Source organism: Schistocerca americana, chromosome 7, assembly GCF_021461395.2.
Source record: "Schistocerca americana isolate TAMUIC-IGC-003095 chromosome 7, iqSchAmer2.1, whole genome shotgun sequence".
NCBI classification, from domain to species: Eukaryota; Metazoa; Arthropoda; class Insecta; order Orthoptera; family Acrididae; genus Schistocerca; species Schistocerca americana.
The window spans coordinates 161,356,058-161,500,236 of record NC_060125.1 but is presented as its reverse complement, the minus strand read 5'-3'; the positions used below and the strand labels follow the sequence as shown (position 1 = coordinate 161,500,236).

Genomic DNA, 144,179 nt, shown 5'->3' with positions numbered 1-144,179 from the left:
TGCTCCTTCCGTCATTTTGTACCCAATCAACTGCTCATCAGCTCATCACGCTTAGGTATACTAAAGAGAATCACCGTTTGGTTTTGGTTAGATGGTTGTCAAACAGATTTTGATACTGTCTAAGATGCAGCTGTGAATTTTGATATCCTACATAACCCTGACGTGAAGTTAGACTTTTGTATTGCAACTGATGCATCTTTTTCAGGAATTGGAGCCTCCCTGTGTTAGATGCCAGAGAGAAACGGTAAAGTTGAGGTTGATATGACCACTTCTGTCTGAATGCGAACTTGGATATTCAGCTAACGAGCTCAAAGCTCTTGCAGTCATTCTTTGTGTTAAGAAATTTAATTATTACATTTATGATAAACATATCAAACTGTACTGTGATCACCAGGTATTTAGCTTTGTATTACATGGAAGCTACTGCAACCTAGAGTTGGTAAATGTACAGTATTTCTTCAAGAATATGACTTTGAAATAATGACTACACAAGGTACGAATAGTGTTGTCACTGACATTTGATCGCATCTCCCGTAAGGAGTAACTGAACTTTCTGATCTCACTGAACATATCACATATTACAGAATATTTTTGACGAAAGACATCTGCTATAAACATTATTATTTAGACGTATGTAATAACATAGCAACATTGCAGGATTAAGATCCTGGGTGGCAAAAGATAGAAGCACTTCTGTCAGACAACCGTCTGATTGGATTTAACATTACAAGATTCACAATGATGTAGTGTTCAACCGACGCAATTTCAGCAGTAATAACTGGTGTGTATGTATCCCTAGCACATATTTAGTATGGCACAGTCACTATGTTGAAACGTCACAGGTTTATGCTTCATTTAACTAACTGATTAATTTCTACATGGTTAATAATTCATTTTACGCTGAGAGCGTCCTTTCAATGTTTCGTCTAGCTAATTAACCTCTGAATTCAAGAATGCTTCTGTGTATATTTTTTCTTCTGTTGGTGTCACACCTCCTCTCTCATCCTTTGATCCCGTGATGTATGTGGATGGATAAATGTAATTATGAATGGAATATATAATAATCTGGGTTAGTCAAAGATGTTAGCATTAGGGTAGCAGATGCGGCAGAGAGTTCGTGATTCCAAAGATAGTGGGGATGAGCAGGGCAGATTTGGTGAGATTGGTTCTCACTGAGTTCCTACCCCCACCACCAGTTTTTTTGAACGGTTGGCGGTTGATCCTGGAACGCACCATGTTAGGACACTCTGGAGCCGTCGATTGAACGAGACGGACGCAGGGGTGCGGGGCTCGCCATGAATGGTAAGAAAAGTTATTCATAATGTAGGTTTTTTGGGGAAACATTGATTATGAAACATGTTTGCGTGTGAATTAATACCGGGAAACGTTCAGCGAAATTTTATTTGTAGAAATTTTTCTGATTAATGTGTTTCAAGTAGCGGATTTGGGCGCGAGGTGATTGAGGGCATGAACCAACGGTTCTTGTTCTTAGGTCAATAGCAGATAGGTTCATTTGTTGCATCGTTTAGTTCTGGATACAAGCAATATAAATTTTTCATGATTCAACGGTTTATTTTACTCGTTTCTTTGTTGTCGAACTTGGCCACGTGTTGCCAGCATTCATAACGGTAGTCACTGGATTTGCCTTTCGTTAATCATAGCATGAATAACGTGGAGTCATGAAGCCTGGGCTGATTTGCTCACGTTGCATTGCGGTTGCATAATACGCGGTTTCAACATGAACATGGTACTGCATGTGTAGCAACCCAAGTAATGTTTGAGAGAGTGAGAGGTAATATCCTTCCCTACTCCGCGCGTTAAATAGGTGTGGCAATAACTAAATGGTTTTAAGAGGCCACCATTCAGTAACATTCATTTTTACCCATTTTAATCATTAATAGATGTAACTGGCGACGAAGTGTTGTCTATGTTTCCGGTATGACGAGATGCAAGAGACAGTGAGTGCTTCATGAAGGTTTTGTCACTGAGAGTGGTCGTTTTCTAAAATATAATAGATTTCATGTATGTTTTATCACAAAGGGTAATAGTTTTCTTAAATATTATCGAAATAAATCACAATGACAATTGAAATTCTCTTAGCGTTATTCAGTGTCCTTCATTCATATCACTGAGATAATGACTATATTCCATGAATTTTCAATCCAGGCGTATCCATTGTATGCATTATGCACTTTATGCGACTAACTGAATTCATAGTATCAAAAAAATGAAAATCTTACAGTCCCTAATGTGCACGTATTGTTCCATGGCCATTCACCGATGTTGCCGTTATCCGTGTCTTCATTTTTAAATTAGGATATTATCTTTTCTAGCAGGTTTGATTACCCATATCTCAATTTATCGGGCCTAATTGAAAGAATTAGACACATAGCGGTAGAAATGGGAACCATGGAGCACTGCGTCCGCTTATATTAAAGGGAGATACTTCTTACATGAAAAATAATCAGCATAAAGAACGAGGGGTAGACTTTCAATGTTTTGGTCAACTACTTGCTTGAGAAAACTGAATTTATATTGCTATTTCCAAAATGCCTGCAGGTACACTGAACAGCTTCTAAAAACCTGTCACATATGCCAGAAGGCTAATCCAAGAAACAGATGTTGTAATGCTGAACTATATCCAACACCTCCAGTATAAGCAATGCATTTAGCGTAAACGGACTCATGTGGTACCAGTGTAAACGGGCCCGGTTACCCGACACGGGACACCTTTGCCCATCACCACTTTCGAGCACGGGTTCTCTGCTAGGCATGAGGAAGAGAATGGTGAGGGTCTATACACGGATGGCTCCTGATGACAGAATAACAACATTTATTGATCAACTGCAATACTTCGGTCCTGGGCCCTGTGGGCGAGGTTCGCTTCCACTCGCAATATAGTGGTGGCGACGGAATCGACCGGCGGACGTTCACACGCGCGCCCGCTGCTGCATCTGAAGCTGCGCTGCCGTAACTTGTATGTGCTGCCTCGACAGCGGCGCGCAGGCCTTGCAAGGACTTGACTGCCGCAGCTGGAACCACGCGCCACGGGCCTCTTGTGCTGGCGAGTGGGGGGCGTGGCGGCTGCGGGACAGATCAGTGCCTTGTCTCAGCGGACATCCCTGGCGGCGGCTGTCTGGCGTCGGCGGGCCAGGTTCCCCGGCTCCTGCATCGGTCGTTCACTTACGGTGAACTGGGATGATGAAGACTGCGTTGTGTTGTACCGCAATCGCAGAACTTGTGTGGTTACACCGCGACGAAAAGTACTAAACAAAATAAGACAAAATAAAGAAAGGTCACGTCCCTGGGCAGAGAACTTAACGGATCTCACAGGTAAATATCAAAAACATTTTAACTTTAATCTCTGTACTTGCTGTCAAGAACGATCACTTTGTATTTTTAAGTCTAATGTTTTTCTTTCAGCATAACCATCGTGAGTTGTGCTGAGGCATCACTGATCGTATTGTACAACTGTTTCATGAGTCCTTAACCTTTCGAGCGCCTGAGGCATATCTGAATTACATCCTGTTCATCCTACAATGCCAGGTGCTAGTCCGGTCACAGAACTCCTTGTTCGATTCCTAGTCCCAGGGCTGGTACCACTTGTCACGCTGCGTCGCTGTGTCGTCACCTGTCAAACGTAGCCTCTATGTGTTCAATGAGTCTACGTATAGACGCATAACATATTGTAATACAGAAACAGTGAAGAATCTAATACTGTAGCCTTTATTCCTTTTGTAAACCATTCCCCTTGTGAACAGTGAAACGGCTATGTAGTACCTAGTATCGACAAAGAATAAATATTTTGAAAATGTTGTACTCGAAAGAAAGGAACAATGCAGCTCCCAAATCGAGAAAAGACCATGCCTATGTAAATAAAAATGCCATTTGTTATTTATGAAGTCACATATATGTAAAGTGAAAACTCTGTACAATGTACCGTAAAGTAAGTCATTGAATTGTTAGGGTCAATTTGCGTTAATGAGAAATGATTATGAGGGTAACAGACAGTCAATAGCCACCACCTCACTACTTGTTGAATGGTGTCACCGTTAGTCGATAAACTATATCAACGCCTTTCAAGGGGGCTGTGTGATACACGTTTTTCAAACTTAAACGGATAATCGAGCGCTCCACAGATGGAACGGCGCATCGTGGTAACAAAATTGTGTAAACGTAATCTGAGACTCTTCAAATGTCAGCTAATGTCTGCTGAAACAAATTATTCAAGTTTCTTTAGCATGAAGCCCTGTCTCACTCTCTTCTGTCTTAGTTTCCGATGTACACACAAGCTTTGATAGCAGGTGCGGTATTTTTTGTCTCTGCATGTTTTATGTCCTGTATCATTTAATCCCTGAAATGTTCTTATTTAAGATGAATCATTGTATATACCTTGTCCTAACCCATATTTGTCTGTTTCAGCATTACTTTGAGACAAGGCAACGTGAAAGTGTTGATGAGGTGATGTGACTGACTGGCTGCCATAGTGACAGTCTATATGTAAATTTACATGATCCAACATAGAATCTGCCCTAATTGTCTTTTAATGAATTTTGAAGCCCGATTACAATTCATTGTACGCATTTTTATGCACACCAGCATTGGCGAACAAGTCTTTATTAGTGATACACGGTCTAGCATCACCCTATTGATGACTGACCACGAACACCAGCTACTCTGGTCTTAATTGTTTCCATAACTTATTTTCTTTGCATATATTATCTTCTGTTAGATCTGATATTGCTATATGACTTATACCTTTTCTTTCAAGTAAGTTTGTTAGATATATCATTTCATTTCCTGTATTAGAATGTCTTGTCCTTCCAAATAATATTGCTGCTCTCATGTGTTCTATCAGTAAACATTTTTAATAATTAGCTCTGTACTGGAACAGAAATATTATAGTGACACTTCTGAAACACTGAATATTATACTATTATTAATTAATAATTAATATTATACTATTATTATTTTTGATTCGTAATAGTATATATCCTAATATAATTAGTATACTATTATCAATTATAACATTATTGTATATATTAATATACAATAATGTTATAATTAACAACAGTGTATTATTCAGTGTTCAGAAGTGTCACTATAATATTTCTGCTCCAGTACAGAGTTAATTATTAAAATGTTTACTGATAGAACACATGAGAGCAGCAATATTATTTGGAAGGACAAGACATTCTAATACAGGAAATTAAATGATACATCTAACAAACTTACTTGAAAGAAAAGGTATAAAGCATATAGCAACATCAGACCTAGAAAAAGATAATACATGCAAAGAAAACAAACTATGGAAAAAATTAAGACCAGAGTAGCTAGTTGCATTATTAATTAATCGTCTTACTATTGTAATTTTAAGTAAATAGTAGTAAATAGAAGGATAAGCTCATCTTGATAACGCTCAAAACTGATAATATTTTAAACTAAAAGACTAAATATTAATCACTGAAATCACAAATGGTAACATATTAAACTGAAAGAAAAGATACTGAAATAATTAGACCTAATACCAATTCATGTTAGTATAAGCAAACTTTTAGAGAAAATAACTAGTTTCTGACTTGAATCTCTTCCTGAACATTGTTGTAGACCACCTCTGCACTATCAACGGAATCGAAGTTCCATCCTTCTCTCCTGGGAAGCAAATTTTGTAACCACCTCCACAAAGGAATATTACATCTTTCTGAGTTCTCACAGAAGGTGAGCTGCAATTGAAAAATGAGTCAGCCTCTCTTCTACATCAGAATTTTTGAGAACAGTTTTTGATACTCTTTATAGCTGAAAACAACCTTTTTACCGAAAACTTTCTTACAGGAATTGTACATAGTAATGACACTAAAATACTATGCAGCTGAACCTTTTGTTTGGCTTTGGAGTAGTACTCATTACTTTTGCAAGCTCACTCGCTGTTTTACTTCTAAACCCTTCAGTACTCTACACTATAGTCAGCTTAGTTTTCAATCGAATGTCGTCGAAAATCTTTGCAAAAGCATCTAAGGGTTTTTGTAAGTTTCTTTGGGATAACTTGTTGGGATATTGTTCAAGGTTCTCATGTGACAATGAGTTTAAAAATTTCATTTTAGAATTATCCTGAAATCTTAAATCCAAGTTGGTATCAATGATATCAAATACTTCGCAATAAATGCGTTAATAGTTGATATTTATCCTCTTCGAAGGTTCTCCTACTTGAGACACGGTTTCTTGGGAAATTTCTTCACAGTCGTCAGGTAGCGCTGCTGTAGACTGGCGAGCTTCTTGGATTTTCCGTCCACGGTACAAAATATCACTTGCTTGGTTTCGTAGCACAACACATGATTGACAGTAAGTAGTTTGTTGACTGTGTTCAAGAAAAAAAAAACAAATCTGAAATCATCTGAAAGTGCCAAAACCTCATTTTCTTGGGGATGTTCTCACATGGCACTAAAAACAGTGTTCACCAGTTTTGATGAGTAGTTCCATCATGCTGGACAAATGTGTAACGACAAGGTTGCAAAAGGTGTATCCAAAAATGTAGTATGTTCAGAAGATTTTGAAAAATAAACTGCAGGTATATCAAGAGAATTTAAAAATATTTTAAACTCCGGTATTTGGCTGGTGCATTCAGACAAAACGAGGATTAGTACGTGAGTATAACAGTGGAAAAATATGGCTTCATGGTGTGTGACTTTGATTAATGCTTGAGTTCCCTTCAGGTTTCTCGCCATAGTCAGCGAGCCGTCAGACGTTTGTGCAAGCAGTCTTTCATTTTCGTTACATCCGAATTCTGATAAGAAGTGCTGGACAAGTTCTTCAATAGCCTGGATATGTGTATCACTCTTTGTATCACACAGTCCTTAGAGTCCTACTTTCATCTCCCCTTCATATACATAACGCAGGACAGTAGAGAACTGTGCTTTATTTTCCGCATCTGACGGCCACAAAATGAACATTTACAACTTCCCTCTTTAAGCTAATGAAACGGTCGAACCTAAGGCTTGTATTAGAGCATTGTGAATTCGATTAGAAATTCTTTGAAACACAGTAGAAGTTTCTATGTGCTCCGGCAGACGAGGATCATACTCCACAGATTACTTCAAGAATTCCACAAAATTCGTTGATTAACATAATTTGTTGTTTCATCGTGTAATCGAAAGGACAACTCTAGCTTTTCCGGAAAACTCACTGCATTAATAAGCCTTTTAAAGAAGTCCTTCATCTGCCTTACCTTTGGATTGTGTAGAGATATTTCATTTTTAAGCTAGTCAACAAACTCAGTTTTTATTGTGTATTCCCCAAATGCAGCTATAGTTACAGATGATCGTAGATGGTTAACAGACATCGCATGCTCGTTATCGACTTCACAGAATTTCCAAAATGCGTTTAGCCAGTTTTGGTCCAACTAGTATTTCTGTCCTTTCCAGAAACGGTTCTAGGCGCTACAGTCTGGAACCGCACGACCGCTACGGTCGCAGGTTCGAATCCTGCCTCGGGCATGAATGTGTGTGATGTCCTTAGGTTAGTTAGGTTTAAGTAGTTCTAAGTTCTATGGGACTGATGACCTCAGAGGTTAATGCCCCTAGTGCTCAGAACTATTTTTTTTTTTTTTTGTCCTTTCCAAACAACAGACAATGCCAACAAAACACTGCACTTAAGCCACCGTTATCGACTAACCAGCCACATTTGGCACAAAATTTAATATTACACTGAAAATGTCTAGCGAATTTATTTGTCTTTTGAAACGAGTTCGGTAGCTCTGCTGTTGACAGTCCATTTTCAATTATTTCCTACTTTTCTGAGAAATAATGTGCGCAAAACGGTTTAGAAAAAAGCTGTTTTTTAATGCATGAGCGCATAGTTCTGTATTATATTAGCGACTGGCTTCACACGGGTAACGTTAAGTATTTACGGTAGCTCTGACAATTCGAATGAAACATTTATAAATTATATACAAAAACCATCCTCGCGATCCAGTGTACCTATTAGTAAAAACTGGATCAAAATCCATACAGCAGTCCCTGAGACTAGCTTGCACATACAGATGACGCGAGCAAGTGACATCCATTTGTATAGAAAGAGATAACTAGATGCCACCTGGCATCCTGGCGCCACGACACACTTTCATATCGTTACAATTATTGTTACCAAAGTAGTGCTTCAGCTGCTTCCCCTAAATGAACGCCACTGGTAGCACCTCCGGCAAGCTGTAGAAGTCGACATCTTTTCTGATGACATCTTGGGGATAATACGGCTACTCGAACTTCCACCTTCACTGCAGTCCTCGCAGGAACCCAAAGAGGTCAAATTAGTCTTGTCCGATAGAACCCATGCATTACTGCAGTTACATTCCGAATCGTTTTCGAGCATGAAATTTTTTTCCTAATGCTGCGATGTCAGCCATTATTTGTACAGGAAGAAGGGTAAACTTCCGGTGTATTACAAACGTTTACGAATTCGTCCGAGCCGGTCATGTCAGACGGAAAGAATCATGGGAACCACAGCGACGACGCGGGATGACAGTCAGCCAAGAGAGCACGGAAGCAGCAGACCTCTTACGAATGAAGCACATTGCCCCGATGTCGTCGGCCTTGCGGCTAAACCACAACACAGCGCGATCTGGTGGTATGACCGCGACAAATGTGTTGGCACCACGAGAAACAACCCACCTTCCGGTTTCAAATACTAGCAACAGTTGTCTCATATAAGACGCAAGCACGACGCGTCCAGGATCGAAGATGCAGATGACCAAAATAATCTTAGGCTCTATCAGCTTACAGACCTCAGACTTAGCTACGGAAGTGTAGTTGTACCATTATGGGACAATCAATGCAGACGTCCAACACCACGGAAGTTTTGAGTATTCCAGCACAAGGAGAGAATAAAAACAAAATATGGAGCCTCATAAATACGATGAAAAACAATAGATTTTTTTAAAGTCATCAGCCTTCTGACTGGTTTTATGCTCCCTGCCGCGAATTCCTCTCCTGTGCCAACCTTTTCATCTTAGAGTAGCACTTGCAACTTACGTCTTCAGTTATCTGCTGGATGTATGTCAATCTCTGTCTTCCTACACAGTTTTCACCCTCTTTTTCACCCTCTACATCTCACTCTGATACCATGTAAATTATTTCCTAATCTACTAACAAATGTCCTATGATTCTGTCCCTTCTTATCGTCAGTGTTTTTCATACATTCCTTCCCTCTCCAATTCTGCGCAGAAACTCCTCATTCCTTACCTTATCAGTGCACCTAATTATTAAAATTAGTCTGTAGCACCACATTTCAAATGCTTCGATTCCGTTCTGTTCCGGTTTGCCCACAGTCCATGTTTCAATGGCATACAATTCTCCGCTACAAACGTACGTTCTCAGAAACTTCTTCCTCGAAATCAAGTCTATGATATTGCTTTTGGACAGGAATCCTCTCTTTGCCAGTGCTTTTGACGTTCTACTTGCTCCATCCGTCACTGAGGATATCAATGTCATCAGCGAATCTTATCACTGAAATTCTTTCACCTTGAATTTTAATTCCACTCTCGAACCTATCTTTTATTTTCATCATTGCTTCTTCGATGTATAGACTGAACAGCAGGAGCGAAAGACTTCATTCCTCTCTTAGACTCTTTTTAATCCCAACACATCGTTCTTGGTCTTTCACTCTTATTATTTCTCCTTGAATCTTGTAAATGTTGTATGTTACCCGTCTCTCCTTGTAGCTTACCCCTATTTTCCTCAGAATTTCGAACATCATGCACCATTTGACATTGTCGAATGCTTTTTCCAGGTCAACAAATCCTATGAAAGTGTCTTGATGTTTCTTTCGTCTTGCTTCCATTACCAACGGCAACGTCAGAAGTGCTTCTCTTTTCTAAAGCCAAACTGATCGTCATCTAGCACCATCAGTTTTCTTTCCCATTATTCTGTGTATTATTCTTGTCACCTACTTGGACGCATTACCTGTCAAGCTGATTGTGCGATAGCTCTCGCACTTGTCAGTTCTTGCAGTCTTCGGTGTTATGTAATTGATGTTTTCCCGTAAGTCATGTTTTATATCACCAGACTCATATATTTTACATTATTAAATTAGGTGACAGGTACCAGGTCACAAATTTTTTTCAAGCCAAGTGCATGTCTTAGCCAGGTGGTAGAGGATATAGGTCCCTTGTGCAAGGATTTCTCATAGCATGATCATGTGATGATAGTGGGTGGAGTGGGAAACAGTATTGATAGGAATCAGGGCTAGAGTATTGAGTGTCAGCTGGTAAAAATAGCCTCGGCAACGACCCATACCAATGTTGGGCCGGTTCCTGCTTTCGTGCAGCATGATCAGCCCCAGGTGAACCGCTCTGTCAGGAGGAGAAATATGGAGTTGGATCATTGCCTAGGGTGGCCACTCCGTCAGACATTGGATTGGTTCCTGTCGAGGCTATTGATAGGGGTATTTCACAAGGCATGGCCTACACCTCAATATTAAAGGGAAGAGTAAACTGTCAGGGTTGTTAGCGCAATCCATAAGGGGGGGGGGGGGGGGACACTAGTACTCATGGATGTACCTCTTTTTTAGACTAATATCAGTGTCCAATGAGGTCAGGCAGGCAGGTGCTAAAGAGGTCCAAAACTCACAAGATTCTCACAACAGTAAAGTAAATAATAATGTTACCATATTTAACCAAAATATTGGTGGATTAAAGAAAAAAGTAGATTCTCACAAAAGCAAAGTAAAAAACAATGTTACCATTTTTCACCAAAATATTTCGGTATTGAAGAATAAAGTAGATGAGCTCCTAGTTTGTTTAGATGATAATGTAATAGATATACTATGCTTGCCTGAGCATCACATTGTGTCTGATATGGAAAAGGTAATTATAAGTGGTTATAAACTAGCTGCACATATGAGCAGAGAGAATAAGATGAGAGGAGGAGTTGCCATATGTGTCAAAAGATATCACTGTGTAAAAAGCTTAGATACAAAAAAGTTTTGTCTAGAGCAACATACAGAAGCATGTGGCTGTCAACTTAAACTGAAGGAGGGCTCTTTTATAATTGTAACAGTATATAGGCCCCCTCCAGGAAACTTTCATTTATTCCTGGAAGACTTGGGTGCCTTGTTGTGCTATCTGTCAGATAGGGGAAACCAAATTATTATTTTTGGGGACTTCAATGTTGATTCATTGAAAGAGCGTAATAGGACGAATGACCTGGAAGTCTTGCTCGCTTCTTTCATTTTGACATCTGTCACTGATTTTCCTACTTGGGTAGTGAAGGACAGCAGCACATTAATAGATAAGACTTTTATAGACCAAGATAAATTTAAAAACATAAATTCTTGTCCTCTTAGGAATGGCCTTTCTGATCATGGGGCTCAGGTAGTTACAGTATGTGACATAGCTCCATTCAGTAATTCAAAACTACCCTCCAAAGATGTGCATTCGGTTAATGATTAGAAATTTCTGGGAAAATCTTCAGCAGTTAGACTGGGATGAGGTGTACAAGGAACCCTATGCTAGTTTAAAATATAAATTATTTCATGATGCACTTGTAAGAGAATTTGAAAACTGTTTCCCCAAGAAAGTAGTTACATCGAATTATAAGAAACCATGCAAAAAAACCTTGGCTTACTAAACGAATAAAAATATCTTGTAACCACAGAAGGGACCTAACGACAAGGAAGAGTAATGATTCAGAAACAGCCAAATATTATAAAAACTACTGTGCTACGTTAAGAAAGGTTATTGAAAAGTCCAGAAGCATGTGCATCATGTCTGAGATTAATACTTCTGATAATAAAATCAAAACAATTTGGAATATTATTATAAGGGAGACAGGGCTACCAAGAGTGTAGGATGACGGCATTACCATAAAGTGAATGGAAACTTGACAAACAACAAACCAGAAGTCGAAAACATTTTGAATAAACGTTTTTCAAATGTTGTAGGGAAAATAGGATCTAAATGTTCATTATAAGAATCAAGGCAGTTAATGGAAGAGGCCTTACCCACACAATTTCATACAACTGAAATTCCACACACCTCTCCTTCTGAAATTAGGAAGATAATAAGCACTCTCAAGAATAAAAGCTCATATGGAATTGATGGCATTTCCAGCAGGATAATAAAGGCTTGTTCCCAAGAGATAAGTGGGATTCTTACCCACATATGTAATAGCTCTCTGAAGCAGTTTATTTTCCCAGATAGACTGAAGTATGCCATTGTTAAACCACTGCATAGAACAGGGGATACGTCTGATGTCAACAACTACCGCCCAATCTCTCTTCTGACTGCCTTAACCAAAATACTTGAAAAAGTAATGTACTGTACAGTAGCTTCACACCTTTGTAAAAATAACGTTTTAACAGAATGTCAGTTTGGTTTCCAGAAAGGTTTTTGAACGGAAAATGCTATATATACTTTCACTAATGAAATATTAAATGCTCTGAGTAAACGGAAATCATCCATTGGGATTTTTTGTGATCTCTCAAAGGCTTTTGATAGTGTAAATCATGGAATACTTCTAGGTAAGCTCAAGTACTGTGGCATGAATGGAACAGCACTCAAATGGTTTAAATCGTACCTAACTGGAAGAGTGCAGAAAGTTGAAATAAGCAGTTCACATAATATGGAAAAAACTGTTGATTTCTCAAACTGGGGAACAATCAAGAATGGGGTGCCGCAAGGTTCGGTCTTGAGTTCTTTGCTGTTCTTAATATATATTAATGACTTGCCATTCTATATTCATGAAGATGCAAAGCTGGTACTTTTTGCCGGTAATACAAGTACAGCTATTACACCCAACATACAAGAATTAACTGATGAAATTGTAAACGATGTTTTTGAGAAAATCATTAAATGGTTCTCTGCAAATGGGCTCTCATTAAACTTTGACAAAACGCAGTATATACAGTTCCACACAGTAAATGGAATGACACCATCAATAAATATAGACTTCGATCAGAAATAGGTAGCTCAGGTTGAATGTTCAAAATTTCTAGGTGTATGCATTGATGAGGGGTTGAACTGGAAAAAACATACTGAAGATCTGCTGAAACGTTTGAGTTCAGCTACTTATGCTATTAGGGTCATTGCAAATTTTGGCGATATACATCTCAGTAAATTAGCTTACCACGCCTATTTTCATTCTCTGCATTCGTATGGCATCATATTCTGGGGTAATTCATCATTGAGTAAAAGAGTGTTCATTGCACAAAAGTGTGTAATCAGAAGAATTACTGGAGCTCATCCAAGATCATCCTGCAAACACTTATTTAAAGAGCTAGGGATCTTCACTGTAGCCTCACAATATATACATTCACTTATGAAATTTGTTATTAACAATCCGAACGAATTCAAAAGTAATAGCAGTGTACATGGCCACAACTTTAGGAGAAAGGATGATCTTCACTAATCAAGCTGAAATCTAACTTTGGCTCAGAAAGGGGTAAATTATGCTGCCACAAAAGTCTTTGGTCACTTACCTAATAGCATCAAAAGTCTGGCAGATAGCCATATAGGATCTAAAAGGAAATTAAAAGAATTTCTGATTGGAACTCCTTTTACTCATTAGATGAATTTTTGGATATAGTAAGTGGGTAATTCCCCCCACCAAAAAAAATTAAAAATGTTAAGTGACATGTAATATTTTGTGTAAAGTAATATCTTGTATAGACACCTTTTATTAACCTGACACGTTCCACATCATTACGAAGTGTCGTATTCATGATCTATGGAACAAGTACTAATCTAATCTAATCTACACACTGACGTGACTAGTGATGTAATCTTACTTATCCCTTCTGCCTTATTTGAGAGATAATATCTACTAACAACAATACAAAGGATATTTTAGAACTTCAAGTGATATTAGATCGAGAATACAGAACTTTGAGAAAAAATAGAGAGTAGACAATACAACTTGGATATTATATGCACAAGCATAAATAACTTGCTGCAGAATGTGGAACACACAGGTTCGTGCAGTTATGGCTGAAAGTGGTTCACCCAGATATAGAGACAGGACGTGACGTGCAACAGATAAGACACATCTTCAGTTTATTTGGAGGAGACAGACGCGGGGCATGGCATTACATTCATACGTCGCAAGGTTCCCCAGCCTACGGTAAAACGCGTAGACCTTCATCGGATTCCAAGAAATTTCCTAAATTGGTTCAAAGAGTTAAAATGCATATTGCCATACTTCATGCGTGCAGTGTATGTGAGATAGGGCCCGGCCTGTCTTGGCTTTGCTCTGCCCTTCCCGGAAGTACCCAGAACAACGCGACATTGCACTGAGTGTTACGGCGGGGCGTTCTTCAGTTGGGACAACTTTCTTTAGTTCGGGAGAGTCTCGGTGTCAGTGCTGTTTACCCTTTCTTATTTGTTCGTGATATGAAGGACGTTCACAACTCCAACTGTTGTTTGCACAAAGAGAGGCGGTCTAGCGATCTATCATTACAAGCACTTAAAAAGAATGGGAATGAAAGAGTGGAAGGAGAAAATTCTCAACATGTATTGTGTAGTCGCTTAAGCGACAAGTTCTGCTAATTTGCTATGAAACGACATTTCAGTACCATGCAGAAAGAATTTAAATATTTAGTTCCCAATAAAAGAGCAAAAACTTACAACGATCGATAGAAGGGATTCATTGTTTTGTGCATCAAGAAGCACTTTCTGCTAAATATCCAGGCATGGATCACGTGAAGAAATTGGTGGTACAGATAGATAAATTGCTGAAGTCGCACTCATTATTCCACTTTCAGCTACAATAGTTGTCACAGGAAGCGAACGAGGAGTACGGGGACCTGGTACATTACTAGAAAGTACTTCAGTCATGTCAGGGGGTAAGCCTGGACGAATTGTATCGAGCAGATGGAGACAACCTCATGATCTGTGGATCATGCATGTCAGCAGGGGAATGTACAAGTTGATGAAGGCTCTGTAATGGTGTGGGGCGCGTGCAGTTGGAGTAATATGGGACCCCTCATAGTCTAAATAAGACTCCGACAGGTCACACGAGCGTAAGCATGCTGTCTGATCACCTGCATCCATTCATGTGCATTCTGCATTCCGACGGACTTCGGCAATTCATGTAGGACAATGCAACACCCACACGTCTAGAATTGCTACAGAATGGTTTCAGGAACACTCTTCTGGTTTAAACACGTGCGCTGGCCACCAAACTTCCCAGACATGAACATTATTGAGCGTATCTGAGAGGCCTCGCAACGTGCTGTTCAGAAGAGATCTCCCCCCCCCCCTTACGGATTTATGGAGAGCCGTGCAGGATTCATGGTGTCAATACACTCCGGCACTACTTCAGACATTAGTTTAGTCCATGCCTCGTCGTGTTGCGGACTTGTGCGTGCTCACGTGGGCCCTACACGATAGTAGCCAGGTGTACCAGTTTCTTTGGTTCTTCAGCGTATTTTGTTGAGAAAACGTGAAATATAAGAACAAGTCATACGCAGTGCGACTGCACTGGCATTTAAATGAGGCGCCTTCGCATCTTCTCCAATCTTACCATTCCTCGGCCTCTTCACGCTCAGACAGCTTGCCGTGGTGGTGGGAGAAATGTGCCAGCCAGGCCGAGCGCTATGGCACTCGCGTCAGGACATGGATCGCGAACCGAATTCATAGGCCACCCTGGGTTAGAGGATACACTTCATACACAGACGCAGCTGACTGCTCCAGACTATGATGCAATTGCTTCACCAGCTGATGCGATACAATCACGCCAAGTACGTCGGCGCAGTCCACCAAGGCGCTTGGAGGACCGTGCAGGATGGGGACACAGCACAAGATCTACAAGACTTATCGACTACGTCCACCTTGCACGGCGAGTTATTCCAAGACCATCTAACATGCAGGCCTCCCAGCCAAGACGAGTAGGCCATGTGACGTCACTTACACTAGGCCAGTGGTGGAAAGACAGATTTTGCTACAATTAGCGCTGCTGGTGGCCAAAACTGGATCTAATAGCCATACCAACCAATCAACAAAAGGCACCGGTAGAATACATTGTTCATTTAGTTGAATATAAATATTTAAAGCACTGCAAGAAAAAGTAGCGCCGTTTACAAAGCAATATGCGTTAAGAAATCTGCACCGTGAGATGCTGTGCTTAATTTGTGTGGATTTACCTTTATAAGTAACTCGAAATTCTGTGTTTATGTTGGCTAACCTACCCGGGAAACAAAACTTGTGTTCTGTTTACTTTCAAAGTATAGTGGTGATTCGCCGAAATTACATCTCCGTTTAACTCTGACATTTCGTTCGAAATGGTGTATAAGTGTTGTGTTCCACGTTGCAGAGGAAATTACGAAAATGGGCCACGAGTAGCGGTGTTTTCTTTTCCTAAAAGCACGGAACTACAGCAGAAATGGATATCTGCAGTACGTCGTGAAAATTTTCAGGTTACACAGAATTCGAAGGTAAGCTCAGGTTCTTTACAATTCAGTTACATTATCTCAGGGTGTGTGTTCTTTAATTTAGAGAGCGGGAGCAACTAATCACATATTTAAGTAGCACGCTCTTTAGATGTTCATTAACAACGTGAATTCGATTGATTTGATGCCCTTCTCTCGAAGATCAACTACATTACATACATTGCTGGGTCACTGGAAAACTGTGATTTACTTATGCAAGAATAGCTTTAGCTCGGGATTATTACATGTAGCTGACAAAAGATTTTCTCATTATTTCAAGGTCTGCGAGCTCCACTTCACTGAAGACCTCATTCTGAAACATAGTGAATATTTCGACAGTTCCACAGGGAAGAAATATTCTGTGCCACTTCCAAAACATATTTAAACAGGAGCCATACCATCCATTCTGCCCAACTGTCCGAAGTATCTTTCGTCAGCTCCTCGTTCGAGGGAAAGTGGAGATGAGAGACGAAAGCGTCTAGAAAATAGAGACTTAGAAATAGCTATTGCAGCGAGTGTAGTAACTCATGCTCAGTATGAACAGGAAAGACATTTTGTGGAATTTAATGGTTTTGTTAAGTGTTTAGTGGGTATCAAGCTGCCTAATGACTGGCATCTGATAAAGTCAGAAAGTTCCATAACTTTTGTTCTAATAGACGTCAAAGATATTCCTACACTTTTGCGTTCTGTTGTTGTGACTACTGACCTGAATGTGTCTTTATATGAAGGTAAAAGCGTAATCTCAAAACTTGGTACAAGAAAGTTCCCTTTAACTGTAAACCATTTAAATGACTTAACTAACACTATTGATAACTTGGAGAACTTTACTAGGAAAAACAATGGTAGCACTGGGAAAGACCACTTGCTATTCGTTACTGATTATTTGAGAGATATGGCAAAACATTTTGATGAGAGTGAAAGCAACAAAATAAATTTTTTATGTGAGCAATTGAATCTAATGGGAATCCACAAGAGCCATTACAGATACTCAACAGACTGTATTATATTTTGTAGTAATCTATTTTCAATATCACCACATGCTTATGAGTTTATAAGAAGTACACAGTATCTTGTACTACCTCATCCTAACACCCTGCATAAAATCTGTTCACATTTTCAAACAAACCCAGCAGCTGAGCAGCTAGGTGGCAATTTTCTGATGTATATAAAACAGAATTTCCAGTTTCTTTGTGAATCAGATCACGTTGTTTCACTAATATTAGGTGAAATACACTTGAAACCTTATTTAGACTTCACAGGAGGTAACATATTGGGTGCTGCATTCAATTCTAAAAATGTGGCAACTAGTGCTCAGGTTTTTATCATACAGAGTTTGTTGTCTTCATATAAAGATGTAGTCCACATTCTTCCAGTAAAAAATATAATTGGTGAAGGACTTTTCACTGTAATAAAGAAAACATTTTCCGGACTGCATGCAATAGGTTTTAAGGTAGTCTGTGTTGTTAGTGACAACAATTCAGTTAACAGAAGGGCAATGTTATTCTTTGCTTCCCCTCCTCAACTGTCAATTGTGTACAAACACCCCTGTGATGACACTGATCCTCTTTTTTATGTTTTAGTTTCTGTTCACATTTTAAAATGTGTCAGAAACAATTGGATTAGTAAAAAAGATCCTGATCAGACAATTATGTACCCCCAGTTTGAAACAGATTCAGAAAATACACAGCTGTGTATGGCCAGATTCTCAACAGTTAAAAAACTTCATGACATAGAGTGTACACAGATAGTAAAATTTGCCAATAAGCTTAATTTAAAGTCTCTTTTTCCAAATAACCTGGAGCGACAAAATGTCAAACTTGTACTTAATTTTTTCAATGAGATGACTGTCCAAGGTTTGTTAGCCTTGGGGGAACATCATCATATTGAAAGTTTTGAAAGCACTGCTAAATTCATTAAATTAATTTGTACATGGTGGAACATTGTTAATGTTAGCTCACCTGGTAAAGATATCCGTTTCAAGGATGCAATGCTGAAACCACTCTCGAGCACAAGTAATGAAAATATCAGGTATTTAGAAAGATTTCTACCATGGCTGGATAAATGGAAACATATTTCTGATAGTACATTTGGATTATCCAGTGATATACATTTGGCCATATCAAATGCCCTTCTAGAACTGACCAAGTATTGCACTGAGGAGCTGAATTTTAAATATATTTTGCCAGGTAAGGTTCAAACAGACGCTCTTGAAGCAAGGTTTGGAAAATATCGAACAATGGCAGGATCTCAGTATTTGGTATCTTTGAGACAGCTATTTGAAATTGAATCCAAGCTAAGAATTCAGACTCTGCTTTCCCTGAAAATTTCATCCTCTGCTCTTGTTGAAGTGGGCATAGATTTATATTCTTTTGAAAGTGATTGTGTAGATGATATTACCTTACCACCACCACCAAACTTTGAGAGCATAATGGATTTCAGTGAAGAACAAGTTCAGTCTGTTCAGGAATACTTGCCTGTTTTCACATACTTGTCAGGATACTGTGCCAGAGCTGTTCTTAAGAAGCTGAGGTGTGAAACATGTAAAACATAATTAGTGCTTGATAAAACATTATCTGTAATAGAAAGTGATGAAAGCTATGAACTTATAAGAAAGGTAGATAGAGGTGGACTGTATTGCCCTAATAATGAAGTCATTAATGCTGTTATTTTCACTTATTTGACTGTTAAAAACTTGGTGTCTGGAGAACATGAGCTCTCCTTCGTGAGATGTACATCCCAGAGAAATCTAGTTATAAGATTACCTGTTGATATAATTGAAAGGGAAGACTTTTTCCTAAGGGAGTTTTCTTGTAGTCAGGTAGATCACACTGATGACAAAATTCTTCAGTCTCTAGTAAAAGTAGCATGTAATATATTTCTCAATAATTATGTTAAAAAATTTAATGACAGCCATGTTGGCAGTAAAATGAAAAAGAGAAAACTGTCAACTGTAAAGTATTTTAGAATAAATTTTGTGACAGGTTAACAAACATTTACATTTATCATTCTCCCCTAATTCCGACTTTTCTCTACTTGAATTGTGTAGCTGCATTGCTTAAAATGAATGCGCATAAAATTACGCCTAGATTCTATTTACAATGATGTCATATCATTATCAAGAATATTCTGTTACATATTTGAGAGTTTTGATGAGAGAGACAGACAAAAATGTCAAACTTACAAAATCCCTGATTTTGCTTTGTGCGTTAAAGGTTAGAGTAGATTCAGTTTTTGTACTGTAGATTCAAAAATGATATGAGTCTCATGGGTGTGGGACATATCAGAAGATATAACATAAAAAAATAGGACACTTTAATATAATACTCACTTCCCTGATCATTTTGCCAGTAGATTGTCAAGATATCCAGATACTTTACAGTAAACTGAAACTGCTAATATCTACAGAATGTACACAGTCAGAACGAAACATAATTATACACTTTTATTAAATATATCATACACAAATTACCTAATTTTGATTGTTGTGGCCAAGTGCTGTCCGACCTTAAATCTAACAGACATTTTTACTTTAGCTGTTCTAACAGTCCCTGCTAAAAAAATTCATCTGTAGAGTACAAAAGGAGTTACCCACCAAGAAGCTTTTCAACCTGTGCTTTATCTTAGATCAAGCTTTTAATGGTTGCTGATAATTTATTGAAAATGTGTATTCCTGAATATTGGCCCAAGGTAAGTGATTTTAGGTCTTTATATAGATTGTTCTTATTCCTAGTATTGGTACTGTGTATTGACCTACTGGTTGGAAGTAGAGACATATTGTCTGGAACAAATTGCATTAAGGAATAAATATACTGAGAAGCAGTGGTTAGAATATCCAGTTCGTTGGGTAGATTTATACATTATGTTCTTGAATTTACACCACAAATGAGTCTTGTGTCACGCTTTTGCATTGGTTAAATGAGCGTTTGTAATTAAACTTTTCACTGTGACAATATCTCCAATATCTATGCGATCATTGATGAGCCATTCATGCCACAGTGAATCATTATTGTCCCAGTAATAAACTTATGATCACTACAATAATTTCGTCATCCTGTCTGTTAACTGTTACGAAGTATCTCCGTTTCTGTCATTTGCTGACTAATGGATCTAGATTTCTGTAGCGACGTTTTTCTTAACAAGTAAGTCGTATTTTGCATACGATTTTGAACACAACAGTAGGAAATCACACTGTGTTGTAATCAATGTGCCACATTGCGCGCGATATCATACAAGGGCGGCACAATTTCTCTGTAAAGGGCAAATTTAACGATCAGTGAATTTGTTATGGTTTCACAAAAGAAATACACGTTCATCGGCTCTAGCGCACAGGCTATCTTGCAGCGGCAGAAGGTGTTAGCCTAGCGCTGATGACGTCATAGTTCCGCCGTGAGGCCTATGTATCAGAAGGTGTTGGTTATTCACGCCATACGCAGCAGCAACATATTGCCCACAACCAAGCTCCTACTGCTACACCAGCTGACGTGACACTATCACGTTATGAATGTGGATGCAGATTACCAGTGCATCTGGAGGACTGTATTGTCGATATAAAAGTTACCATTCTCATTGTAAATACCTATGCGTAGGTCGTTTTCTCTCCCCTATATATTAAATGCCAACGGCCTTGCAGCAATGGTAACATCGGTTCCCGTCAGATCACCGAGGTTAAGCGCTGTCGAGCTGGACTAGGATGGGCGATCATCCGAACTGCCGAGCGCTGTTGGCAAGCGGGGTGCACTTGGCCCTTGTGAGGCAAACTGAGGAGGTACTTGTTTGAGAAGTAGCGGCTCCAGTCTCGTAAACTGACGTACGGCTAGGAGAGCGGTGTGCTGACCACCTGCCCCTCCATATCCGCATCCAGTGACGCCTGTGGGCTGAGGATGACACGGCGGTCTGTCGGTACCGTTGGGCCTTCCAAGGCCTGTTCGGACTGAGTTTAGTTTAGTTTAATAGTATATATTAATTACAGCCGTGGTGTTAAAATACAGTTTTTATGCATTTGACAGACACAGTTATCGTACATTCGCATGGCTCACAAATACATCCTTCTTCTACCAAATATATGATGACTCTCTTGTCACTACTATATTTCTAGCGTCAATAAGATTCTTATATATGTTGCAGTTATATATTGCACAGTATTTAATTTTTTATGTTAACATATTAATTTTTGCCAATCCGTTATGTAATATTCTTGCGTTTCTCGGTACGGATTGGATTGGATTGTTTGGGGAAGGAGACCAGACAGCGAGGTCATCGGTCGCATCGGATTAGGGAAGGAGGGGGAAGGAAGTCGGCCGTGCCCTTTCAGAGGAACCATCCTGGCATTTGCCTGGAGTGATTTAGGGAAATCACGGTAAACCTAAATCAGGATGGCCGGACGCGGGATTGAACCGTCGTCCTCCCGAATGCGAGTTCAGTGTCTAACCACTGCGCCACCTCGCTCGGTTTCTCGGTACGTTTCATGTTTATTGTCTCAGTACTGTGCCTTACAGTGTACCATGAAAACGCTACACATACATAATACACAGAACATTCCCCTAGTGCTTCGCACTGTAGTGGGGTGGATGCTATGTAGCAGCGACAAGAATAATAAGAATAAAAGTTAAAGAAAATGGAACCAATCAGGATCGTTAGAGAGAAGAAACAAACTTTCCCATCCAAAAGCCTGAGAAGTGTCGGTTCTTTGGAGAAAGAGAGTCAGTGTGCTCTGGTAATGCAATGTGTCTGTACGTGTTTTGTGTTAGGAGAAGAAATAATTAATAAAGTAGTTATTGTTCACTGAACAGTGTGTTCGACTATCATTAGTTGCAATTCACTAATAGTCCTTAATACTTTACCCTCAGATCATGATGGGCAGGAAACAGACGAAAGGAAAAGGAAGAAATATGGTTGTGAATAAAGGATATAACTTTAGAGTAAGTGTTTTATTAATACATTTATTTGTACATCAGTTTCGACAGCGAGGAAGAAATTGTCTATGGCAGACCAAAGTTGCTCACCTAACTTTGGTGTCTTTGTTGAATGATAGATTTGTAGTTTGAGAAAATAATGCCAGCTGATTCTATTAAATCACACTAGAAAGCAGTCATGTGGTACCAGAGTGCAGTAATCATTAATTCGGACTTACACATTACTCTTTTAGAATGAAAACTATTCACGCCTTGTCACAACATGTGTCTATTAAGTAAAATGTTACTTGGTGCATGTAAACAAACAATAGGTTCTTTATCTGATTTGTAAGCTGAAACTGTAAAAAGATAGTGAAAGCAGTGAATGAAGACTCGAGCTTTAATTAACCATTATCTGGTTGTTTTATATCAAATGCGCGTAGAACGACGTTTATCAGACGAATTAGATTGTATTTTAATTTTCGTATGTCTTTAAGTAAATTACTTCATCGCCCATCCAAGACAGATGCAATTTAAACTTTTAATTTGTTAGCAGCAAATTTAGATGCAGAGAAGGTATGAAACTGACTCTGGAACAAGGAAAAGGTATGTCGTGCATTCAAATGCAGACATAGCAACACCTAATATATTTATAGAGCAAAATAGTGGCACTTTTAAGAGCGTACCTACGAGAGGATGGAAAACTTAAACTGGAACGTGAATGTTAACGATTAGTGCAACGACTGTTTTCTGACACACTGCGAATATTTCCATACTAACATGGGACGAAAATTCTTTTGCTACCGGTGCAACTCTTCACGGCATTAATTACTGATGCAATGTACACACAGTGGGTTAAATGTTGCTTTAGCAACTAACAACAATGACAGAGGATGATTGTTATGCGTAGAGTTGCACTCTACCGAAACAACGGATCAAGCAGTTTTCTCGCAGTACGTAAATGACGTAAAAATTGTTTAATTACCGGTAGTATTTGTGGAACTGATTTATACGAACGCGTGAGAAACAAGCTGGTAGCCTGCGCCTTCTCCTGTTTATTGTTTGTTTGTTTTGTACGTAACTAGAACTGCACGTCGCTCAGTATTAGTCCATTGCGTGCTTTATATCCTTACAAAATATAAAAAGCATTTTATAAGTAATAAAAATTAGTTGATCGGATAACCTCTGCGCTTATGAAACCAAATCAATTGATTTTTAAACAAGTGCAGTTTACAGGCACAAACGTATAGAAATCTACTCAATTAAACTTTGTTTATCACGATGGAAAGCGGGAGTTTCGTGTCATTGTTGGTAACTGCGAATGTTGTTTGTGAATAATAGAAACATGTTTTGTACAATCTCCTCAAAGTATTAAGTAGGTGTATGATATGCTTTCGTTTTGTGGTTCTCTTTAATTTTACCTTTTTTCAAGGAAGTCCCGATTTCCAGCGCTAAATGATAAAACGGTATTTTTTTATATTCCAAAAGCACAATTTTTTAAAAATCTTCGATTAAACATCAACAGTTTCGATTTTGCTATGAATGCTGTTTATTTATTAGCAAGTGACAGAAAGACGGAGAACGAAAGCGTTCCATAGGTTAGGCGGCCCTTTATACAGGGCGGAAAAAGAAATATCGCACTTGAATATCGGCATGCGATTCCTGATTCAGATTCAAGACAGAAGTTTATCTAGCAAAATCAAATAGCGGGCATTCTAAATAATGTGTGGAAACAAGGAGCTGGCAAAACTGTTACGTCGTGCAGCGCTTCGAAATGTACACAGGAGCGTGTACCACTCTGAAGTACCGTACCAGCCGTCGTAGCTCATGGAATAGACTGCTGTGACATCTAACCCACGTGCACGGTGATGGTATTGTTCGAATCCTCGTCAGGTCCCTTTCTTTATTTTTTAGCTGTCCGTTCCCTAGTTTTCGTCGTTGAAAGCCCGACTTCATTTTGTCACGTGAAAACAGCCTGTCGCATAACACTGGGATCCGTTAAAATACATGCATGTGTCTACTAAACGCGCAGTGCAGAACCATAACTGGTCCTGTCACGTTCACGCAGGGCGGCTTCCCGATGGAGTACACAAACGATGAACACGTCGATATGCTTTTGGTATTGGACGCATCCAATGGCCAAGCTGCTGCTGCTGTTCATGCATATGCTGCACGGTGCCCTCCCAAAAGGCGCTTTCCCGATACGAATGTTTTTCGTTGCCTGGAGCAACGCCTTCGGGAAACAGGTAATCTTCATCCACAAGTAATGGAAAGAAGTCGTACAAAGACAAGACGTACTCCACGAACCCAGGACGCGATTCTTGAAAGCGCCGGCCGCGATGGCCGTGCGGTTCTGGCGCTGCAGTCCGGAACCGCGGGACTGCTACGGTCGCAGGTTCGAATCCTGCCTCGGGCATGGGTGTGTGTGATGTCCTTAGGTTAGTTAGGTTTAAGTAGTTCTAAGTTCTAGGGGACTTATGACCTAAGATGTTGAGTCCCATAGTGCTCAGAGCCATTTGAACCATTTTTTGATTCTTGAAACCGTCCACCAGCCACCTGTGCGAAGTACCTGTGATACTGCAAGGCCGTTCCAGATGTCTCAAAGACTGGTTGTTGGAGTGCTGCACGATGAACTGCATCCGTATCATTGCACGTTAACTCAACACCGGCGGCAAGAACATCGCAGCCATTATTGGTCTGAACACGACCCACGTGTCACCCATGAACGTGGTTTTCAGGCACGCTTTGCCATAAACCTGTGGGCTGGAATCGTAGGAGGTTTTCGGCCCTTACCTATTGGGGCTGGGCAAGTTTAATGCGCTCCTGTGTCGTACGTTTCTTTGCAGATCTTTACATGACGCATTAGAAAACGTCCCACTTCGTGTTCGGTACAGCTATGTTTTCAGTATGAACGTGCACCGCCACACTTCGGAATGAATGTATTTAACTATTTAACTGACGCGTTTCCAGGGAAACGGACTGCTGGTGGAGGATCAGTGTCCTGGCCTCCACGTTTCTCGGAGGTTTTTATTTTTGGGGACGCTTACAGGAACAAATTTGTGCTACACCTCCTCTAGATGTAAACGACCTAATAGCTCGCGTACATGTCGCTTTTGGAATGATTGATGCAGCTGTATGGCATAGGGTCCAGCGAAGTACGATCCAGCGAAAGGCGAAGTGTTCCTAATGTAAGGTGGTCGCTTTGAACATCTTCTCTAAAGTGATCGTTGCTCATGTATGTACATAACGGCTATGTGAAGATAAGCCTGGATGTGAAAGGTACAGAATGGAATTATTGTGTGTAGCATAACGTACAATCTAGTGTACCCTACTTACCGCGTTTTTTGTACCTCACTGGATACAGATGATGTTACTGTATTCACAGTTATTTACTATTGGGTTGATTTCTTCATTTGTGTCATGGATAAAACAAAATGGTCATTTACGTCTATAAGAAGTTTATTTAAAGTCTTAATGTTTAAATGAAGATAACAGTGCCAGAAAGAAATGAACAAAATACCGCATTTGAATTAGATATAGTCTGATGCTTTAAGTGAAAAAAAGTTTGGCGTGAATGAGGCTCAAACATTGGCGTGTCTGCATATCCATTCCACACGGCATTGGCTCATTGTCTAGTCTCAGTGAACTTAATGGGACAGCTCCGGCACAGTGTAGATTTCATACTACCTCTTCTTGGTCTGATACTTTAAGTGAACAAAAGTTTGGCGTGAATGTGGCTCAAACATTGGCGTGTCTGCATATCCATTCCACACGGCATTGCCTCATTGTCTAGTCTCAGTGAACTTAATGGGACAGCTCCGGCACAGTGTAGATTTCATACTACCTCTTCTTGGCCACACTGCACACAGTTACAACAGTGGCAAACACTCGTTTTTGAAATTGCATTTCTATTAAACGTGTTAGGTATGTATGTCTCAGAGGAGACTACGTCGAGAAGTAGAGTGAGTTGTTTACGAAACAAACATTTTTCTTGGTTTTTTACCAGACCTCAGCGCGGGCCCTCCCTCCGGAGGTTCGAGTCCTCCCTCGGGCATGGGTGTCTGTGTCTGTATTGTTCATAGCATAAGTTAGTTTCAGTTAGTTCAAGTAGTGTGTAAGTCTAGGGACCGATGACGTATGCAGTTTGATCCGTTAGGAATCCACACACATTTGAACATTTGAATCAGACCTTAGACCATCCTTATAAGTGTGTATTATTATTATTGGTGTTTTGCCCTTAAAGAGCGCATTTGGACTAAACTACATGGCCAGTTCCTTTTGCTGCCTTCCTTGCTGCCCAAACTTCCCTCATTCGCTTGCTGTGTTTCTGTTTCCGGCCCTCTGTCCATGCTTCTTGTCGGCTTCGTGTCTTCGGCTTCATCTTGATTGCCTTTTTGGTTGCCCATATTTCTTTCATCTTCTGGCTGTGATCTTGCTTGCGTTCTTCGGTCCATTTTATGCCTGTTCGTTTGTCGCATTGTATCTCACGTAGTTTACTTTTCTTAATGATGTTTCTGAACTTTATTCTGTCGTTTATTGTGTCTGCTGTTATGTTGAGCTGGTTCAGGTCGTTTTCTACCTCTGCCACCCATTTGTTGTTTCTAGTGGTTACCCAGTCAAAGATCTGTTTGGTCAGCCTGTGTGATGGCATTCTGTATAGGTGTCCATAGAATTGTAGTCTGCGTTTTCTAATCTTTTCTGTGATTGTCTCCGTATGTTTGTACAGTTCCTCTGTAGGTTTCTTGATCCATATTCCATTGTTGTTAGTTGCGCCAAATATTTTCCTAAGTATTTTCCGTTCTACTTTTTCTAATTGTCTGATACGTGTATGCCCTCGGATTAGTGTGGTCTCTGCTGCATATAGTGCCTCGGGGGGCACCACCGGGTCGTAATGGCGTAATTTGGCTTTTTGTGAGATAGACTTCTTGTTGTAATGATTCCACACTACTTTGTATGCCTTGTCCAGTTTAGTCTTTCTTTCTTCATTTGAGTCTCTGTTATGTCCACTCATTTGTAGTGTTTCACCGAGGTATTTGAAGTTTGCTGTTTTGTAAATCGTGCCATACTTTGTGTTCAGAGATGAGAGTTTCTTTGTGCTCATAAACTGTGTCTTTTCGTAAGAGATCTGTAGTCCAGTTTTGGAAGCGATTTCGTGCAGTTTTTCAATAGCGTCTTTTGTTTCCTTTATACCTTTCGTGACAATCGCCAAATCGTCTGCAAAAGCCAGGCATTTAATCTGTAGGTTTCCTAAGGTTATCCCCTGTTGTGATGTTTCCCATTCTTTTATGACCTTATCTAACACCAGATTGAAAAGGAGAGGTGAGAGGCCATCGCCTTGTCGGACACCTGTGCGAATTTCAAAGGGCTCTGATAGTTCCCCACAGAACTTTACTTTGGAGGTCGTGTTGGTTAAAGTTTGCTCTATGATAGCCCGTGTTTTGTTGTCTACTTTGTATTCTGCTAGAATTTTGAAGAAAATTTTCCGGTCGATAGAGTCGTACGCCTTTTTGAAGTCAACAAAGGTAATGATCAGGTTCTGTTTGTGTTGTAAAATCATTTTCAGGTTCCAAATTTGTTCCGCACAAGACCGCCCTTTACGGAAGCCTGCTTGGTATTCCCCATCAAGTGGTCGGTTTGGCATTCTACTCTGTTCAGTAAAGCTTTAGAGAGGATCTTGTATGTGACCGGTAGTTGGGATATTCCTCTGTAGTTGTTCGGGTTAGTCTTGTCACCTTTTTTGTGTAGTGGGTGTATCAGGGCAGTTTTCCAGTCGTCAGGAATTTTCATGGTCTTCCAGATGTCTTCCAAGATCCTGTGGATGTCTTTGGTGAGTTCTGGGTCTTGTAACTTCCAGATTTCCGCGATGATGCCATCTTCTCCTGGTGCTCTACGATTCTTGAGTGACTTTATTATTTCTTTAACTTCTTCTAGAGTTGGAGGTTCACTATCTGGATTGTATGTGCTCGTTTCTGTCATCATTTCTTCCATGGGGGGGTCCGTGTTGAGCAGTTTTTCAAAGTACTTTGCCAGAATGTCACAATTGTTTTTGGTATTGGTTTCTAGGGTTCCATCCGGTCTTCTGAAGCACAAGTTGGGTGGTTGATATCCAGTCATATTTTCTCTGAACGTTCTGTAGAAGTTTCTTGTATTGTTCTTCATGAAGTCCGATTCGATCTCTGTCAGTCGCCGTTTGTCATACCGTCGTTTTTCACTGCGAATGATTTTGCTTGATTGCTTCTGTGTTTTCAAGAAGTTCATCCAATTCTCTTGGGATTTATGGCAACTAAATTTTTTACATGCACTGATTCGTTGGTCAATAGCTTGGTCACATGTGTGGTTCCACCAACGGTGTTTCCGTGTTCGTGGTGCTTGTGCTAGTTTCATGGCCTCTCGGATTCTTCGTGAAAGTTGTGTCCAGTCTGTCGTTTTCTCCATTTTAATTTTGTGTAATATTTGTGTCTGGTTTAAAGTAACGTATTCTGGATCTGGTCTAACAATTTTGTTCTTCTGGAGCTTTTTCTTGGGCAAAAGACGAATCCTGATCTGTAGTAGGTGGTGGTCTGAGTCGAAGTAGCCTTTACGGGTGTCTATGTTCAAAATTTCTTTTTGTGAGTCTTTCTGCACTATTACGTGGTCGATTTCTAGTTCTTGCTTTCCGCTGGGGAATTTGCATGTGGTAAGTTTTCGTGTTGGTTTCTTGAATTTTGTTGACATAATGGCGAGGTCGTGGCTTTTGCAAAAGTCTATCAGATGTTTTCCGTTTTTGTTGGTGTCCTTGTGTGGAGTATGTTTTCCTGTGATATGTCTGTATATCTTTTCTTTTCCGAGTTTGGCGTTGAAGTCTCCCAGTATTATTTTGACTCCATGTGCAGGAATTTTTCTGATAGTTTCTTCCATTGTCGTCCAGAAGTCATCAATTTCGTCCGGGTTTTTCCTGTTGTAGTCATTAGTCGGTGCATGTGCGTTGATTATTGAGTAGGATTTATTGGCTGATTTCACTGTGATGGTGCTGATTCTTTCGTTTGGTGACGAAAAGTCGACTATGCTGTCCGTGATGGACCTGTGTACTGCAAATCCTGTGCCAAAAAGCCTTAGGTTTTTCAGTTGTCTCGATGGTTTTCCTTTGTATACTCTGAAATTCTCCGTGTTGAAATGGTCTTCGTCTGTGAATCGTGTTTCTTGCAGTGCACATATTTTGATTTGAAATTTTTCGAGAGTGTCTGTCAGTTGTTTCATCTTTCCTGTCTTCATCAGTGTGTTCACGTTGAGTATATATATATATATATATATATATATATATATATATATATATATATATATATATACGTGTGTGTGTGTGTGTGTGTGTGGTGATTCAGAAACCTGAGTATAATACCAGCAACCAAGAATATATAGCAACAATTCTGTCGTCTTCACCTTAATGTTTTACGGTGATGAACTTGGAAAATTTTATTCACAGATAATAATTAAATGACCTAAATATTTTCTTCTTCAACATTGCTGGCCGTCTCTTTCCGAATCGATCGTGACAATCCGCTTGACCACAAATTTTAAGCCGGCCGTAGTGGCCGAGCAATTCTAGGGGCTACAATCTGGAACCGCTCGACCGCTACGATCGCAGGTTCGAATCCTGCCTCGGGCATGGATGTGTGTGATGTCCTTAGGTTAGTTAGATTTAAGGAGTTCTAAGTTCTAGGGGACTGATGACCGCAGACGTTAAGTCCCATAGTGCTCAGAGCCATTTGAACCATTTTTGAACAAATTTTAACTAGCACAATGTTATTGCAAAACTTATGGTGTATATGTTGCTAATGTTAATAACAACAAACCAAAGAGTTCTATAGGTTACTCGGTTACTCATTACTCGTTACTACAGGGAAGAGACTGGAACAGAGTACAGTGGAGTTCGTGGTAAATATTGTGTTGGTGTTTAATACACTGAAGTAATCACGCACAGGGTCGGCCATATGATCCATTCTGTTCACAGCTATAAGATCATTTTGCACTCTCTATTTGGATTCTGAATGCTGTGGAGCTCTATCTCAGTCTGCGAGTGCTGAAAGCAAAATTCTGGCGTTACTTAACTAATGCTAGGTGCTTGAGACGACACAAGATGCCTGTGTTTACGTGATAGCAGTGCGTTTGCCTGCTTCACAGAATGCCGAAAAAATAAGTTTTGATTGTTGAGTCCGTGCAATTATATTCACACAGGTTACAACTACATCAAGCAGAAATAAAGAAACGAATGTTTTCTGTGACTGAATGTATATGCCGCATTTAATAAAGATTTTGTAAGAAAATATTTGTTTTTGTATTCCCCACCCTGCCAAAAATTGCTAAACAAGACTCCTATTTATGGTGATTCATATGTATTTAAAGTGTGTAGTTTTCTGAGTCCGGAAACTAATCAAAACTAGGTAGCTGAAAGTACAGTAGACCCTTTTTCTGACCTATATGACGATGGCATTGTGATAGTAGTCACACACACACGTGTGTGTGTGTGTGTGTGTGTGTGTGTGTGTGTGTGTGTTTTGCATGAGAGATGCCTATGTTACACCAATGTGATGAACGTTTGTAACACATGTCTGTCGCCATTAGTTTGGAAACCTTTGAGCAATAATTAATTAGTTGTAAAGAATACCTGACTACTTCAGGAATTGTTGATCTCAGCAAAATATAACTAGCACGTTTACCTCAACAATGTCGATGTTGGATATCCCCTCATAACCTTGACATGTGTCGACAGTGACTGTGTTTATGAGCCGTGCAATTGTGTCAGCAGGAATATGACACCAGTGTGTCAGCACTGATAAGAAAAAACTAATGCGGAAGTCTGCAAAATTATTGACAGAACATACATTAATGGATGTGGAAAATAATTGATTTAAGCGGCTCTTATGTCTTGAGCGAAGCATTGTATATACAGCAAAAATTTATCATTGTTACCATTGCAGACATCTGTTGGTGATAGCACGAAACTTCTGGTACAAAGAACTAACAATGCACGTTTTCTGTAGCGCAACATTTGTTAGTGACAGCGAGCAATCAGGATGTAAAACAGGTGTTGAGTTTATTTTGCGTGTTCTCGGGGTTTGCAGAATAGTATTAAAAGAAAACTCATATTTGACAACTGTGTATCACTAATTTGTTAGTTACATTTTATAAGCAAATACTAATTTTTAATTATTTACAGAGAGTATATTTTATAAACTTTTCAATAATCCAACATGATGGTATGTGCCTTCAAATGAAATTTGGCGATGTTACTACTGAGACAGTCCATAAACGACTTTAGAAGGCAGTAATACAACCATGGTTCGTCATACATTACACAATTCAGATACTTTGACCTATATTTTTTTAAAATATTTTTGATACTTTCGCGGATCAGCGATTTAGCCAAAATGCCCACTGCCCTCCTACGTATGGTTGCTGAACGGATGGCAGCCATGAAGGTGGATATAATTCCGCATACGTTTTTTCAGTACTGTAAGTTAAGAATAAACGTTTCGTAATATTTTATTTTATTATTCCCATCACAAGGTCACAACAAATCTACACGTTGATCATGACAAAGTTAAGGTAAGTATCTCCATGAGAATTGCGGATCTGTGTATTTATTAACGGCCGCTGTGTTAAATGCCAGAGAAAATATGGTATATCTCAGTGGTTAGCACTATTTTTATTGTATGCTCGTAAAATTAGAAATTCGTTCTGCAAATGAAGCCTAGATCATGGCTAAAGTATCACGTTTAAGCTACCATCTTGGATTCACCTAAATTACTTTAAGAAAACTGTTCAAATTTTGAGAACAATGATTTGAAGTGCATTTCGCCCAAACATAAGTTCTGTATCCTATTCAACCTATCAAACCAAATTACCTATGCCTGTTATTAGCTATACTCTTTACAAGGCTTCATATAATGTTTTGATACTTCTTAAATTGCTAACAATGTTTCAAAGGAAAGTAATTTTGAGCTACGAGTGTGGAGCAGGTTATGAGGCGTATTGAGCTAGTTGCTGACGGTTGTCTATCATGATACCTGTGTTACTACAACGGAGCGACAAAAGCAAATTTAACAGATCTACACGTGTTAGGATCAGTAAGCGTAAATATTTCTCCTATCACGATTTTTAACAGTGTCTTTTAAGAGAACATCATCACTGGGTGTCACCACAACCTTCTAATAAGATAGTTCAACAATGTTCAGCCGACTCAAATCGCTATTGCTAGCTGTTGCTGGCTCTTTGTCACCGATGAATACTTCAGAGGTATCATTCCGACGTCTAGAAGACAGAAACGGGAAAAAGAGCCTATTCCTGGTTCCATTCGCAATAACTTTCATGGGACTGAAATACATGAGAATAATTAAGATGAGGTATCTATACAGTTCTTGTTGTTATTAAACTTCATTCATTTGTTGCTTCAGTAAGACTTGCAGATTATATCAAGCTCTAACTTAATAGTTTTGTATTAAACAGATGATATCATTTGAAAGAAAAGTCTTATACTTTTATGTGAGGAACATTTATTATGAAAAACGAGGAGCTTGACAGAAAACATATTCTTTCTACTAGCATAAATATTTTAGAGGCATTATAACAGTTTTCGACACATGTAAACTGAGGAAGAAAAAACTTTAAAAAATATCATTACTCAATCCAAATCGACATTCTTAGTATAAGAAAATTTATTATTCATAGTTACTGTACAGTCCTCATTGACACGGACTTTCTTGAGAAGCTTAAAATAATACACGCAAAAAAATACACTGTGTAGTTCACCAGCAACCACTAAACTTTTATATTTTTGAAAAGAGAGAATTAATACAATGCCTCTAAGTATCAATTAGTAATTGATGGACAAACCGATCATTAGGCAACATCATAAATGTGTAAGCTGCAGAAAGTTAAGTTACTTAAAAGTGTATCATATAGTTTTCTCTTTCCAATTTTCACTACGTGCATTTTTTTAATCTCGTGTGCTCTACAAAACATGTAGTATAAGCCTATAGCTAGGGTCACAAAGTGGTGAAGCTAAGACAATGAATAAACAAAATGAATCAACGGGATATCTCAACAATGGGTAAAATTTCCTTACAAGTTCTAAGACTTCTGGATAATTTTAGTGACAATGGTCAGAGCGGAAGGAAAGGCTGTAGGTTTCCCTACTGCTTATAATTCTAGGTGTGTGGTTAACTTTCAGGACCCATAGAAATTACCAGCGCTGGAGATGGAACAGGAACTGAATCACAGAAGTGTGAGGAACAATTGGCGTGGCCGTGTTACTGTCCCATCCCGTCATTTGCCTAATGTGGTTCAGGAAGACCACGGAAAATCCAAATCAGGATGATAAGTCGAAGGTTTTGTGCCCATTACTACAATATGCAAGATGAATATCTTAAGTACAACATTACATCACTCAACTGTTCACTGTTCATTCTACGTAAATGCTCTAGTTGCTGGTACGGAGGAAAGAACCCTAGAAGTTGGCACATTTTCACCTTGGAACTGTAGGGAGCTCACAATATTATTTAACTACGTGCATGTTGTGTAAATGTTGGCTTCTTCGAAGATACGAATCCCAAACACACTGTTGTATTAATATTAAATTGCTAGGCTATTATATCCACTGAATTGTTAGTGCGGTGCTGGTTATTTTAATCTGTTAACTGGAGGAACGCGCCCAGTAAACTATAAAGCGTTCTATATCAGCAGGAAAATCAAAAATTGTGTGGGAAAACCGCTCTGTAGAAACCTCTGTAAGCGGGCGTCTTTGGAAACAGCTCGTCGTAGGGTACAGTATCGAAGACGGCTTGTGCATAAGGGCGGAACACTTCGGCCAGCCACTTTTCCAGCGTCGGCTTCAAATTCGGTTCCACTACGTTCGCTGCAACGTTGTTGATGAACATATTACCGGCGAGCACTGTAAACAGAGAAACTACAGTCTTAAACAGATCAAGTGAGACAAAGTGATTGTGAGGTTATTGCCTTACAAACTGTGGTCCGACCAGAACTTTTACTGTTGAAATGTGCAACCCAGTTATTAAGAATTAAGGAACTGAACAGCTTTTACTGTCATTGAGGCTGAGGTCATTACAGATGGAGCAGTTTCTCAATTGAAGAAGTATAGGAATACAACCATCCATCGGTTGTTCAACTAAACAATTCCTAGATTCGCATGAACAGTTTTAGTGAGACCTTAGGCCACGAAAGTTGGTGTTTTTTATAGAAAAAGAGACGTTTTTTATTACAGTCTATATATCTCAAGTTCCTCTAATTCTTCTTTCAGTCTTGCCAGATTAAAACTACTGATCTAAGTCGTCGGAAGAATACATAGTATGTTGAAATGTTTATGAAGGACAAAACAAATACCATGGGAGGCTGAAAAGTAGCTTTCCACTTGAGGTTTTTTGACAAGTCACTCACGTATGACACTAGGTGATAGACGTGGAGTACATGCATAACTTTGCATTACATTAAAACAAAATGATATTCCCAATTCCTCCACGAATTTAATACACTGATGGAAAAAATCGCAGCACCAAAAATTGTTTAAGGTACTCTGATGAAACTTCGGGAATAAATTTGTGTAGGTAACATATTTAACTGACAGACATCGCAAGACGACAGGTTAACCGCAAGTGCGAGTGTAGTGTCGCAGAATAGCAAAGAGTTGGAAACGTGGAAACGTGTCAAAGTTTCGTTGCCTATGCCGAGAGAAAGAGGCAGTAGTTTAGCCAAGAGGTAGGAGGATTGCACATATATCGGAATGTGTCGTGACACAGGGGCAATGGCCTGGTTACACACAAAAGGCGAGAGTGAATTGCTTAGCATTGCGGAGACTTTCGTAGAGTGCAAGACAGAGGTATAGCGTCATCTGTACTGCATTTCACAACTTCACGTAAGTCTGCCGTAACAACACGTAACTCTGTCGCAAGAACACCTAAGGGGCGAGTACGACAGATGAATCAGCAGTATAACTGGAACGAATGCGTTCATTACAAACGAGCATGACGTCAGGACGTCGCTCGTGCTTCCTTTAAATACGCCAGCTTTGATAGCAACAAGGCACTCGCAGTTCGACTTGCAGTTAGATGTGTACTGGGTCGCTGCGTAGCGCTCAGCTCGGTGCTTGACATGTTAATCTTTATTAATGAGATGTTGCAGTAAGGGTGGCCCATCCAGCAGCAGACGAGAGGGGACAGTACCAGCTCCGGTCCTCTCTGCTGCCGCTGTCAATCATCAACCCAGGATTAGCAGACATCGCGGCAGACTCGCTCGCCGCCAATGCTGACCACATCAGTGAGCCGTCGTCGAAATCGTGTGGGACCTAGGCCCTGTGCATCCGCTGTCACAACCGGGTGAGCCGACGACGCTGGGGGACTGCAGCCCGTTCCGCCCGTCCACCACGGGCGAGCCACCAGGAGGGGCATGGAAGAAGACGGGGTGGGATGGAGTACACTCCGCACTACGAGAACGCCTCTCGTGCCGACAGCACCAGGACTCCAACCCGGAGCCTCCTACGCACAGCGGCTTGCTGTCCGCAGCCGAGCCGGCCGGCCAGCCGGGTGCCACCAGCCACGCGCGGCCGAAGTACGAAGTAAGGACATTACTTCGCTACGTCACAGCGCGCGGCGCTGCGCTGGCAAGACTGTGTGGCCCGGAGCTGGTGTCATCGCTACGAGTCAGCGAGGACTCGGGGAAGGTCATTGATATCACCAAGCTCAGCCAGCCTGTGCTACGCGGGCCACATTGTACTCGGCGGGAATAAAGGTGTTATGAATTAATAATGTTTCTTTGGCGTTTCTGACGCGTCCACAGTCATTTCCTAGCATCCTGACAACTGGAGAGGTCACCGCTCGGCCATCCAGTCCACCATAGGCGACCAGGACCACCGGGGCACCTACACGAGGAAGCCATTGCAAATGTGAAATGCTGATACGTTAATAACACATTTAACCATCTGAACGTTGAATACAAGCATGCAAACGTGCATGTATTGTGTTGTACAGGTGCCACACGTCAGTTTTTGGGATGAAGTTCCATGCCTGTTGCACTTGGTCTGTCAGTACCCGGACGGTTAATGCTATTTGTGAATGACGTGAGTTGTCATCTGATGACATCCCGTATGTGCTCGACTGGAGACAGATCTGGTGATCGAGCAGGCCAAGTCAACATGTCGACAATTACAGAGTGTGCTGGGTTACAACAGCGACATATGGACGAGTGTTATCCTGTCAGAAGACACCCCCTAGAATACTGCTCAATAATGGCCTGATTACAATACAATGTTACAGTTAGGGTAAGTAGTGTAACGACGAGATCACTACTATTGTCATACGAAATCGCATCCCAGACAATAACTCCAGTGCATCTATCAAGCAGACAGGTTGGTTGTAGGCCCTCAATTGGCCTCCCCTGATCAACACGACTATCAGAGAACACAACAGAACTCTACCCAGCCTTCCAATGGTCTCTCGCCTGACATCACTGAAGTTACAAACGGTGATGGTTTGGGGTCAGTGGTATGCACGCTATAGCATATCTGGCCCGGGACTGTCCTTGAAGTAACCGATTTGTAACAGTACTTTGTGTCAACTGGGTGCCAACTGCTGCTGAAACGTCTGCTGTAGATGCATTACGATGCGCAAGAGCCATACACTGAACACCATGGTCTTCCCTCTTCGTAGTGCCACGTGGCTCTCCAGAGCTTGATCTTCTTACAATCTCGTGACCACCGAAGTCAGCTATCGTGCATAGTGGTTACTTTCCTGCCAAATCTTTCTACAATAGCGCACGTGGCATATCCTGCGTCTCGTGTAGTAACACGACCTCGCTCAAACTCAGTGAGATGTTGATAATGGCGTCTGTGACATCTTAAAAGCATTATTGACTAGCATCAACACGCCACTTCCAGTTCCAAAGATAACTCACGTTCACAACCGTTGCAGAGTGTATTTAAAGCAAACCTGATCTTCATCGACATAGTGGCGCTATCAGCGCCACTCTAATGCGACTGGCACGAAATCTGAACAGACATCCTCTCTCAGATGTGGTAACATGCCTTGTAACTTTCGATTATGTTTCTCAGCTTCTTCTTGGTGCTGCAATTTTTTTACGTCAGTGTATTGGTGTGCTCTGTTCTACCTAAGACTAAAGTGAGTGTTGTTTATAGATTTTTATTCAGTAACGTACCTAGAGGCTGGTAGTCCCCAAAGAGACCAGTGAGCTCATACTGAGACCTGCCTAAGGCCAATGCGACTTGGACAGTGTCTAGCTTCAGATATGACCGTCCTCCCTGGCCGCTCTCAAGGTGTCCAGAATATGTGACGTCCACGGCGCCACCACCTGAAATGCGATATGTATGTACTTCTCTTTTAATGTACGTTTTTTTATAGCCACACATCCAAACATGAAAATGACGTTTTGATACAGGGACGTTTTAGTAGTCTTTAAAATACGTTGTGTTTTTTCTTCTGAGCGCACCTGCAAATAAAAATGATTTCTTGGTACGGGTAATATAGCATTTAAAACAATAATGTAGCGTAGCAAGTAAGATGTTAGTGCCAACATAACTGCTGCTCTGCTTTTTTATAAATAGCAGATGAGGAAGAGGAATAACAATATAATAACATGGTTTTCAACATACAGTCACCATTTTTTTAAATTGATTTTCCCTTTCGAATCTTAATTATTTTCACAGTCGGGCGAAAGACTTACGAACGTCTGATTTTCAGTTTGTAACAGTCACGTGTCACTTATCACTTAGGTAATCTGCCCTCAGCAAAGTGCTTCACACGTCATTAGACATTACGTTTCCTTCCTCTTGTAATGTTGTTGGTTTTTTTTTTTTTTTTTTTTTTTTTTTTTTAGTTTTCGTTCACTTTTCTGTAATATGTCTCTTACTTCCACGCTTTCCCCTTCTTTCAAGTTTCTTTATTTTCACACTAATGCGACAGTTAATGTCCCGCATAATACATCGTGCTCTCAACTATCCATTTTAATAGAACAATTTATTGGATTACCTTACTGAGGGAACTGCATCACTCAGTGAGCGTTCGTTCAACAACTATCTGTTTGCGAACTAGTGATAGTTATTCACAATGTGCTCACAAGGGGACATTAAAGGCAATAACTAGGGCCATCCTTTACATCTACATCCACACTTATTCTCCGCAAGTCACCGAGAGGGGCGTCGGGTAGAATACCCTGTACCACAATTAGTCATTTCCTTTCGTGTTCAATCCGAAAAATAGAGCGAGGGAAACACGACTATCTGTGTGCCTCCACACGAACTCTAATCTCTCTGATCTTATCTTCTTGGTTCTTACGTAAAGCGTACGTTGGTGGCAGTAGAATAGTTCCGCAGTCAGCCTCAGTTGCCAAGTCTCTAGATTTTATCAATAGGGAAAGAACGTCGCATCCCTCCTGAGATGCTCATTTGAGTTTCTGAAGCACCTCCGTAATACTTGCGGGTTCTTAAAATCTACCGGTTACAAATCTAGCAGCTAGCTCTGCATTGCTTCAATGTCTTTCCTTAATCCGATCTTGTGCGGATCCTGAACACTCGAACAGTACTCAGTAATAGGTCGCACTAGTCACCTATATGTGGTCTCTTTTACACATAAACCACACTTTCCTAAAACTCCCCCAATAAACCTAAGTCGATCACGCGCCTTCCCTACCACAATCCTTAGATGCCTGTTGCAATTCATATTACTTTGCAACGTTACGCCTACATATTTAGTCGATTTGACTTTGTCAAGCCGCACACTGCTAATGCTGCTCTCGAACATTATTAGTAGGTTTTCTCTACTCATCGGCATTAACTTATATTTTTCTACATTTGGAGCTAGCTGCCATTCATCACGTCATCTAGAAACTTCGTCTGTCATCTTGTATTCTTCTAAAGTCCCTCAACGACGAAACCTTCCCATACATCTTAGCATCATCAGTAAACAGCCCCAGACTGCTGCTTACCCTGTCCACCAGACCATTTTTGTATACAGAAAACTGATTCACTGCTTTAGGTGTGCTACTCCATTTACGTGTGCTACTCCGTTCTTCATTATGTTGATCACCCTTATTCTTAGACACTGCAACTCATTTTTACTTGACGAACGACTAAGAGCGCCGACCATCGACTCCCTTAGAGTATCAGTGATTGGTACAAACGACCAGGAAGTCTGTTGTGTGTATTCGTTCGGCAGTGGCAGGTCATAATAATGTAACATTTCAAATGATCACGGTTCTAGGCGCTTCAGTCTGGAACCGCGCGACCGCTACAGTCCCAGGTTCGAATCCTGCCTCGGGTATGGATGTGTGTGATGTTCTTAGGTTAGTTAGGTTTAAGTAGTTCTAAGTTCTAGGGAACTGGTGACCTCAGATGTTAAGTCCCATAGTGCTCAGAGCCATTTGAACCATTTTTTCAAATGATTAACTTTCTCGTAGACCCTGTACTGCCCAAAATAACAGGCATTTTCAACTTTTCTCTGACCTCCAGCATCTTCCCAACGTCCTGGAAGCATGATGTACTCATAAACCCGTTACCCAAGAAGGGACCTACCAAAGTTCCTTCCGACTACAGGTCCATTTGCATTCTACCAACAATACCCAAGGCTTTAGAACATAGAGTCCACGAACAGTTTACCAGTTGTCTAACATCAAATAACCTTTTAGATAAATACCAGCTGGGTTTCAGGCAAAATTGCAGCACGACGACCCCTCTTGTAAAAGTCACTGATGAATTGAAACAAGCTATGGACAAAGAGTAGACGACCATTATGTGCTTCTGGATTTCAGAAAAACTTTCAAAACAGTTAATTTGACATTCAACTTGCTAAATTTAACCTTCAAAATTTTCTACACGTGCTGTATAATCGTTCCACTCTTACCTTACATCTTGCCAACAATATGTAATGACTCGAATTAAGAGGTCACAATGGAGGAATGTAGAATCTGTGGTCCCACATGTATCAGTATAGGGCCCATTGATTTCTCATTCTATATTGATGTGTCAACTGTTCTCTCCCACTGCAAATATCATCTATACTCCAGTGAACCTCAGTTACATCTAAGTACAAGTCCAACAAACGTACACAGTCATCTGCCTGTAAATACTGATCTACTTGCCATATCTGAGGGGGCACATCACATAGGTTTGAAAGTCAACCAGTGTAAAATGTAAGCAATCTTAGTCCCTCACCACAGAATTATTGCCACGCAGTTCACCGAATTTTTCCGTCCATAATACTTAACGGCATAGATATAACCTTTTCTTTTTCCCAATTCAGCATCATCACTTAGAGGGCGGCCGGTGTGGCTGTGCGGTTCTAAGCGCTTCAGTTTGGAACCGCGTGACCGCTACGGTCGCAGGTTCGAATCCTGCCTCGGGCATGGATGTGTGTGATGTCCTTAGGTTAGTTAGGTTTAAGTAGTTCTAAGATCTAGGGGACTGATGACCACAGATGTTAAGTCCCATAGTGCTCAGAGCCATTTGAACCATTTGAACCGTCATCACTTAGGACTGAAAACACAGCTGCAGACTCTAAGATGGTGGCAGCGTAGCTTCATTCACTACAGAAATAGACAAAAGTATTTCCTTTCAAGCTTCAAAGGAAGCTCGTAGAGCCACTAATGTTCCCCACACTTGATGCTGCTCTCCAAGGACTTTTGTACGAAAGCTCACACACGTTAAAATTGGAGACGAAAACTTGTGAGCGATGCATTTGTGATATTTGATGTTTCGACATATCACTCCTGCCTATGGACAATCATCATGGTTACGTGCCCATAAGCGCAGAGACGATCACACTCCACACTGATCGGCCAGAACATTTTGACCACTGACCTACTATCGATATAAACCCGTCCACGCGATAGTAGCCCCATCTGGTGAGGAATGACTCCTAGTCAGACACACTTACGGTGCATCTATCAGTGAGCTTGCTACCCATGTGAAGAATGGGGAATGAACGCGATCTACCTGAGTTTGACCAAAGGGAGACTGTAATGGCCTGGAGGCTCGGCACGACTGCACGAGTTGTCCGGTGTTAGAGAAATGCTGTGGTGAGTGTGTTCAAAACCAATGTGAAACCAATTCCAGACATAGTGGGGTTGGCGGTCACCCCTCTTTACAGATGCCGGACATCATAGAGGGGGCTGGTGAGTAAAACAGAACAGGCGGCCAACCGTGGCAGAGCTAACATCACACCGTGGGTCGACGACACATACCTTTGCCAATGTTAAGACCATGATGTCAGCAACTATTACTGAAATGGACACTTGACCATCGGCACTAGACGCTGGTGTAGTGGCAGACTGTTACATAGTCTGATGAATCCATCACATCGTTCATTGTGTCGATTGGAGGTCGCGAATCTATTGTCTTCCAGGGTAACAACTCTTTGACACAGAGACAAGTTGCTGGAGGCTCCATGTTTTCCAATAGCACTGGCATTTTTCAACAAGGTAATGTGCCTCCAACTTGTCAGAAATGAAACTGATCGTAAACATCTGCGATGTGATAGAACGTGGAGCAGGAGTTCATCATCCCTTCCCCAGAATTTATAAGAATTTGGTGATTTCTGTGTGCAGATGTGGTGCCAACTCCCTCCAGCGACCTACAAAGGCTTCAATGCTTCCATGCTACGATGTGTCACCACTGTTATCCGTGTCAAAGGTACATACTCGCTCTTAGGCAGGAGGTCATAGTGTTCTCTCTGATCAGTGTATGTCCACTCTTTCGTCTTCTCTATCAGTGCACTCCCTTTCATTTAACTCCAGCTTTTACATTGGTAGCCGGCTGGTGTGGCCGACCGGTTCTAGGCGCTTCAGTCTGGAACCGCGCGACCGCTACGTTAGCAGGTTCGAATCCTGCCTCGGGCATGGGTGTGTGTGATGTGCTTAGGTTAGTTAGGTTTAAGTAGTTCTAACTGGATGACGTCAGAAGTTAAGTCCCATAGCGCTCAGAGCCATTTGAACCATTTTTTACATTGGTATCTGAACATTACAACTGAAGTATGGTTCTCACCAAAGTAAAATCCTCTCTTTATTATCACATAACACTGCCATGTTCTCTCCATTCATTTCCTGTATTAGGAACCCGAGCTATGAACAACATTCCTTAAAAACCAGAGAAATTACATTCCTTCCAAACTTCCAAAATGCAGTTGATGCCCCACCTTCTGTTAGCCTGCAGCTAACTCATGTCAGTCTTCTCTCTATTCAACTTTTTGTCCCCCTTGTTGGCAAAGTCCTTTACTTAAAATCTGTTCTTTCCTAATGGTAACTGTCCCTGTCATTTCAATCTACTCTTCTTTCTTTATCAATTCTGCTTCCACAATACTCAAAATGTATTCAAATGTGCTATATTAATCTATATTATTCTTAATGCCCTTTACTATTGCTATAAAAAGTGAATTATTATTTTCATTATTATTATTATTGTTATTATTATCATTATTCCTGTGAATGTTTTGTCATATCTTTGGTATGTGTTGCCATCGTCAGATGTAAGAGATTGCCTCAAGGGCCTAACCTGGTCCATCTAAGTTCTGAATAAATAAATGATGTATTTCATCTTCTGTGTATCAGACCTCTTTCTGTTAAAAATTAACTGTCTTATTACAATTCTATATTTGTCAAATGCAGTACTTACAGAAAATAGTTGTATCTTTGATTATAATTATGGTAAAGAACAGCATAAAACTCTACCAGTACTTGCTCCATAAACTATAATTAAACATAACAGCACCCAAGATTCAAACAATTTACTGCATCAGATACTCCAGAAAACACAACATGAGTTGTAACACTAACTCTGACACAGAAACTGGCTCTCACAGTTTGTCTAATTAATGATGGAGCCATTTCTAGTATCAAACATGAAAAATTTGAGAGAGTTTCTGCATCCCTGTCATCATTCTTTTTACTCCTGCCTCTCGGATTTAGATTAAATATGCTACTATACTTCCAGAATATTTCGTTTTTCTATCATGAGGAGATATTTTTGCATGGAAATACTTACCCATCACACTCTTGAAGATTCCAGTGCCCTCCAAAGGTATGCCAAGTACATGGGCGGCCAAAGTGTATGCACCTTCTAATGTGTAAATGCCATCACTGTGAGCGACAATGCGGATACGTTTGCTAAAGGAATCCACCCTGGAAAAGAAAACAGAATGTAGTGATATGAGCGATCAAGAAAAAAGAGAGAGCGGAGGCGAAGTGACTAGCGACATACAGGGTAAGCCAAGACAAAAGGTACATGCTTTGAGGGGAGATAGTAAGGGAAGATAGTATTTGTGATTCTGAACAAAACACTTCATCTAGACCTATGCCCCATCCCAAATAGTTTCTGAGATCTAACACAATTAATTCACATTGGTAGAAGATAAATATAGGTTCTGGCTCAGTTTTTGTAAGTTAGCTAACTCACTCATCCACTAACTCAACACAACTTACACTTGTCTTCTGCTGCAGTTGAATATTTTAGGTCAAACTCACTTATTTTCATTAAAAAATTTATATTTTATAATAAGTTACTTAGAAAAATTAAAAGGTAGCAATCTTTTATCACATTCACTTTTTATAAAAAAATATTTTTTCTCACAGAAGATGAATGTAAGAAAATAAATTTAACATATTTTTATGGAAGATGCATGTAAGAAGAAAAAAAATTATTCATTCTCACAATGAACAGTTCATATTAAAATTTTACTGGCTAATAGTTCAATGTATTTCATTGTAAGAGATGAATGCTACAAAATAAGAAACAACTGTTCTATCCCTTACCCAGCCATAACATTTTCATGAAATGTCGATTGTACATGTCTTTTTAGTGTTTTTTACCCTACAATTCTACCACATTCACATGTAACCTTAATTTTCTGCTAATAAGATGCATGTTCATTACATATATTAGATATTCATTTTACAATACTCATCTTTATGTAATTCTTCAATGTTCTTTCTAACCATGCAATTACTACACTGCTTTAGCTCTCTGGTAGTGTCCATTTGAAGATTACAAAATTCCATAGGTTAAAAATAAAATTTAAAAAAAAATTCATGAACTACATTCCAGACCATAGAATTTATTATTTATATTTTTAACTTTCTTCATTCCTTTATATTTCAGTTTCATACGTCCATCAACTAATCGAAAATTAATTAATTAAATTAATAAATTTAATTTATTAATTAATAATTTAGAATATCTGTCTCATAAAATAATTTTAAATTCATTATTAAGCTCCATATAAATCTTTTCTTCATATCTAGTATTAAATGTTGACATACAGTAATATTTGATAAAACGTTTGTAGCTAACTTAATTATTTTCTTAATCTACTTTGAGACAATAGCATTACTGAGCTTCTTGATTACAATCCCCATTTATATAGACAAATTTTGATGAGATTTCTTACAATCATAATGTAAATATGGTAATGTACCTAACTTATTTTCCAAAACATACCTTTTGTCATCATGAGGATTCAATGTTTTCTCCTTTATTTCAATTGTATAGACTTCAAGATTTACCACATCAAATTATATTTATTTTTCTGTATTGTTCTCTATTGTTAAATGAACAACCTTTACAATCTTCTGAGGTTATTCTATATTTAATAATACATTTGTTCATGCCTTTAGATTTTTCTTTGTTTTATCACCAAATTTATAAGCATACATTTTTGCTCTCAAACCACAAAATTCTTCCATTATTTTTCCATTGCATTAGTCATTTATTTTCTCAGAGACTTTCTAATTTACTTACTCCATAAGTATTAGTTTATGGTTAATCATTTGTATCAAAGTAATCAATCATCAATTTTTATGTGTGGAAATAATTGTCACTGTGTTGATAACACTACTCCATATTTTCTTTATATTTTGGTTTTATCATTCTATAGTGAAAATCAGGCATCAGTTCATTAGATAAATCAAATATACTCATTCCAGTGTCGATTGGTTCTTTGGACCTAATTTTTGTTTTATTCATAGGAATAGCAACTAGATTTTCGCTAAATAGTTCTTACTTTAAATTTTGTTTTAGCTATAAGTTTGTCTCACTCTTTTCTGCCTAAAACTAATTTTATAACCAACCTATTTCCCATATTTTCAATTGTCTTACCAAATACTGAATAATTTATCAGTTTATAGAAATCATTTTCAAAATAATTTTTGGCTTTAGTTCTCACTCCTGTGTCTAAATCTATATACTTCTTGAACCAATCCGATTGTTGAAATTTTAAAACTCTGTGTATTTTTGTTATTTTCATTCCCAATGATGGACACACTGTGCGATTTCTATAGTTAACTAAATCATTAAATTTGTGTTCTAAAGTAGTTAATAATTTTCTTTCTTTAGTTCCTGGCACAATTTTATTTTTAGGACCAATGGTACATCTTCATGTAAATCATGTAATTCTTTTGTATATTCTAAATCTACTTCAGATATATATCCAGTTTTTACAGTATCTGATACTTCATATATTTTTGTACAGTCAAAGGTATTTAGTTCATCTGATTCAAATTCACATATGGTCAAGATAGACTCATAGCATAACTGTATAAATCATTCACATCTAAATATGCTAAATAATTTGATACCATTTTATCATCAAAATCTTCCATATATTTGTTATTTGCTTCAACATATCTTTTAGAACATCGAAATATTGTTTCTCTTATTCCCTTTTCAACCATTAATCTCATATCATAATTGTGAAATAAATAAAGATGTTGTTTAGTCATTTTCAGCCTGGTGCTATAAAATACCAAGGTGGGTGGAAAACATAAGCTTTAATGCAAGTATTTCTTAAATTTTCGTACACATCAGCCAATAACAAACAATAGCTCAGGTTTAAGATACAAATCATGATATTCACCAAGATTTTTCATATAAAAGTTTTCCCAAATTAAGTTTGCATATTTATAGTCTCCATCACTTATTTTACAGTCAGTGCATTATAAAATTTTCTTTTTGGTGGTAATTGTGTCACTTCAAATTTTTCCCAAGAATCCATGAAATTATATCCACAAATTGAATAACTCTTGTGAGAAAATAGTTTAATACTCTTTGATTGTTACTTTTTCAAATTTCATGAAAGTGTCAAATAAAGAGCCATAAATTTAAAAGCATCAATAAATCTCATTATCAAACTTTCTTTCTTCTGACCAAAACTAAGGCATCAATCTTCATCACTCAGTATTCAGTCTACTTCTTTTTGTCATATCCAAGTTCTTTTACAAACAGGCATGAATCGTATTCAGATAAATTGTGTAAAGAAATTTGTACAAAACTTAGATATTTTATCTGTAAATTACGTTAATCATATAATGGATTTATATATTTTCCAGTTAAATGATCATCATGCAAACCTTTTTATTTTTGTTGAGGAATGACATTGACAAAATCAATATTTTTGAATCTTTTATATGAAATTAAAATAGCAGGATTTTTTTATATTACAAAGAAACTGAATATAAACATATATTTTTGCCATAAACCAAAGGCTACCTCTGTTACTTCCAACATTTTTCTTATTCCATTTACACATATTAGTTCTATAACTACCAAATGAATCTCGTACACCACATCTACATCTCTTCATAAAATTTAGAGTCTGTTTACTTAATTCCCTGGTTACCTGAAGATTGGATGTTAACTGAACTAACACTCATGATTCTCATAATAAATCATCAGTCTTTTGAGTTATTTCAGGTGTTGATGGAATATTCAAATAACAAAAATCACATAAATATTTTACTGCATAATTCTCATTACTGCTAATTACTGTTTTGACAAACAATAAGAGTACAAGTAAATTCATATATATATATATATATATATATACTTAAAATATTATAAGATTAATCAAAACAAAAGCATCAATGGTATTTGTTAATGATTCTGAATGTGGTATTTATATTTTTTAATAATACAAATAACAAATCTAATAAAAAATTTTCTATTAAATGGAGTCAACTAATGATCTATTCAACAACAAGCTTACATACAATTATAAGCAAGTGTATATTATAATTGATGAAGGAAAATAATCTATGGTTTTATGCACATCAAGTTGCAGATCTTTAGAACATAGTGGACATAGGAAAGCAATTGAAGACTTTGTTAAACAAAAGTATTGTAAATCATTTGAAAATCTTGATAATCGCATTACAGAACTACCTTGAGATATACAAAATCCAACAAAATCATCAATGAACATCGTTTATATCCTTTAATTTTGAGATCCGAAATGCCATTTGCAGAATTTTTTCATAATTGGGATTATGAAGTAGTTCTAACATCAATTAGAAAATATGGAAAACATAAAATTAAAAAATAAATAAAAGAGATGTATAAATGTCAAATAACTCACAAAAAATATAAATGGAAATCCAGACAATCACTTTGAAAACTTAAATGGGCTAATAGATAGAGCTATAGAAAAGTTACATCATAAAATGGAGTACTAAATCCATTATTACCTGACGTTGTTCCTCAAACAGTGAATAAATGAAAATTTAAGACAAACTTTTGTTATTTTAAATTATTTGGTGGTGATAAAGATTATAATTATTATGTAATTAGAACACAAAGAATTAGTATGCAACAATGATTCATACAACTGGGAAATCCAAATTGTGAAGAAATGTTATGACTTAATTAAAGTTTCAGTACATTTTTTACATTTCAATAAGCAGATATGGTTTACATTTGCATAGTTAAAAAATTTAATAGGATTTAAATTATTGTGCCATTCTGTCATCATCATTTGATTCCAAAATAAGTTCACAAAACATGAGTAAGTCACCTGATACAGGTACAGTTTTAACTGACTGATTTGGAGCTATAAATATTTTATTTTATTTTCAAGTAATAAATTCGTGAACTGAGTTGGTCATAAATTCGTTAATTTATGTCTCTTTATCTCTGTTTTAAAATCAGTAGTTGACAAATCACAATCTATATTGGGCCGAAACAAATAATTCTCTTGAATTTTACCTCATTTTCAAATGTACACTTCAGTATTTGATCAATTCTATCAAAATGAAATTAAAGTGTTTGATTGACACACAATCTTTTCTGAAGATTACTTAACTGAATTAGATACAGTGTTAAATCTGCCTTTGAGAAATAATCTGTAAAAGCTTTTCCTATTTCCTTTTTTGGAAAGTAATTTGCTAGATCAGTTTTATTAAGTTGGTACATTTCTTCAATAAGTTCTTTAGTAGAGACATAATTACAGAGTTGTGTTAGAATACTTGTGTATTCAGGTATTGTAACAAGACTGTTTAATTAAAGCATAGGTTTTGTAACTGGATCATAATCACTTACTGGATCTTTTATATCTACTTTCCTTCTACCTTTAGTATCAATATATCCTTTACTTGCTTTAAAAATATTACATAATTCTGTATGAAATTGTTAAAATTATACTTTCTATTTTGTATCAATTTTTGCTTCTAATTCCATTTTTGGATAATTTCTAAATTTATTTGACCATTAATCGTGTGACCTTTAGGCTGCAGCTTATTTCCCAAAAAGGTCCATTTTTAGATTCAAAATATCGTTGAACTTATAATTATCTGAAAACAGTTTTAAAACAGACACAATGGACCATGAGTTTTGTATTGTGTCAATATTACAGTATAGACCATTTTTTCCCAAATAGTTAAGTAGTTGTTCTGGTATATTACCACCAAATTAAACAAAAGCAAATTTTATATCAATATTCTTATAATAACAAATCCAGTGAGTACCAGCATGTTCAGATGTGTCTAAATTTACAATTTCAGATACTTTTTTTTTTTTGGTTCGTTAGATAATTCCTGGCAGATTAAAACAGTCTGCCAGACTGAGATTCGTACTGAGGACCTTTGCCCTTCCTTGACAAGTGCTCTACCAACTGAACCACCCAGGCATAGCAGGTGACCTGTTCTCACAGCTTTAATTCCGTCAGTACCTCATATCCTACCTTCCAAACTTTAGTCAGTCAGGAAGTTTGATATCATTGCACATTCCACAGCAAAGTGAAAATTACATTCTGGAAACATCTTTCAGGTTGTGGCTAAGCCATGTCTCCAGAATACCCTTTCTTCCACAAGTGCTAGTCTAGTAAGTTTGATGGATGTGTGTGATGTCCTTAGGTTAGTTAGCTTTAAGTAGTTCTAAGTCTAGGGGACTGATGATGTCAGATGTTAAGTCACATAGTCCTTAGAGCCATTTGAACCATTTGATTTTTTGTACCATTTTTTGAAAGCTGTGAGGACAGGTCACAAGTCGTGCTTGGGTAGCTCATATGGCAGAGCACTTTCCCACGAAATGCAAAGGTCCCGAGTTCGAGTCTCGTTCTGGCACACAGTTTTAATCTGGAAAAATTGGAAATTTGTGCTAAGTTACGCGAAGGACAACACACACACCCATGCCCCCAAGGGGGGACTCGAGCCTTCGACGAAGGGAGCCATGTGGACAGCGACAAGACGCATCAGACCGGCCACTGCCCCGCGCGGCAGTTTTAATCTGCCAGAAAGTTTCCATATTGATGGTGCATTATATCCACACTTGAAGGGCTAGATCTGGCCGTCTCTGCTCCGTACTCATACTGCCAGAAAACTGAAAGACGATCTCAGAAGGGTCACTAGAGCCTCTGTGTCTGATCAGACTGCAATGAACAAGTTAGGAGTAAGAAACGTACGACCTGTTCGAGTATTCCCTCTGACATGACAATATCTCGCAGCTCGTCTTCAGTTCTACCGTTCCCATGTCAACTGGTAACTCTGTCACTGGCGAAACGAGCAAGTCATGGATAAGTCCAGATATCCTCTGACGCAAGGTGATAACTGACTCGAGTGCAGGGTCGGTGGTAGCGGTACCTGCCAGATGTTGTGTGGCGTGTGGCGGAGGGCTCTCTACGTGCCACTGTTATTACCTCCCTTTCCTGTTCCAGTCGCGTATGGTTCGCGGGAAGAACGACTGCCGGATAGCCTCCGTGCGTGCTCGAATCTCTCTAATTTTACATTCGTGATCTCCTCGGGAGGTATAAGTAGGGGGAAGCAATATATTCGGCACCTCATCCAGAAACGCATCCTCTCGAAACCTGGACAGCAAGCTACACCGCGATACAGAGCGCCTCTCTTGCAGAGACTGCCACTTGAGTTTGCTAAACATTTCCGTAACGCTATCACAGTTACCAAATAACCCTGTGACGAAACGCGCCGCTCTTCTTTGGATCTTCTCTATCTCCTCCGTCAACCCGATCTGGTACGGATCCCACACTGATGAGCAATACTCAAGTATAGGTCGCAAGAGTGTTTTGTAAGCCACCTCCTTTGTTGATGGACTACATTTTCTAAGGACTCTCCCAATGAATCTCAACCTGGTACCCGCCATACCAACAATTAATTTTATATGATCTTTCCACTTCAAATCGTTCCACATGCATAATCCCAAATATTTTACAGAAGTAACTGCTACCAGTGTTTGTTCCACTATCATATAATCATACAATAAAGGATCCTTCTTTCTATGTATTCGCAATACATTACATTTGTCTGATTTAAGCGTCAATTGCCTATCCGTTGCAGATCTTCCTGCATTTCGCTGCAAATTTCTAATGTTGCAACTTCTCTGTATACTACAGTATCATCAGCGAAAAGCCGCATGGAACTTTGGACAATATCTACTAGGTCATTTATATATATTGTGAAAAGCAATGGTCCCATAACACTCCCCTGTGGCACGCCAGAGGTTACTTTAACGTCTGTAGACGTCTCTCCATTGAGAACAATGTGGTGTGCTCTGTTTGGTAAAAACTCTTCAATCCAGCCACACAGCTGGTCTGTTATTACGTAGGCTCTTACTTTGTTTATCAGGCGACAGTGCGGAACTGTATCGAACGCCTTCCGGAAGTCAAGAAAAATGGCATCCACCTGGGAGCCTGTATCTAATATTTTCTGGGTCTCATGAACAAATAAAACGAGTTGGATCTCACTCGATCGCTGTTTCCGGGATCCATGTTGATTCCTACAGAGTAGATTCTTGGTTTCCAGAAATTACATGATACGCGAGCAAAAACGTGTTCTAAAATTCTACAACAGATCGATGTCAGAGATATAGGTCTATAGTGTTGCACATCTGCTCGACGACCCTTTTTGAAAACTGGAACTACCTGTGCTCTTTTCCAATCATTTGGAACCTTCCGTTCCTCTAGACACTTGCGGTACACAGCTGTTAGAAGGGGGGCAAGTTTTTTCGCGTACTCTGTGTAGAATCGAATTGGTATCCCGTGAGGTCCAGTGGACTTTCCTCTGTTGAGTGATTCCAGTTGCTTTTCTTATTTCGTTTGTGCGGCAATTTAGAGAGGGAACTGCAGTGCGGTCTTCCTCTGTGAAACAGCTTTGGAAAAAGGTGTTTAGTATTTCAGCTTTACGCGTGTCATCCTCTGTTTCAATGCCATCATCATCCCAGAGTGTCTGGATATGCTGTTTCGAGCTACTTACTGATTTAACGTAAGACCAGAACTTCCGAGGATTTTCTGTCAAGTCGGTACATAGAATTTTACTTTCGAATTCACTGAACGCTTCACGCATAGCCGTCCTTGCGCTAACTTTGACATCGTTTAGCTTCTGTTTGTCTGAGAGGTTTTCGCTGCGTTTAAATCTACAGTGAAGCTCTCTTTGCTTTCGCAGTAGTTTTCTAACTTTGTTGTTGAACCACGGTGGGTTTTTCACGTCCCTCACAGTTTTACTCGGCACGTATCTGTCTAAAACGCATTTTACGATTGCCTTGAACTTTTCCCATAATCACTCAACATTTTTAGTGTCGGAACAAAAATTTTCGTTTTGATCTGTTAGGTAGTCTGAAATCTGCCTCCTATTACTCTTGTTAAACAGATAAACCTTCTTCCCTTTTTTTATATTCCTATTTACTTCCATATTCAGAGATGCTGCAAAATCCTTATGATCACTGATTCCCTGTTCTGTACTTACAGAGTCGAAAAGTTTGGGTCTGTTTGTTATCAGTGCGGAATGCTTCAAGATGAAACAGAATTAGCTAACAAATAACTATCACAATCGCAGTAGAAACATACAGCTGTTCAAACTGAAGCACAACTTCAAACTGAACATTGAAACAAAACTGGCAATCTATAAATAAACCCATATCATCTAGAGTACCAACTCTATAACCAGCTCTAGCTCTGTAACCCATAAAAATTGGATGAATGTTACATGTAATGTTTTATACAAATGAATTTACACTACCACTTTCCAAAATTATTTTCTGTTCCTCATGAATCACCTTGTGTAATCATACGTATGTTCAGGGTGGAAGACCGAGCGAGGTGGCGCAGTGGTTAGACACTGGACTCGCATTCCGGAGGACGACGGTTCAATCCCGCGTCCGGCCATCGTGATTTAGGTTTTCCGTGATTTCCCTAAATCACTCCATGCAAATGCCGGGATGGTTCCTCTGAAAGGGCACGGCCGACTTCCTTCCCCATCCTTCCCTAATCCGATGAGACCGATGACCACGCTGTCTGGTCTCCTTCCCCAAAAACAACGAACCAACCAACCAATCAGGGTGGAACGAATAAATGTTGTCCAGAGAACAGAGTTCTATGGTACTAAGAAACACAGCAGAGGAAAGGACATACAGAAGTATCCTGACTGTAGTAGGTATTGAAAATGACCACCATTCACCTCACGGAAATTTTTGCCGTGGTCAGCAAGTTCCTGAAGACGGATCGAAGCTGAACTGCTGGAAATACTGCAAAACCATCTGAAGAAGACTATGGGGGTTGTTGTGATATACCTTAAACTAGATGGCTCCCCACTGATCGGGTGACCAGGCTGGCCAGATAGATCCGCGACCAGAATGACTCCGCTAAAAAGAAACTCTGTCAGGCGTGAAGACTGTGTACATATGATCCAAGGTTCGGCCGGCTGTATGTGCAGTTGCTCCATCCTATTGGAGTTGACTGAAGGTCTGTTCCTCCTCCGTTAATCCTGCCACAACTGGTTCCAAAATATTGGCAATGTAACGCGCCGAAGTCAGTGTCTGATGAAAGAAGATGGGACCAATAATACGGCGTACATACCCTGCACACCAAACCACAACTTTCTCATCATGCAGAAAAGATCCATGTACAAACCGTTCACTGTTATCTCAGTGAACATCCATGCACAAAACTGGAGGTGCTCACGAGTATCTACTGCTGTTAATGCGTGAACAACAAACACTCTGTAGGAAGGCACGTGCAGGTCCAGGTGGAGTATTCGTTCGCGATATGCCGGTCCCTTGCGACAGGTGCCAGGTTGATTTGGCAGGACTCTGAAGCTTTTGCTGGTGCACATTTTCTGGTGTGGGGGCACGTTTCGGAAAGTTTTTTTCACTTATTCAGAACAGATCCTGACTGACGCCATTAACGCATTAAGCATTGCATGGCACTATTTGCTAGCACTCTCACACTATTAAACTTCTCAGCAAACAACTAACCTCACGTTTCCAGACTTTGTTGACACATAAATTTCGACAACGAACACCCGCTGCTCCACTGTGAGTACCTTTTGCACTGCTCCACTTATACTGACACAGCCCACACTGCGCTCTGAACCGGTGTCGTTCACGTGGCGGGCCGACACGTGGTGGCGTGCGCCATGGGGTGTGATTGTATAGCTGCACGCGTACGAGGTGCATTCAAGTTCTAAGGCCTCCGATTTTTTTTTTCTAATCAACTACTCACCCGAAATCGATGAAACTAGCGTTACTTCTCGACGTAATCGCCCTGCAGACGTACACATTTTTCACAACGCTGACACCATGATTCCATGGCAGCGGCGAAGGCTTCTTTAGGAGTCTTTTTTGACCACTGGAAAATCGCTGAGGCAATAGCAGCACGGCTGGTGAATGTGCGGCCACGGAGAGTGTCTATCATTGTTGGAAAAAGCCAAAAGTCACTAGGAGCCAGGTCAGGTGAGTAGGGAGCATGAGGAATCACTTCAAAGTTGTTATCACGAAGAAACTGTTGCGTAACGTTAGCTCGATGTGCGGGTGCGTTGTCTTGGCGAAACAGCACACACGCAGCCCTTCCCGGATGTTTTTGTTGCAGTGCAGGAAGGAATTTGTTCTTCAAAACATTTTCGTAGGATGCACCTGGTACAGTAGTGCCCTTTGGAACGCAATTGGTAAGGCCTACGGCCTCGCTGTCCCAGAACATGGACACCATCATTTTTTCAGCACTGGCGGTTACCCGAAATTTTTTTGGTGGCGGTGAATCTGTGTGCTTCCATTGAGCTGACTGGCGCTTGGTTTCTGGATTGAAAAATGGCATCCACGGCTCATCCATTGTCACAACCGACGAAAAGAAAGTCCCATTCATGCTGTCGTTGCGCGTCAACATTGCTTGGCAACATGCCACACGGGCAGCCGTGTGGTCGTCCGTCAGCATTCGTGGCACCCACCTGAATGACACTTTTCGCATTTTCAGGTCGTCATGCAGGATTGTGTGCACAGAACCCACAGAAATGCCAACTTTGGAGGTGATCTGTTCAACAGTCATTCGGCGATCCCCCAAAACAATTCTCTCCACTTTCTCGATCATGTCGTCAGGCCGGCTTGTGCGAGCCCGAGGTTGTTTCGGTTTGTTGTCACACGATGTTCTGCCTTCATTAAACTGTCGCACCCACGAACGCACTTTCGACACATCCATAACTCCAGCACCACAGGTCTCCTTCAACTGTCGATGAATTTCAATTGGTTTCACACCATTCAAATTCAGAAAACGAATGATTGCACGCTGTTCAAGTAAGGAAAACGTCGCCATTTTAAGTATTTAAAACAGTTCTCATTCTCGCTGCTGGCGGTAAAACTCCATCTGCCGTACGGTTCTGCCATCTCTGGGATGTAGTGACAATGTACGCGGCCTCATTTTAAAACAATGCGCATGTTTCTATCTCTTTCCAGTCCAGAGGAAAAAAATCGGAGGCCTTAGAACTTGAATGCACCTCGTACTTTCAAGTCCAATCGTATCCACTCGTCCAGGCCACTTTTATTTGCCCCACACTATACTGTCGTGCTCGAACGTATCCCAACGACCAGTATTACGTTCCGCCTGATATGTATGCATCCCACATAACGGAGCTCTATTGTAGCTCCTCTAACAAAATCTTTTGACTATACTAAACACACTCCTGGAAATGGAAAAAAGAACACATTGACACCGGTGTGTCAGACCCACCATACTTGCTCCGGACACTGCGAGAGGGCTGTACAAGCAATGATCACACGCACGGCACAGCGGACACACCAGGAACCGCGGTGTTGCCCGTCGAATGGCGCTAGCTGCGCAGCATTTGTGCACCGCCGCCGTCAGTGTCAGCGAGTTTGCCGTGGCATACGGAGCTCCATCGCAGTCTTTAACACTGGTAGCATGCCGCGACAGCGTGGACGTGAACCGTATGTGCAGTTGACGGACTTTGAGCGAGGGCGTATAGTGGGCATGCGGGAGGCCGGGTGGACGTACCGCCGAATTGCTCAACACGTGGGGCGTGAGGTCTCCACAGTACATCGATGTTGTCGCCAGTGGTCGGCGGAAGGTGCACGTGCCCGTCGACCTGGGACCGGACCGCAGCGACGCACGGATGCACGCCAAGACCGTAGGATCCTACGCAGTGCCGTAGGGGACCGCACCGCCACTTCCCAGCAAATTAGGGACACTGTTGCTCCTGGGGTATCGGCGAGGACCATTCGCAACCGTCTCCATGAAGCTGGGCTACGGTCCCGCACACCGTTAGGCCGTCTTCCGCTCACGCCCCAACATCGTGCAGCCCGCCTCCAGTGGTGTCGCGACTGGCGTGAATGGAGGGACGAATGGAGACGTGTCGTCTTCAGCGATGAGAGTCGCTTCTGCCTTGGTGCCAATGATGGTCGTATGCGTGTTTGGCGCCGTGCAGGTGAGCGCCACAATCAGGACTGCATACGACCGAGGCACACAGGGCCAACACCCGGCATCATGGTGTGGGGAGCGATCTCCTACACTGGCCGTACACCACTGGTGATCGTCGAGGGGACACTGAATAGTGCACAGTACATCCAAACCGTCATCGAACCCATCGTTCTACCATTCCTAGACCGGCAAGGGACCTTGCTGTTCCAACAGGACAATGCACGTCCGCATGTATCCCGTGCCACCCAACGTGCTCTAGAAGGTGTAAGTCAACTACCCTGACCAGCAAGATCTCCGGATCTGTCCCCCATTGAGCATGATTGGGACTGGATGAAGCGTCGTCTCACGCGGTCTGCACGTCCAGCACGAACGCTGGTCCAACTGAGGCGCCAGGTGGAAATGGCATGGCAAGCTGTTCCACAGGACTACATCCAGCATCTCTACGATCGTCGCCATGGGAGAATAGCAGCCTGCAGTGCTGCGAAAGGTGGATATACACTGTACTAGTGCCGACATTGTGCATGCTCTGTTGCCTGTGTCTATGTGCCTGTGGTTCTGTCAGTGTGATCATGTGATGCATCTGACCCCAGGAATGTGTCAATAAAGTTTCCCCTTCCTGGGACAATCAATTCACGGTGTTCTTATTTCAATTTCCAGGAGTGTAGATACATCCGGATACCACCAGGGAATATTGTTCTTTATGTCAATTAGTCCACACATAAAATAACATCACGATATTTCAAACATTAGGATACATGTCATTAGAGACGATAAGGTCCTTATCGCCTGTAAACTCAATTTTATTACAATATGTGACTTTTCAAAAGCATTTGCACACCCATTAGATTTGAGACTATGTCACATACATCATTCAGTAATCCTTAGGCAAATTAAATATTTTTGTGAACAAGACATTTTGAAGCAATATTTGAACATCAAAAGTTCTATGACAGTTTGAATTATTACATTCTCTAAAAGTCTTTCCCGCACCTGGTGAACGTCGTTTCTGTGGCGAGTGCTTTTGCATAAACTGCTTGTTGACCTAACCAGTTGAAAACAAAGCGCAATTGGCAGAGGCAGGCAGTCTATGGAAACTTCAACTCTTAACAGAAGTTTGAATGTACTCATGATACGTGAACAAATATTTGTGCATATGTTTCAACTTTAAATGACACGATGAACTTTTTTGTTCTCGATCTTTGCTAATCAAGCAAAGATCGAGTATCTGACCGAGTCTCGACCACGGCAACAATCGTCATTGCTGGTTATTCATAAAGAGACCTGAAATATGGATGTTATCCCCAGTATCAGTTATCAAATTTGAACTTGAAAATAAATGAAGAAAATTTTATTAGAACTGGGTATCCTATCAACACACAATCCCTGTTAAGTAACAAAGAAAGACTTTAATATACTTCGATTCACAAATAAAGGAGTGTGCACATGTTTAAAATTGAAAGTCATGATGTAAAGTTCCGTGACGAGGATTCGTACTCAATATGTAATCGGAATGTTAATTAAGTAAATTCAGATGTGGGATGTCAAATTTTTTCATCAGCTGTGAGATGTCTGAATCTGAAATAAAGACACATTTATTCTTTTTATCTGCCCGAAATCGACCCGGTACCTACAGCCGTTGTTTTCTGTCCACTAAGAGACGTTAAGTATCAACTGCTAACTCACCGGTAGTAAGATCTTTGTATATTTGGCTAGAAATAACGGCACCTATAGACGTTATTGACAACATACAAAGACTAATTAAAAATGATCATTATTTTTCACTAGCAGTTTTATGTGCACATGCTAGACCTTGAAATGAAATTAAGGATACTTTTGTGCTTGCCCACAATTTGAACCCAGATACGTGCCTATTGTGAAGAACTAGAGAAGTTTGTAATCCTGAAGAAAACAACGAAATGATTGAATTATATCGTTCCGAGAGTGTAACATACTGCGAAAGAGGAGATACGAACACGAAACCGACTCCACCACCAAAATTTTCAATATCAAGTTGAAATAAGATAAATCCTGATAGCCTTAAATGAACATTCATAAAATAAAATTTTTAGTGTAATAAAGCTTGCAGTTGACAAAGTTTCTGTTTGCCGACTTCCGCCTCAGGTATGGCCCAATCTAAACCGGCTCTCCCCCACTTGGTTGCGAAGGGATATTATGTTCAATACGGATTCTGAACTATGGCGCAGACGTAAAAGCGATCTCTTCATGCCTGGTAAAAATGGACGCCTGACGTGGTAATCTAACCCTTACCTTACACCTGTCAAACTAGAATTATTCCACTAGACGTCTGTATGCCTTACTTCGCAGATCGCTTATTGTGTTGTAACGGAAAATTAGCTTAACTTACAAATTAGACTCGATGAAGAAAATCCGGCTTCTATTAACTGGTAAATTAACAGCAAGCTTCTCACACGAAAACCATTCCAGTCTCATACCAGTGGGATGTAAAGGTGCTTCTACTCATCATAGACCCGAACGAAGCCTTTTGAGATTTTTCCTATTTCAACAAATTTCTTAGTTTCGAGAAATGCCGCTTCAGACTTGAAGTCACCCAGCAGATAATTCGGTTATTACTGCCATTGTTATTATTGTCATTCCACTGCTGCTACACGTGGAGATTAAGAAAGTGTTTAGTTCTATTTGGTCACAACTACACTGTAACAGCAACTTCTTGTGCAATCAGCCACTGGTTGTGTCAGTCAGTTGCAACAGACACATAGCCTAACAGTAATGAGGGTACTTGTTGCCCGCCGTATACTTTGCTGTACAGAAGCTGTTCATGTCTTTTGACACTCTATTGTATGGATGATTACAGTTAATAGCGAAGTGTGTGGTTGTTGGAATGGGCGTGTCAGCCCGAAACCGGTAACCACTACAGCTGAATTTTATATCAGTGCAACTGAGGGCAACTGAGTCGCCATGTCACGGACTGCGCGGCCCCTCCCGCTGGAGGATCGAGTCCTCCCTCGGGCATGGATGTGTGTGTTGGTCTTAGCATAAGTTAGTTTAACTAGTGTGTTAAGTCTAGGGACCGATGACCTCAGCAGTTTGGTCCCTTAGGAATTCACACACATTTGAACATTTTGAAACTGAGACGGACGAAATAAAAAATTATCCAGTTCCCTCAATACTTAAGAATAGCGCACCTACCGTCCTGTGGCAGCATGACTCGAATAAGCAAGTATCCCAAATTGTCACGAATGAGCGGAATAACACGCACAATCGGCTTCGAAACGGTCTGTCTCCATGTGCAATCCACATTCATGTTGAAGTACATTACCTGACTACCACGAAAGAATGCAAACGTAGCAGTAGGAGTTGATACGTAACAAGATTCAGCTAACAAATCATTCAATGACACAATTCAGTCAGCACAACGTCGGAGATGAAAAGGCTGGCACTAACAAGTGTGCAACTAAGAAATTTTTTCACCTTTAGATTTACAGGGAACAGTAATAAGGCAGCGATAAAATTTGTGGGAGAGAAGTTGTCTTAGGAATTCTTCACTAATTGGCTCTTTCACAGAAAATGTAAAAAGCTTGTCTCCAGCGATATGAGAACCAAAAATTAACGCATTCTCCCGCTTAAAGGACAAACACTTTACGTCAAAGCTACCATACAACTGCTTCTAACACCACCTGAGACTCACTTCTTGAAGACATACAAAAACTGTTAATAACAGTTCTTCAGAAAGTGTTAATCCATACTGAGCTCTGTTCAGATGGTTCAAATGGCTCTGAGCACTATGGGACTCAACTGCTGAGGTCATTAGTCCCCTAGAACTTAGAACTAGTTAAACCTAACTAACCTAGGGACATCACAAACATCCATGCCCGAGGCAGGATTCGAACCTGCGACCGTAGCGGTCTTGCGGTTCCAGACTGCAGCGCCTCTAACCGCACGGCCACTTCGGCCGGCCTGAGCTCTGTGCGAGGGCGCTATCTCACAAGTACAAAACTGGTAGCACGATGGAAGACCCAAGTGACAAGCGGAGCATCCACTTGACATAAAATGATCGTTTGGTGTTTGCTCAATTGCTTTACAGACGCTATAAGTAATGGGCATGTCGTGACAACTGGAGCACGATGGCAGTGGGCATTGGCTGCAGCAGCCCCATTCCTATGAACAAGTTTTTGTTTCAAAGTATCAAACTAAAACAACTGGTGCGATTCATCCACAGGCAAACACAAAATTCTGCAGCGTCATGCTCCAAATGCATCAACACTAATGACAAACAGCAACATTCTTTCAACTTCAAACCTGCGCTATGGTTCCTGAAGCCAACACAGACTGTTATAATTACGGATCAAACAGAATGTATCTCATCTCTAGTAAGAGAACCTTTTCAGTTTGACGTGAGAAAGGCTGTCGGCCAATTGAAACAAAGAAATCCATCGTCAGCTTTCGGACGAAGTTTTGCGACCTTATATTTTTAAAAAAAAAAAAAAAAACGCTCGATCTGAGGGTTCCGTACAAACTTAATTATGTAAAGAGATAACAACAATGTTTTCAGGTGACTCAGTAACATAGTGTAAATCTTTCTATTGGACCCCCTTCGACTTAATTGTCCATAACCTACCCGTTATGCAACTGGCGTAATAGAATCTACAATGTAACGCGGAATTCGAACCACATGTTGTTTTTGGCGACTCCTCACATCGTTGAGTACTAGGTTAAAACAAAAACTATAGAATCGGTAGTCTCACCGAGATCCAGTCCCGCAAGCTCGTGGTTTGCAAGCACAAAATGGTTCAAATGGCTCTGAGCACTATGGGACTTAACTTCTGAGGTCATCAGTCCCCTAGAACTTAGAACTACATGAACCTAACTAACCTAAGGACATCACACACACCCATGCCCGAGGCAGGATTCGAACCTGCGATCGTAGCGGTCGCGCGGTTGTAGACTGTATCGCCTAGAACCGCTCGGCCACTCCGGCCAGCTGCACGCACATATTTCACGACTAGACCAATGCAACTGACATATTTGTACTTAATAAATCTATTTGTTTCGATGAATGAGTTACGAGTATCAAAATATTTGACATATATCGTCCATCTTTTAAGTTCATTGGCTTAGAAGCTTCAGTTATTCACATCGCTTACATTACTTAGATAAATTTCATCTTGTTACCTTTACCTATGCCATAAAAAGGGATCTTAACAGTAGAACAGAGATGCAGACGGACGGACGGACGGACAGCAAAGTGCTCCGATGTGGGTTTCGCTTTTATTGATTGAGGTATTGAATCCTAAACATGGTGCTATTTCTGTACTTCACTGATCTCTACCCTCCTTACACGATGGTTTGACTGTCGATGAAATTGGGAAATCGAAGTTTTCGTTAAAAGTGATTCCACCAAGGTGGCCACCGTTCTGTCAACTCTACGACGTATACTTTACATACGGCGGTTACAAAATGCCTAACTCTCATCACACAGCAAACGGAAATCGACAAAATTAATAAAATGCACGTTTGGATGTGTAGTCAATCGCAGGTTCCAGCTTCGAGAAAATGTTTTAATATGCTTGATCTGATGTGAAACTGCCACCATATCGCAAGGTATTTAGAATGTTAGTGAAATTTCTATTCCTCAAGACAACCGCATTAAGGAATGTGGCTGTGGCATATGTGTCTGTGTGTGTGTGTGTGTGTGTGCAATCTTACAGGACTTAACTGCTAAGGTCATCAGTCCCTAAGCTTACACCCTACTTAACCTAAATTATCCTAAGGACAAACACACACACCCATGCCCGAGGGAGGACTCGAACCTCCGCCGGGACCAGCCGCACAGTCCATGACTGCAGCGCCCTAGACCGCTCGGCTAATCCCACGTGGCGTGGCGTATGTGCCTTCATGCATTGCTGACGATGCTTCGATTTTTTTTATCCCCTTAACATTTTATGACAGATATCACACTTGGGAATACACTGTTCCTCTTGAAATATAAAAGTAAAAATTAAATTTATGTGTTCTTCGCTTTCAGTTGCTGTTAATTACTTAAGATTATATAGGATTTGTGATGACAAAATATACCCTGAAGAGCCAAAGAAGCTGGTACACCTGCCTAATATCGTGTAGGGCCACCGCGAGCACGCAGAAGTGCCGCAACAGGACGTAGCATGGACTCGACTAATGCCTGGAGTAGTGCTGGAGGGAATTGACACCTTAAATCCTGCAGGGCTGTCCATAAATCCGTAGGAGTACGAGGCAGTGGAGATCTCTTCTGAACAGCACGTTGCAAGCCATCCCAGATACGCGTAGTAACGTTCATGTCTGGTGTTTTTGGTGACCAGCAGAAGTGTTTACTCAGAATAGTGTTCCTGGAGCCACTCTGTAGCAATTCTGGACCTGTGGGATGTTGCAATACTCAAGTCTGTTGGAATGCACAATGAACATGAATGGATGCAGGTGATGAGACAGGATGCTTACGTACGTGTCACCTATCAGCGTCGTATCTAGACCTGTCAGGGGTCCCATGTCAATTCAAATGCACACTCCTCACACCATTACAGAGCCTCCACCAGCTTGAACAGTCTCCTGCTGACATGCAGGTTCCATGGATTAACCGGGTTGTCTCCATACCCGTACACGTCCTTCTGCTCCACGCAATTTGAAACGAGACTCGTCCGACCAGACCACATGTTTCCAGTCATTAACAGTCCAATGTCGGTATTGACGGGCCCAGGCAAGGCGCAAAGCTGTGTGTCGTGTAGTCATCAAGGGTACACGATTAGGCTTTCGGCATCGAAAAGCGATATCTATGGTGTTTCTTTGAATAGTTCGCACGCTGACACTTGTTGATGGCCCATCATTGAAATCTGCAGCAATTTCCGGAAGAGTTGCACTTCTGTCACGCTGAACGACTCTCTCCAGTCGCCGTTGGTCCCGTTCTTGCAGGATCTTTTTCCGGCCGCAGCGATGTCGGAAATTTGGTGTTTCACCGGATTCCTGATATATACGGTACACTCGTGAAATGGTCGCACGGGAGAATCTCCCTGCATCGCTTCCTCAGAGATGCTGTGGCCCATCATTCGTGCGCCGAATATAATACCACGTTCAGACTTACTAAGTGAGTTGATAACCTGCCATTGTAGCAGCAATTACCGATCCAACAACAACGCCAGGCACTTGTTGTCTTATATAGGCACTGCCGACCGCAACGCCGTATTCTGCCTCTTTACATATCTCTGTATATGAATACGCAGGCCTATACCATATTCCTAGGCGCTTCAGTGTAATTTCAACAATATTTGAAATGCTTATTTTGTAAATAATTCCAACATATGTCTCAATGGCATAAAAATACTGACGTCATTTTTTGTGGAGCATCACTCAGTGAATGGTTTTAAACTCTACAAAGCGATAAGCGGTAGCTGATCCTTTCGAACAATTGTGAAGGAGGATAGAACTGCGGCAGCAGCCGCTGCTGGCTACCAGCAAGTGGGCCCCGGAGAACTCTGGTGCTTGCATTGTTCAGAGGTGGACAAGCAAAAATGTTATCGGACGGAACTATTATTACTCGTGTGTCATAAACTGAAGTCGGCCTCTGTGGAAGAGTGGTTCGAGGCGCACCAGTCCGGAACCACGCTGCTGCTACGGTCGCAGGTTCGAATCTTGTGTGATGTCCGTAGGTTAGTTAGGTTTAAGTTGTTCTAAATCTAGGAGACAGATGACCTCAGATGTTAAGTCGCATAGTGCTTAGAGCCATTTGAGCCGTAACTGAAACACATTGTAACTGTGCTACCATTACACTAGAGACTTCAGCATTCAGACCAAATGCGGTATAAAAATTCAGGCAAGCAGCGGTGTCAAACGCGAAACTTCGGATTCAGTTGATGTATTGTTCGCCACATTTTTGTTTTATTTTTGTTTTAGGGTTTCCCATCTCCCCTTATAGCCCAGTCATACTTTCACCTTGCGTGCCTTCAAATGGTTCAAATGGCTCTGAGCACTATGGGACTTAACATTTATGGTCATCAGTCCCCTAGAACTTAGAACTACTTAAACCTAACTAACCTAAGGACATCACACACATCCATGCCCGAGGCAGGATTCAAACCTGCGACCGTAGCAGTCGCGCGGCTTCGAACTGAGCGCCTAGAACCGCTAGACCACCGCGGCCGGCTGCGTGCCTTCGTCGGCTAGCTTATTACCTATGGTCATTACTGCTTACAGCAGAGAAAATTTGTTCTTTTTCTTAGTTTTCCAGCTCATCGACTGTTTCAGACTTCGTGTTCTCAGAGTTTCGCTTTCACTGTTTGTCCAAAACAATAGTCTGACATGCGACGTCTCAAAATAACATCTTTGGCAATTGCACGTGAGTTTGTACATTTTTCTTGTATGTTTCACTTGTATTCGATTTCTAAGCATTTTGTAAGTGCTTATACCTAGTATATACTTCCGTTCCTGATGTTACATTGGCCTTGTAATAATTATATATTAACTTTTCTAACCTGAGTTTTGTGCAAATTTTGCCACACTGATATGATAATGTTTACTCGAAAAGCGTCATAAATAAAGTTTTAGTGATCAAGATGGGTCCATGGAGTTACTACAAAAGTCTTTGCCAACTAGGGAAAACGGAAAATTGACTATAGCAGAGCTTCCTGTTGAGTTAGGAAGCCACGAAGTGAAATTTTCTGAAACAAAAGCAGGCACCTAAAAAGAGCTTTAAAACCTTCGGCACATTCGTCTCGTTAGCAACTAAAATCGAGGGCAGATCGACGCCAAAATTCGCATCCACCCTCTCATCGCAATATACAATGCACTCGATTAAAATATGGAGTACAGTAATTTGCGTGCCACAGGCATCACACAATAAGCAGGGAGGAGGGGTGGTGCGAGGGGTAGACAGAAGCCTGGCGTCAGCAGCCGTGGGTTATTGTCCGCCGCTGCCAGCCACTCCTCCACCTATAAATGCTCGGACCTCCGATACAACACCGAAATGACTGCCTGAACAGGAATCACACTTTGCGTAGTGTCATATTCGCTGAAGGCATCCTTCGCAGTTTCGTCTGCTTGTTCATTTTCCCAAACTTTCACGTGGCCTGGTACACAGCGGGATGCCACCTGCTTACCCCGCCGTTGCACATATACTTCCTCGCGTATTAACTATACCATTTTCTTAGCTGGCTATATATTGTACAACGATTGTTAGGCGGTAAGAGATTTAGACCAGATGAGAAACTGTTCGTCTGAAACTGCCTCTTCACATGGAGCTGTGCGGCAAACTCAGTCCAATCACAAAGAAGCCATATCCTGAAGGACATGTTGGGGGATGCTACTGAACCGCGAAGGGGGTCCGCTTGTTTAAAATCATCAGTTGTACGGCCTAAAATAACTTAAAAAACTACTTATAAATCGTCAAATATAAAATAATAATGGGTCTACAAAGCTATGGCGGAGATCTCCAACATTCGTGTAAAACTTGCAGATCGATCACTCGCACCCCTAAAACAGATAGGGCCTCACAGTTCGTTGTGGATTAAAGATAAGACTTTCCACTGATGACCTACCAACGGTACGGAACGCAGGTGCGTACGGCATGGACAACGCTTTACAGTGGACATGAGGAACCGTCGCCTGGTGTGCAGTGGCCGCTCACTCCAGTTGGTATTAGACTGGTTGAAAGGGCGCCGGAGATCACTGTGCATCACGCCTAACACTTCTAAACAAGACGGCCGTGCCGACCTATACAGTGTACACTCGGATTCAAGCCGAGATCGCATTAAGGACGTGAAAAACCGGAGCAGACAAGTTCGGTTTGCTCGCCATGAATTATGGTGGAGATATCTTAAAATATCCAAAACTTTTCGGGACCATCTTTTCAGATTCCTATGGTGTGGCAACCGTGCAAGTTGAGAATCAAATGAGAGGCACAAGAACTTCGCTGTATCTTTAAAAGTATGAGTCTTGTGCCCCAATCGCATCTCTAAAGAGTATAAAATACAACATGAATAGTTAAAAAGAATCCACGAAGACTTCTCGGTAGAGATATTAAAACCACTCTTCTCTGCCCATTTGTCCAAATTTCGAGAAGTACGTTTAATTGAAGAGTTGTTGCTGCAAGGCTTGAGCAGATCAAAAGACAGAGAAGACGTCAACAAATAAAGAGCATTACACAATACATTTAACTATTGACGTGATACTATTTATAGCAGTGGCGAAGCCGGTCACATTTAAAACACGACATTGAGGGACGCCCGCCCGCGCGGTCTAACACGCTGCTCCACGAACGGGAAGGCTTACCGGTTCAAATGGTTCAAATGGCTCTGAACACTATGGGACTTAACAGCTGACGTCATCAGTCCCCTAGAACTTAGAACTACTTAAACCCAACTAACCTAAGGACATCATACACATCCATGCCCGAGGCAGGATTCGAACCTGCGACGACCGTAGCGATCGCGCCTAGAACCGCTCGGCCACTCCAAGGCGTATCGGTCCCCGGCACGAATCCACCCGGCGGATAAGTGTCGAGGTCCGGTGAACCGGCCAGCCTGTCGATGGTTTCAAGGCGGTTTACCATCTGCCTCGGTGGATGTGGGCTGGTTCCCTTTCTTCCGACTCAGTTAAAGTATGTCGACGATTGCTGCGCAAACACTGTCTCCACGTACGTGTACACCATAACTACTCTACCACACAAACATTTGGGGTTACACTCGTCTTGTATGAGACGTTGCCTTGAGGAGGGGGTGGAGGGGGGGGGGGGTCCATTGGGGGCCAAACTGCACAATATCCCTGGGTTCGGTGTGGGGTGGCGGTAGGGTGGATGGACTACTGTGGCCTGTTGTGAACCACTGCGAGCTACGGCGGGACGAATCCTCTCCGTCGTTTCTAGGTCCCCGGTTTAATACAAAATACCCACCCAACTTGAGGGACACTGTTCGGACACTGATCCCCTGCTCAAAGCTATCATAGAGGACGTCACTGACTCGATTTCTAAAATAGAATGGTAAGAGTAAGGAACGTATAAAGATGAAACACATCAACTAAAACAGCATTTATGGAGCTGCTTGAGCATAATAGGCTTCCGAGAAGTGTCATAGGCCTTCTCAATGTCAAAAATATACCTTAACTTGAAAAGCCTATTATATAGCAACTTCCAGCAGTATGTTTATCAAACGTGGAGCGATTCTTCCTGAATCCACACTCAGAGCGACTAAGGAACTGCCTGGATTCTAAGATACAGAAAATGTGGCGTTAACCATCCTTTTCAAGGTCTTTCCCACGCCGTTAGTGACGCAGAATTACAATAATTATTCGATTATGAGCGGTCATTGCCAGGTTTTAAAAGAAGGATTAAAATTGCCTCGTGCCTCGAATAGGTGAAGTGAACTGAAGCCGAAATGAGGTTAAAAAGGACAGCGATAATTTCTTTGTCCCACCCTATGAGGTGCAGTAAAATATCTTAATGGAACCCATGATGACCTAGGGACGTGTCAAGAGCTTCAGAGGGCGCAGAGTCCAGGTCCTGCGTGAAAAAGGAGCAGTTTTATTCTTCGCTTTGTAGCGTCGGAGGGCTGAGTACTGTTTGACAGTTGTGGCAACTGTCGCAAAAAAGGCCGCCATCGTCTGGCCAATGTCTCAGGGTTTGGTCTGGGAACACTGATTCCCTATTACAGCAGCCAAGGGGCATCTCTCTATTCTCCAGGAGTCCTCCTGATGATTTCCCCAGGGACAGAAGACTGAACAGCCTGAACGCACACTGTGTGCGCTAGAATAATTTCTCTTCAGAAAACAAATCAAGTTGGTCTACCCTAATCCAACAGATGTATTTTCTCCACATGTGTCCTGAATCCACGGAAGTTTGGAAGTAGTTTTAACAGTGAGGTTCCTCTCTGTCTTATTTCTTGTCATTCCTCCCTGGTTGGAAGGCTGAAGCGCAGAGATGTGCGGGAGGGACGGGGAAGGAGGGGGTGTTACTTCAGGGACTTTCTGGTTATATTAAGCAAACGTCGACGTCGTACCTCATGTATCAGACGATACCATGTCACGTAGTCTGATGGCTCTCCAACTGATCATTGTGGCCTATTTTCCGTCATACATTTTGGGGATGCTCCTACTATCTGCCGTGAGGGTCTGTTATGCTTTCATACACTAGGCTCGACAATTACCGTCCTTTCAGTCGTAGGAATGCTTAGTTGTTGGACTTGCTGTGGAAGTTTGCAGCTGCATTTACAGGTTCAAGCTGCTGTTCTCTGCTCATCTGTCAAAGCTTGGTGCCAACGTTTGTTTCCTGTACAGGTTACTTCAACGCTGACACAAACGACCTGACGAGTGGCTGCGAGGCCTGAAACGTCATCATTGGACATTCGTTGTGTGATTTTAATCTCCTGTATTCTTTTCTCTTCCACAAAGACAGGACGTTCCTTGCTCCAAATTAGAAGGACATGGGTACAATTGACACACGTGTGAGGCAGTACATTGAATACCTGGTTCATGGACCGTGGAACCGCATCTTACAGGCGGTACGTGATCGTTACAAACCCTTGATGGTGTGACTGAAACTTTGACCCTTAAAGGAATCGTTAGAATTAGGTAAATAAGGCCTAACTTTAAGATGGAGAAAGCCTCCTGCAAAAAACTTTGGTACTTCGGTAAATGGAAAGCCACGATGAAAGAAGCTGACTTCTCAAGCTCACCATCTATCTGTACTTAAGTGGCACTTTCACTTTCCCGTTCCTGTTGGAGTTCTTTGGTATCTATATTCATACTACCCCAACGTATCACAATTCCTTTACAATACTTGACCCCAGTGTGCAGCTCGCAGGTTTTAGTATATTCTCTAGGTGATTCAGCATTTAACAAGTTGTTCGGATAGGTCGCCCTCAATGTTTCGAACAGGAGGTTATTACTGTGCAGCCTCTCTTCATTTAACTTGTCCTGTAAGTCCCTGTATGGGATGTAGAAAGTGGATAATTTTTCGAACGAAGCTTCTACACTGTTAACGCAATAAATATATTATCTGCCACCGAATGGCGTCCTGATTTCTCTTACGACCAATTAGGTTCCTTTCGGAGTATGCTGATGCATTAGCTCCATACTTAACAATCATATACAACCGTTCGCTCGACGAAAGATCCGTACCCAAAGAATCGAAAGTTGCACAGGTCACACCAATATTCAAGAAGGGTAGTAGGAGTAATCCACTAAATTACAGGCTCATATCGTTAACGTCGATATGCAGCAGGATTTTGGAACATATTGTGTTCGAACATTATGAATTACCTCGAAGGAAACGGTCTATTGACACACAGTCAACATGGGTTTAGGAAACATCGTTCCTGTGAACACAACTAGCTCTTTATTCACATGAAGTGCTGAGTGCTATTGAAAAGGGACTTCAGATCGATTCCGTATTCCTGAACTTCCGGAAGGCTTTTGACACTGTACCACACAAGCGGCTCGTAGGGAAATTGCGCGCTTAAAGAATATCGTCTCAGTTATGTGACTGGATTTGTGATTTCCTGTCAGAGAGGTCACAGTTCGTAGTAACTGACGGAAAGTCATCGAGTAGGACAGAAGTGATTTCAGGCGTTCCGCAAGGTAGTGTTACAGGCCCTTTGCTGTCCCATATCTATATAAACGATTTGGGAGACAATCTGAGCAGCAGTCTTCGGTTGTTTGCAGATGACGCTATCATTTATTGACTAATAAAGGCATCAGAAGATCAAAACAAACTGCAAAACGATTTAGAAAAAATATCTGAATGGTGCGAAAAGTGGCAGTTGACCCTAAATAACGAGAAGTGTGAGGTCATCCACATGAGTGCTAAAAGGAACTCGTTAACCTTCGGTTACACGATAAATCGGTATAATCTAAAAGCCGTAAATTCAACTAAATACTTAGGTATTACAATTACGAACAACTTAAATTGGAAAGAACGCGTAGAAAATGTTGTGGGGAAGGCTAACCAAAGGCTGCGTTTTATTGGCCGGACACTTGCAAAATGTAACAGACCTGCTAAGGAGACTGCCTACACTACGCTTGTCCGTCCTCTTTTAGAATACTGCTGCGCGGTGTGGGATCCTTACCAGATAGGACTGACGGAGTACATTGAAGAAGTTCAAAGAAAGGCAGCACGTTTTGTATTATCGCGAAACATGGGAGAGAGTGTAACAGAAATGATACAGTATTTGGGCTGGAAATCATTAAATGAAAGGCGTTTTTCGTTGCGACGGAATCTTCTCACGAAATTCAATCACCAACCTTCTTCTCCGAATGCGAAAATATTATGTTGACACCTACCTACATAGGGCGGAACGATCACCACGATAAAATAAGGGAAATCAGAGCTCGTACGGAAAGATATTGGTGTTCATTCTTTCCGCGCGCAATACGAGATTGTAATAATAGAGAATTGTGAAGGTGGTTCGATGAACCCTCTGCCAGGCACTTAAATGTGATCTGTAGAGTATCCATGAAGATGTAGATGTCGCTGGTTGACTATCTGACAATTTTAGTAGGTAATGAGTAATCATGTATTTAACTAGAGAGATACCGATTTATCCATAGGGAAACGTTGGTTCCTTACACACACAATGGAAGATAATTGGACTTACTGAAGGCTGTCGACGACGGCGCTGCCCAGTCCGCTAAAGCGGCCGTTGTCCAGACGGAACGTGATGTCGAGCCCTGTGGAGCTGGTGTGCCACGTCAGGGGCGCCAACTGATCCGCAGGGTCGATTGGTGGAGCGCCGATCTCTGGAATTCCTGCGCGCATTGTAAGGATTCAATAGTGAGATTGCTCTTTCTTTGGACCTCTTTGGATTACTTGTAGTGGGTTAAGTCTAGCATGGCGAATGCCACAATGTGTGATTGTTGCAGGTTAGAAAATTAGCCACTCTTCCAAGTAAAAGAGAAGGACAAGAAAGTATATTGATCACGTGTCACCAGAAATATGTACCCAGTTAAACAAAAAGAGCTGATTTAACTATTGTCTTTTCAAAGTTCCTGTCTTCAAGGTTATTTATTGTTTATTTACGGTACCTTTTAAGCACAATATTAAACATAATGCAAACGATAACACATGTAATTTGCATTCAGACACGTAAATTTTTAATAAAATCAGTTGAGTCGTTCGTTGTTACCAGGAACTTGTCAAACGTTCCGCGACGTGTCACGTTGGTACATTTCATAACAAGGTGACAAACGGTTTGCCTGGCTGCTAAATAATCGCATGTTGACGTGGCGCCTTATCCCGTCTACGAAGAGAGTCCGTTTTTCTGACTTCATTGGTGCGTATTCTCTTAATCGTTGTCCATGTTGTGCGCGACTAGTCGAAACCAGGGTGTTTATTTCTTAGCCAGGGCAGGTTCTGGCAATGTGGAGTGCAACACTTTTGTCCAGTCTCGTTCTAGTGCAAGGGCACCCGTACCCAGGCTCTAGCTTTTGGAGAGCTTTTCTTTCAAGAAAATTATTTAAAAATCGATATTACAAAGGTTTTTAAAAGGGTCTAAAATGTAAATTTCTATGGTTACTTTCGAGTCGCCTTTCGTCTTACAAAATATTATAAATACTTCAGATCCCCCATCTCTTGGCCCACCCTCTACAAACAGTCGTGTGGGGCCCTTGTATCCGTGAGTCGGTTGAGCTGAACTGAGACGTGTGATTTTCAACGGGAGTTTTCTTGAATGGTTTCGTTGATCGGAGCCGGTTTCTTTCCAGGGTAACGGCATTTTGATATTTTGATAGATAGGAAGGTTGAACCGTATGCGTTTAGGGTATCTCGTCTCCTACCTTCCAAACTTAACAGAAGCTCTCCTGCGAACCTTGCAGAACTAGCACTCCTCAAAGAAAGAATATGAGGAGACATGGCTTAGCCACAGCCTGGGGGATGTTTCCAGAATGAGTTTTCACTCTGCAGCGGAGTGTGCGCTGATATGAAACTTCCTGGCGGATTAAAACTGTGTGCCGGACCGAGACTCGAACTCGGGACCTTGCCCGCGAAAGGCAAAAGTCCCGAGTTCGAGTCTCGGTCCGGCACACAGTTTTAATCTGCCAGGAAGTTCCATATCAGCGCACATTCCGCTGCAGAGTGAAAATCTCATTCTGTATGCGTTTAGACTCACAGAGAAGAGCTAATTTTAGTCAACGTCAAGGGGTGAAGGGGGGGGAGTGTAAATGTGGTTCAATATGGACAGCCATTCGACGGGGTTGATCTTAGTGTACCACTGATAATTTCGTTGCGTTGCCAAGCTGTGTCTCGAAAACTTGTGTGAGTGCGCACCATTGAACCATACACGAACGCAATGTCCCGCGGTAGACTAATCTAAGTGGTGAAGTGAGCACAGTTCCAGCAGTGGAGGGTCAGACAGATCAGTACAGTTTATGTAGGATGTTGTTTCTAGTTCATATCTTCGCAGGCTGATTTCCAGATACTTCTTGTACGACAGTGTCGGGCCCAGTGTAACCCCTAGATATTTCAGGCGCTGGTTGTCGTTTAGTACTCTGTCACCAAAATAGACTTGGAGCCGCTTATATGCCGCTCTGTTGCACTAATGGCAGCAAGCAGTCTCTTGTCTTAGTGGGGTTTGGTTTCAGTCTCCATCTCATAACATACCTTCCCATTACCGCCAGATCAGATGTTAAAACGGCTTCCGTTTCTTCGAAATTTCGGTATCCTACTATCAGCACTAAGTCTTCAGTGTATTGACACTAGCGTGATCTAAATGGTGAAGTGTCCACACTTCCAGCAGTGGAGGGCCAGACAGTTCTGTACAGCTTATGTAGGATGTTGTTTCTAATTCATATTTTCGCAGGCTGTTTTCCAGACACTTCTTGCAGGACAGTGTCGGGCCCAGTGTAACCCCTAGATATTTCAGGCGCTGGTTGTCGTTTAGTACTCTGTCACCGAAATAGACTTGGAGCCGCTTATATGCAGCTCTGTTGCACTAATGGCAGCAAGCAGTCTCTTGTCTTAGTGGGGTTTGGTTTCAGTCTCCCTCTCATAACATATTTTCCCATTACCGCCAGATCAGGTGTTAAGACGGCTTCCGTTTCTTCGAAATTTCGGTTTCCTACTACCAACACTAAGCCTTCAGCGTATTAACACTTACGTGATCTAGTTTCAGTCATATAGGAGATGTATAAACAGAACTGCAATGGGGTACCGTCTTTCAAGAGCTTATCCTGTTGCCCAGCATTATCTGGAATGAGCTCCCAGCAAGCTCACTATTAATAAGTTGCACTGTCTTTCTGAACGAGATTGTTTGAATGGGTCTGTAGAGAAGACGACGTCTCCATATTCTGTCATAATCAGATGAGAGAATATAAATGCAGTTGATGTTTTTAATTTCTTTTGGAGATCTGAATCTATATAGGTAGTGAGTGACATTATTTGGTCTGTATATCTTCTTTCTGCGCAAAAACAAGCTTGTTCAATTGGAATTTTTTCAAGTATTATAGTCTTTTGTAGATGGTTGTTTGAAGAAGCTTGTATATTGAGATACGAAGAGGTATTGGGCGATAGATTTTCAGCTCGTCGTTGGTGTTCGAGGCTGAACTTTAGGCTTTCTGCTTCTCATGGTGATATCGGTAAAGAACGCCGCAAGTCATTTTTTGGTATATATCCGTAGTAGAGGAGGAATGTGGGATGAATTACATCAGGCTCTGTCACCTTTCTCACTTTAACTTGTCTGAGTGCAATATCTACTTCCTTGGTACTAAATGGCTAGGAAAATACGGTATAGTCTGGGGTAGATGTCTTCAAAGGCGCAAGCTCGTGTTAGATATGGGTGGCGTATCTCAAAAGCATACTAACTTTCAGTTTCTTTATATCCACACTGAGCATTGCTGCGGCTCGCGTTGGTGCTGTTGTAGGTTTCCGTACTCTGTTGGAGGCCAGACTGTATCGTTTAGCTGACATGGTTGCGGTTGTTTGTATTCTTCTTGTGTTGACTGGCGCCACTTGGTTTCGCAACCGTTGCCTGTCTGCTAGTGGCAGCAGCGGCGTTATCGATGTGTAGTAACTGTGGCCCTATCTTTGGGATGACGTGGTTGTTCTTCTGGGTCGTGTGAGTGAGCAGTTCGGTTGGGGACTCCGGAGGAGCCAAGAGGGCAGTGCGGGAAGACGCCGGGACTGCTGGCGGCACGCATACACTGCCGGATGAAAGGGCTGTGGTCGAGAGGGTACACGACCTGGTCGACACCCGGATCCAACAAGCTTTTAGTTGAGTGGATTTTAATCCTAGCAGTGAAACCTCCACCAATGTGAGATCTCGCGGTTCTCCAGTTACCTGGGTTCGTGTTGCTGCTGGCAGTGTCGCCGAGACGAAGAGCAGTGAGTGGAGTGCTTGGGGAGGCGGATCTAATTAGCTTTCCTCGACTTCTTGTTACTAATTGCTGCATTCTATGTGCTACTATTTGTTAAGTTCAACCAACGGTATTTTTCCCGCCTGGTGGCCGCTAAGCCCCAATAACTTTCCCTGGGGGTTAGTGTATGTTGGCAGTGTACGTTTCCTCGCCTTGCCACTGCTGTCCGGTAGGGCGTGTAGTTTTGACAGCTTTCTTAATTGTAGGTTGGTTGGTGATTCTTCTACTCTGGTAGTATTTCTTCCTTTCTCCTTTCGGATCCTCTAAACACAGCATTCTGGGGACGTAGTGCTGACCACCACTTCCACCGTTGCATTGGTTTTCGGACGCTAGGTAGCTTCAGTAGATTATCATTAGTCATTCGTTAGACTGCCAGTAGCCTGAGTCACCATCTTGTGAAGTGAATGCAACTCTTGGCTGCCTTTCTCATCGTTCGCGAAAGTGTTTCTGGCTTGACTCAGACGTCGATTCCTGAAGCACTGTCTGTGACTAGTCCTTGTGTTTTGTCATTGTGTTATTATTTTATTATTGTATTTTGAATTAACCTTGTTATTATAGTTGCTGTTTTATTGTATGTTTCTAAATTTTTTTAATATAATTGCCATTCTTGACGTTACAGCAAGTTTAAACGGTTGTGCTATCAAGGTTACTACCATTTTCCTCACCTGTTTGGTGATCAGTTGGCTGTCTTTTAAATTAACTTTTTCTATGGCCTTACTGTTTGACAGTATGTTTGTTAATTTTTTTTTAATAATTGCCATTCTTGGTGTTAAAGACCTTCACCTGTGACTGTCGCTACTTGTCTTAAAATTCAAATGTGGCAATTATATTTTTGCAGTTAACCTTTAAGACCTTGGTGATTTGTTTCCAATATTTTAATAACTGTAGTTTGTAAGTTGCAACAAGTTAAACAGTTCTTAATTTATTGCCATTAAGGCCTTCAGCCATAAAACAATTCTTAATTTATTGCCATTAAGGCCTTCAGCCGTGAGTGTCGTTATTTGTCTTAATATTTTAATTTGGTAATCGTATTTTTGCAACGAGCTTTAAGACCTTGGTCACTTGCCTTTTACATTTTAATAACTGTAATTGTAAGTTGCAGCAAGTTTCATCAACTCTTAATTTATTGCTTTTAAGGCCTTCAGCCGTGAAACAAATCTTAAATTATTGCCATTATTTAATTTGTTGTTGATTTTAAATAAATTGTGAGTTATTAAAAGAAAAGTCAACCAATAGTAACTGATTACGTCCCCATCCGCAATCGTAACCGATCCTGCCTTCCTTGATCACCAGGTCTCACACACCATATTTTCATTTCATTTCCTGTCCTCACGTAGGATCTCTACTCATAATTCTTTTTAATATGATGAATTATAAATACAAAGTATTATAGAACATGAGATATTTTAAACTCACACTGCCAAATAATATACCAAAGTTGCAAATATTCTTTTTAGACAGAGTTCTTTTATTCTAATCATTAGTAAGATAACATTTCATTATATTAATTTATAAATCCAAAATTTGACTATTTATTCGGCGGCTTCGTTACCGTCCAGTCTAAATATATAAGAGCGTTCTTTAACATTTTACCATTCCATAAACATAAACGTGAAAATAGACGCCTTTACTAGATAATCGTTATCAGTCTGAATACTCAGTAACACCACAGACGGAATATTTACTCTTCTTTTGCTCTGTAACGACATTTAGCCATCTGCCATAACATTTTTCACTAGCACTTATGACTCGACGGACCTTCTTTTATGGCACACTCCGCTGAGATACTGTCTTCATTTTAACCACGTTGCCCTCGTTGATCGACTCTTCTGTGAGCTATGCTCCCGTTATGTTTCCTGCTCCTGTTTAGTGAGTGAGGCATGGTTTGGTATCAAATGGCTCTGAGCAATATGGGACTTAACATCTATGGTCATCAGTCCCCTAGAACTTAGAACTACTTAAACCTAACTAACCTAAGGACATCACACAACACCCAGTCATCACGAGGCAGAGAAAGGTTTGGTATCAGTTCCGGTCATTCCGTTATCACGGCTCCATATTTCCCGCGATTCCAGGCGTCATGTATTTTATTATGTGACAAAGGAACATATTTCAGACACAACATAGTAACAGGATTTTATAATTTTCGTCATATTTTTATAATAGTAATCTTTTACTTTCCATGTCCCAAACGCTACAGAAAGGTTTCCCAACTTCCCAAATAATTAATTAATTAATTCCATGTGTTCAGATATATAATCAATATTCTCCAACTAAATTATTTCACAGTAGAACTCAAATCATTACAAAACAACCACAAACACTGCGCCTTTTGATGCGTCCATGTTTACGTCACTGTGACGCACTTTTGTGTGATGGACTCGCTATATGGCCACCCCCTCCGGGGGAGCCCTTAGCAGCAGGTCGATAACCTGGTTGACGCCTTTAAAATGTATCGCTACACGCCAGTTCACACAGCCGTTAAACAGAGGTGGCTTCGTGTAAGTTGACAAACAGTAGACAAAATATTACATATGTTGGCCACTTGCCAATAAAATCTTCTTTTTCTACTATATATATACAATTACATTTCAATTCTTCTTATTTTGTTTACAAAAGGGGTTCTTTTCCGGTTTCAGGTACTCATGTGATTCATAGCCAAACGGCTTTTCAAACGTTAATGTGGTATTTCTTGACATCAATCATGTTGTAATTATATGCCTGTTACTAACCGGGACTCAGGACGTGCCACTTCTGCTACGTGTGGATGGAATACGCTGTGCTTGATACACTGCTCTTCAAAATTCTCACAATAAGTTTCCATCTTGTCATTAGTATTGAATGATTTTTCGTCGTTTTTCATTAATCTTCTACATATCGAAAACCCGTTTTGTGGTTTTGAAAACAAATTCTTCAAAATCAAATTTCTCACTCCACATATAACTATTTGCTACCCATATTAATTTCCTTTACTTTAGCTCTCATTTCACAGTTTGCTAACTTTGTTTCACAAAAATTCTGACTGTTCCTTTCCCTATGTGATGTAATTACATCCTTACTGGATTCGCATTGAAAACATTCGCTTATAATCGTCATGTAACATCACTTTAGCACTTCATCCTGGTTCATCAATATTTTCAAATTTCACTTTATTTTCCGTACCACTTACCTTAACGGTCATATTGGCCTTCTCAAAGTTCACGACGTCAGCATGGTGTACCAGCGGATCCTTTCCTACAATAAAACTGACGCGTTGATGTCGTTTCACCCAGTCAATAATTCCCACTAGTTTGTCTTTATACCTCATTTTTACCAAATTTTGTTTCTTTATTTCACTGGTGTCTTCGATGTCAAATCTCTGCACTGGTATCGCAGGTACGCTCTCTTTAGCTGTTATCCACCTTTTAGATTGACACATAACTTGCTAACGACTCCAGTGGTTACTACTGTTTCAAACCTACGATCTTCAACGCTCAGCCTAAACTGACAATTCTCTTTATTCATATTCCTTATCCTGTCTCTTGGTCCACACATCCTTTGAAATTATTATTAAATCATCTTTATTGTGAAATGTTGATCTCCAAAGAAGATGCTCTCTGTCAAAATCGTTACATCGTCTCTTATCGTGCAAATGTAAATTTTTGTCTACACTTTCCGTGTCACATTCATTATTTTCTCTACAATCATGAAAGCCTGAACCGCTTCTTTTCCCATCTACTTCTTTCTTAGGAAAACCGTACCACATCTTTCGTTTTCATTCGAATTGTTCTGGTTTCCATTGTCATTTGGTTTTTCTAGGGCTCCCACTATTGTGTACTGTTCTCTTAGCGATAAATTTGCTGAAACTGCCTATTTTTACGTAGAACTCTTCTTAACCATTTCTACTACGAATTCTTACTTTAACCCCGATTCTCGATTTTGAATATAATTTGTTCTTAGCCTTTTGAGTAGAATGCTCAATGTCTATGTTATTAAAATCACTGTTCTTATGTTGAATTCCAACTACTTTCGCAACCATCTCATTTGCATTCTGGCATCAAATTTCTTAACAGAATCTACTTTAACAGACGGTGTGGTTTGGATTTGCTCATTTGTGTCCAGTTTTGCATCAGAATTCATTGTAATATTTAGTACTGATTGTACGTGTTCATCTGGAACGAATTTATTATTTACATCAGAGACTGTCCTCTTGAATCATTCAGTCTCATCAGTGACAGTAGCTTCTAAAATATTAATGGCATCTTCATTTTCATTTACAATTTTACTAGGTTCCAACTGAAAGGTTTCACTTACGATAGTGGATAAAGTATCTGTCATTAAATTTATTAGTTTCATGACATCGTCAGACTGTTCTTCCAAGTCCTTCGTTCCTTCATCAGTATCAGTGATAACTGTTATTACTTTGTTACTGTTATTGTCAGTATTCTTAACCGAACCACCCTTGCTGTCAAATCTTGCGTCAGTATGGTCTATATTACCACAGGTATCTCTAGTAGATTCTGTTAATATTCTTATTTCTTGAAGCAGTCTTCCTACATCAGAGAAATAACTTTTCCATACTCTAATTGCATCCTCCCTATTAAGTATTGGATTACTAGCTTCAGACACTTTATTTGTCATTTACATCCACTTGAATGATTCCCTGTTCCTCATCTATCATTAAATCATTCATCCTAACTTTTCGTTGCTCTTACGCATTTCCAAAGATTCTGTCCAATAAATTTTCCTCCTCATTATCTTTCAAATCGCTCCTTCCGACCTCTAGGACTTTCGTACAGCTTTCTTCGAAATTCACATCAGATTCTTCTATTTTTCCACCTTTCTTTATCCACCTATTTGCTAAAAACTCTTCGTCGGTGTATTGTGTTTATCTTTGAGTGTCACTATTATAGTCTCCTACTTCGGCATTTAGATAGTTTACCAAGTTATCGGCATTCTCCTTGCGTTACCCTTGCATAGGGAGCATTTAGTTGCTCTTTAATATCCTCTGGAATATCAGACACATCTCATGATAATAGCCATTTATCGAGTTCTTCTCTAAAATGATTGACCCAACCCCACATTTTGGTAAGATTCCAACCAATCACAAGTAATTCTTCTAGATCATCCTGCCTGATATCGTACTACATGGTACCAGCAACCTCTAGTACGTATTCCTACATAGTATCAATTTTATTACTAATACAATATATCATAAAAGTAGTTTATTCTCTCCTGATGCTGTGCTTTCTTTTTCCCACTTTTGTAACAGATTTTTCTTAAATTTATGGTTATTTTAGTTCTTTCCTTCTCACACACTTCTAACGCACTCATTTTAACTATTCTAAAGTAGACTATATACCACAGCAATTAATCACTAAAATTCAAGCTCCATGTGACTAATGTAAACGTTGACTTACTTTGTGTATGGTTTTGCACTCTCCTGACGATGCAATTGATTGAAGTATGTGGCGACATCAAGCCTGCATGTCGAGTCTGGACTTCATATGCGACTGCGCCCCTTGTGCACCCGATACTGATGCTTTTGTGATGGACTGCTTCCCTTGCACTCCCTGCACACAGCGATGCCTTTTCCTGGTACGTGTATGGCGTCGCCATATCTTCTTCCTTCTTCCCCACGACGTCTTCTTGATGATCTTCTGTTATCTTTCACTTGTGACATTTTCGTAAGCGCTGATGCTGTTTTTAATTTTTCACGACAATCAGTAATTATATTTCATGACACACTTTCCGCACTCAGTAACATGCACAATTTTGGTACGACTTTGCTACCTGAAAGCCACAATGTCAGTCGCTTTTAGTTCATAGTTCACTCCCTCCTTTCCCTTCTGACGCACTCGATTTCAAATCGGATTTTATTTCTTAAAACACATGTACAAAATCATACATATTGGTCATCTACGCTAGTAGTGGAACTAGTCTGGCGTCACCCCACTTTCCATTGTTGCCATATATCCAAGATGGCGGCGATGACGTCTTCCAAGATGGCAGCCCTACCTTTTTTGAAGAAAATTCCGCAATGTCTGAATGAATGATTTTTATTAAATCTGTGACCAGTTTTGCTGTGGCCTTCTCCACCAGACATCACGGCGCCTAGAGTATCAGTAATCAAACTGACAGTCTGCAGCCACGGGTTGCCCACTCGCAGGCACACTGAAGCACTACACAACCGACAGGCAATATTGATGAATGACCACCACAGCAACAACAGCAACACCACTGCAAAGACACCAGCAGCCATCAGGGGCCACTACCGGCCCACATAAACATAAGGAAGAGGTCGCAGATCCCAGAACTATTTCCACATGTCAAACCACGTGATGGAAAATAGTTCCGAGGTACTCATCCGCCAAAGCGCTATAAAGGCCGGTGCTTGGCTGCACATCGGTAGTTCATCGACCGCCAGCAGACATGGATATCTGCCGCCCCGGCAGCCCAGCTTGGATCTTCTCGCTGATCTCTGGATTACGCTTGGTATATCGGAGAAGTTTCTGGTGGATCTCTATTTTGCGTTGGTGTTATACTTGGAGAATTTGTTTTGGTTAATTGAACAGTCCAATTAATTGTTTTCACACTTTGATCTTTAGTTTCTTCCGCTTGCGCAGACATAGCAGGTTTCACATCACTTATCAGTGCACCCTCAGGCAATATACGCTATTTATAACATAGTAATGTTGAACATTGCTCTGTAGCCACTCCCCATCATTCACGTCCAATATACCGTCATCTGGCTGCCGCGCGGCTCCTCTCAGCTTGCACGGTCATTGCCACTCCCATCATATAAAAATTTTTTAAAAAAAGATTTTTAATTTTTAACCACCGCTTTCACCAGATGATGGTATATTGGACATGAATGGTGAGGAGTGGCTACAGGGCAATGTTCAACGTTACTATGTTGTAAATAGTGTATATTGCCTGAGGATGCATCGAAAATCTTTCATACACCCAGTGAGGAATTTTCTTGGAAAAAATACCTCCACTAACCTAACCCCCACTCCGCTCCCCTCCCCCAGAAAATGGCGGGAAGTCCAAATTTCATCAGGACAATGCAACACACCACAACCTCCTCTACTAACCTAAGAAAATGGCGGGAAGATACGTCTATTGGGCTACCTCCACTAGCAGAAGTCATCCGACCGCCACCTCTTCCTACAGATTGGAGGAAAATTTGAATTTTGGCATTAAAGAAAGGCCACTTGGACTATCTCTACTAACCTTAGAAAATGGTGCGAAAGAAAGGGCTCTTGGGTTACCTCCACCAACCTATGTCTTCTGACAGCCACCTCCTCCTTGGAACTGGTGGGAAGAGGACTCAGCCTGTGCTGGACACATGTCTTTATTTTACATTCAGTCTTTATCCAAACAATTGGAGGCAGTACACCCATCCAGTGTGTTCGCCACAAGGTCTGGCGTCCAACTGACATAGTACACAGTACTTCCACCAGTGGGCAATGTCATCCATTCCATTATGTAATCCAAGATGGCAGTTTGGCGTAAGGGAAAATGGTGGGAAAAGGACTCAGTCTATGCTGGATAGGATGGACATAAGTCTTTATTTTGCAGGCAGTACCTCCATCCAGTGTGTCCACGATGAGGTCTAGAGTCCAACTGACCTAGTACACAGTACTGCCACAAGAGGGCATTGTCGTCCCACCTGTGATGTATTCCTAGATGGCAGTTTAGGGGGAAAAATGGTGGGAAAATGACTCAGCCTGTGCTGGACTGCTGGAGAGAGGAAGGAGCGTACTTTATTTATTTTCGAGCAGTTTATTTAGGGACGGATTTCACATAGTTTATTTATTACAGTGATGCAAAACAAGGGCACTGGCATTCTTAGGGTCATGCCACACAGCCAACAGACCTTAAAATTACTCGTAAATCACCGAAATAACGCATGTTAAACGCTCTGCAGACACGCAAACAAATCCTAAATTACCGAAATAATGCACTTCATAGCACACAGACATGCAAACTACTTCTAAATAATGCAGTACACTGATGTGCAGACATGTAATCAACTCGTAAATTGTCAAAATAATGCAGTACACAGCATACAGACCTGCAAACTACTCGTATATCACAGAAATAATGCATATAAAACACTCTGCCAACATGCTCACAGCACTTAAACAGCCGGAAATAATGTGGTGCACAAACACTCATTGCATGTAAAAACGATTTCGAACTATCATCAATGTATCAGAGGCTCCAGGAGCGTACGCACGAGAATGCCACCAAGAGCCACTGCCAGATGCAAGCCAGTCTGAGTCGTCACTCTCACGCCGCTGCAACCTACAGCAAGCAGGTGAAAGTCACGTCTACTGTTAAAGTTCTTCGAGTGTTATACTGACGTCATATGTCTATCTATATAAGCCCCAAGTCACCCTCTGGGCCGTGTTGCTGATGCGAAACGTGTGCATACTGGTATAGAAATCTATTCAATCACTTCGTCTCCATCATGATCCTAACAGGACATGAAAGACGCGTCTAGCCGTGAACACATAGCCGACACATTTCCCCAAAACATCCGCATGGCGACTCAGCATCTAAAAGTTTCTCAGTGTTACACTGACATCACATGGCTATGTAAAATAACAGCCGAGTCGACCTCTCGGAAATTGTGTAGTGCCCCAAAATAGTTTTGGTCGCTTCTGTAGGAGCTTTTATGATGTCTCAGCTTGCCTGCATGGAAATTCTTGTCCTAACAGAATCTGTTTGCGAAAATAGCGCAGAATAACGCCGAATGCATTCCTCCTGATGCTCTTAACTTGACATCCCGTCCATCACATGTTACCCTTCCTGGAAATCGTTAAGTCCTGCTTTCAACAAATATCTACAAAACGAAAATGTTCTCGCTGCTATGTAGAGGCTTCTACGTCTCAGAACAAAGGATGTCTTGAGGAATGAATGGAGCAATATGATTGGTTCTTATTGAATTTACCCACCGAATTACTGATGCCGCTGCAGACAAGACTTTCAGTGGAAATAATGTATTCTGCACATATCACCCTATTTCACCGACAATTAAACCTTGCAAAGTGGCCTACAGGTCGTCAGATATGGAAATACTCAATTATGCTGCTCTGCCGCTCAGGACAGGAACTTGAATATTAGAGCGTGAACCCATCTCCAACCCAGCAATGTACCATGCTGATGGAATAAACATACAATTTGTATCCTGTGCATACAAAAATCGCCCCTTTTACATCATTCGTATAGCTATCGACCACCAGATGCTCGTACATATACCGCAAGGACAGACAGCACCTTTTATACTCCTTGCAGAACTATCTATTTTGCAGCAGTGGACGGTCACAAGTCATCCACTCCCAATGCATGACCAGAGCACCCTCAGCAGACCGATGTCACTATCAGAAATTTAGGCTCGTTTCCCCTTGGCTCAAACGCGTTACTGTTTCTGGTCCAGACCTGCTTGTTTGCTTGCTTTTCTACACCCATCTCCAGACTCTGGGATTACAAGAACACATGTATTTCCGCATGTTTTGACATAATATTATACCATTTTCGCCGTACTTCTTGATATCAAGCACACAGCAGTATCCTAGCTATCGCTTGCGCAACATAATTCCAAAGATATAGACTGGAAATTATTACTCTACAAACCCAAAACTTCAGCGAGGTGGAGCGTGCTGTAAACCACTGAGTAACTAGAAACGTATCCCATCTGTGAAGACATTTACGTGACAACTGGAAAACAATAGAGGAAACTGATATTTCCATTCACGAATACTGATGTCAGTAATGGAACAGATTCCAAATCATCCCTATAATTTACGGAGTCAACTAAGGTGTTTCTCATGTCTAGAGAACCAGAAAATGTGTCTTCCACAAACCTTTCACATGCTAGATGCACATACCACAATCGATGCCCCTCAACTTAATAAAAGCGTGAAATGTGCAGAAGCAGTCAACTGAACAATTTACATGGGAGGGGGGGGGGGGGGGGGGGAATAATGGTCCAGTGAAAATACACGTCCATATTGAATCTTTTCAAATTTCCACGCAATCACGAAAGCTATCCTATGCATACTAAGTATTTGTTCGCTATTCGGTCGTCTAGAGGACAACATGGTTAATTCAGCTATATTCCTACACTCCAACATGCCTCTGCATTCCAACAGCCCCTACTGTTAAAGGGAAATGTGGATCATTCCCACCACAGGTCACTGGCGCAAACGCCAAGCATGCATAGACAGAATCATCCTAGGAAAAAAAAAAAGCCAGCCTCATATCTTTTATCCTTGTACTTACAACTGTGTGTGTGTGTGAAATCTTACGGGACTTAACTGCTAAGGTCACCAGTCCCTAAGCTTACACACTATTTAACCTAAATTATCTTAAGGACAAACACACACACTCATGCCTGAGGGAGGATTCGAACCTCCGCCGGGACCAGCCGCACAGTGTGACAGTATGTTTCCAAATTCCAGTATCATAGCTAAACTGGCCCCTGTCTACTTTGCGAGTATCTTTGCCAATGTAGATAGATGACTGTGCAGTACGTCCATTCATTGTTAATTGTCGAACACATACATCATCAAAGTATAGCTGACAGTGCTCTACACATTTCTAATGCCTCACACATAGTGCTGAATTACGATCTATATGCTGATGAGGGTCACAGAGCATTCTCGCAGTCTTAGGGAAAAATTAGAGACTGAAAGACCTTGTCACACTGTCACTGACCAACCCACCCTGCAGCGCCATTACCGATTTAATCTGCAACTCACCAGAAGTAGACTGCTACATTTCATGTCTCGCCCATCGAAGTACACAAAATTTCTCCAGATGCACCCATGTTGAGGTTGTTAGCACCCCTCATCGGTGTATAGTAACAGATTTGAAAGTGCTGTGATGTAATAGCAGATGGTTAAGAAGAACAAGAAATGGGTGATATGTAGCATGATGGAGATCCAGAAGAATGGAGTTCGAAGCAAATCAACTACGCTGGAGGCTCTGATACGCTGACAATAGTTCGAAAGCGTTTTTACATGCAATGAGTGTTTGTGGACCACATTATTTCGGCTGTTTAAGTGTTGCGAGCGTGTTGGAGAGCGTTATATATGCATTTGTCAGTGACTTACGACTAACCTGCAGGTCTGCACATCTGTGTACCGCATTATTTCAGTGATTTACGAGTAGTTTGCAGGTCTGTATGCTGTGTTCTGCATTACTTTGACAATTTACGAGTAGATTTCATGTCTGCACATCATTGTACTGCATTATTAAGTAGTTGGCATATCTGTGTGCTGTGTAGTGAATTATTTCGGTAATTTAGGAGTTGTTAGCGTGTCTGTGGAGCGTTTAACATGCGTTATTTCGGTAATTTACGAGTAGTTTTCTGGTCTGTAGGCTGTGTGGCGTGACCCCAAGCACATCAGATTGTGTGTTTTGTATCAGTGTAATAAAAAATCTATGTGAGATCCGTCCCTAAGTAAATTGCTCGAAAATAAATGAAGTACACTCCTTCCTGTATCCAGCAGCCCAGCACACGCTGAGTCATTTTCCCGCCATTTTTCTCCCCAGACCGCCATCTAGGATTACGTCATGGGAGGGATGACAGCACCCTCTTGTGGCAGTACTGTGTACTGGGTCAGTTGGACTCCAGACCACATGGTGGACACATTGGATGGAGGTACTGCCTCAAATTGTTTAAATAAAGAGTACCAGCAAAATAAAGACTTACGTCCATCCTATCCAGCACAGGCTTTTTCCCGCCATTTTCCCCCCACGGCAAACCACCATCTTTTATTACATCACAAAACAGATGACAGCATGCTCTGGTGGCAGTACTGTGTACTAGGTCAGTTGGACTCTGGACCCCATGGCGAACACCCTAGATGGCTGTGCTGCTTCCAGTTGTTTGAATAAAGACTGAATGCACAGACTGAGTCCTCTTCCCACCAGCTCCTAGGAAGAGGTGGCAGTCAGATGACTTAGATTAGTCACCCGATGTTATATAACGATGTTATATAATAACACCGAGACACTGGAATGCACGTCCAGCTATTGGGACAGTGTTGTTAAGGAGGCAGTTGAGATTAAATTGGCGAGCAACCTCATTAACAGGGATGGAGGTTTTTGTTTAAACTCTGTTTGGAATCCGGCTCTCTCCCTTGTCAAAAAACAGAGGGGCAGAGTCAATGCTACCTCACCTGCGAGTTCGTAGTCTGACTATCGCTACCCCTGAGTTTGGTCGTCTTTGGTGGCACTAGTGTTCAGTCTGTGTGTTATCTTTCCTGCTTGGGTCCGAGAACCGAGGTTTTAAATTTGCATGTACGTCGCCTGTCCGTTGCAGTTTGCCTTGAAAATGGCGGGGTGTTCTCCCGCCGAAATATCGGCAGTCGCTGAAAGTGTTACCCGGCTGAATTCCCGGAAGTTATTTGAGGTATTGAATCATTGAATCACTCGCTCACACATACACTCACTGTAAGTACGTAATATTTATATTAGTTGTAAACATGCTATTTGCACCACGGTGTGCTCCCGTCGTTGCCATGAGATGACACTCGAAACGCAATTACTATATGGAACTCATAATATTCATGCCTCCAGGGCACTTTCCTGGAGTGGGCTGCTTACATCGAATACGTTATATGAAAGTTACGATGCTCACTTACTTATTATTGTTATCTGAACAATTTTATTCGTGGTCCACAAACATAATACGCTACGCCAATCACGACGGCTGGCGGCAGATGCTCGATACCAGCCATCGTGCCGCTAGTACTGGTAATAGATTCACGTCGCCTTCTCTTGTCTATCTGTACGTGCAGTCTAATGTCTGACACTGCTATATGGATTTTTATCCGGTTTTCACTAATAGATTGACTGATTCACGAGGGAGGTTTTCCTACATAATTAAAAAAACATTTCATACAAATTGTCTGAATTATGGAGAATTAAGGTTAAGTTGTGAACACATTGCCACTGTCACCTAAAGAACAGCCACCGAAACTCGAGAGAGCAGCAGTGCCTTGAGGCACCCGAAAGCGTCACTAATTTCACATTTGCTGTGGTGGTCTAGTGGCAATCTGCCTTTGGCAGCTGTTGTGTGCGAACCTCCGCCATGAGCTGTGGTCGCATTGCTCGTTCGCGATAAGCCTGAGCGCTTATTGCAGCTTTCCGATGGGTGGTTGTGTTTGTGTGAATATTACCCGACGCCAGTGTGAGTCAATCAAATAGAGCAGACGCCTTGAAGTTCACCTTCATTTGGAACTCTGCTAAACCGAACTCTTACGAATCTTTTCTTGAAGAAGATGTGAAGATAGGTCGTGATGATCTAGTTGGTATGTATTGCTCGGTCGTGAGTACTGTTGTCAGTATCAAAATGATAAATGCCGATCTTAGCGATAAAATTGTCGAACCTAGTGGCACTTTTAGATTCAAGCACTTTGACGGAAGCATTGATGAATATATTGTTACCCATTACGGTTTTGGTCTCAGAACAGCAAGGATTTTCGAGTTACCTTTTGAAGTCCCAAGTGAGCAAATGAAACCAGAAGTATCGTCTTATGGGAAAGTAGTCAATAATGTTCCAGAAAAGTCGCCGAACTCGCATACGTTTGCGGCGCTGAGCGGTATCAGACAACTTAAAGCAGAACTACGGAAACATGTCCCACCTACCGGTGTGTAGCCATGTATGAAGGGTAGCATACAATGTCTGCAGGTTGTCGCTCAAAGGGTCATGTGTGATCCTAGCCGGCCGCTGTGACCGAGCGGTTCTAGGCTCTTCAGTCCGGAACCGCGAAGCTGCTACATTCGCAGGTTCGAATCCTACCTCGGGCATTGATGAGAACGAAGTCTTTCGCGACGGCACTTATGTATAAAAAGTCTCGGTTTTCTTGGCGCGTCAATTCTTGATAATATCCCGAGCTTTCTATACTACCGAATATAATAGTAAAATGAAATCACTGTTGGAGGACAGTACGTATAAATGTCTTAGACGTGCAGCAGAAAAACCATGAAGTTACTGAAGAATTCCGGGCTACCAGGCAATGTTATAAAAAATCGCAGAGTCCGAGCTCCTAGACCGCACAGGTTGTATGGACTACCGAAGATCCACAAGGATAATGTTCCCATGAGACCTATTGTCAGTGCAATTGGTTCTCCTACTTACAAGCTGGCCAAATACCTAACAAAGTTGATGACTCCGATAGTCGGCCGGTTTGAACATCACATCAAAGACTCCCAGATGTTCATTGAGAAAATCGAACAGATTATAGTTGGTCCACATGACATTTTGGTCAGCCTGGATGTGGTATCGCTGTTTACAAAAGTTCCGGTGGAGGACACTTTAGAAATGCTGGCGGGTCTTTTTCCTCCTGAAACTATAAAGTTGTTCGGGCATGTGATGACGACCACCTACTTATTGTATGGTAACAAATTTTATGAAATGACGGACGGTATGGCGATGGGCTCTCCGTTGTCTCCATCACTGGCAAACTTTTTTATGGAGAATTTTGAGGAACGTGCATTAAATTCGGCTCCCCTCCGCCCATCCTTATTTTATCGTTATATTGACGATACATTTATGATCTGGCCACACGGCGCAGAAGCTCTCGAACAATTCATGGAACACATGAACAGCATACATTCGAACATCCAGTTCACTGTCGAGATGGAGAAGGAAGGGAGACTGCCTTTCTTAGACGTTTCAGTACAACGACTGGCGACCGTGCGTCTTGGCCACTCTGCATACCGTAAGCCGACGCATACCGATTTATACCTGAATGCACAGAGTTTCCATCATCCTGCTCAGAAGAGAGCCGTTTTGAACACGTTGGTGTTGTTGTTGTTGTGGTCTTCAGTCCTGAGACTGGTTTGATGCAGCTCTTCATGCTACTCTATCCTGTGCAAGGTTCTTTATCTCCCAGTACTTACTGCAACCTACATCCTTCTGAATCCGTTGGTATATAGAGCAAAAACTGTTTCTGACGAGGACCACTTAAGGTCCGAGACTAACCATCTGAAGTACGTGTTCCGAAAGAATGGCTATGGTGCACGCGATATAAAGGCAGCGTTCTCCAAAAACAGGAAACGTGAAAATGCTGCACACTCACAGGATGAAACACCAATTACGGTTCTTCCTTTTTGTGGCGCTATTTCCAGCAAAATAGGAAGATTCCTGCGTAGACGGGGTAAAAGACCGATTTTTCGTCCTCCTGAGAAAATTAAGGAGATGATGCGCCCTGTTAAGTACAATCTTGGCCTAAGGATCCCTGGAGTTTATAATATCCCCTGTGAGTTTGGAAGCAATTATATAGGTCAACCATTCGTACCGTTTCCGACCGCTGTGCACAACACCAACGCCATATTGAAAATAGAGAACTGGAGAAATCGGCAAATGCGGAGCAAGGCCTCATGAACAAACATAAAATATTGTTCGATGAAACAAAAATTCTGTCCCATGCCTCCACGTACTGGGATTCTGTTATTATGGAGGCTGTTGAAATAAGAATGAGCCAACAGAACTTTAACCGCGATAGCGGATACCATCTGAGCTGTGTATGGAAACGAGCGCTTGATGCAGAGAAGCAGCAGAGACGTTCCTTCCAGTGTTTACGTTCCAACGGAAGCGGTGGCGCCACCGGCGCACACATTGACACCGTCTGCGACAGCAGTACGTAATCGCCAACCAATCACAAGCCGATCAATCAGAAGCCGCCCACGGGCTATATAAGGCCACCACAGCAGCAGAGAAGACAGTCAGTTGCTCCTGACGATGACGATGGAGGATATCGTCGAAAGCTCGAGATTTTATCAAGAATTGACGCGGCAAGAAAACCTATAATGTCTTATATACTCGGGCATTGATGTGTGCCATGTCCTTAGGTTAGTTACGTTTAAGTAGTTCGTAGTCAAGAGGACTGGTGCCCTCAGATGTTAAGTCCCATAGTGCTTAGAGCCATTTGAACCATTTTCTGTGATCCTAACGCATACAGCTGCGCGTGGTCCAGCTGCCGGCCGCCGAAGCCGCTGGACATGCAGCTGCGTCCTCTATGTAGATAACGTGCGTGGCGGCTGTCACTGGACTCACACCCGCCGCCCCCATTCTGGTCACTCCTCAAACTGATAGTGGTAATGATGACAATATTCCAATGAAGTCACTGAAGTGGTAGAGGTAACTCCGGCCGCATCGCAACCAACCGAACGTTACAAGGAACCTTAAACAAGCCAGTTTCGATAAGTATTCCGAAATTGGATACACCGTCTAATGACGAGAACTAAACCTGAACAAGATACTGCAGCTGAAAAATCTGCAAGTTCACAGAAATGCCACTCCCCCAGAAAAAAATTAAAAAAAGACGATGTATCCCACGTCAAGTTGCTGAGCAAACAGTTCCATCTAAAGCACAAAAGCCCATAAATTAAACGAAAGTCCAGAGGAATTTTCCAATCGTACTCAGCCTACGCCAACTCACACACCGGCCGGTGATAATTCACCCACCTCCGCGGAAGAAAAGACACAGATGCAGCTCTACACAGAGGTGCTTCAGAAATCCCCCCTACACACGCTATATACACGTTCAGATTTTCGTTTGAGAAGAACTCAGCGGACAAGAGTGCAGAAGATGAGAAAAATGAGAGAAACTCCCTTAAGTTTTAGACAGGCCCTATCCGTCTCCTCTAACGAACGGTTACTCCTCCCAGAACAAGCAACAGGAGGGAGGTATGTGTCTAAACTAATTGATAGATTTCACACTGACTGCTTGTATGAAAGAGTTGAACTTATAAAACGTTTTAGATTATGAACGCGTCTCAGGCCAGCAGAACTGTAACTCTGAACATAAACAGCATATGCAGTTCACTGAAATTAAATACCTTAAATGACTTTCTGTATGCAGACGAAGTACATGCGCTACAATTGATTCGGGAACAGGAGCGAATTGAGGACTGCAATACTCTCGAAGTAAGGTATAATAGCCCAGCTCGCTGAAAAACTTACAAATAATAGTAGAATCAAACTGCCTATTTGCTTCTGTCTCGGGTTCTTCGGCCGACGTTCGTCTGATGATTTTACTGCGTTTCGCCAGCACGAGTGGCTGGCATTGTCAGAGCTTCACCCTCCATTGCAGGTGGTAAACTGGAGCCGAGCTCGCGGCCGCAGACTGTATGTACCTGGCGCGCCAACGTCCGAGGGCTTCTCCGCGATCATTTCCGGTGCGGTTCTCCTCTTGCTACCTGCGACGGTCGTTCGCTGCAGTACAGGAAGCCAGGACCCATTTACCTTAAGGCTTTCCTCTTTCTTGTTGAACCTGTTCCCACGTTTTTGTATTTCTACAGCTTCTCTAAACAAGCGGGTGTGATAGTGCTTCTCTACAGCCAGAACTTCCGTGTCGGAGAATTTTATTACATGGTCGGTCTCACACAGCGCGTGCTCTGCCACGGACGATTTCTCTACCTGCCCCAACCTGCAATGTCGCTTATGTTCTTTGATTCTGGTGTTGATTGATCGTCCAGTCATTCCGATATAAACTTTTCCGCATGCGCATGGTAAGCTGTATATTCCCGGCATTGCAAGTGGGTCCCTTTTATCCTTTGCCGATTTAAGACATTCTGTGATCTTCCTTGTCGGTTTTAAGATTGTCTTTACGACGTGTTTGTGCAATATACAGCCGATTCTGTCCGTCACTCTGGGAATGTATGGTAGAAAGGCCGTACCCGACATTTCTTTTCCTGGTTTTTTACTTCACCGAGTGCTTGATTCTGTTATACTTCTAATATAATTTGTGGAGTACCCATTGCTCCTCAGAACACTTTCCAGATGTTGCATTTCGCGTTTGAGGTGCTGCGGTTCACATATACGTCCTGCTCGCGTTACGATCGTATGAATCATGCCTCTTTTCTGGCTCGGGTGGTGGTTTGATAGTTTGTGCAGGCATCAGTCCATGTGTGTCGGCTTTCTGTACACGATATGTCCCAGGTTTCCGCCGTCCCTTGTGACCAGCACGTCTAGAAATGGTAGTTTTTTTGTCCTTTTCTACTTCCATTGTAAATTTTATGTTGGTGTGGAGGCTGTTCAAGTGTCTAAGGAAGTCATCCAACTGTTCTTCACCATGGCTCCACACAACGAAAGTATCATCGACGTACCTGTACCACACTTTAGGTTTAGAAGTCGCTGAATCCAGTGCCTGTGCTTCGAAATGTTCCATGAAGAAGTTGGTCACCACTGGACTAAGACGACTACCAATGGCAACGCCTTCCAGCTGTTCGTAGAAATAACCATTCCACGTGAAATAGCTCGAGGTGAGACATGCATGGAAGAGCTTTGTGATGTCTTGCGGGAAAATGGAACCGATGTGCTCCAGAGCGTCGCTGAGTGGCACAGGCACATATAGTCTGCGGCCGCGAGCTCGGCTCCAGTTCATCACCGGCAATGGAGGGTGAAGCTTTGACAATGTCAGCCACTCGGCCGAAGAACCCGAGACAGAAGCAAATAGGCAGTCTGTCAACAACTGGCCACGAAAGCCTTAACAATTTTGTAATAGTGGAATGGCCTGTACCGTACACAACATCCGAATCGTGAACGTATATGCCCAATCTGGCAGCGGCAAATGTCGCAATAGAGCAGAGATTTTTTTAAATATTAGGTTGTCCCTCTATTCGGATTGCGCCATGATAATATTATTTTAGCGAACGTGTGGTGTCACCGCCAGACACCACACTTGCTAGGTGGTAGCCTTTAAATCGGCCGCGGTCCGCTAGTATACGTCGGACCCGCGTGTCGCCACTATCAGTGATTGCAGACCGAGCGCCGCCACACGGCAGGTCTAGAGAGACGTCCTAGCACTCGCCCCAGTTGTACAGCCGACTTTGCTAGCGATGTTTCACTGACAAATTACGCTCTCATTTGCCGAGACGATAGTTAGCATAGCCTTCAGCTACGTCATTTGCTACGACCTAGCAAGGCGCCGTTATCAATTGCTATTTATCTTGTGATGCATGTACCGTCAGACCGATGTTCACCAATTATGGATTAAAGTTAAGTATTCCAACAGCTACGTACTTTATTTGCTAGACTCAAATCCTTTAACTGTTCCAGACTTCACGCCAGCCTACGTGAGCTTAAACGCGTGCCTTTCGGCTTCACCTACTAGTGGCTTGCCTGCCTTGCCAAGTCACAACAGAACAACTTTAATTATGTCTTGAGTCCCAAAGATCAAGTCCCAAATTTTGTCTCGTTTGCTGAACTGGAATACATAATAAAAGAGTTCGTTTTAATTAACACGTATTAGCAGAAAACGGTGATGCGCTTGGTTTTACGTTTATCACTAATTGCTCAGCAGTTCGCTTAGATCGCATATTCGTATCTGATAACTTAAAGCCCAACGTGGTGCAAACGGAAGAACAGCCCTCCAGCTTTACTGACCATATTGTATTTACACGAATAACTGACATGGACAAACAGGGCTCTTAGCGCGATAGAGGTTGCTGGAAACTAAATGTTTCACACTTTCAACATGCCGAATGCCAGCAACATTTCAGCAAAACACGCCAGGAATGTGAAAGTAAGTTCACTTCCTATGATTCTGCTCTGACTTCGTAGCTTAAATGCGGAAGACGAAATTAAGGAAAACGTTAATAGAATATTTGCGCGAAAATTGTTTCTGGTACAAGAAAACAGCCGAATTTTATTTCTAATGCCTGCGTGACCCATTCAAACCCGACGCATCAGTCAATGGAAATAATGTAGCAGTTAAGAGAATCAAATCCAAACTTTAGGCTTCGAGGCAGAAACAATTATAACGTTTCCAAATTCGTGCAAAAGAGCAGGGTGCTGTTTTCCGTGAAGAAACTTCGCTATAGCAGGTCATCCAAGAAAGGAAGACAGGGGACAGAGAAATAATCACAAAAATTAAAAGAAGTGATGGAACTATTCTTACAGCGCATAACGAATCTGAAAAGGAAAATTAGGGCCATCTTGCCACCCTTGTATTGGGCAGTGGTGCTGGTTACGAAGCACAAGACGACCTGTTATAAAATCTTCAAGGAAAACTCAGCACTGAGACATCGCGGAGTCTTATAGTAGAGACTGGCGATGGCGATCTGGTAACTGGCATTGCGCAAAGACCGAGAGACATGTTGCCCGATTCTAATGGCATTCCGGTAGCTTTACCAGGCAAATGAATCTAAATTGCTCTTTGTATGTAAAGAGTTAATAAATCCTTGTACAAATTCTGAAGCAATACTTAGATGGCTCTGTCGTGCTAATCCAGAAAAATCCATGCCGTGCGTCAATGAAAAACTTATGACGTATTACTCTGATGAATACTGACTATAAAATTACGGCGTGCATACTTGCTCGACGATTAAAAATGATCATGCGTGAAGTAACCAGCCAATATACCCTCATTATGACTCGAAAATAATTTGGCAAAGTGGCAGTGCTCGTAACTTACTAACAAGCATGAAAGCTTCATGGTACAAGGCAATAAACAGGAAAGTAGCAACCAAATTGGAACATCACGCCATCCGTATAGCAGATTCGCCAACGTGTGGGTATTGCGGCTTAATAGATACCGAGGAACATAGATTTATGTGCGCTACACTGACGGAAATGTGGCAGTTCATTAGGCTAATGTTGCACCAAACAGTATCATGACTGCAGATTTTTTGAATCCCAGTAATGTGTCCCACCCATACATAAAAAAGAATACTGGAAACTGGCTAAAAGGCCAAACAGTACATTACCTCATGACCGAAGAAAACAAAAGCAAAGAAGATTTCCAGCAATATTTTGTCCTTCTGTACCACATCCTAATGAAGACAAAAGACTATAGGAAACAAATTGTCAACTTTTTTTAAATTGTTGTTGTGTGAAACTTAGTGCCTATTTTAAAACGAAAGAGGTCGATCACAGTACCTAAATAGTAACTCTATATTGATTTTTTTCTTCTCATACCTCGTTTTTTATGGTGTCTGGAAAGGGAATAGACGTTACCTATGAAATAGCCAGGTCTGTAATTTCGGTTTGAAGATTTCTTTGGCGAAAACTATGTCCTCTCGCCAGTCATATATTTTTTTCTGTTCTTATTATTAGTTCTGTGAGCTTTTCTGTTAACCAGAATAAGTGAGTAACTTGATTTCTACTGTTCTACGATACATTCATCGTCATATGGAGCAGCCCAAATGGTGGTGAGAGCTTTCGGCCAGTGGAGTGCTCAGAGTTATTTCAGTAAATAAACTTGGGGACAGTATGTAAAGGGGGACGAAAATCTAATAGTCATGGGCGACTGGAATGCAGTTGTAGGGGAAGGAGTAGAAGAAAAGGTTACAGGAGAATATGGGCTTCGGACAAGGAACGAAAGAGGAGAAAGACTAATTGAGATCTGTAACAAGTTTCAGCTAGTAATAGCGAATACCCTGTTCAAGAAACACAAGAGGAGGAGGTATACTTGGAAAAGGCCGGGAGATACGGGAAGATTTCAATTAGATTACATCATGGTCAGACAGAGATTCCGAAATCAGATACTGGATTGTAAGGCGTACCCAGGAGCAGATATAGACTCAGATCACAATATAGTAGTGATGAAGAGTAGGCTGAAGTTCAAGACATCTGTCAGGAAGAATCAATACGCAAAGAATTGGGATACGGAAGTACTAAGGAATGACGAGATACGTTTGAAGTTCTCTAACGCTATAGATACAGCAATAAGGAATAGCGCAGTAGGCAGTACAGTTGAAGAGGAATGGACATCTCTAAAAAGGACCATCACAGAAGTTGGGAAGGAAAACATAGGTACAAATAAGGTAGCTGCGAAGAAACCATGGGTAACAGAAGAAATACTTCAGTTGATTGATGAAAAGAGGAAGTACAAACATGTTCCGGGAAAATCAGGAATACAGAAATACAAGTCGATGAGGAATGAAATAAATAGGAAGTGCAGGGAAGCTAAGACGAAATGGTTGCAGGAAAAATGTGAAGACATCGAAAAAGATATAATTGTCGGAAGGACAGACTCAGCATACAGGAAAGTCAAAAGCAACGGTGGTAACATTAATAGTGCAACGGGAATTCCACTGTTAAATGCAGAGGAGAGAGCAGATAGGTGGAAAGAATACATTGAAAGCCTCTATGAGGGTGAAGATTTGTCTGATGTGATAGAAGAAGAAACAGGACTCGATTTAGAAAAGAAAGGCGATCTAGTATTAGAATCGGAATTCAAAAGAGATTTGGAGGACTTACGGTCAAATAAAGCAGAAGGGATAGATAACATTCCATCAGAATTTCTAAAATCATTGGGGATGTGGCAACAAAACGACTATTCACGTTGGTGTGTAGAATATATGAGTCTGGCGATATACCATCTGAGTTTCGGAAAAGCATCAGCCACACAATCCCGAAGACGGCAAGAGCTGACAAGTGCGAGAATTATCGCACAATCAGCTTAACAGCTCATGCATCGAAGCTGCTGACAAGAATAATATACAGAAGAATGGAAAAGAAAATCGAGAATGCGCTAGGTGACGATCAGTTTGGCTTTAGGAAAAGTAAAGGGACGAGAGAGGCAATTCTGACGCTACGGCTAATAATGGAAGCAAGGCTAAAGAAAAATCAAGACACTTTCATAGGATTTGTCGACCTGGAAAAAGCGTTCGAGAGTATAAAATGGTGCAAGCTGTTCGAGATTCTGAAAAAAGAAGGGGTAAGCTATAGGGAGAGACGGGTCATGTACAATATATACAGCAACCAAGAGGGAATAATAAGAGTGGACGATCAAGAACGAAGTGCTCGTGTTAAGAAGGGTGTAAGACAAGGCTGTAGCCTTTCGCCCCTACTCTTCAATCTGTACATCGAGGAAGCAATGATGAAAATAAAAGAAAGGTTCAGGAGCGGAATTAAAATACAAGGTGAAAGGATATCAATTATACGATTCGCTGATGACATTGCTATCCTGAGTGAAAGTGAAGAAGACTTAAATGATCTGCTGAACGGAATGAACAGTCTAATGAGTACACAGTATGGTTTGAGAGTAAATCGGAGAAAGACGAAGGTAATGAGAAGTAGTAGAAATGAGAACAGCGAGAAACTTAACATCAGGATTGATGGTCACGAAGTCAATGAAGTTAAGGAATTCTGCTACCTAGGCAGTAAAATAACCAATGACGGACGGAGCAAGGAGGACATCAAAAGCAGACTCGCTATGGCAAAAAAGGCATTTCTGGCCAAGAGAAGTCTACTAATATCAAATACCGGCCATAATTTGAGGAAGAAATTTCTGAGGATGTACGTCTGGAGTACAGCATTGTATGGTAGTGAAACATGGACTGTGGGAAAACCGGAACAGAAGAGAATCGAAGCGTTTGAGATGTGGTGCTATAGACGAATGTTGAAAATTAGGTGGACTGATAAGGTAAGGAATCAGGAGGTTCTACGCAGAATCGGAGAGGAAAGGAATATGTGGAAAACACTGATAAGGAGAAGGGACAGGATGATAGGACATCTGCTAAGACATGAGGGAATGACTTCCATGGTACTAGCGGGAGCTGTAGAGGGCAAAAACTGTAGAGGAAGACAGAGATTGGAATACGTCAAGCAAATAATTGAGGACGTAGGTTGCAAGTGCTACTCTGAGATGAAGAGGTTAGCACAGGAAAGGAATTCGTGGCGGGCCGCATCAAACCAGTCAGTAGACTGATGTCAAAAAAAAAAAAAAACAAAAAAAAAAAAAAAAAAAACTTCGGGAAATCAGTGCAGTGGATAAATCATGAACAGATTCTGGAATACGCTGGTAAACCCGCGAAGATAAACCTTGGGCCTGTCACTGAGGTGCGACCGTTCCCGTACAATGACAGTCATCTGGACAAGGACGGAAAACGAAAAGAGATACTTTTTATTTACCGTTCTACCATAATAGAAGTTAAACCAAATTAAGGAAACGGCATGGAAGCCATAAAAAGAAGTTAACTTTGTGGTTCCCCACATCTCTTCTGAGCAAAGGGCGACGAAATTTCTCAGTTCTAACAGTGGTGCAGAACAGTGCATTATAGGTTATTCCCTGTGTTATTTAATGAGGCTTCAAATTGTCATAATAAATTCTTTAACAAAAAAGGTAGTGGAGCGTTTGGTTAGAAACTGAAAGGCTATAAGATAGAATCGCTGGTGGTTCATTTTTTTCACTCTGCCTTTTAACCTGGCATCGACATCGCAATGATATGGAGATTCGACAGAAAAGAGACATGGCTCGGATTCCAGGTTCCACCGCAGGCCCCATTTCCCTGGTTGAACAACTGGTTACGGACATGCAAGTCACCTAAGTGACACCCAGTTGATGGCAGTCGAATGAGAGCATTGCATAGCGAAAAAACATGTGAGTCTAAAACCTGTGGTTTCCAGTTACGTATGCACAGAGTAAAACGCAGCAGAGGAAGCAGCTTCACTGCGTTTACACAAAAAAAGTTGTGCTGCGGCGCAGCAGATGACTCATCTTGCTGCTTTCTGCTTTCCTTGAGTCAAGCACAGAAGCGAACACAAATCTTTGCATATGGAGAGAAATATTATTTGTTCGGACATTCTAAAATTGTACACAAGACTGCTAAACTGATGTCTACTGGCGAGAAAGAGATTTAGGCCTTTTAGATATCATAAAGAGATGGGCACAGTCCACTCGAATGGAATTCAGAATTTTTTTGCGGATGAATACAAAAATCTCGAAATACTTCTACTGACGATTGAGGGACGCATTTCGAAATATGACGGCAGCTTCTGACTGCTAGTTTCTGCTTCCGACAGATTAGCAGCCGCAGTTCCACTCTATTTTTCTGCAAATTCTTCGAACAACGGGTAGAGACTTACTGAGCTTGATGTATCGAATATATATGACCAAAAGCGAAAAGATAACCACCACCTCCTCATCAGGCAGTTTGAAATGATCAAATACTTTTTAACCAGTAGGTTTCCTGCAGTCGTTTGAGAACAACTGCTTGTTGTTGTTGTGGTCTTCAGTCCAGACACTGCTTTGATGCAGCTCTCCATGCTGCTGTATCCTGTGCAAGCTTCTTCATCTCCCAGTACTTACTGCAACATACATCCTTCTGAATCTGTTTAGTGTATTCAGTGGGTTCAAATGGCACTGAGCACTATGGGACTTAACATCTATGGTCATCAGTCCCCTATAACTTAGAACTACTTAAACCTAACTAACCTAAGGACATCACACAACACCCAGTCATCACGAGGCAGAGAAAATCCCTGACCCCGCCGGGAATCGAACCCGGGAACCCGGGCGTGGGAAGCGAGAACGCTACCGCACGACCACGAGCTGCGGACGTTTAGTGTATTCATCTCTTGGTATCCCTCTACGATTTTTACCCTCCACGCTGGCCTCCAATACTAAATTGGTGATCTCTCGATGATTCAGAATATGCCCTACGAACCGGTGCCGTCTTCTAGTCAAGTTGTGCCACAAATTTCTCTTCTCTCCAATTCTTTTCAATACCTCCTCATTAGTTATGTGATCTACCCACCTAATCTTCAGCATTCTTCTGTAGCACCACATTTAGAGAGCTTCTATTCTCTTCTTGTCCAAACTATTTATCCTCCATGTTTTACTTCCATACTGGCTACACTCCATGCAAACACTCTCAGAAACTACTTCCTGACACTGAAATATATACTCAATGTTAACAAATTTCTCTTCTTTGCCATTGCCAGTCTACATTTTATATCCTCTCTACTTCGACCATCATCAATTATTTTGCTCCCCAAATAGCAGAATTCCTTTTCTAGTTTAAGTGTCTCATTTCCTAATCTAATTCCCTCAGCATCACCCTACCTAATTCGACTACATTCCATTATCCTCGTTTTGCTTTTGTTGATGTTCATCTTATATCCTCCTTTCAAGACACTGTCCATTCCGTTCAACTGCTCTTCCAAATTCTTTGCTGTCTCTGACAGAATTACAATGTCGTCGGCGAACCTCAAAGTTTTTATTTCTTCTCCATGGATCTTAATTCCTACTCCAAACTTTTCTTTTGTTTCCTTTACTGCTTGTTCAATGTACAGATTGAATAACATCGGGGTAAGGCTACAACCCTGTCTCACTCCCTTCCCAACCACTGTTTCCCTTTCATGTCCCTCGACTCTTGTAATTGCCATCTGTTTTCTGTACAAATTCTAAGTAGCCTTTCGCTGCCTGTATTTTACCCCTGCCACCTTCAGAATTTGAAAGAGAGTATTCCACTCAACATTGTCAAAAGCTTTCGCTAAGTCTACAAATGCTAGAAATGTAGGTTCGCCTTTCCTTAATCTTTCTTCTAAGATAAGTCGTAGGGTCAGTATTGCCTTGCATGTGCCAACATTTCTAAGGAATCCTAACTGATCTTCCTCAAGGTCGAATTCTAGTAGTCCTTCTTCGTCTGTAAAGAATTCTCATTAGTATTTTGCAGCTGTGACTTATTAAACTGATAGTTCGGTAATTTTCACATCTGTCAACACCTGCTTTCTTTGGGATTGGAATTATTATATTCTTTTTGAAGTCTGAGGGTATTTCACCTGTCTCATACATCTTGCTCACCAGATGGTAGAGTTTTGTCAGGACTGGCTCTCCCAAGGCTGTCAGTAGTTCTAATGGAATGTTGTCTACTCCCGGGGCTTTCTTTCGACTCAGGTCTTTCAGTGCTCTGTCAAACTCTTCACGCAGTATCATATGCCCATTTCATCTTCATATCCGTCCTCTTCCATTTCCTAATATTGTCCTCAAGTACATCGACCTTGTATAGACCCTCTATATACACCTTCCTCCTTTCTGCTTTCCATTATTTGGTTAGAACTGGGTTTCCATCTGAGCTCTTGATATTCATACAAGTGGTTCTTTTTCTCCAAAGGTCTCTTTAATTTTCCTGTAGGCAGTATCTATCTTACCCCTAGTGAGACAAGCCTCTACATCCTTGCATTTGTCCTCTAGCCATCCCTGCTTAGCCATATTGCACTTCCTGTCAATCTCATTTTTGAGACGTTTGTATTCCTTTTTGCCTGCTTCATTTCCTGCAACTGCTTAGCAAAAGAAAGTTCGAATCCAAAATGTGTGTTGTTTTTTTATGCTCCAAAAAAATGGTTCAAATGGCTCTGAGCACTATGGGACTTAAAATCTTAGGTCATCAGTCCCCTTGAACTTAGAACTACTTAAACCTAACTAACCTAAGGACATCACACACATCCATGCCCGAGGCAGGATTCGAACCTGCGACCGTAGCAGTCCCGCGGTTCCGGACTGTAGCGTCTAGAACCGCACGGCTTATGCTAAAAGTGAAATGTTTACGAAAAAGTGCTTGAGAAACTTAGCTTCCGTCATTTCTTTCTAGATGTTTACACGATTCCTGGAGTGGCACGGCGAATAATACTGGCATAAAGAGTCCATGAAAAAGAACAGCGGCAATGAGTCTCAACAATGAATCTCAGTGCGTGCTAAGCTTCAGAAATGGAGTGCTCTAAAACGAGCTAAACATGTAGATTAGCATGTTTCTTCGTATTTGTTCTTTTATTGTGCGACCTCAGCCAGCCTTCAATACATACTGAATCACTCACACACATACACCCATGATTGGCCTACAGTATTTAAAGTGGTTGTAAACATATCACGATGCGTTCACATTATTGCCATGAGATGTCTCTCCAAACACCATTCAGTATCGAACACAAACTTTCATGCCTGCAGATAAATTTCCTTGCCTGCGCTGCTTGCATTAAAAAACTTACACTGAGGTGACGAATGGGATAGCGATATGTACAGTTACTAATGGCGGTAGTGGTTCAAATAGCTCTGAGCACTATGCGACTTAACTTCTGAGGTCATCAGTCGCATAGAACTTAGAACTAAACCTAACTAACCTAAGGACGTCACACACATCCATGCCCGAGGCAGGATTCGAACCTGCGACCATAGCGGTCGCTCGGTTCCAGACTGTAGCGCCTAGAACCGCACAACCACTCCGGCCGGCATGGGGGTAGTGTCACGTACACAAGGTACAAAAGGACAGCACATTGGTTCAAAGTGGTTCAAATGGCTCTGAGCACTATGGGACTCAACTGCTGAGGTCATTAGTCCCCTAGAACTTAGAACTAGTTAAACCTAACTAACCTAAGGCCATCACAAACATCCATGCCCGAGGCAGGATTCGAACCTGCGACCGTAGTGGTCTTGCGGTTCCAGACTGCAGCGCCTTTAACCGCACGGCCACTTCGGCCGGCGGCATATTGGTGCAGCTGTCATTTGTACCCAAGTGATTCATGTGAAAAGGTTTCACACGTGATTATGTCCGCGAAAAAGGAATTAACAGACTTTCAACGTGGAATGGTAGTTATAAATAGACGTATGAGACGTTCCATTTCGGAAATCGTTAGGGAATTCAATATTCTGAGAGCCACAGTTTCAAGAGTGTGTCGCGAATACCAAATTTCAAGCATTACCTCTTATCACAGACCACGCTGTGGCCAACGGCCTCCACTTAACGACAGAGAGTAGCGGCATTCGGGTGCAGTTGTCAGTGCTAACAAACAAGCAACACTGCGTGAAATAACCGCAGAAATCAACGTGGCCGCGTACGACGAACACATCCGTTAGGACAGTGCTGCCAGATATGGCGTTTATGGGCTGCGGTGGCAGACGAGCGACGCGAAAGCCTTTGCTAACAGCGCAGCAGTGCGACATCGGCAGCAGCGCCTCTCCTGGGCGCATGGAAATTAGAAATTTGTGGTAAGGTCTTATGGGACCAAACTGCTGGGGTCATCGGTCCCTAAGCCTACACACTATTTAATCTAACTTAAACTAACTTACGCTATGGACAACACACACATCCATGCCCGAGGAAGGATTCGAACCTCCGACGGGAAAAGCCGCATGGACCGTGACACGGCGCCCCTGACCGCGCGGCTAACCCGCGCCTCCGTGGGTGCATGACCGTATCGGTTGCACCCTAGACCACTGGAAAACCGCGACCAGGTCAGATGAGTCCCGATTTCAGTTCGTAAGAGCTAATGGCACCACGAAGCCATGGACCCAAGTTGTCAAAAAGGCACTGTGCAAGATGGGGGTGGCTCCATAACGGTACGGGCTGTGTTTTCGTGGAAAGGACCGGGTCCTCTGGTCCACCTGAACCGATTATGGCTATATCCTCGATTACATGGAGACCTTTTGCAGCCATCCATATAGTACATGTTCCCAAACAACGACGGTATTTTTATGGACGACAATGAGCCACATCACCGGGCCACAATTGCTCTCCATTAATTTGATGACCATTCTGGACAATTAGTAAGAGGAAGTCCGATACGACATTAGGAGTTGCCCCATCACTTTTGTCACCTCATTGTACATGAAACTGTTGATATTCTCACTCACTTAACGTAATTCTCTAAATTTTATTCGAGATCTCCAAACAAAACAGGCTACGCCACTCAAATCGTGTGGACGTAGACACACTACTGGCCATTAAAATTGCTACACCACGAAGATGACGTGCTACAGACGTGAAATTTAACCGACCGGAAGAAGGTGCTATGATAAGCAAATGATAGCTTTTCAGAGCATTCACACAAGGTTGGCGCCGGTGGCGACACCTACAACGTGCTGACATAAGGAAAGTTTCCAACCGATTTCTCATACACAAACAGCTGTTGACTGGCTTTGCCTGGTGAAACGTTGTTGTGATGCCTCGTGTAAGGAGGAGAAATGCGTACCATCCCGTTTCAGACTTTCATAAAAGTCGGATTGTAGCCTATCGCGATTGCGGGTTATCGTATCGCGACATTGCTGCTCGCGTTGGTCGAGATCCAATGACTTTGAGCAGAATATGTAATCGGTGGGTTCAGGAGGGTAATACGGAACGCCGTGCTGGATCCCAACGGCCTCGTATCACTAGCTGTCGAGATGACAGGTATCTTATCCGCATGGCTGTAGCAGATCGTGCAGCCACGTCTTGATCCCTGACTCAACAGATGGGGACGTTTGAAAAACAACAACCATCTGCACGAACCGTTCGACGACGTTTGCAGCAGCATGGACTATCAGCTCGGAGACCATGGCTGCGGTTACCCTTGACGCTGCATCACAGACAGGAACGCCTGCGATGGTGTACTCAACGACGAACCTGGGTGCACGAATGGCAAAACGACATTTTTTCGGATGAATTGAGGTTCTGTTTACTGCATCATGATGGTCGCATCCGTGTTTGGCGATATCACGGTGAACGCACATTGGAAGCGTGTATTCGTCATCGCCATACTGGCGTATCACCCGGCGTGATGGTATGGGGTGCCATTGGTTACACGTCTCGGTCACCTCTTGTTCACATTGACGGCACTTTGAGCAGTGTACGTTACATTTCAGATATGTTACGATCCGTGGCTCTACCCTTCATTCGATCCCTGCGAAACCCTACATTTCAGCAGGATAATGCACTACCGCATGTTGCAGGTCCTGTACGGGCCCTTCTGGATACAGAAAATGTTTGACTGCTGCCCTGGCCACCACATTCTCCAGATCTCTCACCAACTGAAAACGTCTGGTCAATGGTGGCCGAGCAACTGGCTCGTCACAATACGCCAGTTACTACTCTTGATGAACTGTGGTATCGTGTTGAAGCTGCGTGGGCAGCTGTACCTGTACACGCCTTCCAAGCTCTATTTGACTCAATGCCCAGGCGTATCAAGGCCGTTATTACGGCCAGAGGTGGTTGTTCTGGGTACTTATTTCTCAGGATGTATGCACCCAAATTACGTGAAAATGTAGTCACATGTCAGTTCTAGTATAATATATTTGTCCAATGAATACCCGTTTATCATCTGCATGTCTTCATGGTGTAGCAATTTTAATGGCCTGGAGTGTACTTCACTTTACCCCAGCGGAGCCGGCCGGGTCAATGGTTTACTTTAATTCTCCAAAGCACACTCTCGACAGAGGAGAAGTGTGATGACTGAGTGTCTTGTAATTCATGTCACTCTTCACCACAATTGCGAAATACACATTTTTAGAACTTGCAACGAAGATCCACAAGTACCGAGTTCACATCAGTTTCTACTGGCCTCGTCATAATTACGCCTTTGTGCACTTGTAACGAGAACTTTCACGTGAGATTCGTATGTCTTCCTTAAAGAACTCTCTCTTCAGTCAATTCACAATACTACAGTGATATCGCTCAGAGCACACGTTTATTAGAACCTAATGGATCTCCAATGTCCTTCCACATCGTAGGACATCATAGCAATTCTTTGCACCATTCCATTTCAAGATGACTCTCAGCTCGAAAAATCCACAACTTCCAATTTCCTCAATCATTGACGAGGTGCCAACTTTTGGCAGTATGTGATTCCCCACCTCTTTATAGAAACCAAATTGCTTCACAGTACTCCCTCTCACCCAATACATTTCCTTATAAATGTTTCCGAGTAAATAACAATATTTACAAACACACTATAGGATTAATAATTTGAATACATAAAAATTCACATATATTAATACATCAGATTAATTACGGGGTTAAATCCATAGATTATTAACCAACAGTGCCGCCTGGAAATGGCCAGTAAGTTGATCATATTACACTGACGGAAAAAAGCATTGCACCAGTAAAAACAATAGGAGTAGAGTAATGAAATTTCGGGAATACGTTTTTCCAGGTAACATATTTAAGTGAGTAACGTTGCGAGATCACAAGTTAATGTAAGCGAGAGACAAGCCATTGCAAATTTGAACTACTGGCACATTAAGAACCAGTTCAACCGCCAGAATGTTAAGTGCATGCATGCAAGTGTGCATGAACTCTGTTGCACAGATGCCCGATGTCAGTTTACGCGATGGAGTCTGTAAAGGGACACGCTCCTCCAGCATTACTTTTCCTCAACAGAAGTAGTGGATACCAGACCTAATTTTCGAATTTTGGACAGGTCTTTATTATCTCTACTGTTTACCTGAAAAATGCCATATCATTTTATACACAATATATTATAAGCTAAAAACTACGAAATTGGATTACTTTATCTTCGTTGTTACAGTCGATATCTATTGTATTGTATGGAACTGGGGGACCTAGAAACGACGGAGAGGCTTCATCCCCACTGCAGCCTGCAGTGGTACGAAACCCTACAACAGGCTACAGCAGTCCACGCACCCCACCACCATCGCAAACCAAACCCAGGGTTATTGTGCAGTTCGGCTCCCAGTGGACCCCTTCCGTCATCCCATCCCCCCGGGAACGTCTCACACCAGACGATTGTAGCCCCAATGTTTGCGTGGTAGAGTAATTATGGTGTACACATGTATGGAGAAAGACAGTCGATATGTACTAGCTCTGTATGTACAGTTAAAATAATTTTTTTAGAAACATTTCAAATTACGAAATATTTGGCACACTTAAAATTTTTATTATTTGTTACACAACCTGGACCTGTTCATTATGTTTATTTCTGGATTCATTTATAAATTAATAGAAATTCATTTGTCAAGAAAATTTGTAAACGCTTTGGAATATTGCTATTACGGCAGAGTGAGGAAGGCGTGGAGGGCATGCCTCTGTTGTGATTGGACTTGTTTTTAGATTTTGGAAGGACAATGTAATTTTGGCTCTGTTAATTAGAAAATTCAAAAGACAATGTGATATAGGAAAATGTAACACGAATAAACATAAAAAATCTCCACGGGCATTCTTCAACTTTATTTACGTCAATCGGAACCTGAGAACCTAAAATGCGAAAACTTCAGCTTCAAGAATCAGACCGCTAGACATGAGAAGTGGAACCAGCTACAAAAGAAAAGATAAATTAGTTTATTGTAGATCTTACTCCTCTCGAATTTTCTGTAATGACTTTAGCATCGACGACAGTAGTGATGACAAAGAAGGGAGAAGTAGATTACTACTCCCATGCTTGTTGCATTTGGTCAGTCAATACAGGGACCATTGTAAGGTGGCAGAATAAATGGTCAGATTCACACCTTACATGAGAGTTTTATACACCGCAATGAGAAGGTGAATATGACACATAACGTAATTCAGTGGTTATGAGCAAATTTACTTACCAGTATGTAACGCAAAAAGGGATGACAGTCAATCGACAGTAATTAACACACCATTCCTATATAATGCATGTCTTTGAGCGGAAGGTGGAACAAGCTGCACGAGTCTTCTGAGTTTGAAAGCCAGGCAGAAGCGAAGGCATGCTGCAAACGTTACCACAGAAACCACTTAAAGGGGTGGCAGGTGGAAAGTCAACGACCTGACCAGGTGACTCAGGTGGGAGAATCACAGGTAGTGGCACATCTGCAGAGGGACAGAGAAAAAGTTTTAGAAAGCTGCGTTTCGAAATTCCAAAGGGATACAGACAAAAACCAGTGAAGCATTTCGATCACGTTTCCAGCAAGTGCGACACACGTGAAGGTCAATTTACTTTAGACGTCTAGAACGGGCACAAAACATCCGATTGGCGGATATGCACTAGGAAGCAGAAAAGTACTGAAGCGACGCAGTTTACTAGAAGAGACATAGCGATTGGTAGAGAGAGTTTCCACAAAATAAGAGGAATGCTTCTATTGGTTAAAAAAGGCCATGACGTGAAGAACGAATGAACGTAGGTGGGGGGAGGCAGTTCGCCCATGAGTAAGACAAGAGAGAAATTTTCGGGGTACTCCTCTCTGATCTGGTGTCAAGTGCAGAACAGAGCGCTTAACGCTCTGTACGATGCAGAGAAGAAATTTGTGTGAACACTGCGTTTACAGTGGCTGAAATCCAGCTAGAAATTAGCTGTAGCAATGATTAGCTCCAACTGTGGAAAAACGAACCAGCAATTAGTTAATACTTCTTTCGAGAACTGAGAAGGCGCAATAATACACACGCTGCTACTACCACGCGCGTGTATACCGCCACCTACAAATACTAGGGCTGAGTACGAGAAACATAGGGAAAGTTTCTGTTGGAAAAATCAGCAAAGGTTTGATTAGTTTTATAGGAATTTCAGTGGAAGAGAGCGGCCCATCAGATGGCAGCTCGTCGAAGCTTAAGGTAAATACTGCGTACAGAGGTGTACACTTTGCTGGTTCACCAGATTACATTCACCATCCACTGTAAACTCGAGTGGCCCTGCGTAATCTTTCGCTCAATTTGTCACATAACTAACCATTCACTGTAGACTTGATTGTCATCCTTAATAGTACCAAACTTTGAACCACAATCTGACGATTTTCGTAGTACTGACCAATATCACAACGCATATGTAGGAACAATTTTGTAAAGAAACTTCTAATTAAATTTTAATATTGTTGTGTTTAGGATTAATATTCTTTCTGAGAGTTAATATTTAATATTGTTGTGTAGAGGATTATTTCACTTTTTGATGTTGGCGAGATGAGTTATCCTGACAACTGTTATGTTATCAAATTGAAAACAGTGTAAAAGCGTGCATTTTGTGCTAAAAATTGCGACATTAAACATATCACTTCAACTTACACAGTTGTTCTCAATCATAGAATAAGTAACAACGTTACACCGTTCATGCTGTTTGTGAATGACGCTGCAGTTGTCGTCTGATGATGTCCAATATGTGCTTCACTGGGGACAGATCTGGTGACCGAGCAGGCCAAGGCAACATGTCGACTCTCTGTAGAGCATGTTGGGTTACAACAGCGGTATGTATCTGAGCGTTATCCTGTTGGAAAACACCTCTTGGAATGCTGTGCATGAATGACAGCATGACAGGTCGAATCACCACATTGATATGCAAATTTGCAGTCAGGGTGCGTGGGGTTACCACGAAATCGCATCCAAGTCCATACCTCCAGGTGTAGGTCCAGTATGACTAGCACGCGGACAGGCTGTTCCACACGGCCACCATTGACACCGGGGCAGAACCGGCTTTCATCAGGAAACACAACATACCTCCACTTTGCCCGCCAATGAGCTCTCGCTTGACACCGCTGAAGTCGCAAATTGTGCTGTTTTGGGGTCAGTGAAATGCAGCCTACAGGATGTCTGGCTCGGTGTTGTTCTTAAAGTAACCAATTGGTAGCAGTTGGTTGGGTCACGGTCATGCCTACTGCTGCAGAAGCAGTACGATGTGCAGAGCCATACGCCGAACATGGCGGCCTTCCCTCTCACTAGAGCCACATCCGGAGTTCAGTCTTCTTACCACTGAACAGTCTTGTGGCCACAGCCACCAGAAGTCATGTGTAGTCACTACATTCCTGTCGGGCCTTTCCGCAGTATCACAGAAGGAACATCCAGCTTCTCGTAGCCCTATTACACGACCTCGCTCAAACTCAGTGAGAAGATGATAATGGCGTCTTTGTTGCCTTAGATCATGGGCGGGCAAACCTTGCACGCGGCTCACGAGCGCACAGCGCTGCACGTGTGCTGCTCGCGTGCAGGCGTCGACCGGGGCTGTGGCGACAGCCGGCAGGTTGCAGCAGTGTAGTACCAGGCTAAGCTGCGGACGTTGATGCGAAGCGAGCACTATGTAGTGAACGTTGTATTTCAAGAAACGGAGAAGTGGAGATTTGCTATCTTTTAAAAAGTAATGGGAGAATCATTTTTTCTTTGTGCAAAAACGAGAAAATTCGAAATGTTTAATATGTGGCAGCATTCTCGCTGGTCAACGGAAGTTTAGTATTGAAGGCCATTATAATAAATTTCACAAGGACGAGTACAATTTATTGTCGGATTCTGAGCGGATGGGGAATTGACTGAGCTTAATAAGAGCGATCTGACGATACCAGATGAATCTGTCGTAGTTGGCCGGCCGGAGTGGCCGAGCGGTTCTAGGCACTACAGTCTGGAACCGCGCGACCGCTATGGTCGCAGGTTCGAATCCTGCCTCGGGCATGACTGTGTGTGATGTCCTTATGTTAGTTAGGTTTAAGTAGTTCTAAGTTCTAGGGGACTGATGACCACAGCAGTTAAGTCCCATAGTGCTCAGGGTCATTTGAATTTGTCGTAGTTGCTGTTGTCACGAGAGATCTGCGAGTTTCTCTCGTCATGTCTCTCATCTAACTGACTTAAAATTTTATGGAGCACTGTTTTCAAGTTTTCAGGACGACAACAATAATAGCCCAGCGGTATGTGCAAGTTATAAGACTGCGCTTAATATAGCGAGAGCTGGAAAACCATTTGCTGAATTAATAAGTCTCGGTTAAGAGCAAACATCAGTGATGAAAATTTAGGTAACTGTTTGTGTTTGTCTGTATGTAGAAATTTTGTTCCAGATATTAAACGTATCGTAAACTCCACCTGTGATAATTAAATAAAACGTATCGTAGGTAATAGGTACTCTTTCAAACCATGATTTCCTTCAAGCACTCCTACTAACCTTATTCATTCACTCAATAAAGCAAGCTAGGAAACAAAACGCATTACAGAGGAAGGAGCGGACAGAAGGTATGGTGGGGATGGGAGATAAGCGGGTGGCCAGCTTGCCCCTGTGTGCACGCAGAACACCTGTTAACTGCACGCGTGCAAGTGCACCGCACACGTGCAGGATTCCTGCCCGCCCCTGCCTTAGAGGCATTCTTGACTAACACCAACTCACCACGTCCGATCTCAAAGGTCAGTAACGCTCACGACCCTTACAGCGTGTATTTAAGGCAAACCTGATTTGCATCCTCTTATGCGACTGGAGCGAAATCTGAACAGACATCAACTTTCATACGCAGAAACTCGCCACAACTTTCGTTTATGACGCATAACTCCTTGGTGTTGTGATTATTTTCTGTCAGTGTAGTTACACTATGCAGGGTGTTCGCCTATAAATTGGGGAGTGCTTACTTGCCCACGGGGCAGCGTCTCTCGGCCGTGTGCTGTGGTTATGTGCCATCGCAGCCGCGGTGGGCATGTGTGCAAGTTGTAAGTTGTTTAGGTTTTTATGTTGGTAACGCCATGTAGAGCTCTGTATGAAAATCACTGACTGTGCTGTGTGCAGTCTGTGGCTGGTTGGCATTGTTGGAATATTCGCTTGTGTAGTGTTGGGCAGTTGGATGTGAACAGCGCGTAGCGTTGCGCAGTTGGAGGTGAGCCGCCAGCGGTGGTGGATGTGGAGAGAGAGATGGCAGAGTATTGAGAGGTCACTATAAGCGGACGATCTGGACGTGTGTCTGCCAGAGAAAGGAAATTTGTAAAGATGGATGTCATATATATATATATATATATATATATATATATATATATATATATATATATGAGATGACTTTTGAAGATTATTAAGGTAAATACATTGTTTGTTCTCTATCAAAATCATTCATTTGCTAACTATTGCTATCAGTAGTTAGAATCTTTTATTGGCGCTCGCTGTGTTACAGATTTCGAGTAACGAAGATTTTTGTAAAGTAAGTGATTCATGAGAGGTATAGGTTATTGTTAGTCAGGGCCATTCTTTTTTAGGGATTATTGACAGTCAGATTGCGTTGCGCTAAAAATATTGTGTCTCAGTTTAGTTCAAATGGTTCAAATGGCTCTGAGCACTATGGGACTTAACATCTGTGGTCATCAGTCCCCTAGAACTTAGAACTACTTAAACCTTACTAACCTAAGGACATCACACACATCCATGCCCGAGGCAGGATTCGAACCTGCGACCGTAGCCGTCACGCGGTTCCAGACTGAAGCGCCTAGAACCGCACGGCCACACCGCCCGGCTCTCAGTTTAGTGATGATCAGAATAAGTAAAGAGAAAACTGTTTGAGTACGTTGAGTTTTGCTCAGCTGTTTGAAAATCACATAATGTAGAAATTTACCAGCACAGTGGACGTTTGAAAGTGAAGTGGCCGGGTTGGCTGGGGTGGGCGAGCGGTTCTAGGCGCTACAATCCGAAACCGCGCGACCGCTCAGTCACAGGTTCGAATCCTGCCTCGGTCATGGATGTGTGTGATGTCCTTAGGTTAGTTAGGTTTAAGTAGTTCTAAGGGACTGATGACGTCAGAAGTTAAGTCCCATGGTCCTCAGAGCCATTTGAACCATTTTTGAAGGGTCCGGCAAGATAATAGCGTCACGAGGCACTGCAGCTACACTCCAGATCCCGACTTGGGCATGAACTCGATCTAATGAAATTAATCACAATAAAACACTGAAGGAAATTAAAATTTAAAGGTTGGTAAGGGATGGACCGTCTGTGTGGAACTGTCGAGCAGAGTAATTTTTTGCATAACTAATAAGAGATTTTTTGATTTTTATGTTTTTCTGTGGTTTCTTTGCGAGAAGAGTGCGCTTATATCAGGTGGTACTTTGTTTGCTACAGCGATGCGGAGGATATTCTTCATTATATGGTCATGAAGCAACGGCGTTTCTTAGTTTTAGTCCTTTTCATTGCAGAGAATTGCTGCTCACAACAGTATGTTGACCCGAACATGTTTCCTATTACATTTTGATACCATGGAGACAAATTCAGACCATAGCAGTACCTGTCCTTTAATAACATTGACTTTTGTAAGTCAATTAGTTCCAATTGCATTCAAATACGCGCAGCGTCAGATACAACTGAAAAAGTAGTACTGAACAGTTGCAGCGCCTACAATGAAATGTTCGATTCTTGGATCTCACGATTCTAAATCATTTATTTGCTGATTAATTGTAGGTTGATAGTATACACAGGAGACGTCAGGAAGAAAATTTAGAGAATCAAGGTGAGTGAAGAACGTCAGATTTCAGTTCCCCATCTATCTCGCAAATACACACCTTATATCGGAACGCCTTGTATTAGTCATGCATGCATGCTACCAACAACTCTTTTTCCTGTAGTGACATATTCAGTGTATTTAGGTGCACTGTTAGACCTGACAGGAAAACAAGATCTGATATCCATTTTGGTTCTGTGGAATTTACATCCCTTTTCGTCTAGGCACAAGGAGATTTCCTCATGAATCGCAAAAATAAGCAAATAAACAAATAAAAAGAATCCAGAACCTTATTTCTGTTGATCCACCGAACGACGCAATGATAAAGTATATCTCCACATCTGTATTTAATGTTGCGTAGACAGCATTTGGACTGGCAATGGTTCGCACTGTGCCTTCGTATACAATTCACAGACATAACCACAATGTTCACTACATGACAAAGTTCCACGTTGCTGCACAGAATGCCTCCTAATGAACGATACAGTGTGTACTGCAGACATCCTTTCCCAAGTTACTCTTTCAGTTTATTTTTCAAGCGAGAGAAAAACTATGCTGACGCCCAACCATTTGTCGCGCACCGACGGTGGCGACAGAATTAAGGTTCTCCCACGGCAAGTTCACGTACTTTATACACACACATACGGTTACAAAATCATCGAGCCCTTATTGTCGTGTAATCCAGTGGTGCCAGATCTAATAGCTCATTCGTAACTTGCATCTGCATGTGCACACCACGTACAAAAACAACAAGTTCGACTCAGTCACATAAACCCCTCATCGAGTGCGAGATAAAAGGCTGTGAAACTCTGGCTTTATTCCTGAGTCGTGGCTCGAAATCAGCTTCCTTATCGAGGATTCGACGGGTCACCTATTGTTTTGAGAGACAAACGTTTTCAAAAGTTGCTGATCACCTTGTAACTACGCATTCTGCTACTGCTACCAGACATGATTTAACGTGTGGTCACAAAGACAATGGTTTTTTCAATCTGAGCAGTTATGTGTACTACTTTGTAACTTGGACGAATTACACCTTTATTTAGGTTGTCTTGAGCAGCATTTATATGGAACGAATAAACGTATTACTGTAGCATAAGAAGTGTTTTACACTTCTGCAAAACACTCATTCACAATACAGAGAGATCCAAAACAATGTATACAGTGTTTAAAAGTCCATAACTGGCAAACTAATTTACAGAGTTGTCTCATATTTGGTAGTGTAATAGTCTGTAGTTCCGGAAATCGCCACACAAGCGTTGTATTGCGTTGTTTTGTTTTGTCAGATGATAGTCGCCACATAGTCAGTGTTTTGTTCTTAGTTGCACCTAGTTACTCGAGTAAGCATGGCTGGCGGAAGGCTTACATTCGATGAGGAAATCAGCTTTGAAGTGGTATTTTAAGTACGCAAACATTAATGAGGTTCAACGGCAACGGCGAAATAAATATCAAACCGAGCCACAAACACCCTTAACGATTCCTCACATTCGAGACAAATTTGAAGTCGAAGGCTGTGTTAAAGATGTACATCAACAACGATCTGGACAACTTGTAACAGTAATAAGCCCAGCTAAGTCCCATAGTGTGTTACAACAATTCACTCGCTCACCACAGAAGTCTGCGAGACAGTGTTTCCGTGAAACTGGAGTGAGTCGCCCAAGTGTTCGGCGAATTTTTAAGACAGCAAAGTGGAAGTGCTACATCCCACGATTGCTACACGCAATGAACGAGGACGACCCAGATCGTAGAATGGAGTACTGCGAGTGGTTTACTAACGTGGTGCGCAACGATGAAGAGTTTACAGAGATGATTGTGTGGTCTGATGAGGCACAGTTCAAATTTGCCAGGAGTAAAATGTGTGGTGTGGGTTGTCTTCTTCTTTGAAGGCACAGTTACCGGTGAGGTGTACCTTCAGAAGCTTCAGACATCCATTTTACCTGCCATCCGAGACTTGTATGGAGACGGAGGAGTTTACTTTCAACAAGATGGTGCCCCAGCCCACTACCAAAATCGTGTTAGGGCGTATCTCGACGAAAATCTACCAGGAAGATGGATAGACCGTAGAGGTGCTGTGGAGTATCCACCACGTTCCCCAGACCTAACTCCTCTGGACTTTTACCTGTGGGGAACACTAAATGACGTCGTTTATCAACAAAAGCCACGCACATTGGATGGACTTCGAGAATCCATCGTACATTGATGTGCAAATATCCAACTGAACACGTTGCAGTCAGTAGTTCGTGCTGCAGTTCGGCGGCATCGTTTGTGTGTGGATGTTAATGGTGATCATTTCGAACACCTACAGTGATACCTTTAAGTTGGACTTTAAGCTACACTTTCACCAAAAATGAGACAACTCCGTCAATTAGTTTGCAAGTTATGGACTTTTAAACAGTGGATACATTTTTTTGGACCCCTCTGTATGTTCTTAACTTACATCTTCTTGAACGTTGCTCTTCAAACAGGAAGTAAGTTTCTTACGAGGATCCTCTTCTGTTAGATCGTAATCTAATGCATGAAGGCGAATTAATGACTTTGTAAATTGCATTTACAGGTTCGATTCCCGGTGGGGTCAGGGATTTTCTCTGCCTCGTGATGGCTGGGTGTTGTGTGCTGTCCTTAGGTTAGTTAGGTTTAAGTAGTTCTAAGTTCTAGGGGACTTATGACCATAGCAGTTGAGTCCCATAGTGCTCAGAGCCATTTGAACCATTTGCATTTACAGGCACTGTGGACGTCAATCTCAGCCACTGTTTTTCTCCCCAAAGAAGCAGGCAGTGGACTTTCGCCTCTAGACATCTTTCTTGCCGTCACAACTTCATATCCACCATCACTAAACAGGCGAAGGCACATCCGTTTACTTGCGCCTGCAGGGTATTACCGCGCGTGACGTCAGCTCCACTCACCAGAGCATCTGTGAGCTGAGGTCGTGAACGTTCCAGCCCGTGAGGCTCTTTCTTGGAAAGACCGCTATACAGGGTTTCCCAGCAGGAATGGGCAGTATTTAGGGATATGACAGGAAAGATCATTCGAAGCAAACAAGTCTAGTAAACATGGGCTCTAAAATGCGATACCTCAAGAGCTATGAACAATTATTCAGTAGAAGAAATGTTTTTCACGTTAGTGAATGTTGTTAACAAGTGCTCATAACTCTCAAGGTATGCATTTTAGAAGCCATGTTTACTAGTCTGTTTTGTTCCGAAGGATCGTTCATGTCATCTTCCTGAGTACTGACCATTCTTCCTGGGACAGTTTGTATAACTCATAGATGGCTCCTGTGAATATATTTTTTATTAGCGCTTCTAACGCTCGCACTCGCATTCACTCTTACAATCTGACTTGACAGTGAAGGTATGTCAGTCTCTATAGACAAACATGGACACAAGGCTAGCATAAAATTCGTCCTGCTAAACAGGCGTTCCACCTCCACATGAAAATTGCTTCAGAAATGCACACTAACCGCTTAAAAATTGAACTTTTTTCTAATATTTTCAATAATGGGCACCTAAGTTTACCGTAATTGGAACTTTACTCTAAGTAACTTTCCACATCTGTTGTCGCATTTAAAGCTACGTGGTCCTTACATTTGGACGATGGAATTCCTGTTACTGACGATTTATGCTTATGTGGTGTTCTAACGATAGGCGAGTTTCTACTTACCAGTGGCCAGTAGGGGTATCACTTCCTGTAGAGCCTGCCGTCGACATTCCGCAACGTTGTGTTCATCGTCAGCACACGTCTTGAACAGCAGAGGTGCCACTGTAAACAATAAGGAGCTCTCTGTACAAACAGTCCGGCCTTTGACATGTTTACACCGTGCAAATATTATCGTACTCGTGACATATCGTCGACATTTTCAATCTTTCCGTGAATAACAGAAAGCCACATTCCTTACATAACATACGGTAGAGCCTTGTAAATTATACGACCTTTTGAATTGTCCCACTAACACATCGAGCAAACTGTCAGCATCTTGAAGCTACCTATTGAAGAGTATGTGTATAGATTTTATCTGGCTGTTTCACCAACGTGTAATACAGAGTAAATGAGGTGTTTGAATTTTATCAGTGTTTATCATATCGTGAAATAACAGTACATTTAATCAGGCCCAAGAGTCCCTTGTTCCAAGATCCAAACACAGCCCTCTTCCTAATTTAACACGGGTGCCGACTGGTTCTCATCTTCAGATAGTATAAAGGGTATTACTTCTGGGTTATGCTGAAGACCTAATAACTGCTTTGAATCAACTCATCACAAGGAGTCCTCAGCAAAAGTCTTACTAATTCCCGGATACGTCCTTTATGACAAACAGTCTTGATGATAGTTAAGAAGGCTGAAGGCTATAGGATCGAATTGTCGGAAATTCAGGTAAACAAACTGGATAATAGCCGCGGAAGATCTCAAATAGCATATTCCAGCTTACTCTGAGTCAACTGAGAAAACAATTTATAAAAACCACATAATTAATGTAGAGCAAAATAAGTGGGACATAGCTGTAACTGACTTGGCCCACTACAAAGTGGGGACGGGTAACGTTTTTCCATGGGAAATGCGGCATCTCATTGCTTTAGAACCCCAATATAATTCCAAATTATTTACAACAAATCAACTCTCGTGGCAGCGATTTACTACGTCATTTGAAGTGGAAGCTATGTGGAAATGAAGCCAGGCAGTTTGCGGAGCAATGCGCCCTTGTTACGCACCCCTTTAACAGCGATCTACGATGTTTGCGTCTCGTCATCTCACGGCCGCAGGAAGAGTGCTTTTGAACGCTACAGTTGGAAAAAACGAGTCGCTTTCCCCAATTCTCCCTAATGGTAGTCTGGAGTGCGCACGAGGGTACCTCAGTGAATCCCAAAAAAATTTTGGTCTAAAGATAACTAAGGAACTGGATACATCGCGGATCCTGCTAATCAGGGCAGCTGGGAGTACGTGTTTGCGGTGCTAAATTGTCGTGGAAAGTAAATCTCGGAAAATGTCAGTAATGATTAGGGGTCGCCTACAAACGTGCCTCAATGTGAACAGTCTAACAGACTGTTGAGAATTCTGGCGCAGAGCGGTTCAAAATTATTTTCTACTCTGAGGAATTAAACATCTGTTTGTGGAGTTAAGAGCCTCTACTTTTACTAGAATGTAAAGACTGTTTGCAATTTGTGTAAAATATAACTGGACTTATTTAGAGGCAATACTCGTAGCAACATTGAAAACCGCCCTAGACACTGTACACTAAAAAGTGAGTTTTAACGATGTGCGGGAAGGAAAGGGAGGACTGATGCAGCATTCATGTTATTTCGATAAAGCCACAACGGTCGTCGTCCGTTGTGACCGAGCGCCTCTAGGCGCTTGAGTCTGGAACCGTGCGACCGCTGCGGTCGCAGGTTCGAATCCTGCTTCGGGCATGGATGTGTGTGATTTCCTTAGGTTAGTTACGTTTAAGTTGTTGTTCTAGGTGACTGATGACCTCAGATGTTAAGTCCCATAGTGCTCAGAGCCATTTATTTTAGCCACAACGGTCCCCGGGTCGTTTTACTTGGCAAGTACCTCAGGAAGCTTAGCATTCGTTTCCTGGCTACAGGCTTAGCAGACCCGGCATCCTGAGTTGAGGAAAGTTCTCTATAACCCTAAGCTCTGGGCATGCTACAATGACCACAGTGCAGCGCGGCGGTGGAGTGTTACGTGTCACAGGGAACGGATATCTCGAGTTAAGTGCTCGAATCGCGAGGATGGCAAAAAAGTCTATAAAAAATCTCAATCTGAAGGTGGACTGCGCATCAGCGAGATGTTTGGCTGTAGGGCAGAACAGTCATTAGAAAGCACCCTCTGCACCTCAGTTGTACGCTGGGGTGTAAAATATAAGGACGAAAAAAATTTCCGCATGATGTGCCACTGCCAAGTGACATAGCTACATGAAACTTGGACTGTACAAAGAAAGAACTGCTGTATGCCAGAAGCTAACTGAAAGAAATACGCAATGAGACGCTCAGAAATGAAATTTGTATTAGGAGACTATAACACATTGAAGTCATGGCGTTTTATGATGGTCCACTGAACACACAAAATGGGACATGGTCCTCAACAGTGCGTGCAATCATCACGGACCACAGTACATGATTTGCAACGCTCCTTTGTTGGCCACAAGGTTGATAAAGAGTTGTTATGGTAGGATGTTCCATTCCTCTTCGAGGGCGGTTGACAGCTGGTGGAAGGTCGTTTGTGCAAGCAGACGTGCTCCAGTAGGCCTACACCTTCTCAAGGCATCCTGCAAGCGCTCGGTGGAATTTACGTTGGGGGGATGGGCAGCCCAGTCCTTTTGCCAAGTATCATCGTTGACCAATAATTCCTCCACCTGCACTGCATCGATAAAAATACAGTTAGAGCCGAATGCACTCCTGAAAAAATGCGCATGGCAAATGATTACAGTGTCACAATAATGTTGACCGGTGAGTGTATTTGTTCAGAGATTTGGAGGTCAGTACGACCATGCAACACTTTACCTCCCCTCGCCATAACACCTGCACCATCAAAACGATCACGTTCAAAATGGCCCTCAGCACTATGGGGCTTAACATCTGAGGTCATCAGTCCCCTAGAACTTAGAACTACTCAAACCTAACTAACGTAAGGACATCGCATACATCCATGCCCGAGGCAGGATTCGAACCTGCAACCGTAGCGGTAGCGCGGTTCCAGGCTAAAGCACCTAGAACCGCTTGGCCACATCTGCCTGCCGATCATGTTCGACAATGTTCCTGGGTGCATGACGTATTCCCACAACTCGCCATAGGAGAATACGTCCAGAATACTTCGTCGTTTTTGTGATCCATGTGCTGTGATGTGGGGGGCATAATGTTGCATGGCAATGCTAACCTTCAAATCTTTGAACACGGTAAACATACTGCTCAACGTTGTTGTAACATTGTACTCTTTCCGCTTGTGCGTCTCTTCAAGGGTTCATCCACCACTGACTATTTTTATGGGTGAAAATAATCTACCGCATCGAACAGCGCTGGAGCCGTTGGAAGAGAGGAGATTCGGTGAATGCACTATCCTACCCGATCCCACTGGTTAAATCGCATCGAACACATGTGGGATGTGTTGGAGATACGTTTTGCGGAAATATCACACACACCAACGACCATGCAGCAGTGCTGGTGGAGGAATGGAACGCCCTACCAGAAGAGGTCTTTACCAGCCTTGAGACCAGCTTGGAAAATACGTTGCAGAATATGCACCGCCGCCTGTGATCATCGTACACCCTCAAGGATCCGGAAACAAAACGGAAATCCATGAAGCGACACCTCGTGTGTAGATCATACTCCGAAAGCCACCCAATGGCGTGTGGCGGAGTGTACTTTTGTTCCGCTAACTGAGCGGTCCAACCCTGTCCACTCGGGAGTGGCGCGTGGGAAGAATGATTGTCAATAAGCTTCTGTACTGGCTCTGATTTCTCGAATTTTCTTCTTGTGGTCAATACGCATGTGGGGGAAAGTACACTACTGGCCATTAAAATTGCAACACCAAGAACAAACGGAGATGATAAACGGGTATTCATTGTACACATATATTATACTAGAACTGACATGTGATTACATTTTCACGCAATTTAGGTGCATAGAGCCTGAGAAATCAGTACCCAGAACAAGCACCACTGGCCGTAATAACGGCATTGATACGCCTGAGCATTCAGTTAAACAGAGCTTGGATGGCGTGTACAGGTACAGCTGCCCATGCAGCTTCAACACGATACCACAGGGGGTCAGGGATTTTCTCTGCCTCGTGATGGCTGGGTGTTGTGTGCTGTCCTTAGGTTAGTTAGGTTTAAGTAGTTCTAAGTTCTAGGGGACTGATGACCATAGATGTTAAGTCCCATAGTGCTCAGAGCCATTTGAACGATACCACAGTTCATCAAGACTAGTGACTGGCGTATTGTGATGGGCCAGTTGCTGGGCCACCATTGACCAGACGTTTTCAATTGGTGTGAGATCTGGAGTATGTGCTGGCCAGGGCAGCAGTCGAACATTTTCTGTATCCAGAAAAGCCCCTACAGGACCTTCAAATGCGGTCGTGCACTATCCTGCTGAAATGTACGGTTTCGCAGGGATCGAATGAAGGGTAGAGCCACGGGTAGTAACACATCTGAAATGTAACATCCACTCTTCAAAGTACCGTCAATGCGAACAAGAGGTGACCGAGACGTGTAACCAATGGCACCCCATACCATCACGCCGGGTAATACGCCAGTATGGCGATGACGAAAACACCCTTCCAATGTGCGTTCACCGCGATGTCGAAAAACACGGATGCGACCATAATGATACCGTGAACACAACCTGGATTCATCCGAAAAAATGACGTTTTGCCATTTGTGCACCCAGGTTCGTCGTTGAGTACACCATCGCAGGCGTTCCTGCCTGTGATGCAGCGTCAAGAGTAACCGCAGCCATGGTCTCCGAGCTGATAGTCCATGCTGCTGCAAACGTCGTCGAGCTGTTCGTGCAGATGGTTGTTGTCTTGCAAACGTCCCCATCTGTTGACTCAGGGATCGAGACGTGGCTGCACGATCCGTTACAGCCATGCGGCTAAGATGCCTGTCATCTCGACAGCTAGTGATACGAGGCGGTTGGAATCCAGTACGGCGTTCCATATTACCCTCCTGAACCCATCGATTCCATATCCTGCTAACAGTCCTTGGATCTCGAGCAACGCGAGCAGCAATGTCGCGATACGATAAACCGCAATCGTGATAGGCTACAAACCGACCTTTATCAACGTCGGAAACGTAATGGTACGCATTTCTCCTCCTTACACGAGGCATCACAACAACGTTTCACAAGGCTACGCCGGTAAACTGCTGTTTGTGTATGAGAAATCGGTTGGAAACTTTCCCCATGTCAGCACGTTGTAGATGTTGCCACCGGCGCCAACCTTGTGTGAATGCTCTGAAAAGCTAATCATTTGCATATCACAGCATCTTCCTCCTGTCGGTTAAATTTCGCGTCTGTAGTACGTCTTCTTCGTGGTGTAGCAATTTTAATGGCCACTAGTGTAATATGCTGTCTGATTCTTCCCAGAAACTACTCTCTCGAAGTTTCAATAGCAAATCTCTCCGTGATGCACAATGTCTCTCTTATAAATTTTGCCAATGGAATTTGTTGCGCATCTCCGTAATGCTTTCGCGCCGGCTAAAAGATCCCGTGACGAAAGGCGCCGCTCTTCGTCAGCTCTTCTCTAACTCTTCTATCAGTCCCGCCTGGTACGGATTCATCATGAACAGTACTCAAGAACCGGTGGAACAAGCGCCTTATAAGCAGCTTCCTTTGCGGATGCGTTATATTTCCTTAAGATTCCTCCTATAAATCTGAGTCTAGCACCTGGTTTACCCGCTATTTGATTTATGTGGTTATTCCACTTAACGGCGCTCTGGATAGTTGCTGACCACCTCTTCTAAGAAGAAAAAGTTCAAAGCCACACCCTCAGCCAGTAAAGCAATGGAGATGGGGACTCTGAAGGAGCAATTTTATTTGAATTCCACCTTCATGGTGCAAACATCAACTCAGAAGTGTATCGTGTCACAATCAGGAAATTTAAAAAGGACTTCAACGTGCTCTTCGCCAGAAATATGCAATCGAATTTTCATTTGCCATGACAACACAAGGTTTCACACAAGTCTGCACCCTCCAGAGAGGAGCTCACAAAACTTCTCTGGCTTCTTCTTCCTCATCTACCCTATAGGCCAGCTCTTGCACCTTCTGACTTCCATCTATTTGGCTCGGCGGGAAGCGGAAAGCAGTTCCTGGATGATCGGATTGTTAATTGATGCAGCAAGGCGTTGGCTCCGACATCAAGCAGTAGAGTGCTACCATATGGGCATACGACCCCCCCCCCCCCCCCCCGCGCCCAATAAAGTGGCGCCAGGCCATCGCATTCAACGGAGATTATGTTGAAAAGCAGAGTTTTTTAGCGAAAAGAGTGGGGAATAATATATTGTATTGGAATTCCGACTAAAATCAACCTGCCTTCAGGAAAAAATCTGTTGCATAAGACAATGGACGCCCCTCGCACATATCGAAGAACTCCAAGGAATGGGAAAGCAAACGAGTCCTTGAAATATAGAATCGTTAGAAAAGTGTTGATGATGAGCTTCAGAAGCCAGCGACTTATATCTTGGCTTTCAGTCTATAAAAGTTTCCTCAGTACTTTCCAGCAGACTTTCGTCATGTTGAAGTTAGGCGCTACGTAATCTGATATGCTGCTTTCGACGTCAAAGCTTTGGTCACACCACCATGGACTGTAATATTCAGGCACCCTGTCACCACGTACCAGGTAGCCACTGTGCTGCACCACCCATCTGTGTCAATTGTTCCCAAGTCCTTCCAGTTGTGAGCAAGGAACGTCCATTTTCCCGGAAGAGAAAGAATACAGAAGATTAAAATCACATACAGAATCTCATAGTTTGACGCGAAGAAGACGTTTGAGGTGTTGTAGCCACCCATTTCCGTCAAATTGATTGCATCAGCACTGAAGCAGCCTTTACAGAAGACTACTGTTCGCAACCAGACTCTGACAGCTGAGCACAGCACATCCACCTCACCTTGAAAATGCAGCGGAAATCCTCCACCACAAGTCCAACAACTATGTCTGCCTACCAAAGCAATAATGACTTTTGTCGAGTACACTGTCAGAAAAGATAGCAGACCCTCACGGCAGGCAGTAGGAGAGGCTCAGGAAAATGTTCCTGTTAGAGTGGCCTTGCCCCAAAATCTAAGCTGGCGACGGAGACTGGCAGGCCAAAGTCATCATGTCCAGAATCATTAGACTATGCGACTTTCGTCTTGTGATGATGATGATGATGATGTTGGGGTTGTGGGGCGCTCAACGGCGTGGTTATCAGCGCCCGTACAATTATCCAATCTTTGCTCAGTCCAATTTCGCCACTTTCCTGGATGATGATGAAATGATGAGGACAACACAAACACCCAGTCATCTCGAGGCAGGTGAAAATCCCTGACCCCGCCAGGAATCGAACCCGGGACCCCGTGCTCGGGAAGCGAGAACGCTACCGCGAGACCACGAGCGGCGGACTCTTTCGTCTTGTCTGCTAAATGAGACGACGATGATACCATTGACGGTATGGACGTGGACTTCTTTCTGAGGGAAATGGCAAGTCCCTCGGGTAACACTTCCTCCCCCTGCGACTTCTGGGAAGACTTTCTAACAAAAACGACTGCGAGAGCGATACATTTCGAGAGCGGAGAGAGAGCAGATGGAAGTGTGGCAGTTTTGTAAATCACGCATACCACTGCTAGCTTCTCTCTCTGACAGCCGGCCTATAACTGATCGTTGTAACACTGCAAACATCTCATATGTTGACAATCTGATCATTCCAGCGGGTCCCAGTGAGGTGCAAGACGAAGAGACTCTCTGTGATCTCCTTACTTCATTCTCTGTGGTGGTGGTAATGCATGCGACATCCCTTTGGATCAGCAGTCATCTGTCCCAGGGATAAAATAATTGCCATTCTTTTCATGACCTTATGTGCGTGTTTCCTGAGTGTGGAGCAGAGCAGGCAGTTCAGCAGCTCAACAGAGCCGTACCCTGGTACCTATCTCTCGGTGTGCTCTCCAGTCTGTAACACTTATATCCATTAGGATATATTTTTGTAAAGTATACATGAAAAAACCAAAGAATATGTCGAAATATTAAATTATTATAATATGAATGGGATTGTGAAAGAAGTATGTTTGTTAACAGTTGGAAATTTGTGATAAGGTCTTATGGGACCAAACGTCTGAGGTCATCGGTCACTAAGCTTACGCACTACTTAATCTAACAAGGACAACACACAGACCCAAGCCCGAGAGAGGACTCGAACCTCCGACGGCGGGGAGCCGCCCGGACCGTGAGAAGGCGCCAAGACCGCGCGGCTATCCCAGGGGGCAGTTAAAAGCTGAGTCATACTTAGGGCTCTTGTATTTGTAACATGTAAACGCTGTATGGAAGTCCCTCAGCAACTAAAGTGGCACTGAGCGATTTAAAAGGTGGGTTTCGCGGTCGAACTGAACGGCTCCTTTGTGTGAACGGCACGCAGTGTGTGGCTAGCCTTAGCACGGTACACCTCGACGGTGCTAAAAGAGACAATTGGAAGCTGAATTAGAAGGGATTTGCCTCGGATGTGGACCTGGCTATTATCTGGTATTCATAGTATTCATGGAATAATGGAATGGCTCTAATATGTTGAAAATCCGACGACAAGAAGAGATTTTATAGAGCATTCACACAAGAGCCGTGAGTACAGTTAGCAGCCATTTCGCCTGCCACTAATCTTCGCCACTGCTTCACAGACTTCATACATTCAGTTACGTAATGGACATTGGCATGGAACAGTTAATTTGTGTGTTCTTTCAATAATAATGACGTAAATCATCAATTCGTGTTCGAAATCATAACTTCAATTCTGATCACGAACCTACGCAGGGTCCTCATCTAAGTGCTACTAAAACCGAGTATCCCGACTTCTGGCATTCATTGTTTAAAGGTGATTTTTGTCTAAAATAAAAGGAGTAGTAAAAGTTAAAGTAAGAGTAAAGTTCGTGATCAGTGCTTTGTTTATGGACTACTCCAAGTGAAATTGTTAAGGTAGGAACTTTAAGTACGCAAATTTAAAGATCAATCAATAATAAAGAGAAAACCTTAATTTTTTGAAAGCTAGAACCATAAAATGAAGTTGGTTGGCTTTTGCTAAAGTATCCTTAGTTTATTACAAAATATAGTTTTATAGAGTTACAGTGCAAGATTGTGTAAATATTATTTCCAAGAATAAGAGCTTCACAGGTGGTTAAAGAACAAGTACATATAAATTTTAAATGAATCGATTTGGGGCAGTACTATTAGAAGTGAAGTTGTGCACATTTTCAAAGATAGTGTAGTTTTGATGCCCAACATGAATGGTTCCTTTTGAAGTTAATTAAGCCTATGGTTGCATTTTATTACCTTGCAAAGTAATTTAAACGAATGATTAGCATTCAGAAATAGTTTTACATTTACAATAATAAAAGAACCTTGGCTAGTGAAACTATACCAGTTTATGGGTCCCCATCACATTGTTCTCCTGTTAAGAAAAAATGAGCTATTCCTGTTACTAATGAAAACAGCTATATGCATAAGAGCTTAAACAGTGTATTTAAGATGTTATTCATCTTTATTTGTGTTATTCATGTCAGTCAAGATAGAAGCCCCTCATGTCCAAAATTAGTTCTGCATTTAATGCAGTGATGTTTCAGTATTTTGATTCAGTAATGCCATCATCAGTATGAGCTCGGTGCAATTTTGGTCCCCATAATTTACTGGTGTGTGTGTTATTGGTAACTGCTGCTACACACAGTACAGAGTGCACTGTATCCTGTTTGATATTCAAAGGAAAATCTCAACAAAAGTAACTTCAATTTCTAATATCCAATTTTCTCAAATATATATTTCCAAATTAATGTGCCTAATTAGGCTGGTGACCGTTATTTTTTTCTGTCACTTACAATTTTACCACTTCTAGTAACTCCCAAGGTTAAGCCCCGTTTGGTTTTACTGTCAACTTGTAATCCGAGACCTTTTCCACTTGACACACGCACAGTCGAACTTTGAAATCCTCTCAGAGGGTAACATTACCGTGTTTCACGGGACATTAGTGTTATACGTAGCTTTTCCCGTGACAGAACTAAAGGTTCAGTTATTAGGGCATAGTGTTATAAATCCTTGTACAGGCCGTTCGAAGTGAAGTGGTGGATGACGTGCACTCAAGTGATCACGCTGCAGTCTCGGTTCACCCATAGACAGAGTAGTCCCCGAAAGACTGCTAGGCTGAGTGCTCAGTAGGGCCGAGAGGACGCTATACGGCAAACTTGCGTCGTTTAATCACTATAACAGTGTCGATGATTGCATGGGTCACACAGCAAACTTGACCATCACGTGACTCAGGGTTCCATTCTGAAGTATTCAGAACAGCTAAAAAGGCAGCCTTCCCATTGGTGGATCAGCGAATGCCGCTCTGCAATCAGGACCATGTTGGTGGTTCTGAATAGGGTCAAGTGTCGACCAAATGCGAAGAACCTACTGATCATTCGGGTCGTGGAGGCAAAATGTCGCCAAATTATTAGGGAGAACAACCCATAGTAACTGCTGTAGTAACTGCTTTTGACCACTATAAACCGTTCCACCAGAAATTGTTGGGCAAACCACCTGGTTGACTTCTGGGAGAAGAGGGATGTGCCGCTTTGCTGTTGTTATGGGAAAATGGGAGTCTGTGGCCGCACGGTCTTGGGGGCCTTGCTACGGTTCGCGTGCCGCGTGGTCCCCCAACCCCCCCCCCCCCCCCCCACCGCCCGCCCCCCACCCCCTTCGAAGGTTCGAGTCCTACCTCTCGCATGGGTGTGTATGCTGTCCTTAGTGTAAGTTAGTTCAAGTTAGATTAAGTAGTGTGTAAGCCTAGAGACCGACGATCTTAGCAGTTTGGTCCCATTGGTACTTACCACAAATTTCCAATTTCTAATGGGGTCTGTCGCCCAACCCGTGATACATTTCGTAGACCCTGGTTGCCTATTTTGCAACACTTGCGCAACATCCAGCTAGAGAGTAGCTACTGAGAGGCCATTTGGGACTTCAGCTCCATCACTGGTGAAGAATACAACTGCCCCTTCTCGATACAGGAGATGGATCCTGAACTATGTGCAGCTCGTGACAGGTCACCAGATTCCGATGCGGTTCATTACAGCATGTTACGGCACCGCAAACAGGATTCGAACCTGCGACCGCAGCGGTCGCGCGGTTCCAGACTGTAGCGCCTAGAACCGCTCGGCCACCTCGGCCGGCGGATCAGAAGGTATCTCTTCACATTTGCTAACCTGAGTCGACTACAGCGGTCATACAACAGGATTTCCTGCAACAGCATCACCTCCTGAGTATATTTTGACATTGACAAGGCTATTGAGCCGTGGTAAAATTTGCTGTTTTGAAGAGCGCGCAGCAGCGCATAGTGTGAAGCAGTCGCCCTCCGTTTCCGGCGGTGGCGCCGCGTGACAATCGCAGCTTTGGTGTCTCCCTCTGGCGGAAAAGGGGAAAGGTTGCCTGTTCACGTGCATTTAAGGGGCGCTGTAAGCTCGCCAGTGGCAGGTGGTCAGTCAGGGAGTGAGGCTGGGTCAGTCTCGCGTCACCAGTTGCTGGTCCGTCTCTCGTTCGTATTTGTGCGGCAGTTAGTGTCTGTCTGTCGTCAGAGTGCTAGTATGTCTGTCGTTTGGATCAAACTTTAAAGCCAGAAAATGAGAGTCTTGCCGCTCCACCAGTAACAGAACTCAGCTAGTGGTCGCCCGGTCGGGGCTGAGTTCCTGCATCTGAGTCTGCGCGTTAGGCCGCCAGTCTGCTCGAGTTGCGCGGGCAACGGTCATTGGCGGTTGTATCGGTCGGTTGGTCGGTCGCGCAATGAGACACAAGATGACTTATCCGCCTTGAGTGTCGGCGCATGTGAGGTCCCCACGTGAGTCCTGTGGGCCGCGCCGTATAGCCGTATAGAAAGGGGTAGCGGCTTCGCGGTCGACACGAGAGCAACAGGAGTCTACCCACGACATCGGTCTGGCCGGTGCGAGCTGCGACGCCGTCAGACGGGGAGATCGGCGCGCCTTCCTGCGTCCGTTGAAGCGGCTGGCAGCGGACGGTTCGGGAGAGCGTTGGGGGTGCTGCGCCAGGTCTTCGCCAAAAATCGCAGTTTATTAGAAGTTGAGTGATTGGAGATATGTTGTTTCATTTACTTGTTAAATTCTACTTGTTTTCATGGTGAGGTCACCAGCCGCTTTGTTTTGGGGTCGTCCCACCATTCTTCTCCGTTTGCCAATTCACGGGAAGGTGGTTATTTATGAAGTGGGTGGTCCGTTTTTCCCTTGAGGAGTTGGAGCGGTTTAGAGCAATCTGAGGTTCGGGTTGTTCAGTAATTCTTCTGTCAGTCTGCCATACGTTAATAGTTGCCTCTGTCATGTTTGTCGGACTCAGTGTTAAAGAATTTATTGCTTAAGATGTAAAGGCCTAATTCCTGAAATATGTTTTTATCTTGCCTATAATCTTGAGAGGCGATATATGTGTAATGTAGAGCATGTTTGTACATTCTATGTAAGACTGCATTTCATGGGTTTTTATTTAAATGGTCAATTTAGTATATAAAGTTGCCACCCCTCCACCGTAAGAGTTTTCTTTTAAAAACAAGTTGCACTTTCGGTGGCAAGTAATTTTTTTAATGTGAGTGTTTTGTACCATTTCCATCCCTCCTACGGGTGCATAGTTTATGTGTTTGTGTGAGTTGTTAAAATTTTTAGTCAAAAGTAATCGGGTGTGTTGCAGATTTGCACCAGTGCAGTCTTTCATAGGTTGTTGCGAGCGGTCGTGACTACGGCCGTATAGAAAGGGAGCGGCAAGGTTCTCAGCCCGAAAGCTCACACAGTAAAAAAAAAAAATTGTTATTTTGCCTCTGAATAAATTGTTACTTAATATTTAGAGGGTGCTTTCTGATTATAATTTTTAAATCTGTAATTTTTTTTAAAGAAAGGGTTTTTAGGAATAAAATTTCCATTTGTTGAAAGAAATTTGTTTTCATCAGTTACCCACTGGCAACTACTTCCACTCTCACTTTGTGTCATTAAATGTTCTTGATGAATCGCTAGTAAATAAAGTAAATTCTTTAAGAAAAGATTTTGAAAGTAAATCCACGGTTCAGCTATAATACTACATGGAGGGATATTATTTTCGGGCAGCTTCATGGATGAGAATTTCGAGAATTTCTTCCTAACTTTGTGCTCCTCTTACTCTCACCACGCTATTTTGCCATTCTGCTGTCTTTCAGGCGAAAACAGTGTCCGTCAAGGCAGAGTTTTAAGTGTTAGTGTCTTTGCCACTGCCAGTAATACAGTCACGTTTTAATATTTTATTTTTTTACTTTAGTTTAGTTCATGTATTAAATTCCTTCTCATACAGAATCTCATCAAGATGGCGACTAGCTCAACAATACATACATATACATCCTCCTTCTTTCACGACTAATCGGCAAGAATTCCTTCATTCTTTTCATGAGAGAAAACACAGATAGCAGAGAAGCTATTCCATGGAGTAAATGGACGCTCCAAGGAATAATTGGGCTTGAAACTACTTTGCATTTATAATCGGTAAGATAAGAAGAGATATTTCGAGATATGTACTGAGTTATATAATTTATAAAATTTCTGAAAATATCGCGGAGAGACCGCTGCAAGAGACATTACAACGTCATTAGTAAAATGTGTTATACAACCACGTTTGTTTGTTGACGACTTCTCTGTCATTTGTCCCTCCTTACGCCTTGCCGCGAAAACTCATCAGATGCAACAGACTATTAAATGGTTGGAGCTATGGGCGGAGAAGAGTGGTTTTAATTTCTCCACGGAGAAGTCTGTATGCATTCTTCTTAACCGGTCATGTTCCAGTTTAGACCCTTCTGTGCTGGGCATGAGAGGCCCTTTCTTAATTTTAGAGACACAGTGAAGTTGCTAGGTCTCACATTCGATTCTAATCTGAAATGGTTGCCATATTTTGGAACTTGAGAAGAGGCCTTTGGAAGGACTCTAAAATACATTGGTCAAATTTCATAGAGAGCCGACCGAACTTCACTCCTCTGGTTTTACAGGGCGTTCGTGCGATCTTTGCTTCAGTGTGGGTGCGCGCTTTATGGGACGGCAAGGTCCTCTTATTTAAAAATGTTGGAAGTGATGCACCATGAAGGAGTATGGCTGTCCACCATAGCCTTTAGGAATATCTTCGTACTGAACCTGTTCGTTGAGCCTAGTGAGACACCGCTTCAAATCAGGCGAGGGCTCCTCATTGCGCGACAGGTCTATAAAACACTGTACGCGCTACACGTACCTGAACGTCACACCGTTGCTCGGACACCAATAAAAAGGCCATTTCCTACACAACGGATTGCTATGAGACTCGCGTGAAGGACTGAATTCTCGAAAGGAAGATTAGGGTTTAACGTCTTGTCAACATCGAGGTCATTAGAGACGGACCTTATCGAGATGAGTATGTCCAGTGTTAAATTCTTAAATCGAAGATAGAGTAGATACATAATATATCAAGGCGAAGCGATTAAAATTCCGGCCACCCGCTGAAAAGACTTGTGAAGCCGGCCCAGGACCGAGTACGGACCAGCTTTGCTTGTTTTCCTGTACACGCACTCTCATCGCTGGCCACCAGGCTCTTCGTCTCCGCCACAAGAGGTCACGGTGTGCACGGACCAAATTTCTTTCGCACAACACGTAACTGGAAATAGCCCTCAATGCATCCTGGAATAGAGCTAATAATGTCCTTACAAGTGACTTGGAAATTCTTCTTTCCGCAGTCCGCGGATATAGCAATATCCACTTGAGATCCTACAGAGGCTGAGAATTATTTTAGACTCGATCAATTATAAGAAGGACTGCACTCCAGGTTTCGTTTCAATCTCTTTTCCTTAGAACTTGTCGGCCGGGGTGGCCGAGCGGTTCTAGGCGCTACGGTCGCAGGTTCGAATCCTGCCTCGAGCATGGATGGTTGTGATGTCCTTAGGTTAGTTAGGTTTAAGTTGAGGCCTAAAAAAGCTTTAAGGCTCAATGGTTCAAATGGCTTTGAGCGCTATGGGACCTAACATCTGTGGTCATCAGTCTCCTAGAACTTCGAATTACTTAAACCGAATTAACCTAAGGGCATCACACACATCCATGCCCGAGGCAGGATTCGAACCTGCGACCCTAGCGGTCGCGTGGTTCCAGACTGAAGCGCCTAGAACCGTCTTTTCGACACATGTGACTGTCTGCCTCTTCACTGCTTGGAATGTTAGTGTCGCTCCAACTGCCAAACGGTAATTACTTTCGCAGTGAAGAGTGTCGTGGTTGCATTTATTAGACGGTGGTATACTTCAGTGTTATAACACAGTCTAATAAACGCTGCCACAATACTCTCTGCTACGAAAGTTTTTACCGCTTGACGGATGGAGCGACACTAACGCTCCAAGTAGTGAAGAGGCAGACAGTCACATGTGTTGAAATGATAACGTTCGTTTTTAATTACTTTCTACTTAATTAACGAAATAGTTAGTAAATTTCCAAGAGACATGGATTTCCATGGAACACTCGTAAAATCATCCGTACCACGCTGATTCAATGACGTAAGCTCCAACTCATTCACGGGGAAATACTTTCGAGTATCAATGACGTAAGCTAAAACTCATTCACGGAGAAATACTTTGGAAAATGCGTATGTTGGCAGCTTATTCCGCTGGAAGCAAGAGAATATAAACATTTTTTTTTTTCATGCATGTAAAATCTATATTTCTGTTGTTAGCTGTTTTACTACGATAGGCACTCTCCTCAACACTTGAACAATTTTTATGGAGTCCATTCATTCGCCGATTCTTACGCTATACTCGGCTTTCTAATGCACGAATAATTTTGTAAATGTGGTTATTTCCCTTCAAAAGCGGATATGTTGATGATTCTTGCCGTTTGAGGTTCAAATTTAGCAACAATTGTGGAGCTCGTTTCCTCTGAGTTGGGAAGCAGTATTGTTGTGTTGCTTTTGACGACTTTTTATCATGTCTGTGTTGTTTTCTCTTAAGCTACAGCTGTGATGGCTTATTTCGTACCTTAAATAATATAGATATTACATTCCGTATAGGTTTCCTACACTCCAAATTCACTAATATGGATGAACGAAACTTGACCTTCTTGGGTAGATATACAACGTCTCTTTGCAAAACACCAGATCTACCAGTACTTACTTGTAATATTTTGTTATGAAAGGTAAACAACATTATTCAATAAACATCTGTACGTTACAAGAAAATGGTAAACTGAATGTCCCGTAATGTACTATTTCGTACCTTACCGGACTCTTTGGAAGGTAAAGAGTGACAACTGTGTCATTTTGTAGTTACCGTCGATTTTGCGGCATATCGTATTCTCCCCATTGTAAAAACTATGTTACAAATCAGTACAAACGTTAGTATTCCCACGCATTCGCTACCGTCTTCGGAACCGTTACTTGCTGACCACCTGGTGCCAAAATGCTTCCAGTGACGTAAAAACTGGAATCTGGCGGTTGAACAGACTTCTTGGCGACGACAAACCAATCCAAAATCAGAAGCTAGATATGAGTATGAAGAAATGAATGGACGGCAATTCAAGAACTCCCAGCGACATCAAGGTAACCTAATGGAAAAGATACACTCCTGAATCAGATACCCACAAAATAAAAAAGTAGTAGGAAAGTTTCATTAGGCTCACACAACACCTGTCCCAACTCCATAAAAAAGACTTAGAAGTAGATTAACTTCCTTTGCTGTTAGGGAAAAGAGGCTTCATAAAAAATATTAGAAGAACAGAAATAAGTCGAACGAAACTATAACTGGTAGAATCAAATGAGGCAATAGATCTTCAAGCTGTTCTACAACATGTACGCCGTTGACCAGGAGGAATGATTAAGTGCCTCAGATGTTGTGTACGGTTCTATACCCAAGATGTGGAAGTAAGCGTGAAGAAAAAAGTATTTTATTTGTAGTGGTGCAATTTGTAATAAGAACACCTGTTTGTAAATAGTACCACGTTGCATCTCTAGACCTGCTATGTTATATCTTTGAAGGTGTAGTAAATTTAGTGACTGACTTTCGGCATATGTGTCTGAGAAAATGGGCCGCACATTATCAGTGTTCCAGTAACCATAAAAATGCTACAAATTGTGCAGTTTATGAGAGCTTAGCCTATTTCAAGCGTAAATTTCATTTTCAGTTGTTATAGAATCTTGAAACGTCAACCATATTTAATAATTCATTGACATCTTAATTTTTATTTCAACAATTGTGATTCGCACTATAGAACTCTTTTACACTTCAATAGTAAATACGGTAGTATCACATTGTTACTTGCAAACTAAGTTGTACACTTACAATTAATATCTGTAGCATTGTTTTTAAGGGTTCCCCAGGAAGGTAAAAATAATTCCGACGTCCTATCGTGTTACGATTTTCACTTTGCACAACATTTTTTCAGCAGCCGTTGTCACATTTTCTGAGTACGTTTTTATAATGACGAGTTGATCGAAAATAAAGCCCTAGTTCAGTTCAAAAACTGCAGTAATGCGGGACTGCAACAACTTCAGTATAGCAAAATTAAAGACACTAGTAGTGTCTTGTGTATAGAAACTGGGGAGGACTGCAGACAGGCCTTCTAACTGTAGAATACAGAATCAGATGAGAAGTCCGGTCAATACAGAATCAACACATGTGTTCATATATTCATTTCGTGCTAAGAAAACGTCTGGGATCACCACAAGCTCGTTAAGGCATGAAGCCGATACCCGCAGCGTGGGGTAGTTTGCTGAGAGAGTGCAGCAGCTTACCTAACTCAGCGACCGCCATCCCGGCGACGAGCAGGAAAAAGGGGACCAGTTGGTGGCGCATGTCTTGCAGAACGTGGAGTGCAGACATCAGGTACGGTCGCACTTATATGTTGCAGCGAATACGCGGCGTCGCGAGGTCATTACGCGTCCCCACTCCGGCGGCGACAACCACTCGACGGCGGCTACAGCTGTTTGCAGGTAACATGCGAACTTACGTAATTATAAGGAAAATGTGTAACATACGTTCAACATCAGTCAAACTATCTGTACGACAATATCAGTTACTGGGCCAGTTACTTACAACGTCGTCCACGCACGCTGATGAATAGTATCTATTGCATTCTTCTCTGAGTAGCCATACATAGTAGTTCTAAAGGAAGGAAGATTTGGTTTAACATCGCGACTTCAATGCGAGATGTCTATAACAGTTTCCACAACGAAACGTTGTCTCGAAACCTGGCAGAAAATCCAAAGAGATTCTGGTCGCATGTGAAGTATCTTAGCGGCAATAAACAAACAATGCCTTCTCTGAGCGATTGCAATGGAGATACTATCGAAGACAGTGTTGCCAAAGCAGAGTTACTAAACACAGTCTTCCGAAATGTCTTCACAAAAGAAGACGAAGTAAATAATCCAGAATTCGAATCAAGAACAGCTGCCAACATGAGTAACGTAGAAGTAAATATCCTCGGAGTAGTGAAGCAACTCAAATCACTTAATAAAAGCAAGCTCAAAAAACATGGTTCAAATGGCTCTGAGCACTATAGCACTTAACTGCTGAGGCCATCAGTCCCCTAGAACTTAGAACTACTTAAACCTAACTAACCTAAGCACATCACACACATCCATGCCCGAGGCAGGATTCGAACCTGCGACCGGAGCGGTCGCTCGGTTCCAGACTGTAAGGCCTAGAACCGTGTGGCCACTCCAGCCAGCAATAAAAGCAAGTCTTCTGGTCCAGACTGTATACCAGTTAGGTTCCTTTCGGAGTATGCTGATGCATTAGCTCCATACTTAACAATCATATACAACCGTTCGCTCGACGAAAGATCCGTACCCAAAGACTGGAAAGTTGCACAGGTCACACCAATATTCAAGAAAGGTAGTATGCGTAATCCACTAAATTACAGGCCCATATCGCTAACGTCGATTTGTAGCAGGATTTTAGAACACATATTGAGTTCGAACATTATGAATTACCTCGAAGAAAACTGTCTATTGACACACAGTCAACATGGGTTTAGAAAACATCGTTCCTGTGAATCACACCTAGCTTTTTATTCACATGAAGTGTAGAGTGCTACTGACAAGAGATTTCAGATCGATTCCGTATTTCTGGATTTCCGGAAGGTTTTTGACACTGTACTACACAAGCGGCTCGTATTGAAATTGCGCACTTATGGAATATCGTCTCAGTTATGTGACTGGATTTGTGACTTCCTGTCAAAGAGGTCACAGTTCGTAGTAACTGACGGAAAGTCATCGAGTGAAACAGAAGCGATTTCTGGCGTTCCCCAAGGTAGTGTTATAGGCCATTTGCTGTTCCTTATCTATATAAACGATTTTGGATACAATCCAAGTAGCCGTCTTCGGTTGTTTGCAGATGACGCTGTCGTTTATCGACTAATAAAGTCATCAGAAGATCAAAACAAACTACAAAACGAATTAGAAAAAATATCTGAATAGTGCGAAAAGTGTCAGTTGACCCTGATTAACGAAAAGTGTGAGGTCATCCACATGAGTCCTAAAAGGAACTCGTTAAACTTCGGTTACACGATAAATCAGTCTAATCTAAAGGCCGTAAATTCAACTAAATACCTAAGTATTACAATTACGAACAACCTAAATTGGAAGCAACGCATAGAAAATGTTGTGGGGAAGGCGAACCAAACACTGCGTTTTATTGGCAGGACACTTGGAAAATGTAACAGATCTACTAAGGAGACTGCCTACGCTATGCTTGTCCGTCCTCTTTTAGAATACTACTGCGCGGTGTGGGATCCTTACCAGATAGGACTGACGGAGTACATTGAAAAAGTTCAAAGAAAGGCAGCACGTTCTGTATTATCGCGAAATATGGGAGAGAGTGTCACAGAAATGATACAGGATTTGGGCTGGAAATCGTTAAAGAAAGGCGTTTTTCGTTTCGACGGAATCTTCTCACGAAATTCCAATCACCAACTTTCTCCTCCGAATGCGAAAATATTTTGTTGACACCGACCTACACAGGGAGGAACGATCACCACGACAAAATAAGTGAAATTAGAGCTCGTATGGAAAGATACAGGTGTTCATTCTTTCCGGGCGCTATACGAGATTGGAATAATAGAGAATTGTGAAGGTGGTTCGATGAACCCTCTGCCAGGCACTTAAATATGATTTGCAGAGTATCTATGTACATGTACATGTACATGAGACGGTGCACAAGCTCGAATTGTGTCAAGGATAGGGAAACAAATAGGCTGTGCCCTTTCCAAGGAACCATCCCGCCATTTGCCTGAAGTGATTTAGGGAAATTACAGAAAATCTAAATCTGGATGGCGGGTGCGGGTTTGAACTGTCGTCCTCCCCAATGCGAATCCACTGTGCTAACCACTTCGCCACCTCGCTCGGTTCTGATTGACTCAACTCGAGCAGATTGTTTTGGCATCACGTAGACGTAACGAAATGACGTCTTAATCAAGAATATCTAACAGATAAATATCATATAACGCTTCATGTTTTTCTGTAGTTACAAGCGGTGTATGCCAGGTTCTTGTTAAGTCATTGTGATTTATCTAAATTACACGTAACTAAGGTCTCTTAAACAACAACTTTACAACAGTACAATCAAATGTCTATAATGACGGTAATATCAACAATTCTATAGTACTATACCGAGAGTGAAGTAACAAATCCAATTAAGGGGAAATGATGATGATGTTTTGTTTATGGGGCGCTCAATTGCGCGGTCATCACCGCCCGTACAAAGTCCCAATTTTTTCACAGTCCAATCTATCCACTTGCACAACGATGATGATGATGATGATGATGATGATGAAATGATGAGGACAACACAAGCACCCAGTCTCCAGGCAGAGAACATCCCCAGCCCGGCCGGGAATCGAACACGTGACCCATTATCCAGAGGTAGCAAGGTTGGCCACTAGACCACGAGCTGCGGACCCAATTAAGGGGAAAAGAACACGAAACATGATTGACAGTTCTGATGATAAATAACACATTTCACATATTAATAAGCAGTGACATATCAAGGAAGAAAAGCTGAACTTTCAAGGCATAACCTTCACTTATAATGCATTCGCAGCAACTCAAATATCCGTTTTCATAACACTGTAAGAATGTGATACAGTTAAAGAACTGTATGCCACTGTGGCTATTGTTTATTTGACATTTGTCAAAAATAATTTTAGTTCTTATATGAGTCGGCAGATCCGAATAACATAAGGCGCAGCAATATGTCACACCACCTATAACCCTCTGTAAGTTTACGACCTCTGGTAAATGCAAACAAGTTTAAAAAGAACTGACTGGAGGTAGTGTAGAAATAATTTTTATTTCACTTGTTTCTTGCATAAATTGGTCTAGGCTATTACAAAATAAAGTAAGTTTATTCCAGGTTTTTTTTACCACTGTGTAAAAGTGTTACGCAAACATTCCAGACCGTAACTCTATAATCTATGTAGTGTTTTTGTCCCCCGTTCTCAAACAGATAGGAAATTTTAACCACGCACTGCTTAAATGGTAGTCCCTGTAGCTGGGGGTTTCAATGTTGCAACGCATTGGAGAAGAAAATTTTTTATCGTGAAATCGATTGAGCTGCGTCATTTTTCCCTGAATTTGTGGTGTGCGTTTCTACTTCGTTCGTGTCTTGACGGAAAAAGTACCTCGCTTGCCACTTTAAGTGGTCCATTGATAGTGACCGGGCCAAATATCTGACGAATTAACCATCAAACGAAAAAACTACAAAGAACGAAACTCCTCTAGGTTGAAGGGGGAAGCTAGATGGCGCTATGACTGGCCCGCTAGATGGCGCTACCATAGGTCAAACGGATATCAACTGCGTCTTTTTTTTTTTTTTAGTAGGAACTCCCATTTTTTTACATATTCGTGTAGTACATAAAGAAATATGAATGTTTTAGTTGGACAACTTTTTACGCTTTGTGATAGATGGCGATGTAACAGTCACAAACGTATAAATAAATGATACCACGTAACATTCCGCCAGTGCGGACGGTATTTGCTTCGTGATACATACCCGTGTTAAAATGGACCGTTTACCAGTTGCGGAAAAGGTCGATATCGTGTTGATGTATGGCTATTGTGATCAAGATGCTCAACGGGCGTGTGCTATGTATGCTGCTCGGTATCCTGGACGAAATCATCCAAGTGTCCGGGCCGTTCGCGGGATAATTATGTTATTTAAGGAAACAGGAAGTGTTCAGCCACATGTGAAACGTCAACCACGACCTGCAACAAATGATGATGCCCAAGTAGGTGTTTTAGCTGCTGTCGCGGCTAATCCTCACAACAGTAGCAAACAAATTCCGTGAGAATCGGGAATCCCATAACGTCGGTGTTGAGAATGAATGCTACATCAACATCGATTGCACCCGTACCATATTTCTATGCACCAGGAATTGCATGTCGACGACTTTGAAAGTCGTGTACAGTTCTGCCACTGGGCATAAGAGAAATTACGGGACGGTGACAGATTCTTTGCACCCGTTCTATTTAGTGACGAAGCATCATTCACCAACAGCGGTAACGTAAACCGGCATAATATGCACTATTGAGCAACGGAAAATCCACGATGACTGCGACAAGTGGAACATCAGCGACCTTGGTGGGTTAATGTAGGGTGCGGCATTATGGGAGGAAGGATAATTGGTCCCCATTTTATCGATGGCAATCTAAATGGTGCAATGTATGCTGATTTATTACGTAATGTTCTATCGATGTTACTACAAGGTGTTTCACTGCATGACAGAATGGCGATGTACTTCCAACATGATAGATGTCTGGCACATAGCTCGCGTGCTGTTGAAGCGGTATTGAATAGCACATTTTATGACAGGTGGATTGGTCGTCGTAGCACCATACCATGGCCCGTGCGTTCTACGGATCTGACGTCCCTGGATTTGTTTCCGTGGGGAAAGTTGAAGGATATTTTCTGTCGTGATTCAACAACAACATCTGACAACATGCCTCAGCGCATTGTCTATGCATGTGCGAACATTACGGAAGGCGAACTACTCGCTGTTGAGAGGGATGTCGTTACACGTATTGCCAAATGCATTGAGGTTGACGGACATCATTTTGACCATTTATTGCATTAATGTGGTATTTACAGGTAATCACGCTGTAACAGCATGCGTTCTCAGAAATGATAAGTTCACAAAGGTACATGTATCACAGTGGTACAACCGAAATCAAGTGTTCAAACATACCTACCTACGTTCTGTATTTTAATTTGAGAAACCTACCTGTTACCAACTGTCCGTCTAAAATTGTGAGTCATGTGTTTGTGACTACTATAGCGCCATCTATCACTAAGCGAAAAAAGTGCTCCAACTAAAACATCTATATTTCGTTATGTACTACACGAATATGTAATAAAAAATGGGGGTTCCTATTTTTAAAGAAACGCAGTTGATATCCGTCTGACCTATGGCAGTGCCATCTGGCGGGCCAACCATAGCGCATGTGGTTTCCTCCTTCAAGCTAGACAAGTTTCGTTTTTTGTAGTTTTTTCGTTTGACGCTTATTTCGTGAGATATTTGGCCCAGTCTCTATCAATGGACCACACTGTATATTTAATTAATGATTTCTGTATGTAAACGTGAGAAATAATACTGAATTAAGTTGACGCTGTATGATTCATGTAAAGGAAATTATATTTTCCAACTTGAAGTAGTGACCATATGGATTAATGTACTGTATAACTCTCTAGAATATTTCATCAGAAAAGTGATTTTCAGTAGGAAGTTTAGATGATCCTAACGTCGGTTATCATAAAGGACTATTGCACCAGACACTTAGGACCGCCCTCTTTATTTAGCATACCCCAGCTCTGCGAAGACAGATCAGGTAAGTCTCAATTCCTTAACATTTCCAGGGTTTTTGATTTACTCAATATGTCAGTGAATTTGCTTCTATAGATCAAGCGTCATGTCCACTATCTCTTACCTGTTGCTCGTCATTCCTCGTCTGTTTTTCCACTAACTGATGAAACATATTGAAAGTAACAACAGCCTTACTGAAAGTGAAAATGCATGACTTGCGAGAGACCCGGATTTGTTCCACTAAGTTATCTTATGATAAGTAAAGTATGAAGGAAGAAAGATATGTTACGTGGTTCAAATGGCTCTGAGCACTATGGGACTTAACTTCTGAGGCCATCAGTCCCCCAGAACTTAGAACTACTTAAACCTAATTGACCTAAGGACATGACACACATCCATGCCCGAGGCAAGATTCGAACCTGCTACCGAAGCGGTCGCGCGGTTCCAGACTGAAGCGCCTAGAACCGCTCGGCCACTCTGGCCGGCGATATGTTACTGTTCGACGTCGAGGTAATCATTTCTGCAATTGTATACCGCTAAGGAAAGAAATCGGCCTTGGCATACACCTGGGGAATGTCCAGCGTTTGCAGGCCTACTGTTCTATGTGCTGCTCCTGCATGCTTCATGAGGTGGTTTAATTCTTACGGCTTTGCATTTACACTAAACATCAAAAATAAAACATCAGCGTACTAAGGAAACATGCTATAATACTGTATTCTGACCGCCCTGATTTTGAGCAAATCTACACTGGCAGAAAAAATCACAACTTAGCAGTTAAGTCCCATAAGATTACACACACATCTTAACATTTTTGGACACATTTCGCGCCAGTCGCATAAGTTTGGCACTAGTAGCGCCACTATGAGGATTCTGATCAGATTTGCTGTAAATACATGCTGTAACGATCTTGAGCATTAGTTTCCTTTGAGATTGGATGCTGTACGTTACTGTTAGTGAAGGATGCCTTTAAGGCGACAAAGACACCTTTGTCAGCACCTCACTGAGTCTGAATGACGTCGTGTAGAAAGGCTACAGAAACTGGGTGCCCCGTCTCCATATAGCAGAAAGACTTGACAGGAATGTAGCCACGTTCACCCACATATCGCTACTGCAACCCAACATGCTCTAAAAACAGTCGACATGTCACTTTGGCCTCCTCGATCACCAGATCTGTCTCCAGTCGAGAACATATGGGACATCATCGGAAAACAAGTCCAGAGTTATTCACAAACAGCATTAAACCCTCCCTGTATTGACCGACCAAGAGCAATAGGCATGGAACTCCATCCCACAAACTGAAATCCGGCAACTGTACAACACAGCGCATGCACGTTTGCATGCTTACATTCAACATTCTGACGGCTACACTGCTTATTAATGCAGCAGTGTGTCACATTTACAATGGCTTATCCCGCGCTTACATTAACATGTGATCTTGCAATATTAATCACTTAAATACTTCGCCTGTCGGTGTATGCAACACGAAAATCCAGTTTTGTTCTGTTTCTAATATGTTCATTATTTTACTAGCACAGGTCCTCCTCCAGACTGTCGTAGATTGCACAGGGTGAGTCACTTGAGATGTAATACCCATTTTATTTTGTGTACGGCTACACATATCGAAACGCGGTTTTCGGCAAATGTTAGAGCGTCGAGGGGTACGTTTTTCTTTCTTTTTTTTTTGTTTTTTTGTTAATGTTCTTAGCACTGGTACCAACGGAGATAGTGAAGCAAGTATGTTTTTTTAAATGGAACCATATACTTTTTGTGGTGTGCGTACTGTAAGGCCTTCAGTGCACACACCATCAGATTATTTGACTTGTCGCTCTAACGAAGTAGGCGAGTGTCAGCAATATGTCTCGTGGTCTTATCGTGGCGTGGTTATCTTCTGCCGTTAGGTCAGACGATAGAAATGCCACTTGCACACTTAGAGTAGCAGATTGACGGTGACCAACTTTAAACAGAACTTGATTAATTTTCACACACATTTATTAATATAATAACAAGCATAAAAATTACTTAACTTGGTTCTGGATGCTATTTACAATTGACATTCTGAAGTTCCTTTGGTATTGGTACGTTAATCTTATTCTCACATATATCTCTGATACTTGCCAAAAGTGTCTATACATTTATCTTCATGGCTATGTACAGGAATATGATAATCGTATTAGGCACAGACTGAAACTTGACTATAGACTGGTACAGACAAATGTAGAACTCGTACAAACTGGTACAGACTAATGCAGACTGGTACAGACTGGTGCAGACAAATGCAGACTGACTAATCAGAGGTCTGTACACTTGTAATAATACCTTGCGCATTTATGTATCACTGCGCGAGTGTGATTCGCGAGGAGAAAAGGTTCTACGTTAGCAGCAATCTCATTGTCTGCGTTACGTATTAATACGCGGATCGGCGGAAGCAGAATTTGGTCTGTCTCTATAACAGCGCCATCTCGAGTGTGGAGACGGACGAGCGCTGCGCCTACGCTGTTGTGCTTAGCGGGGCTCGCTCTAGTGGGAAAGTTGTGTACGCGCTGACTGGCTCAAATGGCTCTGAGCACTATGGGACTTAACTGCTGTGGTCATCAGTCCCCTAGAATTTAGAACTACTTAAACCTAACTAATCTAAGGACATCACACACATCCATGCCCGAGGCAGGATTCGAACCTGCGACCGTAGCGGTTACGCGATTCCAGACTGTAGCGCCTAGAACCGCACGGCCACTCCGGCCGGCTACGCGCTGACTACGCGGAACTATGTACACAACACTTTTTAATTGCTTTTGATATCGGTTGAGAAGACAGTTACAGTGACATAGCATGACATAGAGTTTGTTAATGTTGAATCCTGTCGCAAAAAAAATCGCAAAATGTCCTAGAATATGAGAGAACGGTGACCGGAATCGGCATTTGCGATGCAAACATCGCCAAGAAGAACTCTCATGCTATTCTGTCCGATGTCAACACATTTGCCGGTTGACTTGTCTGCACTGCAGGCCGCTCATATCTTCTTCAACGTTCGTTGCGTGCAGACATATACACCAATGAGGAGAATTGGATATACTACTTTTATGTGGTGAATGTGAAAGAAGTGCCGCAAAAACACTACAGTGGTATAGGGCTGTCTATCCAGTTCGCCAACATCCGATGCGCCAGGCAACTGCACGATCATTAACATGCTAGTGCGGACAGACTGCCTGAATGTCAAAGACAGAACAAGAAAAGAGGTTGCAACACAAAGGAGCTGTTCCGGCTACGACGCTAATTAATCCGCACAGTGGACGAGACATATTGCCAAGGAATGTGGAATCAGACAGATTCGCATCCTGCTTCGACGGAATTTCCATCCCTCTCACCTGTCACTACATCAGGCACTCGACGACCGTGATTTCGTACGTCGAACAGGATTTTGTTGGTTTGCTCTACAGTAACTGAGGGACGACCCTACGTTTTCCCAACGAGTGCTCTTTA

At 42.0% G+C, this 144,179-nt stretch overlaps 1 protein-coding gene across 1 annotated transcript; it reads right to left on the bottom strand.

The window, feature by feature from the left end:
• Positions 1–33,010: 33,010 nt before the first annotated feature.
• LOC124622580 (putative beta-carotene-binding protein) lies at positions 33,011–134,704 on the bottom strand. Its single transcript, XM_047148328.1, has 6 exons — positions 134,638–134,704; positions 116,863–116,961; positions 70,849–70,999; positions 43,333–43,469; positions 37,500–37,652; positions 33,011–34,227 (listed from the first exon to the last, which is right to left on the bottom strand). Exons 1-6 carry the CDS (start codon positions 134,696–134,698, stop codon positions 34,025–34,027), a joined length of 804 nt encoding a protein of 267 aa, XP_047004284.1. The 5' UTR covers positions 134,699–134,704; the 3' UTR covers positions 33,011–34,024.
• Positions 134,705–144,179: the final 9,475 nt, after the last annotated feature.

Bases quoted from the DNA above. Each gene is read 5' to 3' on its own strand.
- LOC124622580 (XM_047148328.1), bottom strand. From the start codon at position 134,698: ATGCGCCACCAACTGGTCCCCTTTTTCCTGCTCGTCGCCGGGATGGCG. The intron at 116,962-134,637 runs GTAAGCTGCTGC...TATTGTTTACAG, and splicing joins GATGGCGGTCGCTGAGTTAG to TGGCACCTCTGCTGTTCAAG. The intron at 37,653-43,332 runs GTAAGTATTTCC...ATCGCATTTCAG, and splicing joins AATCTTCAAGAGTGTGATGG to GTGGTGGCGCCGTGGACGTC.